This window comes from Pelobates fuscus, chromosome 4, assembly GCF_036172605.1.
Source record: "Pelobates fuscus isolate aPelFus1 chromosome 4, aPelFus1.pri, whole genome shotgun sequence".
Taxonomy (NCBI): domain Eukaryota; kingdom Metazoa; phylum Chordata; class Amphibia; order Anura; family Pelobatidae; genus Pelobates; species Pelobates fuscus.
This window is the reverse complement of record NC_086320.1, coordinates 195237126-195381304: the sequence shown is the minus strand read 5'-3', so window position 1 is coordinate 195381304 and position 144179 is coordinate 195237126.

The following is a 144179-nucleotide window of genomic DNA, read 5'->3' as shown; positions in this document are numbered from 1 at the left end:
CATACACCATTTGCAATACATTGGGTTGTCTTCTTTTGCAAATGGTATGCCATCATGGGGGTAATTCTCATTCCTCGGCTACCATACGCTCTCAAAGGCAACGTAACCAACCTGGCCATTTTCAATGTAAAAATATTTGACCCATATATTTGACCAAGTAACTTTCAAAACCGCTATAAAACCTGTACATGGGGGGTACTGTTATACTCAGGAGACTTTGCTGAACACAAATATTAGTGTTTCAAAACTGGAAAATGTATCACAACAATTATATCATCAGTAAAATCAGCTGTTTGTGTGTGAAAAATAAAAAAGTCATTTTCACTGACAATATCATTGCTGTGATATGATTTACTGTTTTGAATCACTAATATTTGTGTTCAGCGAAGTCTCCCGAGTAAAACAGTACCACCCATGTACAGGTTTTAGGGTGTCGTAGAACGTTACAGGGTAAAATACAGTGCTAACAAATTAAATTCTCTGGACTTTCGACCTGGGTTGGCAGGCAGGTCCCTTAAATTGCAATCAATAAAATTACTTAATTATGTAAAAATATTACATAAATACACACGTAGAATTTAAATATATATGCATATTTATATATTTGAAGTCTACGTGTATATTTATATAATTATTTATGTAATTTTGTATATGGACATATGTATATTTCGTATTCTTTTTATTTATCTATATATACATGGATATATATACAATTTCATTCTAAGTGTATTTTGATATAAATATATATTAATATCAAAATACAGTTAGAATAAAATTTCATATAGAAAAATATATATTTTTTAATTTTTATTATTATTTTTTACATTTTTTATTTAATTTAAATTACTTATTATTTGTATTTTATAATAATATATATATACACAATATATATATGGTTATTATATATATATTATATATATATATATATATATACGTGTGTAATTTAATTATAAGTGTATTTTTATATTAATATATGCACATATTAATATAAAAATACACTTAGTATGACATTATATATATGATATATAGACGTATATTATATATGTATAATATACGTCTATATATCATATATATATATACACATATATAATTATTATTTTTATTTATTAACGTTAACCTTTATTTTTTTTTAGGATTTTACACTAGCAGAGAGACTGCCTGTCAGCACAGACAGTCCCCCTGCAGGCAGACACATGGACACCTATTGTGACCATGTGGTCGCCCTGTTGAGCGATCACATGGCCACAAGGGTCCTAATCCGCCATGGGGAGACTGTCTGGGCTGCAGGCAGTCTCCCCACACCAGGACCAACGCTGATCTCCGCCGGGGGAACGACGGCGATCGGGTAAGTAACTAAGACCGTTAGGACGGTTCAGGTCCGTCAGCGGTCGGCAAGGGAAAAATGCCGATGACGGTCCTGAACCGTCCTCGGTCCTTAAGGGGTTAACCCCTTAAGGACTGAGCCAAACGTACACGTGAACAAAACAAAACGTAAACAAAACCTGGCATTTGCGCTATATGTCTGTCTAACCGTAATTCACCTCTTTCATATTAAATGCACCCACACTTATTATATATCATTTTATTCAGGGGAAACAGGGCTTTTATTTAATGTCAAATATTTTGCTATGAAACATAATTTAATATGAAAAAATTGGGAGATAATAACAAAGCTTGTTATTTTTTTAGCTCTACATGACATTCTGTCAATGTCATAATACTGTTTGCTTTTACTGCAAAAAAATATGAATATTTGTATTCAGCAAAGTCTCACGTGTAAAAAAGTACCCCCTGTGTACAGGTTTTATGGTGTTTTAGGAAGTTACAGGGTCAAATATAGCACGTTACATTTGAAATTGAAATTTGCCAGCTTGGTTACGTTGCCTTTGAGACTGTATAGTAGCCCAGGAATGAAATTTACACCCATAATGGCATACCATTTGCAATAGTAGACAACCCAAGGTATTGCAAATGGGGTATGTCCAGTCTTTTTTAGTAGCTATTTCGTCACAAACACTGGCCAAAGTTAGCATTAATATTTGTTTGTGTCAAAAAAACGCCAATTTTGCCCAGTGTTTGTGACTAAGTGGCTACTAAAAAAGACTGGACATACCCCATTTGCAATACCTTGGGTTGTCTCCTATTGCAAATGGTATGCCATCATAGGGGTAATTTGCATTGTTGGGCTACCATTGGGTCTCAAAGGCAACGTAACCAATCTGGCGAATTTTAATGTGAAAAAAAATGAAACAAGCCTTATATTTGACACTGTAACTTTAGAAAACACCATAAAACCTGTACATGAGGGGTACTGTTGTATTTGGGAGACTTCACTGAACACAAATATTTGTGTTTCAAAACAGTAAAAAGTATCACAGCAATAATATCGTCCGTGTCAGTGCTGTTTGTGTGTGAAAAATGCAGTAAACATCACTTTTACTGGCAATATCATCGTTGTAATAAATGTTACTGTTTTGAAACACTAATATTTGTGTTCAGCAAAGTCTCCCGAGTAAAACAGTACCCCCATGTACAGGTTTTATGGTGTCTTGGAAAGTTATAGGGTTAAATATAGTGCTAGCAAATTAATTTCCCTATGCTTTCGGCATGGGTTGTCAGGCAGGTCCCGCTAATTGTAATGAATTAAAATACCTAATTATGTAAAAATATTACATAAATATATATGTAGAATTAATATATGTATAACAGATCACAAAAGAAAGAATAAAAAAGATAAATGATGCAAAAAAAAATTCTTTCTTCGCCCATGACTAAATACAGACTGAGCTCTCATATCATAGAAAACCCTTATATAGGCTTCCCCACACTATCTCAGTAATTACATCATATGGGGAAAATTTCACATTATGTAATATCATTAGGAGTGCTCTTATTTTTGAGTAGTAAGCCAAACAATATGAATGCACTGACAGCCAAGGCTCGAGAGAAGTCTTTTTTGTGATTAGGCCATTTTTATTAATTTTTTTAAAGTGTTGCATCGTGATATTGATGAATTTCTATTTGAACTTTTTGGGACTGGAGATAAAAAGAACCAGTAGAAAGAAAACTACTGATATGTAAGTTCATTTTTTTTAATTTTGCAATTATTGTATTTATTAGCAACCCCTCACTTATTAATGTGGTATATAATGTGGTTTAATTTTAAGGGTTGGCTAGGGGATTAGAGATACCTAGCAACTTGTGCAGAGACATGGGGGCATGTCTTTTTTAAGCAGTGGTCAATAGGTCTATCCCCATTGTTTAATCAATTATAGTTCGACCTTCTGACCATGAGGGGAGGATTGGTGGGGAACACTAGGTCATCCACCTTTTAAAATACTATTAATATTACATCTACCACCAACTATGTCATCCCAGGGCCAGATTTCCCATTATTCAGAGTAGGCACCTGCCTACATATGCACCTGTTTTCAGCACTTATAACATGCCTTTTTGAGCTTAAGTACAATGGTGGGGAGGTAAGTACCATGAGCCTTGGTTAGTGTTCTCAATAGTCCAGTCAGTCTTAAAAACAGAGCTACAGGAACAATTTTAGAGGGTGTAAAACTCCTGCTGTTTCAGTTCCTCCAGTATCTGTGTGTGACAGGCCTACAGAAGACATTATTTTTCGCTCCATAAGACGCACTTTTTGTCCCCTCAAAAGTGAGGGGAAATGTCTGCGCGTCTTATGGAGCGAACATGAAGCTTTACTTACCTGTCTTGTAGCGTGGGCCGGCTTCACAGCGCGCACCGCGGTACAGGAACTTCAATTTCAGGTTACGGTTTCCGGCGGGACTGAAAGGAAGTGCGCACTCAGTGTGCACACTTCCTTTCAGTCCTGCCGGAAACCGGAACCTGAAATTGAAGTTCCAGTACCGCGGTGCGCACTGTGCTGCTGGCCCACGCTACAAGACAGGTAAGTATTTATGGGACAAGGGAAGGGGAGAGGGGGTGCACTATGGGACAAGGGGAGGGGAGAGGGGAACACTATGGGATGGGGGGGACACTATGGGAGGAGGGGAGGGGAACACTATAGGAGGAGGAGAGGGGAGAGGGGAACACTATGGGAGGAGGGGGGAGAACACTATGGGAGGAGGGGGGAGAACACTATGGGAGGAGGGGAGGGGGAGAACACTATGGGAGGAGGGAGAACACTATGGGAGGAGGGGAGGGGGAGAGCACTATAGGAGGAGGGGAGGGGGGGAGAACACTATGGGGGGGATAGGGGAGAATACTATGGGATTAGGGGGAGAACACTATGGGAGGAGGGGAGGGGAACACTATGGGAGGAGGGGAGGGGAACACTATGGGAGGGGGGAGGGGGAGAACACTATGGGACAAGGGGAGAGGGGAACACTATGGGAGGAGGGGGAGAACACTGTGGGAGGAGGGGAGGGGAACACTATGGGAGAAGGGGAGGGGGAGAACACTATGGGAGGAGGGGAGGGGGAAACACTATGGGATGAGAACACTATTGGACAAGGGGATGGGGGTTAAAGAATACTATGGGACAGGGGAGGAGGGGTTAAAAATCACTATGTGACAGGAGAGGGGAGTGGGGGGTAAGGAACACTATGGGAGGACAGGGGAGAAAAAAAATATTCTGAACAAACTTTCCAATAGTAAAAAAAACACTATGGGATAGTTTGTTCAAAATCTTTTTTTTTTTTTTTCTGGGTTTCCTCCTCTAAAAACTAGGTGCGTCTTATGGTGTGGTGCGTCTTATGGAGCGAAAAATACGGTATTTTGCAAATACCCTTCAAACTCCAGCACTAAAAGCTAAAACCTTAGACTAAACCCTTTACCTTAATCTTATGTTTGCTCCTCCTAAAAACTAAACATCCCAATTCTAAACTGAAACTAGCTGCCAGTGGGAAAATAGTAATAAAAATTATCTTTCACTTGCAAATGAATGATCCAGCTTTTCTGAACTGAATCTCTATCATGGTGACAAGACATGAAATAACATATTTTTGCTGAAGATATTAATCACACGATTACACCATTAACAGTTTGTGAACTCCAACATTGAACTTTTTTATTTTTAAAAAGTTTTTGATCTTAGGATACTTGTTATAGTCACTACAGAATCAGATGCAAACTTTTTTTTACCACTGTAACCATTTTTTAAAGTTTCTATCACACTTTTGCACAAAATATCAGTTTTTGTATTTCGATTTAATGTGAAGAAGATATCTCCAAAGGTTTAAAGAAACAAATAAAAAAAAAAACAAGAAGCAATAAATCCTATAAGGGGTAGTGTGAGCTCAATGGACTTGTTGCTTATTTAAATCCGTTCTTGCATCTTAAAATCTTATATTTGCTTTTTACTCCTTATTTCCAAGATTATATTTTTATGTTCTATGCTTATCTTAGCACAGAATTCATTTAATTTTCACATCATAAGTAAAAGTGTGGCTTTCAATAACATGTTCTGTCTTTTGGTTATTGTTCAACAGCTTTTAAAATATAATCTGTTTCAGAAAAAATGTCCGTACATGATAAAGAATAAATTGAAATAACTATGGATACTTACTGTTTCTTTGTGCTTCTCTGTTTGGAAGCACATTCTGTTTCAGCTGTTGAATCCTGATGATATAGGTTTCTGTAAATTTACATCACTGGGAGGTTATACTGACCATTCACACCTGGAAAGGTAACAGAGGATGTCATTGTAACAGCTGGTATCAGTAAACAATAAGCAAAAAATAAGCAGAGTTCTGGAAACACTCAGTTTTTAGAAATAGATTGGCCCAATATAAGCCATCAGGTTGTTTTGTGGCCTTTTATTTGTTTTGGACGCATTGATGGATTCTTAAAAATTTAAATATTCAATACTGATTAACAAAAATTAATGAGTTAAAGGAATCGATGGATGGATGGATGGAAGGAAGGAAGGAAGGAAGCAAGCCACTGAAAACCCCTAAAACATATTTGTCTCTGCAGTGAAACTAAAAAATAAATAAATAAGAGAATTTAAAGATAACAGACAGGAGGTGATCAGCACGTAAGATTGTATATACATACAATACAGATGATATTCTTAGTATTTGAATCTATAAGTACAAAGCAAGAAACAGATTATGGTGCAGTACAATAGATGCTTATGAAGGGAGTACAAATGGTCAAAAGTGCACACTCACACTTTTAGAGCTGTCTCAGCTCTATTATGAATGCGTAGATGGAATAATCTCCATTTATGGATCTTCGGAGCTTGTCTTAAGGATGGAGTAGGTATATGTGAAAGAAGACAAAATAGGAAATCCAATGGTATAGTATGTACAAACAATTGGTATTGATGGAGGAAAATATGCTACTTATGTCACCCAGAGCAATATCCTGCTATGGTATGAAGAACTTGACGTGAAACAATCCCCACCTAGGGATATATGCTGGAACCGGAAGATTGATGAGGGCTGTATGAAGGATGTATTCCACAGGTGATCATGTATAAAATAGTAGGTTTATTAAATAAAAAGCTGGAAACAGCTATATAAGTAAAACCAAATAAACAGGTTGTGGATCAAATAAGTCCTCACTTAACATGTTTTGCCAAAGGCTTTCAATGACAATGATTGCTACCATTGTGCAATCAATGGCATGTTATGGTATAAAATCATTAAAGCTGCACTGTCACTGTCTGGGGACTTTGCTGAATTCACAAAGTCCCCCGACAGTAACATCTCCACTGGGAGTCCGGTGGCTGAGGGGGGCATATACGGGTAAGATTTACTTATCTGAACCTGTCCTTTGCAGGCACAGCCATTTTGTTTGGTCTGCTCCAACATTACATATGCGAGAGTACAGCATTTAGACCATGTGATCTTCTATGGATACAGCAAATTCCCTGCAGGCGTCACTGGAAATGGCTGTCAGGATTGACAGTAAGACTCTACACTTAGTCTAAGAAAGTCAGGTGGAGGAGAAATACTCTAACTCTGTATATTTCTTGACTGGATTGGAATTTCAGTGAAATGCCAACATAATCAAAACAAGAATTTCATGAAGATTATATCTTTATGAAATACAGTTTTTTTCATGGAGGTTGACAGTGCCGCTCTGAGCATATATTAGGCATAGGTAAAATAGATATTTAGTAGAAGACATGGACATTTAGTAGATATTAAGAATATATTCTCATAATAGTACTATACAGTTGCAAGCAAAAGTATGTGAACCCTTTGGAATGATATGGATTTCTGCACAAATTGGTCATAAAATGTGATCTGATCATCATCTAAGTCACAACAATAGACAATCAAAGTCTGCTTAAACTAATAACACACAAAGAATGAAATGTTGCCATGTTTTTATTGAACACACCATGTAAACATTCACAGTGCAGGTGGAAAAAGTATGTGAACCCCTAAACTAATGACATCTCCAAGAGCTAATTGTTGTGAGATGTCAGCCAACTGGAGTCCAATCAATGAGATGAGATTGGAGGTGTTGGTTACAGCACACACCAGTTCCGGGTTTGCTTTTCACAAGAAGCATTGCCTGATGTGAATATATTAGATATCTTTGTTACTATTTGGTAGGAATGGATAGAGGAAAGAGTATGATATTAAACTGTCTATATTTGCATATTGCATTTGCTTTTTTCTGTTTTGCTTTGTATATGCTGTGTTTTCTATAATATATTATATACACACCTTTGCTTTTTCAGTATTATAGAAGTTAAGTTAAGACTGTGTATATTGACCCTAGAGTTTGCCTTTAAGGGTAATCCCCAAAGTAAGCATTTAAATAATGCAGATGTACATTTAAAGCCCAAAAAGCTTAAGACTAGCAGGCCAGTCCCTAAAAGTGTGCTCTTTAGGTGTTTGGTAGTCAAATGTGCAGGTCCAAAATATTATCAAACTACTAAGCAATTTGTAGAGGAATTAATAGGTGCTTACTATTGTGATAAAATATGGAATAATATGGCAAGATGGACATAAGAATTTGGAGCAATGATTAGTTCCCATTGGCCCAGGCAGGTTCTTTTAGTGAGTATCCTTTGTACCATATGTCGAAGGGTATGCCAATAACAATGGGGGCCTTGCAGTGATCCAGGTTGGAATAGGGACTATATGAATGAAGCAGTTAGTGGTTGGTTAAGATGCGCTCCGTTGTTGGATGCAGAGAGTCAGAATGCACAAGTCACTGAAACATTGGAGAGTGTGGTTTTGAGTAACAATAATGATACTGCCCCTCCTTCATATTTTATGCCTCTTACAGGACCAGTGGAAATCTATCCAGCTATAATATACAGTAGATATAAGTACTGATGATGACGATGACAAAAAGGTAGCAATTATAATATCAGAAAGGGTCCAATATGTTGTTGGAAGACCACTGGAAAGTGTTGTTGTGGTAAAAGGTGTTTAGCATAGTCTTGTTGTTAGTCCTGAGAAAAAAGATGTTGAACAGCAGGACTAAGTTGTTGATGATAGTCAAGAAGTATTTTAACCCCTTAAAACCGGAGGGCGTACTATTACGCCCTATCCTAAGCGGCTCTAAACGCCGCAGGCGTAATAGTACGCCCTCCGGTTTTTCTTACTTACCCGCTCACCGGCAACCCCACACCACCGATCGTGGTTGGGGAGACTCACCTGGTGGATCCTGCCTCCTCTTTCCCCCCCCCCCAGCCATGTGAGAGTGAGGTCCTTGTGAAGACCTCACAATCACATAGCCGGGTTAGCTTTATTCTATAAAGATGTTCAACTTCTCTTGTAGAAGAAGACTGGAAGTGAGAGACCCAGGTAGCTATCAAGCTATGCTACAACAATTTGAATATTTGCACTGGAATGTTGTCAGAACATTCATGGCACCATGACCACTATAGCAGGTGGTATTGGTTATTGTTCTAGCAGTGTTTCTTAAAATATCAAAGTTGGGGGCATAGCCGGTGCTCGAGTCTCATGGATGGATAGTGGCAGAGCTCCAAAGACAACATCTGAAAAAAGGCGGAAAATAAGCATACTAACAAAGACATTTCAACATGAAAAGGTTTAACAGAAACAGAAGGGAAAGACATTTTTCATTGCTAGATCATCCCCAGACAGGCCTGAGACATCACCTACCAAAGATGGTGCCAAGGATGAAGCTTTATTTGCCTGTAGAATCAGCCCTGTTTACTAAAGAAATGCTGCAGACTATGCTGGACAGTATGTCTGTGAAACTGCAAATAACAGTGCAGGCGGTGGTGACACAAAATCAAGAGAAAATACAACAATTGGGCGCACATACAGCTCACTGGAGATTAAAAAAGGAAGAGTTCACTGAGGCCTATAACAGTCTGGTGAATAAAGTGGTTCAATTGGAGGCCCGTCTGTAGCACCAGGACCTTAAACTGATGGTCATAAAAACCTGCATTTCAGGGGCATTCCAGAAGAGGTGCAGTTCACAAAACTGGCAACTTACCTGCTTGATCTATTTAAAGCATTAGCACCTGAAATACATACGGACATGTTTTTAATTGACAGAGTGCACAGAGTGAGAAAACCGAAACACCTACTACTTACAGCTACATGAGATGTGCAAGTGCAAGTACAAACATGTGACAAGTACAAAGATGTACAAATATTCATGGACTCATCCGCAGAACCTCTACGCAGAAGAAGCACATTCAGAGAAGTGACAGCAGACCTAAGGAAACATCAAATACCCTATCACAGGGGATTCCCAGCTAAGCTGCTTATATTGAAAGGAAAATGATTCTGGTGAACAACATAGCTAAAGGAATCCTTCTCCTGCAAAATTGGTAATGCCGATTGAATTCCTTTGCTGAACAAGTACTCTCAGACATTGCTGCTACATATAATCTTAGATATGCTTCTTATTTTAGTTAAAACCTATTTATGTTAACCTTTTACTCTAAATACAATAGCATTTTTATCCTTTTATTTTGAATACATTAGACTGCTCAGCTGTTACACCCAGCAATGCAAATATTAGCATTAGAGTTGTATGATGATAAAGTATTGTGGGCAGAAGAATTTGAGTGGTTGGCTCCTGGTGTGGAACACAGTGGTGGGGTTACTTAGGGGTTCCACGTGGGGTGCACTGGGAGCTCCAGGCCACGCGGTCTCCTCCCGGGCTTAGGTCCTCATGAGTATCCTCCCGACCTCTATGGGGATCCTCATGAGAAGCAAAAAAGAGTGTTCACTAATTAGTGCGAGTCCATCTTCTGATCACATAAGATAGGACAGTTAGCTATGTGAGCAAAGGCAAACTCTTAGCTGGGAACAAAAAATCGCCACTTTTGTCATATAAACCAATCAAATTGTCAATTTAGATTTGATTCCCATATTGAAGATGCTCATGGAATGTGGAGGGTGGGGATTGCAACATTTTATAATACATGGATATCAGTTTATGGTATCTCCCCAGCGTTCCAGATATTCCCCAGCGTTCCAGAAGCTTGGTTGCTTCATCTAAGTGTTGCTTCTAAGTGTGTGTGTGTGTGTGGTTGGAGATATTCTGGAGAGTTTTACAGAAGCTTCAACTGTCTAAGAGTTGTGCTAAGAGTTTTCTTTTTTACTGTTACAGGTAAGATTCATCTGTAGGAAAAGGTTACTGATTGGACAAGGTTTGATTTCCTGTTGGTAATTATAAGGCATTTGATTTGATTAGGTAGCTACTTGCTATTGATTGCTGTGTAAATTAGCTATTGTTTGCTAATAAGCAGAGGCCTGCCCAGGTGTTAAACATTCCTAGTGGGAGGTGATTTGAGGAGTATATAAGGGCTGTTGTCATTAGCTTGGCTAATAGAGCTTGGTTGCTTCATCTAAGTGTTGCTTCTAAGTGTGTGTGTGGTTGGAGATATTCTGGAGAGTGTTGCTTCTAAGTGTCTGTGGTTGGAGATATTCTGGAGAGTGTTGCTTCTAAGTGTCTGTGGTTGGAGATATTCTGGAGAGTGTTGCTTCTAAGTGTCTGTGGTTGGAGATATTCTGGAGATAAACTGGAGGTAATCTGAGGTATTCAGGAGGATAAATAAAAAAAAAGGTAAAATTTGTTTGATTTAAATTATTCGCCTCATTGGAATGGCAGACTTAGTTCAGTGTAATAGTTGCTTTGCATTTGTTTCGCGTTCCACTTTTTGGAGGTGTGGTTGTTGTCTAATCTGTAGACAGTTCTCTATCTTGCGGCAGGAGATTGTATTTTTGAAGTCTGAGATTTGTAAATTATCTGGTAAACAAATTCAGGCTGGAACTGCTGCAAAGCCATTGCCGCAGAGACATACTAGGAATGGCAGATGGATTACTGTAGGATCTGGTAGACTTGGAGTTGTGGATAAAAGGCATATTGCACAGTCTGTTGTTCTACATAATTCATTTTCTGCACTTTCAGAGTGTAGTGGTGTCCTGGAGATAGGCACTGAGGCTAGTGGTGTTGTGCAGAGAGGCACTGAGGCTAGTGGTGTTGTGCAGAGAGGCACTGAGGCTAGTGGTGTTGTGCAGAGAAGCACTGAGGCTAGTGGTGTTGTGCAGAGAGGCACTGAGGCTAGTGGTGTTGTGCAGAGAGGCACTGAGGCTAGTGGTGTTGTGCAGAGAGGCACTGAGGCTAGTGGTGTTGTGCAGAGAGGCTTGAAGACTATGGTGAGGCCTAATAGAAAGCAGTTGTTGTTGGGGGATTCCATCATAAGAGGTGTGGAGATGGACAATGGTGGTCTTGTGAGGTGTCTTCCCGGAGCTACTGCTCACAGAGACAGGAGACGTATCTGTAATATTGTTAAGCAAGCAAAGCAGGAAGGGGAATTGGATGTACTTGTCCATTTAGGGACAAATGACTTGGCTTGCAATGAGGTTTCAGAAGTTAAGGAAGTTTTTAGTGTTTTTGCCAATGATATACGGCAGGTTGCTTCCACACTGTCATTCTCTGAAGTTCTGCCTGTGCATAACACTCAGAACGACAGGCGCATGCGTATTAGGGACTTTAACTTGTGGCTTGGTGAATGGTGTCGGGAGCAAGGATTTGGCTTTATTGCTCATGGTAGCTCTGTTTGGAATGGAAATAAACTGTACAAAAAAGATGGTTTGCATCTTTCTCAAAAGGGAACAAATGTTCTCAGTGAGCAGTTCAGAGGTTTTGCTAGGATGTTTTTAAACTAGGAGGGGGGGGGGGGGCAAAAGGGTGATAAAACATCAATCCAATTGTCCCCCAAAACAAGGACAGAAGGTGCCTGTAGCAAGTGTGTTAAAAAATGATAAGCTTAGAGTCATGTCTACAAATGCTCGCAGTTTAGGAAATAAGATCCATGAACTTGTGGCAATAATGGCAACTGATAATGTAGATTTAGTCGCTGTTACTGAGACATGGTATAATGAGAAAAATGACTGGGACATAGCAATACCAGGGTACTCTTTATATAGAAAAGACAGGGAAGGCAAGAAAGGGGGAGGGGTGGCCCTGTATGTAAAGGATAGCATAAAATCTAGCCTAATAAAGGTTAGTGAGGCGAACATAGAGTCCGTTTGGGTTACGTTAGAATTTGGTAATCACACAGTAACTCGTGTAGGTGTGATTTATAGGCCCCCAGGACAAATTGAAGAGTTAGATAATCTACTAGTTGAAGAAATAGCTAAAATGACAATGAAGGGGGAAGTTATCATCATGGGTGACTTTAATCTTCCTGATGTGAATTGGAAAACAAAAATAGCTACTTGTGCCAGGAGCACACATATTCTAAACTCCCTACTGGGATTGTCTCTAAAACAAGTCGTTGAGGAGCCAACTCGTAAAGAGGCCATACTAGATTTAGTGTTAACAAATGGAGATTTGGTATCAGATATTACTGTAGGTGAAAGTTTAGGATCCAGTGATCATCAGTCAGTGTGGTTTAATATAAGAACAGTGACTGAGTCACACCACACAAAAACAAAAGTTTTAGACTTTAGAAAAACAGACTTTTCTAAAATTAGAATATGTGTAAAGGAGTCATTATCAGACTGGAGCAATTTATATGGAGACCAAAAGAAATGGGGTTATTTAAAAGTTGCACTACTGAAGGCAACAGAAAATTGCATTAGGCTTGTCAGTAAAAGCAAAAAATTCAAGAAACCACTGTGGTACTCCACAGATGTGGCCAAAATAGTTAAAAACAAAAGGTTAGCATTTAGTAATTATAAAAAAGCCAGAGTGAGGAAGACAGAATGACCTATAAGATTAGGCAGAAAGAGGCTAAGCAAGTTATAAGAGCTTCCAAATCCCACACAGAAGAGAAAATAGCACAGTCAGTAAAAAAGGGGGACAAAACTTTTTTTAGATACATAAATGAGAAAAGAAAAGTAAACAAGGATTAGTTAGATTAAAAACAAAAGAAGGAAGGTATGTAGATGAGGATAAAGGTCTAGCTGACTGCCTCAATGAATATTTTTGTTCGGTATTTACAGATGAAAATGAAGGAAAGGGACCTCAGTTAAGAAAAAGGATAAATGAGTCATTTATTACACGTGAGTTTACAGAGGAAGAGGTTCTATTTCAACTGTCAAAAGTAAAGACAAATAAGTCAATGGGACCTGATGGAATACACCCAAAGCTATTAAAAGAGCTTAGTGGTGTACTAGCAAAACCATTAACAGATTTATTTAACCAATCATTGATAACAGGAGTAGTCCCAGAAGATTGGAAGTTAGCGAATGTTGTGCCCATTCACAAGAAAGGTAATAGGGAGGAGTCGGGCAACTATAGGCCAGTAAGCCTTACTTCAGTAGTGGGGAAAGTGATGGAAACCATGTTAAAGGATAGGATTGTTGAACATCTAAAAACACATGGATTTCAAGACCAGAGACAACATGGGTTTACTTCAGGGAGATCATGCCAAACTAATCTTATTGATTTTTTTGATTGGGTAACTAAAATTATAGATCAGGGTGGTGCAGTAGACATTGCTTACCTAGATTTCAGTAAGGCTTTTGACACTGTTGCACATAGAAGGCTTATCAATAAACTACAATCTTTGAGTTTGGATTCCAATATTGTTGAATGGGTAAGGCAGTGGCTGAGTGACAGGCAACAGAGGGTTGTAGTCAATGGAGTATATTCGAAGCTTGGGCTTGTCACCAGTGGGGTACCTCAGGGATCTGTACTTGGACCCATTCTCTTTAATAATTTTTATTAGTGATATTGCAGAAGGTCTTGATGGTAAGGTGTGTCTTTTTGCAGATGATACTAAGATATGTAACAGGGTTGATGTTCCAGGAGGGATAAGCCAAATGGAAAATGATTTAGGTAAACTAGAAAAATGGTCAGAGTTGTGGCAACTGACATTTAATGTGGATAAGTGCAAGATAATGCATCTTGGATGTAAAAACCCAAGGGTAGAGTACAAAATATTTGCTAGAGTCCTAACCTCAACATCTGAGGAAAGGGATTTAGGGGTGATTATTTCTGATGACTTAAAGGTAGGCAGACAATGTAATAGAGCAGCAGGAAATTCTAGCAGAATGCTTGGTTGTATAGGGAGAGGTATTAGCAGTAGAAAGAGGGAAGTGCTCATGCCATTGTACAGAACACTGGTGAGACCTCACTTGGAGTACTGTACACAGTACTGGAGACCCTATCTTCAGAAGGATATTGATACCTTAGAGAGAGTTCAAAGAAGGGCTACTAAACTGGTTCATGGATTGCAGGATAAAACTTACCAGGAAAGGTTAAAGGATCTTAACATGTATAGCTTGGAGGAAAGACGAGACAGGGGGGATATGATAGAAACATTTAAATACATAAAGGGAATCAACACAGTAAAGGAGGAGACTATATTTAAAAGAAGAAAAACTACCACAACAAGAGGACATAGTCTTAAATTAGAGGGACAAAGGTTTAAAAATAATATCAGGAAGTATTACTTTACTGAGAGGGTAGTGGATGCATGGAATAGCCTTCCAGCTGAAGTGGTAGAGGTTAACACAGTAAAGGAGTTTAAGCATGCGTGGGATAGGCATAAGGCTATCCTAACTATAAGATAAGGCCAGGGACTAATGAAAGTATTTAGAAAACTGGGCAGACTAGATGGGCCGAATGGTTCTTATCTGCCGTCACATTCTATGATATTCTATGATACAAGTTTGTTCAAATTGCGTGTACCTTGATATAGACGGATGGAAGTTTTCTGATCATTTTAAAGTGTGAAACTAGGATAATATTTATAAATAGGAGTAGGGTGATTAATTAGGATGCTGGTAATTGCTCTGAAGAGTATGAAAATCTAATATCACATAGTAGTGGGATATCACATAGTACATGTGAGTTAGTGAGTATCCCAGGGTTTTGCATTAAACATGGTCAGACTCTAAGGAATGGCAGTGATTGGAGTTGTTAAATGCAGAGCTGCCACTGTGCAAAGCTGTTTTCTATGTCTACTGGATAAATAAATTAAAAAGATTGGCACTGTGGACTGCTGTTTTAAAGTATGTGTCACCAAGATACACGAAGTCAACTGGGTTTCTAGTGATCACTGGTACTAAATATTTAATGGAGTCTTTCCTCCATTCAAAAGGATATGTAAAATTAAGGGGAAAAAATAGTGCTGTATGTCTGTACAGAGGATACAGGTGAGTTAATAAGTTAAGTTCACCTTATGCAGAGCCCTGTCAATCCCTGGCACTGAGGTTGCAGGGTTTGGTGCAAAATTATGAGGTGGCACTTCCCAAACAGCAAACCTGGAAGCTGGATTCAAGTAGGTCTGCCAGAAGTGCAAGACAAATATTAATTGCTAAATCACATTAAAAAGTATAAAACCAATGAGAGATGTCAAAAGGCACAAAAATCCTGCCAAAACGTGTTTCATTGATTCAGCTTCCTCATTCAGCAATATGTATATCCAGGTAATCAGCGATGTTTTTAAAGCATAGCACCTAATTATTTGACACGATCACATGGCATAGGTTAGCCAATCCTCATATGTTAAGGCAAGTTACTCTTACAACGTTTATAGAAATGAAAAAGGGAACATATTATATTTTAAATCTGGCCAATGAAACCAGAGGGGAAGGGAAAAGGATGGGGGATGCAGATAACTGTGTGAAAATGCCAGTTTAATGAAACAAATATATTCTGTGTGTGTGCATATTCATATTCATATTATTATTGTATTTATATAGCGCCAACATATTCCGCAGCGCTTTACAATGGGTGGACTTATAAACATGTAATTGTAACCAGACAAATTTGATGCACAGAAACAGAGGGGTTGAAGGCCTTCCTCAATGAGCTTACATGTTAGAGGGAGTGGGTTAAAGTGACACAAAAGGTAAGGGAAGTATTAGGGAAGTAGATTGGTAGAATAGTATTTAATTATATACTGTGGGGTTTTGGAGCCATTAACAGTTTAATTAATATGCTTTTGTGAAAAAGTGAGTATTAAATGACTTTTTAAAGGAGTGGAGACTAGGTGAGCATATAACGGAAATGGGAAGGGAGTTCCAAAGGAACGGTGCAGCGCAAAGGGGGGAGGAATATAGAAAAAAATATATAAAAAAATGTCCCCCCTTTGTATATATGAATATGTACACACATATAATCTGTTTATTTTATTAAACTGCTATCCATTAAAAAACAGTGAAGTTCTGATGTGATACCATCAAGAACCACAATTATAGTTGTAGCTAGATTGGCCATTTCTATTGAATTAAGAAATGCATTCTAGATACATTGACCTGTATTATTGTGGTTTGTTTTTTTCTTTACATTGAGTGACCAAGGGGTTTTAAATGCAAGGAGCCTAGAGTGCACATCAAGATCCGTGTTTAATAATGTAAGTAATTATGTTACGCAGCTAAAACTCTTATTTATTGCATCATCAAAATAAAGGATCAAAGATTTTTTTTTAACATCTGTTGTTGCTCAATAGTGATGTGTGCAGCATTGATATATACTACATTTAATATGTTGTTCACTCTGTTTCTTTCCTTTTTAAGATAGGTTAAGTAGTGCAACGAGCTTGAGTAATTATGATTTCAGATGCATAATAGTTATAATTTGTTGTAATGGGGAGTAATAACAGCAGTGTTATTTTTGGCAGCAAATTTCAATTTAGTTTTAGTCATAGTCTTTTGACTAAAAAGCTAATTTAGTTTTATACATATTTCATCATCTGAAAATCATCTGAATTATTTTAGTTTTAGTCTAGTTTTAGTCGACTATATCTCAAAATTTTAGTTGACTAAAATCTGACTAAAATTGTTAGTTGACAAAATTAACACTGAATAACAGAAGCGTGTAATAGTTTTATAAAATTGCTTTATCTGTTGCAGTGTTTGTTTTTAATATGTTGTTCCCTGAATAAATGCTTACTTGGTTGTTTTTTATAAATTCTTTATTTTTGAAGCGCATTGTCAATTATATCGTAAGATTATGGCATTTCACTGGTTACATGAGTCGGCACAAAGACATAACGGTAAAGATGATTTGATGCGCTTTTTTTTTTTGATGCATGAGAAATAAACAGGCTTGTCAGATAAGTCAGCATGGTGTCTAACTATGAGTTATGCAAAACAAGGTAGCGTTGACATAGGTTAACAAAGTAAATTAGCATAATAGCTTTAACAGAAGATGCTTCTAGGTAGTTTGATGACCTGCATTTATTTAAGTAGGCATGCTGGTATTCATACAAGACTGACCTGCTAGGTTATACAGGGCCGACATAGGTAAGTATAGTTACACGTTTAACGTCTGTGCGCGTCAATATGCTGACGCGGGGTGGAGTAGGGAAGACGTTTTGTTACATAGCGTTCCATACATTATTGTCGTTTTCCACATACAACCGCTCAGGTAGTATTACACGTTTCATTTACTGAGCAAGGGTTAACTGAAAATAACAGGTCTAACGTACTTTCTACTAGCCATTACGTCCAGTGCAATAGGTCTAGTTGTAGTCTGTGTGTCTGCGTCACAGTGTGAGTTTTGTATAATGCTCGTAGTTCATGTGGTCCCCATATCAGTGGTGTATGTTCTTGTCGTGAGTGTCAAATTCTATTCTATTTTGTACAGCTTAGATGTAGTGTCGAGGGATTCCCAGGGGGTACCCGGGGGGGTCCCATGGGGAGTGTGAGGTGGATGTCTCACGTGATAGTGCCCTTTGTCTGCGTTATGCAAGATTGGTATTCTAGTTGTCTTGTGGTGTGTGTCGGTCTTCTGTAGTGTGTGGGGTGTGCGTGTCTGTTTGACCTTATGGTCTGTTTAGCAGCCTACTTGTGTGAATTTCCGCAGGTTGCTTTCGATAGTAATGTCGCCCTGGTTATGCTAGAGATGCGTTTGTGGTGTCAGTCGCGTCTTGGTCTGTTGGTTGTGGGGCGGATAGTGTATCCTCTGTCTTCTTGGTTTCTACTGGGTTTTCAGTGGGTATATTTTCCGAGTTTATTATGGGAGGTTTGTGTGCGGGGGTAGAGTGTCGCAAGGGCGAGGGGAGGGGGGGGTGGAGGGGAACCTTGAAGCGGCCGTGCGCCCCGACCCGGGTATTATATCCCTACTATGTGTCTCGTAATCCAGGGGTCCCAGATTTTGTGGAATTGTTTTGTTGTGTCGTGTAATATTGCCGAGAGTTTGTCCATTTCCACTCTTTCTTCGTTTTTTTGGACCATTTTTGTTAGTGTAGGCGTGTTTTGGTTCCCCCATTGCTCCGCTATAGTGCGTCTGGTGGCGACAGCTATTTTCGCCACTAGCTTATATTGTGCCCTCAGTAGTTGAGGTTGGGGTTTTGAGAGTAGCCATGTCCAGGGGTCCATGGGTACGGTCTCGTGCAGTATTCTAGAGGTGAGGTCGGCAACCGCCTTCCAGAGGTGGGAGCTGTGTGGGCATTGCCACCACATGTGGAAATACGTGCCTTGTTGGCCGCATTTTTTCCAACACGTGTCTGTTTGGGCTATTCCCATTTGTTTGAGTCTTAGTGGTGTCAGGTACCATCTGAGCATGGTTTTGTAAGCCTGTTCCTTATGATTTATGCATATGGTAAGTGAGGCGGTCGCTTCCCATATGCTTGTCCAGACTGATGGGTCATCCGGTGGGCCTATGTCTCTTTCCCAGGCCTTCGTGTAGGTGAGTGTGTCTGTTGGGGAATTGGCGTTTATTTGGGAGTATATCAAGGAAATTTGTCCTTTGTGTGTGGGGGCATGTAGGCAATTTGTCTCGAATCGTGTGAGTTTTGTGTTTGCTGTTTTTGTATTCTGGGGTTCCATCAGGAAGCTGCGTAGCTGTAGATATCGAAAGTGATCGAATGTGTTCAGTGGTGTGGTACACGGGAGTTCTGGGAATGGTATCAGCTGCTGGTTTCTGTAGAAGTCCCGTAGTCTGGTTAGTCCGTTGTCCTCATAATGTGCATAGTCTCGTGGAGTCATGCCTGGGGGGAAACGTTTGTTTCTGAGGATCGGGGTGAGTGGTGATGGGGAGTTTATGAGGGGGTGGCGCGTGTTGGTTCTGTCCCATACTTGTAGGGATGTGGTTAGAGCAGGTGTTGTCGGGGGGAGATCTGGTCTGTCATTTTTGGGGAGCCAAAAGAGGAGGGAGGGATGGTCTCTACCTAGAAGGTCGTGTTCCAGATCTACCCAGAGTTTTGTTCCCGGGGGGGAGTGGAGGTGTTGCACTTGGGCCAACTGGGCCGCTTGGTAGTATTGCATGAGGTTGGGGAGACCTAAGCCCCCGGTTTTCACTGTTTTGTACATTGTTATCCGTTTAATTAGTGGTCTTTTGTCCGCCCAGATGAATTTGTCTATTTTTGATTGGAGGGCTTTAAAGTCCAATCTAGAGATGGGGATGGGTAGGGTCTGGAACAAGTATAAGAATTTGGGTAGGAGATTCATTTTTATGGATGCGATTCTGCCCAGCCAGGATATGTGCATGGGTTGCCATCTTTGCAGGTCTGACATGGCTCGTTCGATCAGTGGGGTGTAGTTTAGTGAATATGTTTTGGATAGATCTGCTGGAATGTGTGTGCCTAAGTAGTGAATGCTTTGTTGGTTGTATCGGAATGGATGTGAGCGGATTATTTGGGTCAGGAGTGGTTGTGGTATGTTGAGGGGGAGGGCTTCTGTTTTATCCAGGTTCAGTTTATAACCTGAGAGGTGGGCGTACTCTCGAAGGAGCGTGAGGAGGGGGGGTAGGGAGTTGGTAGGGTCTGTGAGAGTCAGGAGGATATCATCTGCGTATGCTGCGATCTTATATTCATCTCGTCGAACCTTAAGGCCCTGGATTTCGGGGGTGGAGCGGATGAGTTGGAGTAGAGGTTCTAGGGAGAGGGCAAACAGGAGTGGGGAGAGTGGGCAGCCTTGTCTGGTCCCGTTTTTTATTGTGAACTCATGTGGGTTGGTGTTGGGGAGTAGGAGAGCCGCCGTGGGGTTGGAGTATAGGGTCGTGAGGGCTTTGATGAAAGTGTCAGGGAAGTGGAATTTTTGTAGAGTGCGGAATAGGAAGGGCCAGAGCAAGCGATCAAACGCTTTTTCAGTGTCCATTGAGAGTAGTAGGGTGGGGGTGTCCTTGTGTTGGGCTCTCCATATTAAGTCTATCGTGCGTCTGGTATTGTCGCAGGCTTGGCGGTTGGGGATAAATCCTACCTGGTCTGGGTGTATGAGTTTTGGGAGGAGTCGTTGAATCCTGTTGGCCAGTGTTTTTGTGAGGATTTTAATATCCGTGTTGAGGAGGGATATTGGGCGGTAGTGACCAGGGTCTAGGTGTGTTTTGTGTGGTTTGGGGATTAGGCAGATGTTGGCTTTGAGCATTTCCGGCGGTACCTGTTCGCCTTCCATTATTGAATTGCAGAGAGTGGTCAGATGGGGAATCAGTATGGTGCTGAATGTTTTGTAGTAGAGGCCTGTGAAGCCATCGGGACCTGGGCTTTTGTTGGGTTTTGTGTGTTTTATCGTGAGGGCTATTTCTTCTTCGGTGATTGGGGATGCGAGAGAGTCCCGTTCCTGGTTTGTGAGTGCTGGGAGGGGGATTTTTGAAAGGAAGTTATGTATTTCTTGTTCCGAAATTCTTGTCCAATTCTGGAGTAGGAGGAGTGTGGGTGTGAGAAGAAGGTAAAATCCGGGGTTGTGTGGTGTTGGAGCCTCCATATATCTTGTAATCCAGTTTGGGTGACGAACTCCATAAGGAGTGTGTCATTTTTCCTAGTAGGGGGTGCGTGAGTTTTATCTCTCCTTGTATTTTTCCTGTCTATGGAAGGGGCGAGGACTGCATTGAGGTCTTCACCTAGAATAGTGTGGTGGGAGGTGAACAGTTTTAATTGTGTGCGTAGCGCCGTCCAAAAAGCTGGGTCGGGTGTGTTCGGGGCATAGACTGTGGTTATAGCGTATTTGTGGTTGGCGAGGTGGCCTGTGACGGTCAGGTATCTCCCTTGGGGGTCTGGGAGGCTGTTTGAGATTGTGATTGGGCATTTTTTGTGGATCACTTGGTTGTTTTTTATTTTATTATATCTTCAATTTTCATTATGTGTTTTTTTAAGCTTGGAAAAAGTGGTGGATGCACACTATATTTGCTAGGAGAAAAATAAATAAAAGGTGTGCTTCTAGAGAATAAAGAATTCATAAAAAAAAACTGCATAACTAACTGTAACCTAAATTACATATTGTACCACACGAATGTGAGTACCTGGTTCACCAATTGTATTGTTTCTAAAAATCTCACTGTAATAGAGTTTAACAGTTTAATTTAAATGATCATATCTATATTTATTATTTTTATAATTTAAGAGGTGCAGGACAGATTCAGAGAGTCAAAGCTAAGAGCAGAGCTAAACTTTTTACATTTGAAGCCATACCACAAGTCATTGAATGGACATCATTTTCTATAGGTTTCTAGGGATAGATTATGGAGAGTCTTTCATGTAGTCTACTGGAAACAATTGTTCATCTCTGTTCAAGGTGGAATTGCAAACCTCTGGATAATGTTTCAATTAACTATACTTTTATCACAGTAGCTCATTTTAAAACTACCTCTTGATGTTTCCTCTGCGTTTTTGTTGCTAATCTTATAATGCACAACCTTCTTTCAAACCAAAAAAAGATTTGCTTGGCCTGTATGTTTTAATCAGTTGATTCATTGATAACAATTGATATATTTCAAAGCATTCCATCTGCCTTTAACTAGCATGCAATGCTTTTCTTTGTCACCATACATTATTAACTTCTATTGCTTCCACAGAATAGAACATGTCACAGTGATATAAAGTTGTTTTCTTCTCAAGCACCTCATAAATGAAATGTTGATGGATAGCAACAGGAGTAAAATAATTCTTCAAAATATATGGATAGGATTGGATGGGTAAGGAGCAAATACAAAATATAAAGGTTAATTTTTCAGAACATTGTATCAAGTTGCAAGGGAACAAAGCCAAACAAGAGCTGCAGACAAAAGGATATTGTACAAAGCTGCAGCCTCATTGAAAGTACTGTTCTTATGCCATATATTTTATATGGAGAATGACAGCATTGAAATTAATTTGACAGTATAGGTTACGTAGTTTGTTTGGTTCCAGGTTTATCATAGTCAAGCAACAATCTAGCACAGAAATATGTTGTATAAATCTTTAGATTGCAGAATACTCCTCTGATAACTTGACAAAGAAGGCGATAAAAAAAACAAAAAACATTGCCTTTGTATGTTATTTTTTACTGCATACATATTTTCTTTCAAAAACACAAAAATAAACATATATTTTTAAATTAAATCATTATTAGAAAAGTTGTGGTTTTTTATGTCAATAAGAAAATACAATTAAGTACATTCCATATGTAATGATGCTCAACAAGACTTAAACTGGACCTTTCATTTTTCTATTACAATGTGACAGTGCACATGTTCAGGTTTTAATCTTTGTTGGACCCTCCAGGGTTAGATAGAAATGACAACCATCTATATGCATGTGGTTTGCTTGAAATGATTTATAAACTGGGTAAACTACAAAAGACATGAAGGCATGTGTGGCTAATTAAAATAAAAAAAGGAATTGAGGTTGACATTAGTTACTGGTGGTGTTACCCATATTGTGGAAATTCAAAATTTCATTACAGATATTAGCACATTTTTAAAAAAGGATCTCATTTAATTATTTCATTTCAGTGCCTGCCTGTGTTTGCTTGTAATTAGCAGAGAAGGATTAAGACCCTGAAGAGCACCCAGCAGGCTACCAGTTTGCCAACCCCCCTGGGGCATCTGTCTAACCCCTGAAGCCTTGGTGGATGCATAGGGTCACCTTTTGGTTAATCCTATTCTGTTAATTGATGAGTGTCACTTAAAAAAAAAAAATATATCAGAAACAAAAATCAGGGTAGTAGAAATAGTAGAAACCCTAAAATATTCTTCAACCTCCAACAAATGTAACTCTTTGCAGAAGTGGTTGTTGCAATGTCATTATTAAAGATAATATTTTTCTTATTTTTATACAGCTAGTAAGTATATGATTTAAAAATGATGTCACATATGACTCTACATTTGTGATTTGATTACTTACTTAAAGGGACACTATAGTCACCTGAACAACTTTAGCTTAATGAAGCAGTTTTGGTGTATATAACATGCCCCTGCCGCCTCATTGCTCAATCCTCTGCCATTTAGGAGTTAAATCCCTTTGTTTATGAACCCTAGTCACACCTCCCTGCATGTGACTTGCACAGCCTTCCATAAACACTTCCTGTAAAGAGAGCCATATTTAGGCTTTCTTAATTGCAAGTTCTGTTTAATTAAGATTTTCTTATCCCCTGCTATGTTAATAGCTTGCTAGACCCTGCAAGAGCCTCCTGTATGTGATTAAAGTTCAATTTAGAGATTGATATACAATTATTTAAGGTAAATTACATCTGTTTGAAAGTGAAACCAGTTTTTTATTTCATGCAGGCTCTGTCAATCATAGCCGGGGAGGTGTGGCTAGGGCTGCATAAACAGAAACAAAGTGATTCAATTCCTAAATGACAGTGAATTGAGCAGTGAAATTGCAGGGGAATGATCTATACACTAAAACTGCTTTATTTAGCTAAAGTAATTTAGGGGACTATAGTGTTCCTTTAATTACTTTATCAATGGTACGGAATTGGCTGGGGCTATATAAATAATAATAATAATAATAACAGTAATAATAATAATGGTAAAGCATGTACCTATGCAAAAATACTTTTGATTTCATTTGATTTCCATTAAAAGTTTAGTTTTAGTTATAGGCAAAGGTTGGCCTTGCGTAATCAGGGCAGATTACATTTTTCCGTGGCATATATCTATGCCTACTATTAATATTTAAGCAGAAAATAACTTAATAAATATAATGGCAAATGTTGAACTGGTATATGTTATACTAAGATACCATACTTTATTTTTGTACATTAGTCCTTGTGCAGTTGTATTCCTAAACTGCACTGCTTCATAAACAAAAATGAAATAATAAAATACTTTTCAAGTAATATTTCTGTTATTCACAAATGGGCTTTAACACACTAGCAGATATTGTTTATGGCACTCTGTACGACTTCAGACTTTAGTTGCTTAAATTATTATTATTATTACAGAAAACACTATTAACCCTTGTGTTTCTCTTTATCATTATATTATTGTGGCAATGTAGATATGAATGCACCTCAAAATGTGACTTGTAAGGATTAATAACTTGCTTTGTCAGCATTGACTGAAATGGAGCACTCTTTACACATGTTGTGAACATATTGCTTGTCTAATTGGTTTGCTGTACCTGCTTCCGTGCTTGCCATTGACTATCATAGCAAAGAAACAAGTCCTGAGCTCAAACTCCCATTACTCCTGGGGGCAGCAATGACAATAGTACACATCAGCCCAAATACATATAGTAAAGACTAAAGGAAAAAAAGTCACCTGCGCTCTTTCCACATCCCTATGTATTTTTAAACAAATGGAGGTTTTTAGTTACCTCCAATGGCCATGAGAGGATATGCCCACCTGCCCCGTCAAGGCAGACCTCTTAGGTGGGTCCTAACTGTAACCATTCACCTTGCTTCCTTGAGCTTCTGGCAAAGGTACCTCTAATGAGAAAGGGGTATTTTTTATATACATCCCTACATGCTTATTAACCCTTAATAGGGAACACATGGGATGGGCAGCAGCATTGTAACCTAGCTGTGTGATACAAAAGTGAATACAAATACAAAGAAAAAAGTCCTGCGCTCAAACTCCCATTACTCCTGGGCGGCAGCAACGACCATAGTATGCATCAGCCCAAATACGTATAGTAAAGACCAAAGAAAAAAAGTCACCTTCGCTGACTTTTTTTCTTTGGTGACTTTTATTCTTTGGTCTTTATTATATTGACCATCATTGGTTGAAATGTTTCAGTGTCAGTCCACAGTGGTGGAATGAAATTCTCTTCCTTACCTTTAACTGGACTGTTCATTTCTCAATTCTTCATAAAGGAAGAATATCTGTGAAAAAAGGCATATATTTCATCTTGGCATTTCAGTGAAATGACCAAAAATGTGCTTGAGAGTGATGGCTAATGGGATATAGTAGAGACATACTAGATATCTCACTCACCAACTGAACCAGGTGCTCTGAAGCCCAAGCTGGCTAGGCAGAATAAATACCAGTTCAGGCACTCTGGGATAACAAAAAATAGCAGCTTTATTGGGGGGAGGGAAAGCAATATTTTGACCCTACCGGGTCTTTATAAAACTACCACATCAATGCAAAAATGACTTTTAAATACAGTGATCAATCACAGGAAAAATAATTAAATTAAGTGAAAAAACAGCAGTGAAATTACCAATAATTAAGAGTTTAACAAAAACATATATAACAGCCATTCATAGATCTCACATTAATTGGTACAGCTGAGTAAACATAGCTAAGCTCATCATTTGTCCTATTAAACAATAATTGTATTAGGGGGGTATAGAGTAAAGGACCAACCTGATAATACAACTTACAGCCAGATAAGAGACTGTGGTAAGAAAGTGCAATTTAGGTGATAGAGCACTTTCCATCAGTAGTTCAGCCACTTCTGATGATGTCATCAGGTCGATGCGATTATAATGACGTAACCTGAAACCCCTGCATCTTAGAGATGTGCATTTGGAAGCCTATATATAGAGGTTATGGTGCTGTACGTGTTGATTTAGGTTGAAGAAAGGCAAATGCTTATTTTAAAGTGTATTATGTAAATTATTACATTTTATTGCTAATATAACAATTTAGAATATACGAAGTGTATGCAGTAGTTAGAAGACCTGTGCACAATTCTCAGTTTTGTATCCTTCCACTAATTAGCCTTTCTAATTCAATTGTGTGTTTTGCAGGGTAAACTAAATACACTGACATGTGCCTTACTGAACATTATATGCTATAAAAATAATGCTCAGTTAGCATTATGTGGTAATTGTCAGAGATATTCTATAACCAAATGTAAGTTAATGGTAATTTAGTTACTGGTAACAGATGTAAATGTTCCCTTGGACTTCACTTACTGTATTACTACTCAAAAGTAAGAGGACACAAATTCCTGATGTAAAATTCAGCACTATGACTCTACATGCCACCGTAAGTAAATGACATTGCTAAATGCCAGAATGTTTGGAAACTAGACTCGTGGTGGACAAACATTTTTGGTTCTTCTTAGCACAATTTTCAGAACCATATTTGAGGTTCAGGGATGTGTTTGTTTGTTTGGTTCAGCATACATTTTTCAGAAAATCATCATAACCTGACCACTCCATCACATGAGGGTTAATCATGTGGCTGGCCAGTGCTTTCTAGCCAATTGCCACATTAAAAAATGAACACACTTGTTTTAAAAAAAAAAGTTTTAATATGACCCCTACGATAGTACAAAAAATTTAATTCTCACCAATGCCCCCTCTCACCATGCCAAGCAGTGGCTACTAACTGTAATATAAAACAAGAATTTGGCCAGCTCCTACTGCCCAGTCACCAGTAACATACAGGGAGTACCTGGCACAAATTATGGTTAACCTGCAAGTGCCACATCAATGGAATATACATGAAATTATAATGTGGCAGCATAATGCATGCCCCGTGTAACCGCCAGTACAAGCTCTATTTAAAAAAAAAAAAAAAACTGGGGGACCTATTGTCCCCAAAACCCAATGGTAGGTGAGGCTGTAATATTGATATTGGATAGGGGGCAAAGTCTGAAATAGACATGCATCCATCAAGTTCAGCCTTCCTCATATCTGTTTTTTTTTTTGCAGTTGATCGAAAAGAAGGTAAACAAACATAGTTTGAAGCACTTGCGATTTTCAACAAACTAGCATAAAAAATCTTTCTTGATCCCAGATTGGCAGTCAGATTTATCCTTGGATCAAGAAGCTGTTACCCTACAGTTTAAAAAAAAAATAAAAAAAAAATATCCTTGAATATTATGTTTTTGCAAGTATGCATCAAGTTGCTGTTTAAACGTCTGTACAGACTCTGATAAAATCACTTCTTCAGGCAGAGAATTGCACATCCTTATTGTTCTTACGGTAAAAAAAAAACATTTCCTTTGCCTTAGACTAAATCTTCTTTCTTCCAGTCTAAATGTATGACCTCTTATGTATAGTCCTGTCTGTGAATAGATTTCCACACAATGGTTTGTATTGGCCCCAGATATATTTGTGTAATGTTATCATATCCCCTCTGAGGGGGGCGTGGCTAACTGCCGAGCTTAATGGTCGCTTGAACCTGAGCTCTGGCTACCAAGGCCGACAATCTACAGGAATCCGGATCCTTAGGACCCAATAATCTCAACTAACCACCAAGCATTAAAGATGGCACAAACCAAAGCAAAGAAAAATGCTGCAAAAAATGAAAAAAATAACTTCTTTGGCACTAAACAGCATCTCGATGCCACGGAACAAATGAGGCCTACACAAAATGGCGACGACAGCCCGAGCCCTCGAGACTCACAGCCCGAGGTAGAATCATCTGACCACCTCACCAAAAACCACTTACAAATAGCACTGGATAATTTATCCCAAAAACTAATTATGTCGTGGCAGCATTCCATGGATTCATTAAGAAGGGATGTGCAAGAAATTACTAAGCGCACATCGCAGGTTGAAGCCAAAATGGACGACTTCACAGAAGCGCATAACGACCTAGCGAGCCATGTAGAACAGTTAGAACAAAAACTCACATCAACAGAAGCAAAATTGGCAGACCTCGAAGACCGATCCAGAAGGAATAACCTGCGGCTGCGGGGAATTCCTGAATCGGTTACACAGGAGGAACTACAGACGTATGTCAGAGGCCTCATCAAGGCCTATGCACCGGACATACCGGGAGAGATGCTACTCTTAGATCGGGTGCACAGAATCCCGAAACCAAGGTATTTACCAGATGATATACCAAGAGATGTACTCACGAGAATGCATTACTTTCACATTAAAGAGCTAATAATCCGCACGAGTAGAGCTAAGTCTATGCCACACGCAGATTACCCAACAGTGAAACTGTTTGATGATCTATCTAATACTACACTGAAGAAAAGGAAGGAATTCTCCCATATTGCAGATCGCTTGAGAACTAATGGCATTCGATTCCGCTAGGGATACCCTACAAAAATGCTCATATCTCGTGAGGGGAAGCTACATACCGTCAGCTCTCCAGAAGAAGGATTTAAATTACTTCAAACGTGGGGCATAGCTGGAAATGTGTCGGCGCAAATACCGACATCTTCCCGGCGCTTGCAAGTAGAATGGCATACCAGATCTACGAAATGAGATAAATCCGACCATTAGTGAATGGAATTGAAGACCCGGATGACAAACAGCAATACATCATATGGGCATACGATATGCCTTCCGCCTCCGGAGGGAGCCCTCCATACATCGACCTTCCTACACTTGAGCAGAATCCGGGATCGGAGACTACGACAGGCAGCACTGCTGACATGAATAATACAGAATCTATGGACTCTCAGCCGACTACAACTTTGCCGGAGACCTCCGAGAGACTGTACAGTAATCACATACTGAAGGCAGTACAGGACTGAGTAAATCAAGTTTGCCATAGAAAGGACAAAGAACAATGGGAAACCCAGATCCACGGACAATGTCTATTGAGAGGGGCAGGTACCGCACAAACACACACATAGACCTCAGTAGCCCATTTACTCACCCTTATAAGCAAGCGTTCAAATTTTTACATATCATACCCTCATATATGTGTCTCATAGGAGGACATATTGGGAGACAGTCCTAGAAACAATGTATGAGGCCTTCTATAAGCAGGGAAATATAGATCACTCTATAACAACTGATGAATGCCGATAAAATGTCCCACACAAGCAGATATGGGGTGGGCGTTTGACCAGGCAATTACAGCTAAGAGAGACACTATAACAAACATATAGCTTAAGTAATATACAAGAGTTGATAGGAAGACAATTATAAGTAACAAAAAAAAAAAAAAAATATACATATATCGATTGATGTAGAAACATATGGTAAAGTTGATTTACATAGCCACACATTGCATATAATATGTGAAATGAGGTAGAAACACTCACATGCCTCAATGTACAGGACTATGGAATCTCTGAGGTAGAGCTGAATAATGATGAATATGGTATTAGACCTATGTATAGTATTCATGTTGTCAATTCCTATGTATAGTATGTGATGCGGTTTCTCTTGTGCGGGTCTGGTTTGTGGATTATATTTTATATGAGGGTGGGGAGGCTCTCTCCTGGAGCAATCAATATTTCCTGCGACATACACGGGTCAATATCCATAATCACAAGTCCTAAGTTACCTAACTATACCATTAGGCCGTTAGCCACCCATATAGATATTTTGATATCTACCCCCATGGCACTATACACAGGCGCCATGACCCCACACGGGGTATTATGTACAGATCCAAGTTATACCCCCCCGGTCAACCATTACCTTCCTGTTCCCTCCATACTCCCGATGCATATTGTGAAGTACAAGCTGAAGTCCTTTATACCAACCCTTACAATAAACTAAGCCAGACATGCCTGCGAATTAATCGCTTACAACAAATAATGCTCATAGATAATATGGAATTATACTCGGGGCAGCATACGTTAGTCCCACAGCATTGCCATTTCAAATACAGATGAGTGTGAAAATACAATCTCATAACGTGAGGGGCCTTAACGCCCCGCACAAAAGAAGAGTGCTATTGGAGGCAGCGAAACGTGAACGTATTGATATTATGTGTATTCAAGAAACACACTTTAAACATAACCGGGTCCCAGAGTTTGGCATAAAAGACTTCCCCATTCAATATCATGCAACCCATTCCTCCAAATCTAGAGGAGTATCCTTTTTATTCCATAAATCACTCACATTTGAATTATTACAAATTAAAAGGGATACCCAAGGGCGTTATCTTATCATTTATTGCAACATAAACACAGTTCTATACACCCTGGTGGGGATTTATAGTCCGAACGAGAATCAAAGGAATTTTCTCCTTAAGGTTCTCAACAAAATCCCACTTCCGCAAAAAACATCGATGATACTATGTGGAGATGTAAATCATGTGTTGCACCCGATAGCAGACACCTCACTTGAGCAAAATACTCCCAGAACAAAATTACTTACCCGACAATGCAAAAATATAAATAAGGTGCTTCTAGAACATACTTTATATGATATTTGGAGAATACACCACCCGACTGAAAAGGGATATACGTTCTTCTCCCCAATCCACAAATCCTACTCTAGGATAGATATGATTCTAGTAACAGCCAACATGTTAAATAATATAGAACTTAGTGAAATTGGGGACATAGTGTGGTCCGACCACGCCCCAATATCCATATCCCTGCGGGCCAACTTTGACCATAGAGGGCGAACTCCATGGAAGTTAAATGATGTCCTACTGAATAATCCCGATTTTTGCACACAACTAAATCTTGACATTGACGAGTACTTTCACATTAATACACTACCAGAACTACAGCCCACAACTACGTGGCAAGCGCACAAAGCAGTAGTCAGAGGGATTGTTATTAGCAGGGCATCTTACCTGAAAAAAATTAGGGACCAGAAATACCTTGAAACGCTGAAAAAGCTCAGAGATCTACAACAGGCCCAATACTCACAGCCAAAGACGGAATTGACTAAAGAAATAAGTCAAATAACACAACAACTTAATGAACTCCTCTTAGATAAAACAGCACATATACTTAAAAACTTGAAAATACGTACTTATACACAAGGAAACAAGGCCGGTAAGGCTCTGGCATCGCTTTTACGTCAAAAGCAGGCCCAATCAAAAATTCCATACTTGCATGCCCGCACGGGGGGCAAAGTATATGATCCACGGGAAATCCTGACAGAAATGGCCAACTTTTATGATTCCCTATATAATATCAGACGAGATTCCCACACACATCAACCCTCCGCACAGGAAATCCAGGATTTCTTATCTACAATTTCTCTACCTGGCCTAACAAAAACCCAGAGTCGAGAACTGAGTGACCCAGTCACTCTGCCTGAGGTTCTGAAAGTAATACAATCATTACCCCAGGGCAAAGCGCCAGGTCCGGACAGTCTGACTAACACATATTATAAAAATTTTTGCCATATCTTAGGACCTCACTTAGTGCAAACGTTCAATCATATAACCTCTACTGGTACTATGCCCCCTGATATGCTGATGGCACATATAGTTACGTTGCCGAGGCCTGGAAAACCACCAAACAAACCCCAGAATTTACGACCCATATCTCTGTTAAATACAGATACCAAAATATTTGCCACAAGGCTCGCAAACATGATACCCACGATAATCCACCAAGATCAAGTGGGGTTTGTGAGGGGCAGACAAGGAGCTGAAGATACAAGAAAGTTGTACAATCTCCTATACACAAAACAGGGGCAGGGAGAACCCAGTGTATTTCTGTCGCTTGACGCTGAAAAAGCGTTCGACAGATTGCACTGGGGATTCTTAAAAGCAACACTACTGAAGTTTCAGTTTCCACAACAATTTCTACAACTAATAGGGGCGATATATTCTGCGCCCTCGGCTAAGGTAACAAATAGTGGCTTTGCATCTCTGCCATTTAATATTACCAACGGGACGAGGCAGGGATGCCCACTGTCCCCACTCCTTTATATTTTAGCCTTGGAGCCACTGCTGCAAACCATTAGGGACGAGCCATCAATCATGGGTATTAAAAAAGGGGGGAAAGAATATAAAGTAACAGCATTTGCTGATGATGTAATGTTATCAATAACCAATCCGCAACACTCCATCCCTACATTCACTAAGATACTGCAGTCATACAGCGCTTGTTCATACTACAAGTTAAATGTGACTAAAACACAAGCGATTACTCTAGGTACGACTCCGGACGTAACCAAAACACTACAACAATCCACTGCTTATGAGTGGAGACAGGACCACCTCACTTTTTTAGGTGTCAAATTTACAACCCATGCCCACAAACTATTTAAAACCAACCACATCACACTTCTTCAATCCATCAAAAATCAGCTCACCAGTTGGACAAACAAATATATCTCATGGACTGGCCGAATGGCTGCAGTAAAGATGATAATTTTGCCCAAATTGCAATATATATTTCGTACCTTACCCATATACATGCCTACATCGTATATTAAAGAAGTACAACGAACAATCAACTCCTTTGTATGGGCAAAAAAAAGGCCTAGAGTTGCTGCAAATATATTATACCTAACACAGGCTGAGGGTGGGATGGGACTCCCCAACATAGACAGATACTACAGGGCGGCGATTATAGGAGCGATAGCAGCAGCGTTCCAATCTCATATCAAACCCCCGACATGGGTACACTTAGAGGCTTCACACACAGAAGGATTTGACATCACAACAATAGCAGGCATACATAAACCCCATAGGAAGCATTTCCGTGACATTCTCCCCATGACGGCCTTTGCCTTGAAAGAATGGGATAAATACATAAAATTCCTTAACCTCCATGAGGAGATACTCCCAATAATGTTGGTAAGATCCTTCGAACTCCTGATACCGCAATTACATATAAGAACATGGGCTAACTTGGGCTTAACGCACATTCATCAACTTATGCATGACGGAGAATATCTGACATTTACCGCTTTAGAAAAAACGTATAACCTCCCGCCTACAGCGGAGTTTGCACACAGACAGATAATCTCATGGACACAGTAAACCATTACACAGGGCACACGGCAAAGACAACCGGGTAATATTGAGTCAACTGTGCACGGCAGCCAAACTTAAAAAGCTGGGCACGCTTTCTAAAATATATAGGAGTTATTCCCCCATCATAAAAGTTAGGGATATGACCTTTATAAAAAAATGGGAAAACGATATAGGACCACAGATACCAGAGGAAGCCTGGAAACGGAACTTTGTGGCCCACAAAAATCTAACGCTATGCACATCTCAGATGGAAATGTCACGGAAAATGCTCTATAGATGGCACATGGTACCCACGAGGTTGAAATATTTTGATCCGGCGCAGACAGGGGCTTGTTGGCGATGTGGACATGACAAGGGGAATGCCATGCATATTTGGTGGACATGTCCAGATATCGCTATGTTATGGAGAGAGGCTAACTCCCTCTTAAAAAAATTGTGGAATATAAATATACCGTTAAATCCTGAGATATTTCTTTTGCAACATTTCCCACAAGACCTCCTCAAATCTCATAAATATCTCCTCTTCCATATTTCTATAGCAGTAATCACGGGCATAGCTAAAGCTTGGTTAAAACAAAACCCTCCACAATTAGAGTCACTTATCTCCCAACTTGATACGATCAAGATCTATGAATGCACAACTAGAGCGCACAGAGCGCCACAAAAATTTTGGGTAGAGGCTTGGGTAATATGGGACGCATTTAGGCAACCTACGAAAAGAATCATATAGGTGGAGACAGCAAACATACATATATAACTGAGAGACACAAAGCAGGCATGATGGCCCGCAGGCAACTTCAGTCACAGCAGAGTCTATAGGCATCCCCCCTCCCATTCTCGTCCACCACCCAGTTATTTCTCTCCCCCCCCCCATGTTAATAGTTTCACAGTTAAAGGTCTTTACTTGGAACGCAAAATGGGTACAGACAGGAGAACTAATATAAGCAAGGTGATCAATACATTTCACTAGTGACCAGACATGACACACAAAGTAAGAAAAATGGGAAACAAGCCATTTTAAATCATAGGTGTACTGCAATAAGAATACCAAGGATGAGATGAGTGGACGCACAATCTAACTATGTTGACAGAGGTATAGATTAGAGTGAGAATTTAACTCAAGATGTGAATAATGATAGTCTATCAGCAAGTATAACCTGACAGGAATATGAACAGATGAGGATATAGTACAATCTTAAAGTCAGATGTGCAATGTGAACCTATATAATATTGTGCATATCGAGGTGTAAGCCATATCCACAAAGATAGAGATAGAGTAAAGATGTATGCTCAACACAGAGGACAATGGATTACATACAGATGATTGGTTTTGTTTTACTTTGTAAAGGATGTAATGAATTGATTGTATGTAACACCATTGTTTATCATTTGTCTGTACCTTATAAAATGCAAATAAAAAAAAAATCATATCCCCTCTGAGGTGATGTTTTTCTATACTAAAGAGGTTTAAATGTGTTAACCTTTCTTCATAGCTAAAATGTTCCGTTCCTCTTATTATTATTTTTTGCCTCTGTTCTCATTCCAGTGCCATAATATCCTTCTTTAGAACATGTGCCCCAAATCACACAGCATATTCAATATGTGGTCTTACCAGTAATTATAAAGAGTCAAAATTATATTCTCATCCCGAGAATAAATGCCCTTTCAAATGCCATACCTGCTTTAGCCACTGATAATTGACATTGAACATTGTTGCCTAGTTTGTTGTCTATAATAATTCTCAAATCATTCTCGTGTGTTGTGTCCCTAATTCACAACCATTTAGGGTATAAGTTGCTTGTGCATTCTTTCCCCGTAAGTGCATTACTTTGCATTTTTTTTATTTCATCTGCCATTTGAGTGCCCAGACCCCCAATCTATCTAAATAATTTTTTCAAGATCATTTATAAACATGTTAAATAGAAAGGGTTTAAGCACAGAACCCTGTACCATTAATTACATCTCTCTGCTCTCTATTTTTAAGCAAATGTTCTACCCAAGTACAAGAATTTTCATGTAGGCCACTTTCTTTGAGTTTGAACACTAATCTATTGTTTGGAACTGTATCAAACACCGTGGCAAAATCCAAATAGATCACATCCACTGCAACACCATGATCTATATTTCTCCTTACTTCTTCGTAGAATGCTATTAATTTAGTTTGACATGACATATGCTTTAGACATGTGCAATTCGTTTCGGTCCGAATATGTATTCGGACGAATTTCGGACAATTCAGACATTTGGGTACTTCCGAAGTTCTGAAGTGTCGAAGTTCTGAAGTGTCGAAGTTCTGAAGTTCCGAAGTGTCGAAGTTCCGAAGTGTCGAAGTTCCGAAGTGCCGAAGTTCCGAAGTGTCGAAGTTCCGAAGTGTCGAAGTTCCGAAGTGCTGAAGTTCCGAAGTGTCAAAGTGCCGAAGTGCCGAAGTTCCGAAGCACAGTATTGCCTAAGTACTAATAAACTTACCCAGTGAAAGAAGAAGAATGTTACATTGTAAATAATTGTAAATAAAAAGTATACAAACTTAGCCAGGATTCAGCTGTAAGCATTTGCAACACTTACAACAATCAAGTAACACACATTCATATAAAATGTAAGTTACTTGGCCAGTCAATGTAATGACAGGAATGAATAAGTAGATAACTCCCTAATTCCCATGGTATTAGGGAGCTATCTACTAAAAGGCTGAAAGACCTAAATTGGTCTTTCAGCCAAATTTTCTAATGCTAAGTAAAGATTACTTACTATTATTAAATTATGCCCCTACTCGCTATACCGCGAGTAGGGGCATGTCTATTAAAAAGTGAGCAGCCTGTGACTGCTCACTGTAAAAAAAATAAAAATAATAAGTTCCCCCCTCCCGAGCCCCTGGCCCCCACCCCTGAGCGGTGGGTGGGGGCCCTAATGTAAAATAATGGGGTGGACCTATTGTCCTCCCCCCGGGCCCCCACCCCTGAGCAGTGGGTGGGGGCCCTAAATCAGAATAAGGGGGGGACCTAATGTCCTCCCCCCGGCCCCCACCCCTGAGCGGTGGGTGGGGGCCCTAAATTATAAGAAGGGGGGGACCTAATGTCCTCCCCACTGGTCCCCACCCCTGAGCGGTGGGTGGGGGCCCTAAATTATAATAAGGGGGAACTAATGTCCTCCCCCCTGGCCCCCACCCCTGAGTGGTGGGTGGGGACCCTACAGTAACATAAGGGGGGGACCTAATGTCCTCCCCCCTGGGCCCACCCCTGAGGGGTGGTTGGGAGCCCTAAATACTAATAAGGGGGGGACCTAATGTCCTCCCCCCCGCCCCCACCCCTGAGCGGTGGGTGGGGGCCCTATAGTAAAATAAGGGAAGGAGACCTAAGGTCCTCCCCCCCTGGCCCCCACCCCTGAGCAGCGGGTGGGGGCCCTACATTTAAATAAGAGGGGGGATGGACCTAGTGTCCTCCCCCTGGCCCCCACCCCTGAGCGGCAGGTGGGGCCGTAAATTGAAATAAGAGGGGGGGACCTAGTGTCCTCCCCCTGGCCCCCACCCCTCAGCGGCGGGTGGGGGCCCTAAATACTAATAAGGGGGGGGACCTAAGGTCCTCCCCCATGGCCCCCACCCCTGAGCGGCGGGTGGGGGACCTAAAAAAAATCCCCCCCAGGTGACTAGGGGTCCCAAACCCCTAGTCACCCCCCCCAATAAAAAATATACCCCTACCTACCCCCCTCACCCTAAAAACTAATGAGGGGGGGCCTTTAACTAAGTACCTGTAAAAAAAAAAGGAAAAACTTACCATTCAAAGTTTTCTTTCTACTAAAATCTTCTTTTTTCAGCCCCAAAAAAGGCCAAATAAAAAACCATAATAACCGACGCAATTATAAAAAAAAAATAAAAAAAAAAATAAAAAATCCTTCTTCACCCGGCGAGGGCTCCGCGCAGACTGATCTCTGCAGGGCGGGGAAGGCTTATAAAGCCTTGCCCCGCCCTGCAATTAGGCTCAGAGCACTCTGATTGGTGGGTTTAAGCCATCCAATCAGAGTGCTCTGACAGGTAAATGAAGAGACTGACAGGTAAGTCTCTACATTTACCTGTCACAGCACTCTGATTGGTTGGTTTGAAATCCACCAATCAGAGTGCTCTGTGTCATTTTACGCAGCGTGGGAAAGTTCTTTGGAATTTTCCCACGCTGTGTAGTTTGACTCACAACTCTCTGATTGGTGGATTTCAAACCAAATAATCAGAGTGCTGTGACAGGTAAATGTAGAGACTTACCTGTCAGTCTCTTCATTTACCTGTCAGAGCACTCTGATTGGATGGCTTAAACCCACCAATCAGAGTGCTCTGAGCCTAATTGCAGGGCGGGGCAAGGCTATATAAGCCTTCCTCCGCCCTGCAGAGCTCAGTCTGTGCAGAGCCCTCCATGGGTGAAGATGGATTTTTTTTTTTTGCGCTCGTTTTTTTTTTTGTTTTTTTTTATAATTGCATCGGTTATTATGTTTTTTTATTTGGCCTTTTTGGGGGCTGAAAAAAGAAGATTTTAGAAGAAAGAAAACATCGAATGTTAAGTTTTTCTTTTTTTTTTTACAGGTACTTAGTTAAAGGCCCCCCCTCATTAGTTTTTATGGTGAGGGGGGTAGGTAGGAGATAATTTTTATTGGGGGGGAGGGGTGACTAGTGGTTTGGGGACCCCTAGTCACCTGGGGGGGCATTTATTTTAGGGCCCCCACCTGCGGCTCAAGGGTGGGGGCCACGGGGGTGGACACTAGGTCCCCCCCTTATTACAACATTAGGTCCCCCCCTTATTACAATTTATGGCCCTCCACCTGCCGCTCAGGGGTGGGGGCCAGGGGGGAGGACATTAGGTCCCCCTCCCTTATTACAATTTAGGGACCCCACCCGCCGCTCAGGGGTGGGGGCCAGGGGGAATCATCTGGAACAATATAGAATTTTTATTTTTTAAATATGTTTTTTTTAACCCCTTAACACCGCAGCCAAATGTACAAGTTGTGAACGAAACAAAACGTAAACAAAACCTGGCATTTGCGCTATATGTCTGTCCAACCGTAATTCACCTCTTTCATATTAAATGCACCCCCCCTTATTATATATCATTTTATTCAGGGGAAACAGGGCTTTCATTTAATATCAAATATTTAGCTATGAAACATAATTTAATATGAAAAAAATGGGAGAAAATAAGATTTTTTTTTATTTTTTTCGTTCTTCATGACATTTTAACTGTCAATGTCATAATACTGTTTGCTTTTACTGCAATAAAATACACATATTTGTATTCAGCAAAGTCTCACGTGTAAAACAGTACCCCCTATGTACAGGTTTTATAGTGTTTTGGGAAGTTACAGGGTCAAATATAGCGTGTTACATTTGAAATTGAAATTCGCCAGATTGGTTACGTTGCCTTTGAGACTGTATAGTAGCCCAGGAAATAAATTTACACCCATAATGGCATACCATTTGCAATAGTAGACGACCCAAGGTATTGCAAATAAGCGATGTCCAGTCTTTTTTAGTAGCCATTTGGTCACAAACACTGGCCAAAGTTAGCGTTTGTATTTGTTTGTGTGTGAAAAATGCAAAAAACGCCAATTTTGGCCAGTGTTTGTGACTAAGTGGCTACTAAAAAAGACTGGACATACCCCATTTGCAATACCTTTGGTTGTCTACTATTGCAAATGGTATGCCATCATAGGGGTAATTTTCATTCTTGGGCTACCATAGGGTCATAAAGGCAACGTAAGCAATCTGGCGAATTTTAATGTGAAAAAAATTAAACACAAGCCTTATATTTGACGCTGTAATTTTTGAAAACACCATAAAACCTGTACATGAGGGGTACTGTTGTACTCAGGAGACTTCGCTGAACACAAATATTTGTGTTTCAAAACAGTAAAAAGTATTGCAGCAATAATATCGTCCCTGTAAGTGCTGTTTGTGCTTGAAAAATGCAAAAAACGTCACTTTTACTGGCGATATCATGGTTGTAATACATTTTACTGTTTTGAAACACTAATATTTGTGTTCAGCGAAGTCTCCCGAGTAAAACAGTACCCCCCATGTACAGGTTTTATGGTGTCTTGGAAAGTTATAGGGTTAAATATAGTGCTAGCAAATTAAATTCCCTATACTTTCGGCATGGGTGGTCAGGCAGGTCCCGCTAATTGTAATTAATTAGGATACCTAATTATGTAAAATTATTACATAAATATATGTGTAGAATTAATATATGTATATATATACATATGTGTATATATACGTATATATATATATATATTTTTTTTTAATATTTTTATTTATATATAGGTATATATATAGTGATATATACGTATATATTTATGTATATAGATATATATATTATTTCGTTATAAGTGTATTTTGATATAAATATATATATATTAATATCAGAATACAGTTAGAACGAAATAAAACACATCTATATATTTTTTAATATTTTATTTTTAATTATTTTTTTATTTAATTTTTTTACGTATTTACATATTAATTTTTTTTATATTATTTATAAATATATATATAACAATAATTATATATATATTTAATCAGTATCAGTCTACGTGTAATTTGATATTAATATATATATAATTATATATATATTAATATTAAAATACACCTAGACGGTGTATGTGTATGTGTGTATATGTGTATATATATACTTAGATCATATATATATAATATATATATATGATCTAAGTATATAATTTATTTATTTTTACACTGTTTTAAAACATTTTTATTTGATTTTCAGCCAGCAGGGGGACCAACTGTCATTACAGTTGGTCCCCCTGCTGGCAATGCAGCAGGCAGCTATACCGGCCATGTGATTGTGAGGTCCTCGCAAGGACCTCACTCTCACATGGCCGGGAGGGCTCCTGGAGGGCGGACGTGCCGCGGGGGGCTCCCTGGGAGTCCCCCGAACCGCGATCGCCGGCGTGGGACCGCCAGCGACCGGGTAAGTTACTAAAAACCGGAGGGCGTACTATTACGTCCGGCGGCGTTTAGAGCCGCTTTTAAAAGGACGTAATAGTACGCCCTCCGGTCTTAAGGGGTTAAATTCATTTGTGTATATGATTTTTCCCCTTTTTTAACCAAATTTCCTTCGACTGGTTACTTTTATACATATATTATCTTATCTTTGGATTTCTATTATATACACCAGACTTGTTCCAGATGTCTATTAGTACTATTTAGAAGAGATCGCTGTGTAAATACATGTGATATACGGCGATCCCTATTCAGCATTTAGCACTTTTATAATCTCTATAACTATAAATGAAGAAAATATGAAAGATTACACCTTGATTTGTTTGTTTTAATTTACTTTTATATTAACCCCTCTTTTTCTTGGACTTTTGCCATTATCCAAAATGGCGTTACCATCACTTCCTGTATACACCATTATGGAGATATCCACCAAACCGGAAGTGATGTAACGAATGACCTGAAACCAGAAGTACAGACTTGGTTTACTGGACTTTTGCCCTTTTCCAAAATGGCAATACTATCCCTTAAAATAAACAGTAAAAGTAGTGAGAGCACCTCCAAAATACAATAAGTGTTATAGTTACCCCTATGTTCAGTTAAAATCCTGCAGAGATAAAATCAGGAAAAACAGACATAGGGTGATAACGTACAATTAATTTTAAAATATGCGAATAAATAGATAAACTCACATATTCCTGAGCCACTTCAATTAAAGCTGGCTCAGACTAAGAACGTAAAATAGATGGGTTGGAGATCGCTGGAAATAAACTTTGACTGCTCACTCGTCCTTTTTCTTTCGTAAAAAAACAGGATGCAAGGTCTTTGTAAAAGATTTATTCCATAGATATAGACAACAGCAGCAAAGATAAAATTTAAAATCAGCTTTTCTATTCTCCACACCCCACACTGACGCGTTTCAGCCGAAGCTTTTTTCAAAGTGTAACTCTATTTCTGTCCGTTCTCAGTTTAAATAGGCGCTTTTTCGCGCCGTTTTTTCATCCAATGATGGGCTCCTCCCCCCTTCCATTCTGATGTAGTGAAGATCAGGCATCCTAGCGTCCTTAGTAACCTTCGGTTTACTTCCGTGTTCGTCATAAATGACACAGGGAGGTTTCTTCATTTATCCGTCTCTCATAATAAGATAAAGGATTTCCTGCTGCCACATACTCAATGCATATTTATACAAATATATTTAAAACACAAGGAAATCATAAAACTTAAATACATAATCGAAACTCTCCTTTCCCTAAACAACTACTTTAAAAAATAAAAAGGGAAAGAGAAAAAAGTTAGTATTTTCCCATTTAAAGGTACAGATTACTACATATACAAAATACAAATATCTTAAAGTGCACATTGCTTTCAGTATTCTCATACTGAAAAATGTAGATTCTTGTATATACAAAAATGCAAATCATCCATTACTATCAAATTAAGTTAAACCCATGTTTAAAATATGCTAAAAGATTTAAAAAATGCATATATTCTAGACATGTGTCACTAAAACAGTTATATAGTATTTACTTCTAACAAGTTAAACTGACATCTTTTTGGTATAATAAATTAATGGGTTTAAAAGTTAGATATAAGTGTTTATTTCGAAATCTGCATTCAATCCTCTTGGTGCAAGCGTGTCTAAATTAAAAATCCATCACATCTCACTTTTACTTAAGAGGCTATCTTTGTCTCCACCTCTCCAATGGATTTTTATGCGGTCTATGGCGAAAAACTTTAAGCCATTCGGGTCTCCATTATGGTGGTCCATAAAATGCTTGAACACACAGTGGTTAGGGAATTTTCTTAGAATATTATATATGTGTTCCCTAATTCGTGTCTTTAATGGGCAAGATGTTTTCCCTATGTATTGTAGACCGCAAGGACACACTAGCATATATATTACATCTACAGTGTTACATGTAATAAAATATTTAATTTCATATTCTTTCTGGGTATTAAATGAAATAAATTTAAAAATCTTCCTATTCTTTTAAGTTCTTATTTTGCATCCTCTACAATTACCACAATAAAAAAATTCCTTTTTGTTCTTTTAAAAAATTGTTTGGACATTCTTTTTTCTCTTTCTCTTGGAAACTACTGGTTAAAATTTGTTTAAAATTCCTGGCTCCTCTAAAAACAAGTTTAGGTTTTTCTCCTATTAATGGACGTATCTCTTTGTCTAGATTTAAAACATGTAAATTTGTATTAATGATTTTACGTAGGTTTTGATTATTGGAGTTAAAATTAAAATTAGGGGGATAATCTCTTCTGTTTTTTTCTCACTTTTCTTATTCTTATATTTTAGTATTTCTAGCCTGTTTTCTTCTTTCACATGTTTAAATGCTTTCTCTAAAAGGCTTTTATCATATCCCTTCTCCAAAAATTGTTTCCCTAAAATCTTTGTTTGGTCATTAAAATCTCGTTCGTCCGTACAATTCCTCTTTAACCTTAAAAATTGTCCTTTTGGGATGTTTGAGAGCCAGGGTCTAAAATGACAACTAGTAAAATCGATAAAACTGTTGACATCAACAGATTTTAAAAAAGACTGACTTTTAATTAAACCGTTATCAATAAAAATTTCGAGATCCAAAAAATTAATACTAAAAGGACTAATATCATAGGTCAATTTAATATTCCATAAATCATTGTTAAGAGAATCAATAAAATCCAAAAGGGATTGGGAACTGCCTCTCCATATAATAAAAATGTCATCTATATAACGTCTGTAGAGGACCAGATTTGCCCCAATGTCCAACCTGGAAAAAACTTCTTTCTCCTCCTAGTAGGACATAAATAAATTTGCATAACTTGGGGCAAATCTGGTCCCCATGGTAGTTCCCTTGGTCTGTAAGTAAAAATCATCTTCAAACCAAAAAAAATTGTTATTTAGAATTATGTTAATCCCCTCAACAATAAAATCTACCTGTAGTTCTGTAAAATTCTCAAATTTAGTTAAAAAATGTCTAGTAGCCTCACAACCTTTCTTATGATCAATGTTGGTATAGAGGCTACTGACATCACAAGTGACCATTAAAAAAGAATCATCCCATTTGAATTCGTTTAAAATTTGTAAAAGACTAATGGTGTCTTTAAGGTATGCCGGGCACTGTGGAACTAAATTTTGTAAGAAATGGTCTATATATTGCGAGAGGGGAGATAGTAGGGACCCAATTCCAGACACAATAGGTCTCCCTGGTGGATTAATGGGATCCTTGTGTATCTTGGGTAAAACATAAATAACTGGGATTCTTGTGATGTCAGTAGCCTCTATACCAAAGAAGAAAGGACCACAGGCACTCCAAATTGAAACCGTATGCAGATTTATTAGGAAAAAATGCAACGCCAAGCAACGTTTTGACCAACAAAGGTCTTTTTCAAGCTTGAAAAAGACCTTTGTTGGTCGAAACGTTGCTTGGCGTTGCATTTTTTCCTAATAAATCTGCATACGGTTTCAATTTGGAGTGCCTGTGGTCCGTTCTTCTTTCGTGTATAATTCTGGGATTGCTGGTCCTGATCCGGAGCACCCTTGGCTGCTGGGATTGAGTGCGGTTCCCACCATCTACTTTGCGTAGTAGCCTCTATACCAACATTGATCATAAGAAAGGTTGTGAGGCTACTAGACATTTTTTAACTAAATTTGAGAATTTTACAGAACTACAGGTAGATTTTATTGTTGAGGGGATTATCATAATTCTAAATAACAATTTATTTTGGTTTGAAGATGATTTTTACTTACAGACCAAGGGAACTGCCATGGGGACCAGATTTGCCCCAAGTTATGCAAATTTATTTATGTCCTACTGGGAGGAGAAATAAGTTTTTTCCAGGTTGGACATTGGGGCAAATCTGGTCCTCTATAGACGTTATATAGATTACATTTTTATTATATGGAGAGGCAGTTCCCAATCCCTTTTGGATTTTATTGATTCTCTTAACAATGATTTATAGAATATTAAATTGACCTATGATATTAGTCCTTTTAGTATTAATTTTTTGGATCTCGAAATTTTTATCGATAACGGTTTAATTAAAAGTCAGACTTTTTTTAAATCTGTTGATGTCAACAGTTTTATCGATTTTACTAGTTGTCATTTTAGACCCTGGCTCTCAAACATCCCAAAAGGACAATTTTTAAGGTTAAAGAGGAATTGTACGGACGAACGAGATTTTAATGACCAAACAAAGATTTTAGGGAAACAATTTTTTGAGAAGGAATATGATAAAAGCCTTTTAGAGAAAGCATTTAAACATGTGAAAGAAGAAAACAGGCTAGAAATACTAAAATATAAGAATAAGAAAAGGGAGAAAAAAACAGAAGAGATTATCCTCCTAATTTTTAATTTTAACTCCAATAATCAAAACCTACGTAAAATCATTAATAAAAATTGGCATGTTTTAAATCTAGACAAAGAGATACGTCCATTAATAGGAGAAAAACCTAAACTTGTTTTTAGAGGAGCCAGGAATTTTAAACAAATTTTAACCAGTAGTTTCCAAGAGAAAGAGAAAAAAGAATGTCCAAACAATTTTTTAAAATAACAAAAAGGATTTTTTTTATTGTGGTAATTGTAGAGGATGCAAAATAAGAACTGAAAAGAATAGAAAGATTTTTAAATTTATTTCATTTAATACCCAGAAAGAATATGAAATTAAATATTTTATTACATGTAACACTGTTGTTAAAGTCGTGACTTAAATATGAATATTAATTAATATATAATAATTAAGCAACAAATAACAACTTTAATATTTTTTAGAGTTCGGTATTATGGTCGAATATATAATAGGAAATACACAAAACATTGTAGTATTAAATGTATATTTAATATAATTATAATAACAATTAAACAAATGCCAGCAGAATGTCAATTTACTACAATAATTACACAATACAAACTACAACATATTACTTACACGGCTCCAGCCTGTTTGGCTAGAGCTATACAGTCAGTTACATCTTCAATCAATGCAAGCAAAGGAAAAGCGAGAGAGTTCCTCCTACTATTTGGTTTTATCCAGTAAGTAGGCTGGCCTGTGATGTCACTTCCAGAAGCACATGAGTTAGCACACTGACCCCTAGTGGTGCCTCTAAAGCATTAAGCTCATTATGCTTTTTTATGACAAAAAGTCATTAATTAATAAATACCATTACAAACCACCCTTTGACTTATGTCATAAAACAAACATTATACTTGAATCTACCCTACTTTAACAGTACCTGCCCTACAACAAGACCCACCTTTTGAAGAATGATACCCATTTACCCGTAAAGTTATGACACTTTATTGCTTATTCAAATTTATTTATTTTTTTAAAATAAGCACATACGCACCCTTATAATAATAGACAACTCAAACCATGTTTTATTAGATTAACCAATGATATTGTGTTCATGTGAGGATGTGTTTTGGAGCTTAATATAGTATTAGACACCACAAACTCATAACACCTATGAATCATGGCACAGACCGACTCGATTTCTGTAGCCTCTGGCTGGTCTGTGTGCCTGGAATTTTCACAAACATTAGTCCTGGAAACTGGATACTCTATTCTTCGACAGTCTCATAGAACATACGCATGGAGACAGGGATGAATGAAATAATTTGAGCAAACAAGGACGTAGGATTTTTGTATTTATAGTTCATGTGTGCAGGGACTTTTGTGTGTTTGTGGTCAATTGTCACAGTATCCTGCTCTGGCTGTATTATTTTACCTACTCCCATCACTCGCAGCTTCAGTATTTCTTCTCATAACAGTTCATGTGATCAAGGACTTTTGTGTGTTTGTGGTCACATTGTTTTGTTTTTTCTTTCTTTATACCATTAACCACCTTGACGTAACAGTTTCCTGCTCCTGATGCATTTTTTTCCGACTCTCTTCACTCTTAGCTGCAATATTTTTTCTCCTTACAGCAACAGTTGAGCATAGTGTCCAGTGCTTCTTCTTAAAATATCCTTGCTTGAAAGTTCTTGAATGAAAACACAGGCAATGACGAACACAAACATAAATGGCAAATAACTGTGCCAATCATCACAAGTACCATTTGATTGTGGTGTCTTAACCATATTTTTCCCTATGGCGTTTGGATAAATACCTACACACCTCTCTTCACATCCAGCACACTCCTGATTCAGAGATAAACACAATATCACTGCTGTATCTACCAATTTAACCCAAACACTCGTTATTACTGCTGCATTTACCAATTTAATCTAAACACTCGTTATTTACTGCTGTATTTAACCAATTTAATCTAAACATTAACCAAAACAATTACATTCCTATTTACCACCCTTCTATTTAAACATGTATAGATAACCCAAAATGCCTACTTTCTCTTATCACTCTTCCGTTTTTTGTTAACTGCAACCACTCATGCACTTTAAACAGACACAAATCAAGCACCTACTGGACAATGGGGTTAGAGACCTCCCACGCCAGTTCAGTTTACACAAATACCCCCTGGTCCCTATGGGTCAATACCCCCTTTCCCAGGCAAACATACATACATACATACAACAATCAATATATGTATTTCCTAGTCACTAAAAGTCCAATACTCAGTACCCCCTAGCCTAAATTCCCCACCCGCTACTGTAACTAAGTTTACAGCCCACGTTATGGCAGTTCACCCGCTAGGCAGATATGCTCAGTACCCCCTAAATTAAGTTCCCCACCCGCTACTGTAACTAAGATTACAGCCCACGAATGGCAGTTCACCCGCTAGGCAGATATGCTCAGTACCCCCTAGCAAAAGTTCCCCACCCGCTACTGTAACTAAGATTACAGCCCACGTTATGGCAGTTCACCCGCTAGGCAGATATGCTCAGTACCCCCTAGCCTAAATTCCCCACCCGCTACTGTAACTAAGTTTACAGCCCACGTTATAACAGTTCACCCGCTAGGCAGATATGCTCAGTACCCCCTAGCCTAAGTTCCCCACCCGCTACTGTAACTAAGTTTACAGCCCACGTTATGGCAGTTCACCCGCTAGGCAGATATGCTCAGTACCCCCTAGTTTAAGTTCCCCACCCGCTACTGTAACTAAGTTTACAGCCCACGTTATGGCAGTTCACCCGCTAGGCAGATATGCTCAGTACCCCCTAGCCTAAGTTCCCCACCCGCTACTGTAACTAAGTTTACAGCCCACGTTATGGCAGTTCACCCGCTAGGCAGATACACAATAAACCCACGTATTACTTATTTTATATTTCCTGGTCTCTCAGGGATATACAATAGCTAATCCCCTTCCCAGGGTAATATAAAACTGACGCAAAATGCTACTTTTAAGCAATACAGAATTTCAAATGGACTTATGAGTAATACATAAAGTTTTCAAGTGCAATACAATCACTAGAAATAAGAGAATAGTATGCACAAAAGCATAGCATAGACATGTTAAATAGACAATAAAATAAAACATTCAATAGCTCATCAAAGGTCAAAATTTAAACACTGGTCTCCATCTGATATTCTATCTGTGTTCCAATGTCCACCTCTGGTTTCTGCTACATCTGAAAAGGTTAGAAAACAGATCAGGATTACTTTCCTAGTCACTTATAGCGTATACTGCAAATATTTTACTTAGAATATATATATATATATATATATATATACACACACACAGACATGTAAACACATTCCTTCAGCTTTTCATTTTATGAACAATTTTTTCAACAAGATTACTTTCTTAATTTTTTTTACAAGGCTCTTAAAAAACAATAAGCTAATAGCTGCTTTCTGCATCTTCTCTGCAATTCAGGAAACACATTTCTAGCCTACCTAAACATGTTTAATAACTCTCCACCCTTTGGTTAAATTATAGAGGAGTGAACCACAACACCTCTTCCGCCTCTGAAAGGATATAGGTCAATATGTCTCAAAGTTCAACAATTCTGACAGCTATGAGTGACTCCCTATTAATTTCTAGCCTTTCCATGGACATGCTTGCACCTCGCGGCTAAGGGCCTGCACAACTAACCATCCTGTGATGGCAGTGGCTTTCCGCATGGGGGTGACCGCCCCGCAAAATTATAGAGGAGCAAACATACAGCAGCCTCTTTTCCGGCTCGATTAAAGGTTCTGGGCCAATATGTCTGCAATTTAACCAGTACACTCACGTATCACTTATTGTATATTTCCTGGTCTCTCAGGAATTTCTATTAAATAGCGTATCCCCTTCCCAGGGCAATATACAACAAAAACTAGTCACCAAGGGTCTCTATGGTCATGATAGGCCGCCCTACCACTAGTGTAATACGCCCTTTTTAAAATATATTTCCTGGTCTCTCGGAGATTTAGCCTATCTCTTTCCCAGAGCAATATATATAAACAATTACAAATAAGTTACAAAACGCTACTTATAAGTAATACAGGGTTTCAAAATATAATAATACAGGATAGAACTGCACAACAACTATTGGGTATGCTCCCCCTTATCCGGACACGTTTAAATACCCCCTAGCTCAGGTTCCCCACCCGCTACTGTAACTAAAATCACAGCCCACGTTATGGAGGTTCACCCACTAGGCAGATACACCCTAATTCAAAGCATGGAAATATTAAAATCAGTTATAGATGGCTTCTAAAATAATATAAATCTTAATCTGAGCCCATACACTTACTTTGTTAAAAATGCTAACTTGTTAAAATATTCAGACTAAATAGGACAAAGGAATTATTTTACCATTTTTTCAGTTCATTTGTTACCAGTTCCTGAAATTCCATCATGTGTCCAGTAATTCCATAGTCCTGGATAATAAAGCTGAAAAACACTCCACAAAGGCAATTGCATTTACAAAACAATGCAGTTTATTTTTTCTCATACAGGCAAGACTACCCACCCCCAACAAGGACATTCTCCCCCAGCTGTAGCTGTTAAAAAGGTGGTCTCTCCTTCATGAGTCAAAATCATATATATATTTATACTAATATTCTGTGTATACGCACACATAAATCTATTATTCACTGAATCTGCTTTACTAAACGTATCTTTTTCTTAACTACTACATTTAATAAATTTTGTCCAAATCTCTTTTCAACTAGACAAATCCATGAATGCCAAACAAATGTAAATTAGTACACAAACATGGTCAAATTTAGCAATAAAACCTGGTGAACTAGTTTAGTGAAAAGTCTTTTCCTATGCAAATGGTAGCAAACAATGAAACTAGGTCTCAACTCATTCACACCATGTGGTCAATGGTGGATTAAAATCCACATGGTCAGACAAAAAGTAAAGTATATTTTTTCAATATAAAAATGACCAAAGATTGGTAACAAGCAACACAATAATTCATCACTATGTTCTACAGCAAGAGATACATTAAAAACAAATATCTAATCCCTATTTGCTATCTGTATTCATTCCATTAAAACCAGATCATCAATTTATTCACTTCTATACAGACAGACAATTGACTATATTTATTAAACAAAATGCATAACTTTTGTATTTTCCCTAATATTCCAGCATAATCCCATCTTCGTCGCCAAGTGTTAAAGTCGTGACTTAAATATGAATATTAATTAATATATAATAATTAAGCAACAAATAACAACTTTAATATTTTTTAGAGTTCGGTATTATGGTCGAATATATAATAGGAAATACACAAAACATTGTAGTATTAAATGTATATTTAATATAATTATAATAACAATTAAACAAATGCCAGCAGAATGTCAATTTACTACAATAATTACACAATACAAACTACAACATATTACTTACACGGCTCCAGCCTGTTTGGCTGGAGCTATACAGTCAGTTACATCTTCAATCAATGCAAGCAAAGGAAAAGCGAGAGAGTTCCTCCTACTATTTGGTTTTATCCAGTAAGTAGGCTGGCCTGTGATGTCACTTCCAGAAGCACATGAGTTAGCACACTGACCCCTAGTGGTGCCTCTAAAGCATTAAGCTCATTATGCTTTTTTATGACAAAAAGTCATTAATTAATAAATACCATTACAACTGTAGATGTAATATATATGCTAGTGTGTCCTTGCGGTCTACAATACATAGGGAAAACATCTCGCCCATTAAAGACACGAATTAGGGAACACATATATAATATTCTAAGAAAATTCCCTAACCACTGTGTGTCCAAGCATTTTATGGACCACCATAATGGAGACCCGAATGGCTTGAAGTTTTTCGCCATAGACCGCATAAAAATCCATTGGAGAGGTGGAGACAAAGATAGCCTCTTAAGTAAAAGTGAGATGTGATGGATTTTTAATTTAGACACGCTTGCACCAAGAGGATTGAATGCAGATTTCGAAATAAACACTTATATCTAACTTTTAAACCCATTAATGTATTATACCAAAAAGATGTCAGTTTAACTTGTTAGAAGTAAATACTATATAACTGTTTTAGTGACACATGTCTAGAATATATGCATTTTTTAAATCTTTTAGCATATTTTAAACATGGGTTTAACTTAATTTGATAGTAATGGATGATTTGCATTTTTGTATATACAAGAATCTACATTTTTCAGTATGAGAATACTGAAAGCAATGTGCACTTTAAGATATTTGTATTTTGTATATGTAGTAATCTGTACCTTTAAATGGGAAAATACTAACTTTTTTCTCTTTCCCTTTTTATTTTTGAAAGTAGTTGTTTAGGGAAAGGAGAGTTTCGATTATGTATTTAAGTTTTATGATTTGCTTGTGTTTTAAATATATTTGTATAAATATGCATTGAGTATGTGGCAGCAGGAAATCCTTTATCTTATTATGAGAGACTTATAAATGAAGAAACGTCCCTGTCATTTATGACGAACACGGAAGTAAACCGAAGGTTACTAAGGACGCTAGGATGCCTGATCTTCACTACGTCAGAACGGAAGGGGGGAGGAGCCCATCATTGGATGAAAAAACGGCGTGAAAAAGCGCCTATTTAAACTGAGAACGGACAGAAATAGAGTTACACTTTGAAAAAAGCTTCGGCTGAAACGCGTCAGTGTGGGGTGTGGAGAATAGAAAAGCTGATTTTAAATTTTATATTTGCTGCTGTTGTCTATATCTATGGAATAAATCTTTTACAAAGACCTTGCATCCTGTTTTTTTACGAAAGAAAAAGGACGAGTGAGCAGTCAAAGTTTATTTCCAGCGATCTCCAACCCATCTATTTTACGTTCTTAGTCTGAGCCAGCTTTAATTGAAGTGGCTCAGGAATATGTGAGTTTATCTATTTATTCGCATATTTTAAAATTAATTGTACATTATCACCCTATGTCTGTTTTTTCCTGATTTTATCTCTGCAGGATTTTAACTGAACATAGGGGTAACTATAACACTTATTGTATTTTGGAGGTGCTCTCACTACTTTTACTGTTTATTTTACTTATGTATGTAAGGTGAGTGACCCACATTGGTGATTGTAGCACTCCATTTTATATTGTTTTTAACCAGTATATTTATTCATTTACAATACTATCACTTAGTTTACTGGACTTTTGCCCTTATCCAAAATGGCGCTACTTTCACTTAGTTTACTGGACTTTTGCCCTTATACAAAATGGCGCTACTATCACTTCCTGGACATATCATCATGGAGATATCCACCAAACCGGAAGTGATGTAACAAATGACCTGGAATTAGAATTACAGACTATACACACCAGAACTGAATAGAGAAATTAAGAGACTATTTAAACATCAACTGACCTGAACAGCAGACATTCACTTTTGAGAAAGCTGTAAGCGAAACATGTCAAGTGGAGATTAAGGATTGCCTACAAGGACTGGTTTTATTTATAGTTCTTTTTACTATATAGTTAACTTTTAAATAGTTTTATTTATTTTGTTTATTAATAAAGGTTCTGTTTTAATACCCAGTCACTCTTGAGCTCCTCACTCTCACCATCACTCTGCTGCTCTGGATCTACATATATCCCTAGGTGGGCATTGTTCTACCTAAAGCGCCATACACTAGAGTAGGTCATTGCTCTAGCAAATGTAAGTACGTCAAATATTATTTACTTTTACATACGTACTGTACCATTGGTACACATCCTTATTTTTTTCATATGATGAATCGCACTACCTTGGGAATCTGATACCAGCAAAAAGAAATCCTTAGACGGGGATTGTTCCGTTCAGGCTCCTAAAATAGAGCTTTTTAAGCTCTGGAAAACAGTAAGACACATAATTGCGAAATCTGCTGCTACCTGTGTATGTATGATTTTATTATAATAATTCTTAGCGCTGTCCACCTAATTTACTTGCTTATATAATAAATTAAGCTCTTTATAACATGCAGGTATTTCACAGCATATATCATTATTACGTTTTTAAGAATATTGTTTTTGCTTTAATAGTACTTCATTTAAATCCACCTCTACTATGTACTGCACTTTATAGCTAATAGCATCTAGCACAGCAATATTTGCTAAAATGCACTGTCTGCACCTTAATTACTGGACAGCCGTATCTAGCTTGTGACCTAGTTTAATATATAATTCCTATGTCTCTATCTCTACATTCCTGATATTTCGGCACTCACTAACGTTGTCTTTTTATAAATTTACACCATCATTCATAGATTTACAATAACTAGCGTTACCCACGATCCTCCATACACGAAGGATGTTTACATAAGTTTCCATGGTTATGAATAGCGCTCCCTGCTGCTACGGCAACGGATGGAACATCATTACGTCACGAAGTGGCGGGTCTATAGTCGCGTATGCGCACTTGCCACCGGGAAACGCCAGTAACAACACTCACATCACCTGGGGTAAGTAATTTTCTTTAATTCTTCCTCTTATATAAGTGTATCCACTGTGTGTAATTTTTATTCCTGATCCAGATGAAAGTCCCTGATTGGGACTGAAATGTTGATCATAATTTTAATAGATTTACAATAAAGATTGAAGATTTTGAAACTATTTAAAGACCGTGAGTGCTGATCTCAACCCTACATGAATATACTTATTCCCTGGATTGCAAGCACCCGGCAACCACTATTTATTTAAAGCGTGAGTGCAAGGACCTTTCGTTTTTTATATCTATATATATATATATATATATATATATATATATATATAAAAATAAAGATAATTCAGACACTCACCCTTAAGAGATTCGCAGTTATCTTGCCTTAGGTGCTACCAGCGTCTGAGATATATAGTCAAAGATGAAGTAGGAGCACTCAGAAGGACTTTTTTCGGTGATTTTAATGTAGTGAAAAAAAGTTTACAACAAAGTGTAACGCATCTATTCAATCGACGTTTCGACCCCTAAGGGATCTTGAAAAAGACCCTTAGGGGTCGAAACGTCGATTGAATAGATGCGTTACACTTTGTTGTAAACTTTTTTTCACTACATTAAAATCACCGAAAAAAGTCCTTCTGAGTGCTCCTACTTCATCTTTGACTATATATATATATATATATATATATATATATATATATATATATATATATATATATATATATATATATATATATATATATATATATATATATATATATGTGTTTTCTTCCTGGAGCGTGCCCTGCGAAGAGTGCTGGATCAGGCTGTAGATGAGCGTGAAGAGGAAGAGTTGTGGTCACCATCACAACCAGAAACAGCATCGCTTGCTGGACTTGCGGCAACGCTGGAAGAGAAGTCAGAGGAGGAATGTGGCTTGGAGGAGGAGGAGGAGGAAGACCAACCACAACAGGCATCCAAGGGTGCTCGATGTCACCTATCTGGTACCCGTGGTGTTGTTCGTGGCTGGGGGGAAGAACATACCTTCAGAGAGATCACTGAGGACGAGGAACAGGACATGAGTAGCTCGGCATCCAACCTTGTGCAAATGGGGTTTTTCATGCTGTCCTGCCTGTTGAGGGACCCTCGTATAAAAAGGCTGAAGGAGAACGACCTGTACTGGGTGTCCACGCTGCTAGTTACCCGGTATAAGCAGAAAGTGCCTGAAATGTTACCGAATTACGGCAAGTCGGAAAGGATGCAGCAGTTCCAAAATCAATTAAAAAGTATGCTTTACACAGCGTATAAGGGTGATGTCACAGCACAACGGGAATCTAACAGGGGAAGAGGTGAAAGTAATCGTCCTCCTCCCACGCCGGCAAGGACAGGATGCTTTAAAGACGTGCTGTTGATGGAGGACATGCGGAGCTTTTTAAGTCCTACGCATCGCCATAGCCCTTCGGGGTCCACCCTCAGAGAACGACTCGACCGACAGGTAGCAGACTACCTCGCCTTAACTACAGGTATCGACACTCTGAGGAGCGATGAACCCCTTGACTACTGGGTGTGCAGGCTTGACCTGTGGCCTGAGCTATCCCAATTTGCGATAGAACTTCTGGCCTGCCCGCTTCAAGTGTCCTGTCAGAAAGGACCTTCAGTGCAGCAGGAGGTATTGTCACTGAGAAGAGAAGTCGCCTAGGTCAAAAAAGTCTAGATTACCTCAACTTTATTAAGATGAATGTGGGATGGATCCCAAAGGGACTGACAGTGGGCGATACATTTGATTAAAAAAGGCCTGATGAGGGGGACTACTTAACACTCCACTCCTATCTGGTGGCACATTCGATTGCATGCGCAGTGCCCCAAATTTGAAGTAGGAGGACCGACCAAGCATCTTTTTCCATCTCCCGCTTGCTGGTGGAGGAAGAGAGACCTTCAATGACATCAGTGAGGACAAGGAACGGAACATGGCTAGCTTGGTATCCAACCTTGTGCAAATGGGGAGTTTGCGGTTGTGCAAATGGACTGTTTGCGTTTGTTTGCGGTGCGTTAAACGGGGAGTTTGGTCTGTCACTGTGAAGCGGGCGTAACCCTTACACTACCTGATCGATACAACATCATACCTGATGTTTTAAAGCACGTTATTCCAAACAATTTAGGAATGTTAGGTGATTTATGCCCTTTATGGATTAAAACCAGACTCTGCATCAACTGTGTAATTTTCCATGGGAGTTTTGCCATGGATCCCCCTCCGGCATGCCACAGTCCAGGTGTTAGTCCCCTTGGAACAACTTTTCCATCACTATTGTGGCCAGAAAGAGTCCCTGTGGGTTTTAAAATTTGCCTGCCCATTGAAGTCTATGGCGGTTCGCCCGTTCGTGAACATTTGCAGAAGTTCGCGTTCGCCATTCACAAACCGAAAATTTTAAGTTCGTGACATCACTAATTGTAGCACAAATTGGCAGAACGAGTTATACAATGTGAGTTTATTAATGTGGGATTGCGATGCACTGCCCCAATTAATTGAGCAGCAACACAAAACGGGGAAAAAAAACAGAACACAAAAAACACCTACTTAACAGAGTGTTTTAGTATATATTTTGTGAGGTGGCAGTAGGCAATGGCATATCTATCCCCCCCCCTGGATATTTAAATATAGATTCCACCCACAGGTAGAGTCTGGGGGGGGGGGACAAAATTCCCCCTGTTATTTATATTAGAGTCCCCATCCACTGTCCATGGGTGGAGGCCAAGGAAAACACTAAGTCTTCCCCATTCATTTAAAAGTTAGCCCTGCACACTGTCTATCAGTGGGGGCAATATCCCCCACCCATTGATATTAATATAGAGAACCGCAGAGGGGAGCATGGGAAGGAAACTCCCCCACAATTGTTCACATGATAGCACCACTGTTGCGGAAACAAGGGGTGGACAGTAATCTGTCCAGCTACTCGTTGTTTAAATTGAAGTTCTAACTTGATGCCCACTGGCAACTCGGCAGCAATAACTGCCCATTAGCTTTATTACAATGATCAACCCCCGCCTGCTTGCTGTATTGCAGATATATCCCCACTCATAGCATGTCAAGTAGGGGTAAAAAAACATTTTTTTTTACCAATGTGGAGGTCATAGTGAACCTCACAGGCATGTTTTCATAATTTGCCTGCTGACTGCTAGATGTGTCAGCAGCAAATATTTAACCCCTAATCCATAAGCAACTTGCCATTGGGTATTTCAATTGTTCATATTTCTGCACGACATTCATATATTTTGTCAGAATCGCTGATTGGTACAAACTCATTTCTTCAGATACCAATTCTTCAAATCTATTGACAATCTTTAATAAGGAAAAGAAAATCTAGGAGACTGGGAACAGTTTGCTTTGCATTTGATTCAGATTGAAGCACTCACCAGGATACTTATTTAACTGCCTATTTTGATAATTAATATAATTATATAGTTGATGAGGCCTAAGAAGCACTCAAGTTCATCAACAGTAACCTTTCCTGTTTCCCTTTTTAGCTGAAGCACAAATGTTGAGCAAAATGCTAACAATTATAGGTTTTCTAAACATTTCCTCAAAGATGGAAACAAGAGGAAATTCATTTTTTTTCAGTGCAAAAATGTCAGACACGCTAAATAAATCTAAAAAAATAATATTACTTGAAGCCCTCTTTTTGGTGGTTCAGAGTGAACTTTCATTATCTTACCTAAAATGATATACATGTTTATGAACTGTATTCTTAACTAGTTATATTTTTATTACTTATTCCTCTAGATTGTAAATTAATTTGGGAGCAGGGCACTCTTCATTTCTCTTAGGTTTAACCTGTTTATTGTTTTAACTGTAAAGCACTGCAGAATTAGTTGGAGTATAAAATGTAGTAATAATAGTAACAAACCAAAATTAGTAGTCCTAGTACAACAATTAAATTAGTTATTGATTTATGTAAGGTCTATCCTCTAAAACCTGAGTTAATCTGGCTGTAAAAATGACTTACACAATTCCAGTTGATATAGTCATAATAAAGTACAATTTGGCTATTTCAGGTCTGTTACACAATCACCACTTTCATCTGATTCGTGCTGTGTAGTTTATTATAGTTACTGAAAAATATTAAATGTGAAATTGCAAGTTACATATTCACTAAGCTCAGAAGTATAACATAGAGCCAGAAAACTTAAAAAATAAATAAAAATAATTTAATACATTTTTAAAAGAGTAAAAAAACACTGTAGTCACGAGAACAACTACAGCATAATGTAGTGCTTCTAGTGTCTATAGCCTGTCCCTTCAGGCTTTTTAATGTAAACACTGACTTTTCAGTAGTCTTTATGAGAAGATAATTGTTGCAGTGTGGTGTTTTGCTTTGAATGCACTATAGCCCCCCAATGCTTTTCTAGAAAAAGCATTGCATTGGCTGATGGAGTTAAATTTGTATTCTGCTTAAAGTAGAGTGGGGCGGGGCCAGCTGTGAGACCGGCACAATGTTGGAAAAAGGTGAGCAATAACACCTTTTTAAAGTAAAGAGAGGCGGCATCTAAACAGTTATTGTACCACTGTACTGTCAGGAATACATGTTTGTGTGCCTGACACTATAGTGTTCCTTTAACAATCATAATATGTTTTTTAAAACATCTCTAATACATATTTTAAGCCTGCAAACTTTTTTAGTACAGTTTGGATGTTCCTTCCTGGCTGATTTTGAAAAGTCCTCTTCACCTCTGATTACACAACCCCTCCTACATTATCCCCATCTCACTCTTATCCCTATTACCAACAGCTGGAAACCTTGGATCATCTTTGATTCATGATGAGTCTTTGAAAAATATACAGGCACTGTCACATCTATCTGTTGTTTTCACCTTTTAATATTCTGAAACTTTGCCTGCGACATACCTTTTCGTCTGTAATTCTCCTTATTCCCTTTTTTATATTTACCTAGTCTAAAGACTAACTCTTTTCTACTTGGCCTTCCACAACACTCCATAATTCAGCTTCACAAATCTAAAATACTGCTGCAGATATACTCCTCAATATGTCCCATTCTGCTAATGCTCAACCCCTTCTTTAAATGCTCAACTGGCTTCTGATAGCCTAACAGTCTCTCTTTAAATGTCTTACTCTCATCTGCAAATCTCTCCTTAACGTTGTTTCCTCCTACCTCTCCTCACCTATCTCCCACAACACTACAAACAAAACTCTGTGCTCTCCTACTCTCTTGCCCAACCCTAAAACCCATGTGCTCACTCACTATTTTGTTCATTTTCCCTCTTAGCCCCCTACCACTGGAACAAGCTCCATCCTCACATCTAATCTGCCACCTAGCAATCATCTTTCCACACATGTCTAGAGGCACACCTCTTTAGTGAAGCTATCCACATCACTTCCTAATGTAATCGATCACTTTCACAGCTCACCATATCTGACCATATCCCCCTCCCATTATTCTCAATCCACAGTAGTGTGGCCACAAGCCAGACTTCTTCCTGTCTTCTATCCAAATTCAAATTGATTCTGGGATTATGAACCATGTAGGTCAGTTCTCTTCTGAAATAAACACACTTCCTTTCAACATCACTTTCCCTTCTCTACAGGTCCACCTGGCCAATGACTCTTCTTGCTTCTTATTACCCTCTTCTGTCTTCCACACAAGCATTTCTTCTAGAGTCAATCTTCATTTATTGGGTACGATATACTAATTGTCATTACATAAGAACTGTTAAAAATGGTAAATAGTTAACATACTTAGAATCAAGATATCAGAATAAGCTCCAAACTATGCATATGACCTTAGATTCATACATGTTTCTTCAGAGAATAATGAATAGTTTCAGTATGGACAAGTTGAAAGCAACCAACTTGATCTTAATTTTCCTTAATTTTTAAAAGTAATCCTAATGTAGAGAAACAATTCATTTTTCATTATTTTTCTAACACAGATAGGAAATATTTATTAAAACATTTATATTTTTTTCTGTAAAAGAAAAAAGTGTAAACTGTATTTTTTGTGCAATGATCTATATATATTTTTTTTAATAAATATTTTTGTGGTGAGTTGATTGTAAAACACATCGTACAAAATACAATAACTTTGCTGGAAAAAAAACAAATCAAAACCAATTTGAACTTTTTTACTTCTCTGTTTTGGTCTAATTTCTGAAAGATATTAATTGATTCAAATGAAGCATCAACATTACTAACATAACTTGTAAATGGCCATGAGTAAAAACAAAACTAAATAAATAGAATATAACTATAACAATAGAGTCAATTAAGACACTCAAACAGCAATAGCAATGACTGCAAAATACGGCACAAAGAGCAAATGGACCTCATATATTACTTGTCCTACATTGTTTTCCGATATTTCAAATAAATTGCTAAATACAGATGCAAACACAAAGATAAAGCACAGCGCTTACAGCAGCAGTAGCTTATATCCAACAGCTCAAAACACATAGTAAAAAAAAAAAGAGAACGTTGCCTGCACTCTGGCCTAAATCCCTATGAACATTTAAACAAAATGGAGGCTCTTAAGTTTTATTTCAATGGCCATTTGAATATAAGCTCACCTGCCCTGTCACGGCAAGCCCCAAAAGGTGAGTCCTACTCTAGCCATTAGATATGCTTGCCTCTTTGTTTTTACTAAATACACATGCAAGCCTATCATATTTAATAATGTGTACTATTTCAGGTTTGTGTTGGTATTTAAATAGTTGAAATAATCAGTATTATACTGCTTTTTGAAACTACAGGTAAACAAATAATTTTCAATTTGTAAAGTCTTGCTCATATTTTTTAACAGATCTACACCATCTTTATTTTTTTTATTTGTTGTGGTTTGTCGGATTATCTGAGCGATGAATTCATTTTCTCTATTGTTGTAATAAGGAAAATGTTAGAATGCTCATTACTTGCCTACAAAAAGCTTCTGGAAGAAGTCAATTTGGGCTTTTGAACTCTGTGAATTCCCCTCCTATCACAGATGAGCTATATCTTTCATTATGGTATGATCTTTGCAACCTAAGGCAAGTACTGATATATAAACGTATAATGTACATAAATAACTCTGGCATCTTCTTGGGGCCATGCAATTAAGTAATACAAATGCTTTCAGACCTCTATTCCTAGATTAGTACAGTATACATAAAGGAAATAAAGAAAACAATTTACAGTAATTATAAATGCTACTTCTTACATGTATCTACCCAAAATGTAGGAGTTGTTAACACGTATTTTTTTACACAAATATATTTGTACCATAGTGAGTCTGAACCTTATGTCTAAAGAAAAAATAGAATTTCAAATATTTTAATTTATTGTTAGATATCACCGGGTCTTATTGCAGAAAATGAATCACTCAATTTTGTGACACTGATTCTGATAGCTAGGCTGATAGAGGGAAAAAAAAGATGCAAATATCTCGAGACAGAAACCTCAATCATACAAGTAAAGGAGTTATTGAAGATATTGAATCAAAGTTACCACATTCTGTTGTGAAAGATGGCATGTGGTCACAACCAGAAGTGATAAAGATTCATTAGAGTCAACATTGTGAGAAAAAAAGTGACCAATCTCAAGAAACGTGTTCCATTAGCAAATAGATAAAAGGAGGACAATTTCAATAAAGGAGTAAAAAATGTGTTTCATAAAAGACATAATGGAAGAAGGAGATGCATTGATGTAAGGCTATAGACATCTATAGTCAGATTATTGAGTTCTACCTCATAAACATGGGCATTCACAACTAATGCTGACTGTTGTAGAAAAATACAGACAGACACTATAATTCTATCCACAGGAAAGATCATTCAATTATAGTCCAATAGGTCTGTAATTAAAATGATCAGCCATCTTCACAATCAGTATCAAGTTAGGGGTTGATGTAACAACAACAATGAACTGCTTTAAATGAACATTCCAAGTTCCATATTTGCACTGTAGTGATTGCTGTGTCCCAGTCCAAATGTGGCCTGGGGCCTTACCTTACCTTCCCCAGTAGTAAAAGTTGGATTGCTCTGTAGAGCAAAATACAACCATGCAAAACTGCACTAGTTCATTGAAATCCACTGAGTCTTACAGTCAAGAAGTGGTTCTGCATTAGCTGTGCTTTACTTTACAGAGACACTGAGCTTCTACTTCTGAAGAGGAATGTTCAGTGTGGGTGCCTGGCAGGATCTAGGTATGCTCTCAAAGTGTGCTAAAAAGGTTTAACATCTTACTGTGGGATGATACCAGGGTAATTCTGACACTATTTTCTAAAGCAAGCTTTAAAGGCATTTGTATTTATATTTAATGTAAGTTATTTTGAACAGTTGATCATGACAGTAAAGATTACAAAAGTGTCTCTGAGTCTCAAGTTTACAAAGAATCCCTATAAGCAAAGAAGGTGGCCATCCAAATCATAGTGCAGTTTTTAGTGATAGACATGTGCAGAGCAAAAAAAAAATGTTTTTTTCTGGGAAAAATAGGATCTACAAGGAGTTTTTCAAGTTGATGTTCAGCTCGGCCACATTTCGGTTTGGACACATATATATGTGAAAGTCATTCTGGTAGCCAGAACAGGAAGACAAATGGGGACTATGACATTGCAAAAAAGGGTACAATATTGCCTGGCCTAATAGCTACTCAATATCAGCAATTTTTTTGCAATGACAATTTTGAGTTGACAAAATTATATGATTATGTAGATGTTTTAAACTAAATTAAGAAGTGAAAGAACTTTTATATTTTTACTCTTATTTTAATATTATTAATGTATTCTTGATTTTTCTTCAGGTCACATATGAAGCAATACAAATCACTCGTTATTATATGTAGATACAATGAGTAAAGGTGTAAAACAATAGGTGCAGAATTGCTGGTATATATAGAAAAACACAATAGCTGAATTGTATTTTGTATATATAATGGAGCATGTGACATAGAAGTCCACAATGGGGGTGTGGCCAACTACCGAGCTGAGTGGCTACGTGCTGAAACAGATCTGGGCACAACAGGCACAAAATCGATTATTTGGGAGGATATAAGCAGATATGGGGAACCCCAAGATATCCAAAAGCTCCCCTGCAGGCCCGGGGAAGACACCGGCTAGAAAAACGGGTTCGCTATCTAAATTGTTTAAACAATATGCAGACCTCGTGTCAGATCCTGGTGATTCCAATATGGTGCCGACGGCCCTCCACTCCGACTCTAACCCGCCTAACCCAGTAGCATCGGAGGTCTCTGTGGGCTCCACAGACCTCGATATTAAAAAGATACTCTGGAACTTACCTTCCAAAACTGATTTCACTATGATGCTGAGGAAACTGGAGACTTCCTTTCAGCATAAACTGAATAGTAGGTAGGCCTTCATGTCCAAGACCGAGCCCAAATACAGACACTGTCCTCCAAAGTGGAGTCCCACGACAGACATATGTCCCTGCTTCAAAGATCACTTGATGAAATAGATAATAGGGGACGGAGGAACAATCTCAGAATAAGGGGATTATCGGAGGATGCAAATGAGGTCCTACCGTGACTGAATTGTTCAACCTGATACCCCGACCGAGTACCTCTATCACTCGATGCTCCAAGTGCTCACTGAGGATTCCAAGCACTTCACCAGACACCATAAGCACCATAGACCCCACAAACCACCGCAGCTTGGTTGGGGTATTGCAGTCCTCCACCCACCCTGGACCCAAGCCAAGGATCCACCTTCCAGTGGGAGAACCTCTCCTACTCCAGAGAGTGTAGCAGGAACAGCTCTTATAAGAGCTATTGATTAGAACCCAGGGGAGTATGAGTATAGCAATCCCCAGAGTGAATATAGCTGTCCCCTCCACACATGAGACGAGGCTCTATGTTGATGGTGAAGAGGAACTACTTTTAATGGTGCAACACTTGGCCTTATATGAAAATCTCCATGCAAGTGGTACGCCCACATGAACATTGTGGGCAACTGAGTGACAATATTCATAGACCAATAAGCACAGTATTCCAATGCACGACAATCCCACACATAGCATACAATCCCTCCCCTCTGCCTTGGAGATAATTGAGTCGGATACTGTATTAACCCAATTATCTCCAGGCAGAAACAAACACATATTTCTACAAAGTTCCAAAAGTACCTCAAAAACACATAAAATCCCCACAAATGTTATATCCTCTGGTAGCCCTGATCTGGGTGACCAACAAAAATCACCCAGAACAGTTGAAGGGTTACAGAATTTCCTGGAAGTCACATTTTGACCAACCGCACGCATGGTCCCATGCCCTAAACAGTTCCAGAGAATCAGGCTGTGTGGCCGGTCTACTTCGGGTATTCAAAGTAACATCCAAAATACCGAACGCAGAGAGTTTGTATGGCACTTAGTCTATGTCTCTGGTTCGAGAGCTTATTCCCACCGACATATCAAGACATATCGCATGATACACACCCCACACCCTAGCAGACTCTAAGCAGTGTCACCAATATTTTCTTAAGCCCTCTGTAGTCTCAGGAATATCTCAGGGGCTGACATCAGCTTGTATTGTTAACCTTGTATTATTAACTCCGGTTACCCCATCAATCAACTCGATAGTCAAACTACAGAACTGAAACATTGTATATATTCACATTACTGTTGATAAGTAATTGCACTGTTTTATTTTATTCTTTTGTTTCCAATTGCTATTGCATTATAAGACTCTCAACGTTGCTTTCTGTGTATAGAGCAACATTGGTGTAACCTGAACAGTGTGAAACTACGACATATTCCCCATCCCTCCCTCTCTCAAGGTACATACAATGGCATCTTTATCCCTCATCTCTCACAACGCAAGGGGATTGAATAACCCTGAAAAGCGACATATTGCCGATTATCACAAGCACAGGGCAGAGGTGGTATTTATACAGGAAACACATTTCCGCAAAGACTCTGCACCTCCACTCAGAAGAAAATACTATATAAAAGGATACTTCAGCAATTATTCTGGGTCAAAATCCAGGGGAGTAGCAATCCTACTTAATTCACACCTTCCCTTTCTGTACAAGAAACACAGCGTGGACGACAGTGGCAGATTCCTCTTCTTAAAGGGACATGTAGGGCACACTATGACCACATTCGCCAACATATACTTACATAATAGAAAACAGTTCACCGCACTCTGTAAGATCCTCAAAAAACTAGAAACCTTTGAGGAGGACCTCCTGATTTTGGGAGGTGACTTTAATATATCCACAGACGGGGCAATGGATACAAACTCTCAGGCACACTCGTATCAATCCTCAGTAATGATCCACATCAGTAATGATCCACTCCAAAAACTCTTAGACTCCCACCAGCTCTATGACTGCTGGCGAACCCGCCGCACTCATCAGGCTCCTACTTGAGAATACATGTGTTCTTTCTCCCCTATAGATTACTCAATCTCATATCATCATGCGCATACGAGTCAATAACCTGGTCGGACCAAGCACCATTATCCATGACCATAACAATTCCATCCCTACACCTGATCAAGGCCCAATATAAACTTAATTACACACTTCTAAACCACACTGAGATACAGGCTCAAATTGCTGTGGACCTTGACCAATAGTTCTCCCTAATTGTGTACCCAGACTCAACCCATCCGATCATATGGGAAGCCCATAAGAGCGCAATTAGAGGCACAATCATAAAAAAAGCATCCACATATAAGAAAATTATAGCAAAATACTATAAACTGTTTGCAATGCAACTTTCACAGCATTTACTAAATTCCTTTAACTCACTTCACCCCCTCCCTCCACAAGCCCTGAATGCCAAAATTAACCTCCTGCCTTAGCCGGGGAAATATTTGACTCAATGTGGTAGATATAGGCCAATCTCTCATAAATATTTACCTCCAAATTATTCACCAAAATATTAGCGAACCGCTTACATCCACTTTTCCGTGATCTGGTACATACTGACCAATCTGGCTTTATTCCAGGCAGAGAAGCTAAACACAACACAACCAAACTACTGAACCTCATCCACTGCTCCACACGCTCAGGGGGCTCCAGTCTGCTCTTGACAATAGATGCAGAAAAAGTGTTTGATAGGGTGAACTGGACCCTGATGATACACACACTACAACACATGGGTTTTGGGCCAAACTGGCTATGATGGCCCATGTACTCCATCCTCACAGCAAGGTTATGCATCAATAGCCAACTCTCAGGCCCAATGTCGATTTCAAATGACATGAGGCAGGGTTGCCCCCTCTCACCCCTCCTATTTGTATTAACTCTGGAGCCATTTCTGCAGGGGATTAGGGACAATCCCCAAATTCTGGGTATCCAAGATCGCCACATTCACAGATAATATGCTATTCACACTCACCACGCTGCCTCATCTCAGAAATGTCTCTCTATAGTAAAATCTCAAACTTTCAGGTGAATCTTGGTAAATGCGAAATCCTACCGATAAAAACATCCCCTGATACCAAGGAAATACTCCAAAATACTCACTTGTTCACATGGAGATTGGAAGATGTTGACAATCGCGGGCGGCGAAACAATCTACGGGTGAGAGGAGTTCTGGAGGGACCAGACGGCTCCACAGAAAACCCCATACAGGTTTTGACTACTCTTTTTAATCTCATCCTCGCCAGACCCAGAGACACTGCCATCCAATTTGACAGAGCGGATAGGGTGGCAAGGCCAAGAAATTTACCACCAGACAAACCCTGCTACCTTATATGCCGCGTACATAATTTTCCTCTGAAAGAGGAAATATTCCATAAAGCACGTCAAAACAGAGAACTGAAATCTGAGGATCACCCGGTGCCGTTTAGGTAACCTTACTGGCTAGATGTGCACTAAGGCACCAAGACAAGACAACCAAGCCCCTACTGGAGAGGCATATTAAATTTAGATTCATGGTGACACACCAAGACAAGACACACATCATTACTACACCGGCGGAAGTACTGGATTTCCAACAGGCTTTGAGCCTACCTCCCACTGAAGTGGAAGACTGGACTGGTCTATCGAGCTCTCCACCCAAACAGATGCCGCAAAGGTCCAGATGGCATAGAACGCCACGGAAGCACAGAAGGCAGATCCAGCCGGGAACCAAAACCCCCACCACAACCAGAGATAAAGCGGCCTGAGGACTATTACTGATGCCTGCTCATATTCTTTGCGCTAAATCACTCCACATATAGATGTTCAGATATTTTTTTATTATGTTGCCATTGTCACACATAATGATTGTATATATGCACTAGTCAGGCTCTTATAGCCCTACAATATAGAGATACGAATGTATATTTTGGATTAAAGGGAACCACAGGAGCCTGAGCCCCGAGTACATATTGGGAGCATGTGATCCACCCCTGAGCAGGATGACAATTTTACCACTCATTTTAACTAATCCCGATGATGCTCTCACATAATCCCTGTTGCAATATATTGGTCACCACCCCCAGAGAAGTACCCCAAAACTATTTGTGGCCACTGCCAAAATGAAATTTTCGTATCATATTTACGTACACAGTTTCTGTTTTCCATGAGTTTTCCCTTCCTCATTTGGTCCCATTCCCACCATCCTGCACCGCATTATGCTTTATGGAGACTTCCTAGGCACTCCTATCTTGACTCAAGGTAGACCATACTGTTTATATAGCACAGATTAAATTAATATCCCTGAATGTAAGGGGGCTTAATTCCCTGGAAAAATGCACAGGAAATAGACAGACAGGGAGCCAACATAATATTAGTAAAGGAAACCCATTACATGGGAGATTTACAACCAAGGCTTAGATCTAAATGAATACAACAGACCTACTATAGCAATTATGGGAGGGGGATATCTAGGGGTGTAGCGATACTAATAGCATCACATGCAGTCTTCACAGAGACAAGCACCAAAACAGACCCAGGGGAGAGGTTTGTGTTCATCAAGGAGAATTACAATGGCATGCTAATAATGCTGGCGAATATATATGCCCCAAACTCTGATCAGGTGTCTTTTATACATTCCTGCCTGAACAAGCTGGAGGGATTTGCTGAGGGGGTAATGGTCATGAGGAGGACTGGAACATGGTCTTGGACTACTCGATGGATAGTTCCTATAAAACCACAGACAACAGATGCCACCAGCGGACACTGTTTTCAAATATGCTACATGCTCCTCAACTGATGGACTGCTGGTGTTTGATCCACCCACAAGATGCTATACATACTATTCCACTGTAGCGAAGAGTTACTCCAGAATAGACATGTTCCACCTCAGCCATAGACACCTCCCCATGCTCGGTGAAGCGACCATTGGCAACATCACATAGTTGGACCATGCTCCAATATTCTTGACTCTAGCACTCCAGGGAGACCCCAAACACAACACACACTAGCAACTAAACAATACCCTCCTAGATGACCCTAGGGTGCTAGAGGACTAACGCACGACCCTACAAAACTATTTCACAAACGGTCATCAGAGGTCTCAGGCTCCTGGATCTAGGAAGCCTACAAAGGTGTTATTAGGGGTACCCTGATCAAATGGGACTCTAGAATTAAGAAAGAACGCACACATAAACAGAACACTCTCTCAGCAGCCATACATGAGATGGAGACCCTACATAAGCAGGACCCCACATGAGAAACCTTCCAAGAGCTCACAGCCCTCAGGATAGAACTCCGATCCCTGTTAGCTCTAAAAGCACATAGATCTGTCCAACTGACGAGGAGCTCATTCTATGCCCATGGCAACAAGAGCGGGAAACTATTGGCCCGGGCCTTTAAGACAAAACTCCAGAGATCTTTTATTGCCAAAATATTAGATGGGAAGTGGAAGCAATGCAACACTAAAGATTACATAGCCGCGGTGTTCTGCGACTTTTATAGTAACCTCTACAATCTAACCAACAAGAACATCCCCTAACATGTGGGAATATATCACCTCGAATCTCCCACTCACTGTACCCAATGAAGCGGGAAACACACTGGAAGAGCCATTCTCCCCAGCGGAACTATACCGAGCTATTAAGACCATGCCGATAAGCAAAAACCCAGGCCCGGACGGACTGACAGCACGATACTACCAAACATTATCTACAGAGTTAGGACCACACTTTCTTAAAACAATTAACTGCTCCCCACTCCCACCCCTGATGCTTCGAGCATCAATTACTATTATCCCTAAACCTGGAAAAGACCCCAAGGCATGTGGTAGTTACAGGCCTATTTCCCTTATAAATCCAGACTTAAAATTGATGGACAAATGCATCGCCAATCGGCTCAAACCCCTTCTACTTGGACTGATCCACCCTGACCAGGCTTCCTTTCTACCTGGACAAGAAGCCAGGGACAACACCACAAAAATTCTCAACATAATACATGGAGTGACCTCAACTAACACCCCAACGCTGCTTTTAGCAATTGACGCCGAGAAAGCCTTTGACGGGTGGGTTGGTCCTATCTCTTTACAGTCCTGGAGATGCTGGGGTTTGGCCTTAGACTGAGAAACTGGATACAGGCACTCTACAGGGGACCATCGGCTAGTGTTGGGGTCAATGGACAACTGTCCACCCCTTTTCAGATAAGCAACGGCACTCGCCAGGGATGCCCCCTGTCAAATTAAGGATCATTCTTATGCTGTATCACAAGGACTTTGTGCGGTAGTGTATATATTGTTTATTACACACTGCTTTTTACTTATGTCCTGATTTTATATTCTTCAATAAATAGTTTTTGGATACCACGCTTCACCTGCCTGCCTTACCTGTGGACATCTACCATAGCCAGTACTGGCACCTTGAGGCTATTAACATAGAGCCTGGCACAGCTCCATATTTGTGAGTATAACCATACATTTACTCACTTTACATTGTATTGTAATAGGTTAAACTATGTATTTTTTATTAATTTATCATTTTTATAACCCATATTCCCATACTATTGAACATTGTCCAATACTGTTCCTTTCCTTCAATTCTAACACAGGGTGTTGTGCATAAAATAGTGGTTTTACTTCTATTTGTTTTTGCTTATTTATGTCTTAAAATGGAAGAGATACACTGGTCAGCACTGGGGAGGAGAGCCAGATATGTAAAAATATTGGGACACCCCCTAGTAAAACCTCCGCTCCGTGAAGAATCTCCCAGAACTGTCCCTGTGCAAAGTATAGTATCAATTGAGGACGCACAGTGATCCCACTAGAGATATTTCAGAAGCCTGAGAACCTCCAACTTAAAAGTGTGCCACTTCACCCCCTCACACTGGTCCCATCCCCCCTGAATCAATCTATCATAGGGCACAAACACCACGATAGCCAATAGAATGGACAGACCTGCGATTGCCCAAACCTACCGTGATACCAAATGAGCGCAACACTACACATACATTCACGGAAAGTCATAGATACAGGAAGCAATAAATATTGAAGTAACATGCGTGCAACCTAGAATGCAGTTCTCCACTGGTACCAAACACCTTAAAACTGTAAAGCGATGCTACTGTGGAATGTGCACTGTACACTGGAACTATGTCCTATGTACTATGTCCCCTTTTGATTACCCTTTTTTCTTTCTGTACCCCAATTACCTTTTTTCTCCCTGAAAACAATAAAAAAAAGTTAATGAAAAAAGCAACAATACATATCTAGTGGACATGCCCAGAGATACAACGGTACTGGAAACACATCCCTGAAATGGTCCAAACCATCTTAAAGGAAACCATCCCTCTCACACCCGACACCTTCATATTCTTCATAACCCCACACAATATGCCCAAAGTTAAGGTGTCTCTTTTACTACATTTCATTACAGCTGCAAATCAGCTCATCACAGTGTTCTGGAAATGACCCAACCTACCCCCCTCATGCCCCGTCCATACAACACTGGATAGAGGAGGTTGAAACTATCAGGGGTCTAGAGGAATCCTGCTACATTTTATCCAATGGTTACCACCTCTACACTTCCACATGGAAGCCCTGGTGTAAATACCTTCAAAACCACTCAATATGAGCCCTACACATACTTTCCTCTTCATCAACCAAGCCTCATTGACTTGTGAAACCACACTGTTTTGAATAAGATCACTAATACCACTATACTTAGAACCAGTATATATTTTCCAATTATTTGATACTTTATCCTCATTCTGATGTTTGTAATGCTTTTATTACACAATAAAAATGCTTTTAAACCAAAAAACACATAATAGTGGGAGATTGCCATGTGGAAAAATGCTTCTAATGTTTTTAAAAAATACATATTTAGTACTTAAACTTGGCCAGAAATTGTGGAAAGTACCAGTGCCTAATATGCTCAAAAGTTAAATAAATAATGTAACTATTGCAGAAAAAATTCAATTTCTTTTTTTTTTTTTAAATGGAAGTACTCAATCAAATAGCATTAATTATGAATAAACAAAGAATTAATTATCCATGCTGTGGATCTTCTGTCCTCAACAGAGATGTTTGTCAAACCCAGTTTAAAAAAGTGCACCTTGTTGAGAGAATCACTGACCCCTGCCACCCCATCTCTAATATGTGTGGGTTTTGGGGAAAACACCATGGGAGTAGAATTTGAGGAAATAACACTTGGATAATGCGGTAGGATTGGGCTGTAAACTGTGGAGATATGGCTTGTTGACAGATGATACATATCTTGATTTGTTCCATATGCCTATGGAGCAATCAATATTCATATTAATTAGTCATGAAATAAGCAAACATGGCAAATTGAATGGGATATATAGAACATAGTTCCACTACTTTACTGGAACTGTTCTCCAAATTCCGCAATGTTATTTGTGGCTTCTACTCTTAATTCAGCCCCTCTCCCTATGGTCAAAACATTTAATTGGTGTACAAAACTGTGATACACTCACAAATACAGATATTTGTGATAAATAAATGCAGATAAATACAAATAGTTTAAATGGAGTTCATTCTTTAACATATTCCATAATATATATATTACATAATAAAAAGAGAGGAGATGAAGGTATGGTGCCATCTCAACGACCTCCTAACTCAGTGGTAGGCAATATATGGAACTTCAGATGCTTAGGACTACAGCTCCCATGATGTCAGTATTAAGGATGCAATAACATTAAGGGAGATGTAGTCCACCACATGTGGAGTGCTAAAGATTGCCTAGCCCTGTCCTAACCCAATCCCTCACTTGTCTCTTGTAGCTCAACATATCTGACTGTATTCTCTTCCAATTATTACTGGACCTTTCTCAGTGTGGTGAACAATTAGACTTCTTCCTATCCCCCAAATGCAACTCTTAAATATAAATTCATATTGACTATGAGCATATGACCCAATTAGCTGTGCATATACCTGGTAACTTCACTTCAATGCCAACTCCCATCTTTTATAGGTGCGCTTGAAAAAGAACTCTTAAATAAATACATAACAATTCAGATTCTTCATATCAATCTGAAGAAGATGGTTCATGCAACACCATTTTTAACGTTTTGGCTAAGTATGATATTATTTCCCCTTTGTCAGAGTCCTCTGTGTGTATATGCTGGTAATCAGAAAGATATCCACCTACATGTAACTCTGAGACTATATTGTAAACAGAAGGGAGTGGATCCGGTTGATTTTAGCTTCAATTAAAGCATTTAAAGTGTTTTTTTAAAATAAATGCAATACTTTTAGTTGAACCTTATCCAACTTTCTCAATCTATAGTATATGCTTCTTTATATGAATAAGGTGTAATGTGACAAAGTAGAAACTAATATAAAACCCTTAAAGTGTGAATTTAAAATGAATTCAAAGTGAATTTCATATTTAAGGCCAAAGTAATTGAAAGCATAGCTGATGTAGAGAATGTTTCCAGTTCTGATCTTTTAACTTTAAATTTGAAATTCCTTTGAATTCACTTTGAATTCTTATGTATTGCCATCCTTGGATATGTTCTGGGATATTGTTAAATGTATATAGAGCACCATAAAGGTATTTCCCTCCCTTTTTTTATTTTTATTTACTGAATATATTGGAGAAAGAAAACTATATTTGAAATATATGTATTTCTACACTTGTGGGTATATCAATAGGTCGACCTGAAGGTCTCCTAAATATGTTAGTGTCCTCTGTATTTATTACACGGATACCACTTATATTCAGTCTGCGCTATGTCCCTTTTTTAATTTTATTAATAGGTTTTATCCTGCATACCTCAGCCAGTGTGAAATACACTTACCAATTGTGCGCTATCACCTTATTGTTTTCAAGATTTTATGTATGTATGAGTGTTTCTTTGGCATAGCACTTGGGTGAATTTGAGCTGCACTGGTTTTGGGTGTTACTGTGGCGCCATTTTATCTTTGAATTTCTTGAAATATTGTAATATATATATTTTTATGTTTCTTGTATAAAATAAACTGTACAAACTAAATTCCATGTTATAACACTTCAAATTGTAGAAACGACCAAGGTGTAAAACATTATAGTAATGTCAGGGTACCTGAGGTCTCTACCTTTGAGAAGGGTAGAGACTTAGTTGTTTATCCGTCTAGACAGGCCATTTCCCCCGTTCCTCGCGGTCCATCCAGTCATTCTAACGCTGGCCGCAAGGGATCCGCTTCCTTTTCTAACATGACGCTCGATACGTGACGTCTTGACGCTATCCCGAGCGACCTGTCACTCTATTGGCTTTATCTAATCAGCACCCATCGGAGGCGTGTCCACTCTCCGGACTCAGGGTATTTAAGCTTGCTTCTCTCGTCAGCTCATTGCCCTGTCGTGGTTCTAGCTTGTCTAGTCACTCAGTGCTCTTGTTTTCTAGTATTCTCTTTGGTTCTGACCCGGCTTGTTGTACTATTCTGCTTATCTCTGTAATCCCTCTGACCCGGCTTGTCTCTCGCTTACCTGTCTTCTCGTTCCCTCGACCTCGGCTTGTCTCTGACCATTCTCTGTTATTCTCTGTACGTTAGTCCGGCCATTCTAAGGCCCGGTATACGTACCTTTCTACTGTTTGTACTCTGCGTGTTGGATCCCTGTCCCGATCCTGACAAGTAAACACTGTAGATTATTATTAATTATAGGTAATACAGTTCCAGCAAATGGATGTAGCATTATATAAAATAGGGAGTTTGAAAGCAATATTTTGTTTCACAGATATAGTATAACTATCATAGTGATATGTTAAAAGAAGTAAATTGACTAATGCTGTTATGCAAATGTACCCCTTACCTGCCAAGGCTTGGATAACTATGCTCTTCCTGGCTCTATAGTACCTATTGATTTTATGCTTTAAGGCCTGTCCTAACTTATTTTCTATTCTTACTATGGTATATATTGACCTTATTCCCTTGGTTGTCTAAAATTCTGAAATATATATATGTAATACTGATATGTTTGGTTTGTTAATATAGTTCACTTGTCAGAACTGACCTTACAGTTTTGTTTGCAGTATGACTGAGTCTCATTTGTCTCGTGGTCTGATTAAATGTCAGTTCTCTTTTTTGTTGTTTACCCAGTATAGGTTGTTTGCGTATCACTGGCAAAATACAAGCTGGTGTTATTTTATGCTAAATAATATATTGCCATTTTAGGATAGAATTAATGATAAATTTCGATGAAGAACATCCTTTTTCACTTGCCTTGGAAATGGCATATTGTATTGTAAAGTTTCTTAACGCAATATTCTGATGTTTATTCATGTATTTCATTTTCAAAAATGTTTTGTGGAGGTTTCAAATTGACAATTTGAATATGAGTAATTTATTAAACACATTTCAAATTGATGAAAGTGCCCTATGAAATCAAACCTGGATAAACTGTTCTTAAGAGATTTAAAGAATGTGGGATAATGACAACATTTAAATGTTACCTTGTTGTATAGGAGAATGAATGGCAGTTGTGCTGCATGGCTCCAGATCAAACATAAGCAGGAATCTTGTGTAAAAGTAAGTACTTGAGCAAGGGAACATGACTCTCGCCAAATTAGGAAAGTCCCTGTTTGCAAAATATAGGAGAAGGTCCTCTGAAGGAGCAGATTCTCTGGTGAGCAGACAATATGGTAGATCAGTCCTGTCACATAACAGTGAGTGCACATAGATTAGGGGAAAATCTGCTAAATGTAAATACAATAAAGAAACATAGCGTTTAACTGTGTGGGGACTGGCACTGATTTATAGTTACAATTGGTCACTCAAAGATTTGCAGAATTAAAAAAGCCTTGAGTGGTATCTTTCAGTGTCCAATATGTTGTCCCTCCTCACATGTTCCTCTCAGAGCAGAATGTATGTATCTCAAAAGAAAAAGATATATATACGAATGTAGTACACTTCCAGAGTTGAATAAAAAAGTATTTAATGACTTACATATAGGTAAAAAACAAACGGCTTGTCACCATGCACGTCCTACGTGTTTCGTCCTGGATATGGACTTCCTCAGGGACTTGGTGCAGTAAAGTGCGATGCTGCTATTACGTTTTTGCACTTTACTGCACCAAGTCCCTGAGGAAGTCCATATCCAGGACGAAACGCGTAGGACGTGCATGGTGACAAGCCGTTTGTTTTTTACCTATATGTAAGTCATTAAATACTTTTTTATTCAACTCTGGAAGTGTACTACATTCGTATATATATCTTTTTCTTTTGAGATACATACATTCTGCTCTGAGAGGAACATGTGAGGAGGGACAACATATTGGACACTGAAAGATACCACTCAAGGCTTTTTTAATTCTGCAAATCTGTGAGTGACCAATTGTAACTATAAATCAGTGCCAGTCCCCACACAGTTAAACGCTATGTTTCTTTATTGTATTTACATTTAGCAGATTTTCCCCTAATCTATGTGCATATATCTATTGAAGACAAGAGGAAGTCTTCGGGGAGTTATCGGGATACTTCACCTGAAACATTAAGGGAAGTCCTGGTTTGCTTTGAATCACATATATATAATTTTTTTCACTGGGTTGTGTTCACATATATTGTTGTTTCTGTTTACATAACAGTGAGTAACTTAAATCTAAAACATTCACTATCAAAATAAAATCTTTACTGCAAGAGCTTTGATCTGACACCAAAGGTGACAATGAGTTAACTAAATCACCTACCAATTTACGAAAAAGAACAGAGAAAAGGAGCCCAAGCTGGATGACGTTATTGACTCCCATAATTCCTTAGCAGACCAGCACCTCAACACAATGACGTTAGTAAAGCAGCTCTTGGGGGAAACTGCTGAGATAGAGGATTACTCTAGAAGCAACTTTAAGCCTTTTTAGAAGAATTGGACATTACTCTTTTTTATGATTTAAAAGAAGGACTTTGTGATAGATATAACTCACCATTTACCTAAAGAAAAAGTGTGAAAAAGTTCCATTTATTAATTATCATTATCTCAGGACAATATCCAGGAGCCATCACAAATGGTACAAGGCAGCAGTGCCTTTTCTTCCCACTCGGTTATTTCTTAGTGTTGGAACCCTTAGCTCTTTAGGGGAATTAGTTTGCCCTAAACTGGCTAACATAAAATGGGATTATTCACTAATGATATTATATTGTGTATTATGGAACCACACACTTGCTGGCCTAGTTTACATAAATCTTTGTTTTGGGGCTAATAAGAAAGGGAGGTATTGGATGAGGGAGAGCAGTAATGGAGGGGTGTGGTAATATAATGGTGTGGTCATGGAGGCGCTGTCTAAAGGTGCAACGTTGGCCCCGACTGTGCGCACTTTACGCTGTTTGCTTATAAACATGTTCTTACCTGTACTCCACTCATGCTCATTATAGTACTATATTAATCACTATCAAAAATGTGCTACCCTATAAAACCTGATTGCTCTATTATGTCCTTAGGTGTAAAATACAATCATTCTGTCCTGATGCCAGTTGTGGTAGTTTCTATCAATACATGAGTCACAGTATCCAAAAAAAAAAAAAAAAACTACCCTAAAAAGATATAGGTTTAATAAATGATAACATGGACTTTACAAGAAGCTTAGAAGTCACTTTGTACAAACTGTCAGTGACTCATTGTTTTATAAGTGCTACTTTGTTGTACCCAAAGGCAGCTTGCATTAGAATGAGGTAGGGATTTGTCAGCACACAATATATACTAAATTATGTAACCTCTCCTGGATCGTTAAGATAACAATCACAACGTAATTTCCAATGATTTCTTGTTACTGCACTAATGAGATACTGTCGTTACCCTACTACTTATAAATAATGAGATGACAAGAGAACCAAATTGAAATACACAATATGAAGAATAATATTTTGTGTTCCTTCAGATGCTTTGAAATAAGGTTTTCATGAGCAAACTAAATAAACTGTCAAATGCTACTAAATCTGAATATTATGTGGTTCGAGATGACAGACCAAAGATACCTTAGCTCTTTTGTCTATCACTTATGCTACCGGGCTAGCTGTTCATGACTTTATTCAGCATAGAAGTTGTGTTGTGGCCTCTGTTAGCTTGGAATTGTATGTATTTAATTACTAGCACAAAGTATTGTCTGATAAATTCAGTAATAGCCCATTCAAAGACTTTAGATGTATAGCAAAAAGGGAAGTTTACAACTGAATATACTTTCTTCTCTCGTATTTTTTTTTATGTGTCATCTATAACACATCACACGTCAGCTGCAGGGTTATTATTATTTTATTATTTATATAGCGCCATCAGATTCCGTAGCACTGTACAATGGGTGGACTAACAGGCATGTAATTGAAACCAGACAACTGGACGTACAGGAACAGAGAGGTGGAGGGCCCTGCTCAATAAGCTTACATTCTTTACATATTATTCTTATTTAATTAAATATAATACTAACTGACTTGGCCAATATATTGAAACTCGCAACAGAAATAATATAAAATCTCATCACTGCTCTGAGCTTCAATTAATATGTTACACTTACACTAAACTATTCTGCAGTCAAGATACAGAGGATCCTGCAGATGTAACTGCATCTGGAGGTAATTAGTCAATTAGTATAACTACAGAGAACCTGCAGAGATGCAATCCTAACTCATTTTATAAACCTCACTCAGTGCTGGAAATGTTAAAAATGACCAAATGCCTGCTTATTTTTAAACCTGACAAATTCATAATTCATTAGCCACAGGACCATGACATATACATCACGTTTAATATGTAAACCTATATTGAAAATAAATGAATACTGAGAACTGAATTCAAAATCACCCATTTCCTATGCGGATTAAAAATAAAAACATGACCTTGTGTGAAAAAAATAAATAAAATAAAATAAAAAAAAATGAACTACTATTATCACTTAGAAAAAAAGAAAGTAGAAGCACATGCAAACTCAGATAATATACAGATGTTATGTTATTAAAATTGAACATGTATGCTGACTAAACAGTGAATTGATAACGAAATTGCTAAATTTGTGCTAAAACAATCAAGCTGTGTCTATAAATAAGTCTAGTTGCCAGTTTTGCTATTTTGGCTTTAATTTAGCAATTTTGTTTTCAGTTTACAATTAACTATGTCATGAATAAACCTCAGTTAACTTGTATAATACCCTTTTCAGATATATAACATATTACAACTAAACAAAGGTGCGCTATAATATTAAAATGATATGTTTTTGGAGCGTTTCTACACAGAGCTAGCCCTTAGTAAGCTAGCATAAGAGCTGAATAGAGAGAGGCTGCTGTTTGGGGACTCCAGTTTATTGGTTCTTATCTTTTATTGTGGTAATAAAGATTTGGGAAGATCAATATTCTCTGGCTGTGCACATATTTTACAAGATTGGCCCACCCCACAGGAGGAAGTTGCATGCTGTATGGTGGTGGAGAGAAGCCTTGACAGCTTGAGCAGACTTACCTGCTCCTCGTTTGTGATTGCATATAGTATCACTTATATATATTATACTATCTATAACAGTATCACACTATATGTTGTTTCTATGTTTTCTCTTTATGTACATATCAGTCTAAAGTAGTATGTCAGTGAGATAGGTTTGTATATTAAGATTGCTCAAGGTTGAAATTTTTTTATCACACAAATTTACTGGTTTTGCACTTTATTTTGCAATTGCACTTTGGTCATAATTGTGCACTTTAATACAACATGTACTTTTAATTGTGCACTTTACGATATTGTGTTTTTTCTTTCACTATTGGTTTATGTTAATGAATTTTGGATATACATATCATTTTTAATATTATAGCGCACCTTTGTTTGGTTGCATAATAATATATAATATATGAAGAAAGAATCCAGATTATAATATACAATAAGGTTGGATTATATGTGAATGATTTGGAAGAATTGTGTTTCATATTCCTGTCTTAAATAACATTGATAGCACGTAAAAGTGCTGAAGTGCAATGCATCATGTTGTACTTGGCACTTTAATGCTCATATTGTATCAATTATGACAATGTATTTCCCAATTAACTTACAAGTGGGAGGGTATATAACCCATCACCATTGTCAGCTCCACCAGACTTTGAGAAAGCTCTGATGCAAAACACGTAAGTCACATGGTGTGTTCGGTGTACTGAGAACAAGACCGCACAAATAGAGTTACCGGGGATGGAAATCTCAGCTGTACTACCTACCTACATGTAAAACTGCTGTATATACTGATCGTTTGTTTTCATAAATGAATACAGAAGTTGGCATCGCCTATTTGTTATCTGTGTAATACTGACTGTGGGACCAGTGGAAGTACCTAAGCCAGGTGAGAGTTCACACACAGAGTTGGGGCTCCAGATTCACTTATCTGGTAATCCTGCAAAATTGAATATTTTATTTGTATGTGTTTGTCATTTGATCCCTGATCCCTCAGGATATCTAATACAAGATTAACTCCTTAAGGATGGAGGCAATTATTCTGATCAAAACCAAAACAAAATGTGGAATTTGACTATATGTCTGTTCAACTATAATTTACTTCTTTCATATTAAGTGCACGATCACTTATTATATAATTTTGTTCAGGAGACATAGGGATTTCATTTCATACAAAGTCAATGTACCCCATTTTTGGCAGGTCCTACTCAAACATCCTAATGCCTGCTCTTGATGAGATTAATCCACTTACTTGGGAAATGCTTCATCCTGGGACTTTCTCCAGTCCAAGAAAGTGGATTATTCACATAAGGCCAACTCCCCAATTTTGGGCCCTGTCACAGGTTTCAGAGCCTTATTTATCCTTGCCCTGCAGAGAGTCTTAGGAGGAAGCATTTCCTAATAAAACTATTACATTCTGTGAGCCTTTAAATTGTTGTTTAGTGAATGAGTGACTGCTGGATCTTGTATGTTTTATATATATATCACTCAGGAGTCATTTTGATATAAATCTAACTTGCTTTATTTAACAAATACAGTGATACGGGAAAAAGTCAACGTTTCCATCTATTCAGACTTTTATCAAGACAATTTACATAGTGAATCAGAAACCGTTAAATATGTAATTGTGAAGTTCCAATTGGAGGGTGAATATGAAAACAAGATTTGTGATATCAGAAGTGACATTTGATATCACAAATGGAATGTCAAATATTCGTCATGGGATTTACTTAACCCTATAGGAGAAAAGTGCAAGTACAAGGTGAGTTAAAAAAGGAAAGCAAAACTATTTACAAAAAGCTCTACACCCGATATCCAAGAAAAGGAGACAAAAAGACGGTAGGAGCAGGTCAGCAGAAAATAGAAACTATGCTGCTATATATTTGTTACTTTGTATTACCAACGCATATCCTGTATCTCATAATATAAATATAAAATTTAAAAATTTAAAATTAAGCAAAAATAAATAATTCTGCTGACTCCCACTCCCTTCATACGTGAATTATATATATATATATATAATTGTGTACACTCACTATCAACCATATGTGATAGTGTAAAATAATAATTTTATGAAATGTTAGCATCAATTTTCAGCTTTTTTATGTAGGTTGTGTATGTGTTCCTCCTCCCCTGCACCTCTTCCAATATCTTCTTCCTCACCCCTGGCCATCTTTTCCCTTTGTTAATTTTATTTTCCTTCATTTTCTTTTCCTTTACCCCCGCCAACAATCACACGTTGCCCAAATGCTCTTAATTTCTATCATTCAACTATAGAAAAACAACCTTACATACTTTCAATCAAAAGTTACATACTTATTCAAATGTGTGCTTATAAAATATTGTGATGCAAATCTGAATGTATGGGTGCAGTATTTGAAAATGTAAATGATGTGCTATTAATGACATTCTCTCCAACCATTATTGTAAATGTCTATTTGCTCTTGCTTGAAGAAACACAACATAAAAACATGTTATGGGATCACAGTTAATGTTTGAATAACACTTTGGGACTTAACTTGCAATATGAAGTGTACTTAAGTTTTGACTTGCATTTCCAGCTGAAAATCTGTGCTCATTGTATGTGATGAGACAATTTGTATATGGTGAAGAAATGTACTATGTGTTCTCTGTGCCCCTGTTAATGCATTTGCACTAGCTTATTTGATCTCAATGGAATTAATGAGGAGATCATATTTACTATCAACATACACAGCCCCGGTTTCATTTTCAAATGTGTATGTAAGTAAGTACTGAGTAAGTTATTTTTATTTTTTAATATTTTTAGTCTTGAAGTCACTTAGATAAAGCAAAAAATATATATATATCAAAAAGGGGGGATATATAAGTGGATTTCTCCTACTTGGGGGTTAACCCCTAGTGAAATAAATTCACCAAAAATACAAAATAATAGAAAGAACGTAGAGAGAAAGGACAGGAAAAATAGGTAGAAATAATACTGATAGAGTGGGTTTCCCTCAATCTGGAGGGAAACTGAAGTGGGAAAAAGTAGGTAGTTAATTCCCAACAATAAAACTTAGCTTTTAATTATAACTAAAAATAAAAGTAGCGGTTGGTATAGTGACCCACCAAAACACAAATATAAATATATATATAAAAAATGTGGCAACACCAGGAGACAGTGGAACAAAACAGTGAGCCACTGTGACTTACAAAGTCGAAAGGGTTATACTGTTAATGATACAAAGCCACCACAGTGTATACAGCGGTGTAAGCTGCTAACTAAATACCTGCTACTGAGTGTATATAGCAGAGCTTGCCATTTTCAAAACACTATTTAGAGACATTATAGCGGTAAAGTAGCTGTGCAAGCGGTCTGTAATGAAATAAGCTTGCCGTTTATAATGCACATATATACAGACATTTAGGTAGTAAGTAGCCGAGTCGGTATATTAGCCAAATTGACCAAACAACTTTTGGCAGATTCTCAGACTGCTAAACCAAGGTTCTGGGAGAGACCGGTAAATTTGCAGTATTTAAATCGCTAATACTGGTAAAGCGTGAAAGGATGACTGAGCTCCTGAAAAGCTCAAATACAAAACTGATAATCAAAAGGGGAGGGGGGGAGAGAAAACTGCAGATAATATGGTGTATAGTAAAGGAGACTATCTGCCTGTCACTAGTGACCCTAGCAACTCGTGCCTTCGAGGGCACCCCTTAGCAAAAAGCCTGATTTCTCCTGATCGCTAGTGCAGTGATATAAAGTCCCAACCTCCCAGCAGAAAGCCAAAACAGGCTAGAGAAAAATTTAGCTGAACTTGCTTCTAGATAGAGCAGATGAGTCAGTGTTGCCGTGTGTCTAACCCTGTTAGAAAATCTTGACAGGGATAGAATGTGACACTGATGATGCAGTGTGCTGGATAACGCCAGGTGAGAGCCTGACGTACGTTTCGCCACTCTGGCTCTTCAGAGGGGGGCCTCTATATAAAAAAATATATATTTTGATAACCGCTTCAGCTAGTAAACTGTAAATACCATAATCCAATGATCAGCACTTGTAGCAGTTTTGTTAATGGTAAGATATCTCCAGGATTATTCTTTAAAAATTTCAAAATAACGATACAATATAAACTCGTTGCTGCAGCTACACATCGATGGGGTTTCAGGCAAGGACAAAATTAGGTGAGTAATTGGTTTTAGTATTTTTTCTGTATGTGTTTTTTGTAGTTTTATTTATGCATTATTTATATAATAGGGCTAACTAGCAGACATTTATTTTATGTTGCAATGAGAATAGAATTGGCACTTTAAATTGTGATGCATGTAAATAATATTACTGTAGATTTTGTAATAGATACTTGACAGAAGAATATGTATTGGCACTGGTTAACATCATTGGACTAATATATGTGTAAAATCATTGTGTTAAGGAAAGACACCACCCATTGTGAACAAATAATTAGATGCAGGGGCAGACTGACAGGTCGGGCAGATCGGTCATGGACCGAGGGCCCGAGGCAGTCAGGGGCCCGGCAGCACAGACATGCTCTGGCTGAGGAGATCAACGATCTCCTCAGCCAGAACAACATAATTTCTCTGCTATTCCAGTGATATGCTGCAGGGCCCCTGCAGCATATCATTTTGTAGTTAACCCCCTTCCTCCCTCACCCGTTTCCCCTCTCTCAGGGAGACCTGGCAGTGAGTATTCACTTCTTGCTGCCAGGTCTCCAGCCGCGGTGCTGTGTGAGGAGGAAGAGGCGGGGCTAGGAAGTGACATCACTTCCTGCCCTGCCTGAAGAGCACCAGACGATATGGAGCTGCAGCAGCCTGGCATACAGCTCAGGTAAGCTTCTTATAATTTTAATTCAGCTCAGCCCCCCCTGTCTCCCAGTACCCACATCAGCCCCCCCCCCAGTACCCACATCAGCCCCCCCCAGTACCCACATCAGCCCCACCCCCCAGTACCCACATCAGCCCCACACCCCCAGTACCCACATCAGCCCCACCCCCCAGTACCCACCTCAGCCCCCCCAGTACACACCTCAGCCCCCCCCAGTACCCACCTCAGCCCCCCCCAGTACCCACCTCAGCCCCCCCCAGTACCCCCCTGCACCCACCTCAGCCCCCCTGCACCCACCTCAGCCCCCCTGCACCCACCTCAGCCCCCCGATACCCACCTCAGCCCCCCAGTACCCACCTCAGCCCCCAGTACCCACATCAACCCCCCCAGTACCCACATCAGCACCCCTCTACCCACCTCAACCCCCCATTATCCACATCAGCACCCCTTTACCCACCTCAGCACCCCAGTACCCACCTTAGCCCCCAGTACCCACCTCTGCTCCCACCTCAGCCCCCCGTACCCACTTCAGCCCCCCCGTACCCACTTCAGCCCCCCCGTACCCACTTCAGCCCCCCTGTACCCACGTCAGCCCCCCTGTACCCACGTCAGCCCCCCTGTACCCACCTCTGCACCCAGTACCCACCTCTGCACCCAGTACCCACCTCTGCACCCAGTACCCACCTCTGCACCCACCTCAGCCCCCCTGTACCCACCTCAGCCCCCACCTCAGCCCCCCTGTACCCACCTCAGCCCCCCAGTACCCACCTCAGCCTCCCAGTACCCACCTCTGCTTCCACCTTAGCCCCCAATATTCACCTCTGCTCCCACCTCAGCCCCCAATACCCACCTAAGCTCCTCCTCCACACACCACATCTCCCCTTGCACCCACCTCAGCCCCCTTTCTCCCTGTACCCACCTCAGCCCCCTGTACTAACCACAGCTCCACCTGCACCCACCTCAGCCCCCCTGTACTAACCACAGCTCCCCCTGCACCTGCCTCAGTTCCCCTGCACCTGCCTCAGCCACCATTCCTTTTTACACTTACCCCAGGATCTACCTATCCCTGTACCCACCTAATCCCCTATGCACCAACCACAGCCCCTATGCCACCTCCACCTACCATAGCTCCTATGCCTTCCAGTACCCACCACAGCCACTATGTCCCTCCCTGTGCCCACTACAGCCTCTATGTCCCATCCTGTGCCCACAACAGCCCCTTGTCTATCCGCACCCACCACAGCTCCTTCTGCACACACCACATCTCCCCCTGCACCCACCTCAGCTCTCCCTTTACCCACCTTAGCCTCCTGTCTCCCTGGACCAAGCACAGCTTCCCGTGCACCCACCTCAGCCCCGTCTGCATCCACCACAGCTGCTCCTGCACCCACCTCAGCCCCCCTGCACTCACCTCAGCCACCATTCTTCCCAACACTCACCCCAGGATCTACCTATCCATGTTTCCACCCAAGCCCCTATGCTCCCACCACATCCCTTATGCCACCTCCAACTACCATAGCTCCTATCCCTTTCAGTACCCACCACAGCCCCTATGTCCCTTCCTGAGCTCACCACAACATCTATGTCCCACCTCATACTCTGTCCAGCCCAACCCCCACTTCAGTCCCCGTGCCTCCCTGCGCCCACCTCAGTCCCCGCGCCTCACAGTGCCCACCACAGCCCCTGTGCCTCCCTGCACCTATTTCAGCATTTATCCCCCTACACACACACACACACACACACACACTACAGCCACTATCCAACTTCTACACAGTAGAGCCTCTATTATCCAAACACGCACACACTACAGCCCCAGTAACAACCAGATGCCTACTACAGATTCTATCCCACACACACTGCAACACAGCCAGCCCTCTCTACTCACATAATGCACTGCAAATAGCCCCATTCACACACGCAAAAACCCACAAGGAGCCTCACTGTATAGACACACCACAAGCAGCATCCCCACACATACAAAATTACATGCAGCCTCCCTTCACATACATATCACAAACAGCATACCCACCATTGCAATACTGCACACAGCCTTCACACACACAACTTTTACAATCTCTTATAAAGCGCCAACATATTCTGCAGGGCTGTACAATAGGTAAAACAAGAGAAAGGATTAATCTAACACAACACTTTGACATACAGGAACACATCACTAACCACATCCCCACACACGCAACCCCACAAGTAGACTCCAAACACATGTGGCTAGTTGTAAGGTTGTACATGTGGGGGATGCGGCTTGTAGTGTCCTAAGCAAAATTAGTGGAAGTGTGTAATTACATTTGCTTTATTTTAATTGCTGGGGAGGCACGCCAACAAGGGTTACTCCATCTAAAAACAGTGTTTATTAAAACACTGGTTTTGGTTGGATTAACCCCTTAAAAGTAAATCTGGCCATTTTGGGGGGCACTCAGCAATGTGGGAGTCAAGGATGTGTGGCTCTCGCACATCCCTTCTGTGTGCTGGGCAGCCTACACATAATATATGTGTAAAAGCACCAGAAAGAAGGGGGAGAAGAATAGCAGGGAACCAGAAAACCTTGTACCAGGACCAGGAGGGCGGGCCCTTGATCACCCACTGCCCGAGGGCCCTGTGAGGTGTCAGTCCGCCCCTGATTAGATGTATAAGGGAAAGTGGCAGGAATTTATGAGAATATATGCCAATGAGATTTGAGCATCTCCTAGCACTTGATTTTGGCACTATAGGCACTTATGTAAAAAAATAGGAATCATACTGTCAGAATAGCTAAAATGATTATGCACTATAATTGCCAGAGGTATTTGGCAATCTGCTTAGTAGGGGTTGTCATACATAACCCTTTGGTCTGTTCTTCTCTAAAATGAATGATTTTGAACACAGCATTAGAATTTCATTGAATTTCCAACAAAACCAGAAGATATTATAAGACAAAGTAAGCACACATCTTGTCATAGAATGCACAATGGAAGTCTTCTGCATTTCTCTGCCTATGCATGAGAGATCTATTGTTGGTCATATAGTGTTGCCAGAGTTCCAAAGATCATTATTTAGTACTTTGTAAAAAGTGGCATTAAGTATTTGGTCCCTGACAATCCGATTTTTTTTAATTATAATTTTGTTTGTGAAAATTGGTCTTTATTGTTCTTTATCTGATAAGTTGTCTAAATAGCACAATGGGACACATAGGTCCTTTACTTTTCTTAAATTTTTGTTATATTTTTTGTAGGACCTAATTCCTGAACTTGTATTAAAACAATGCGGGATACACAGGTCCCCATATTGGAACAATTACATAACAATAATGCCAGACTAGACTGGCCCCTCGGTAGGAGAAAGAAGGAAGAAAAAACTGATGTGTACCCACCCCCTCTAGGGTTTATTATAGGTTTGTTCAGGTTAGGAAGCAAATAGTACAGGACACAACTTAAGAGTATTGATTGAATAGCCAAATTTCCATTAATCTATGGCAAATCTGTTATTTAAATAAGCTGTGCCTGAATTGAAGCAACTCAGGCAGTATGAAATGGTTGTTATAGATGACTTGCTGAGACAGATATTTTTTTCAAAGCAGCTATTTTACTTTAGATCCCCTGGCTGAATATGCTAAGATAAACCACAGGCACTAAGAACAATGATAAAGCAGTCCATATAAAAGCAATGCATTCGCTGAATCAAATCATATGTGAATATAGAATGCACAGGCTAAAAAAATGTAAACAAAATTAAGAGAATACAAAAAAGATCAATGCTAAAGCTGTATACAAAAAACAGGTCAGCTATGGTATGCTAAGAAAGAAAGAAAATTAAAGGGGACTTTTATACATTATAGAAATAATATAACATTGTTCAGTTTACCTTGCCTGCAAATTGCTGGGACATTTAAAATAAATCATAAAGGGTAAAACAGTTTTGTAAATCGGGCACAGCCATATTTGTAAAGAATCTCACTCACATTTATCTAAGCTAAACTCTGATCCCAAAAAATAGGAGTGGAACATATGTTTATTATTCTATATTGTTCATGTATTTCTGCCTGGCAACATTTTTTCCCAGATACTGGAAGTTTATATTTTTAATTTAAAACCAAAATTGCTATTATTTATTCTGTATGCACAAGGTATATCAACAGACTTTAAAGCTAAATTAAAGAAAACATGGATGTTTTACGGATGTTTTTGTTAAATGTACACTATCTGAAATAGGAGGGAAAGTTCATGAGTTGGGTGCTAAGGATAAAATTATGTTTTTGAGGTTGTTACCTTGGCAATGCTCGTTCCAATATCATTAAGGGGATAACCTAAATGCCTGTAATTTGGTAAGCAGCAAAAACATACCATAAACAACATCACAGAGAGCTGGTAAATACAATAAAAAGTAGATATGTTGTAAAATAATAGATAATATGGATAACAGATGTGGCTTTATTAGGACATCCAATATTGAAAATATTGTTTTTACTGATGATATAGAATGTAATAAAAAGACCAGAAACACTGTATAATATTATATTCATGTCTATTTATCCAAAAAAATGTTAAGCAACGTTGTGACACTTTCATGTCTTTGTCAAGCCTGGATATAATGTGCACAGTGCATGTGTAAATCACAAATGTAAAGTAGCAAGGGAATCACAGTTGCAAATCATAAGACATCCATTGATCAAAGCAAGGTGACAACGTTATAACTTGTTATGGCATTAAACTGCTTGTAGTAAACACAATATAATTACTTGGAAGTGTATTCATTATAGTGAGAAATCTAGATGAATTCAAATTGAATTTCAAATTTAAGGTGAAAATAGCTGAAATGGAAAATATATCGGCTAGTCCGACCTTAAATTAGAAATTACTTTGAATTCTTACTTTGTTAAATAAACCTGTTATGTTTATGACCAGGGGCGGACTGACCGGTCGGGGACTTCGGACATGGTCCGAGGGCCCGGCCGGGAGGGGGGCCCGCCATCAGGGGGCCCGCCCGCCCCTTTAAATGCTGCAGCCGCCTGAGCGCTCTCTTAAGAGCGCTCAGGCGGCTGCAGCTTCTCACCTCCCCTCCTCTGTAGCGCTCGCCGGTCCGCGGTGCCCGGCCGGAGTGATAGGAAGATGCACACTGAGTGTGCACCTTCCTGTCAGTCCGGCCGGGTACAGGAAACAGAAACTCCTGTTCCGCGCGGAACAGGAGTTTCTGTTTCCTGTACCCGGCCGGACTGACAGGAAGGTGCACACTCAGTGTGCACCTTCCTATCACTCCGGCCGAGCACCGGACCGGACAGCAGCTCGGCCACGCTACAGAGGAGGGGGTGGGTAAGAACAGAGCGGGAGGGGGTGTGGGGGGAAATGAACAGAGAGGGAGGGGGGGGAATGAAAAGAGAGGGAGGGGGGGGAATGAAAAGAGAGGGAGGGGGGGAATGAAAAGAGAGGGAGGGGGGGGAATGAAAAGAGAGGGAGGGGGGGGAATGAAAAGAGAGGGAGGGGGGGGAATGAAAAGAGAGGGTGGGGGGAATGAAAAGAGAGGGTGGGGGGCATGAACAGAGAGGGAGGGGGTGGGGGGCATGAACAGAGAGGGAGGGGGTGGGGGGCATGAACAGAGAGGGAGGGGAATGAACAGAGAGGGGGGGTGGGGGGGAATGAACAGAGAGGGGGGTGGGGGGGAATGAACAGAGAGGGGGGGTGGGGGGGAATGAACAGAGAGGGTGGGGGTGGGGGGGCATGAACAGAGAGGGAGGGGAATGAACAGAGAGGGGGGGTGGGGGGGATGAACAGAGAGGGGGGGTGGGGGCGAATTAACAGAGAGGGGGGAATGAACAGAGAGGGGGGAATGAACAGAGAGGGGGGAATGAACAGAGAGGGGGGATGAGCGGGAAGGGGTGGGGGGGAAATGAACGGAGGAGGTGGGGGGGGAATTAACGGAGGGGGTGGGGGGGAAATGAACAGAGAGGGAGGGGGTGGGGGGCATGAACAGAGAGGGAGTGGAATGAACAGAGAGGGGGGTGAACAGAGAGGGGTGGGTGGGGGGGATGAACAGAGAGGGGGTGGGGGGAAATGAACAGAGAGGGTGGGGGTGGGGGGGCATGAACAGAGAGGGAGGGGAATGAACAGAGAGGGGGGGTGGGGGCGAATTAACAGAGAGGGGGGAATGAACAGAGAGGGGGGGAATGAACAGAGAGGGGGGATGAGCGGGAGGGGGTGGGGGGGGAAATGAACGGAGGGGGTGGGGGGGAAATTAATGGAGGGGGTGGGGGGGGGAAATGAACAGAGAGGGAGGGGTGGGGGGGCATGAACAGAGAGGGAGGGGAATGAACAGAGGGGGGGTGAACAGAGAGGGGGTGGGGGGGATGAACAGAGAGGGGGGTGGGGGGGAATGAACAGAGAGGGGGGAATGAACAGAGAGGGGGGGATGAACAGGGGGGGAATGCACAGGGGGGGATGAACAGGGAGGGGGATGAATAAACAGGGAGGGGGGATGAACAGGGGGGGATAACAGGGAGGGGGGGATGAACAGAGAGGGAGGGGGGGTGAAAAGAGAGGGAGGGGGGGATGAACAGAGAGGGGGGAAATGAACAGAGAGGGAGGGGAGGGGGGTAAGAAGAAAGAGGGAGGGGGGTGGGTAAGAAGAAAGAGGGAGGGGGGTAAGAAGAAAGAGGGGGGTAAGAAGAGAGAGGGAGGGGGGTAAGAAGAGAGAGGGGGGTAAGAAGAGGGAGGGAGGTAAGAAGAGAGAGGGAGGGGGGTAAGAAGAGGGAGGGGGTAAGAAGAGAGAGGGAGGGGAGTAAGAAGAGAGGGGGGTAGGAAGAGAGAGGGAGGGGGGTAAGAAGAGAGAGGGAGGGGGTAAGAAGAGAGAGGGAGGGGGGTAAGAAGAGAAAGGGAGGGGGGTGGGTAAGAAGAAAGAGGGAGGGGGTAAGAAGAAAGAGGGGGGTAAGAAGAGAGAGGGAGGGGGGTAAGAAGAGAGAGGGAGGGGGGTAAGAAGAGGGAGGGGGTAAGAAGAGAGAGGGAGGGGGGTAAGAAGAGGGAGGGGGTAAGAAGAGAGAGGGAGGGGGGTAAGAAGAGAGAGAGGGGGGTAAGAAGAGAGAGAGGGGGGTAGGAAGAGAGAGGGAGGGGGGTAAGAAGAGAGAGGGAGGGGGGTAAGAAGAGAGGGAGGGGGTAAGAAGAGAGGGGGGTAAGAAGAGAGAGGGGGGGTTAGGAGAAGAGAGGGAGGGGGTAAGAAGAGAGAGAAGGGGGGTAAGAAGAGAGGGAGGGGGTAAGAAGAGGGGGGAGGGGAGTAAGAAGAGGCAGGAGTAAGAAGAGGTGGGAGTAAGAAGAGGGGGAGGGGGGAGTAAGAAGGGGGGTAAGAAGAGAGTGAGGGGGGAGTAAGAAGAGGGGGAGGGGGGGAGTAAGAGGAGGGCAATTGCCCCCTCCCCTGTCCGCAGGCACCGTGCGGGCAGCCGGCAGGGGAGGGAGGAAGAGAGGACCCGGGAGCTCAGCCTGCAGCTCCTCTGGGTCCTTCTTGCACGAGCACAGATCGTTGCCGCGGTTACCACGGCAACGTTACGGCTCTTGCGAGAGTAAACTCTAGCCCTGGAGCTACGGGCTAGAGTTCACTCTCAACACTGTGACCACCAGGGATTCCTGGTGGTCGCAGTGGTGAGAGTGAACTCTAGCCCCATAAACACACTGCCCCCACACACCATACACATTCACACACTGCCCACCATACACCCACACACACCATACACATTTACACACATTGCCACACACACACATACACTGCCCACCCATACACACACAGCCCCCCATACTAACATTGCCACACACATACACAGCCCCCTCATACACACATTGCCCCACACACCCTACACATTCACACACTACACCCCCTCACACACACTGAACCTTTCACACACACTGCACCCTTTACACATTGCACCACTGCTCCTATACCCTACTACAGCCTCATATCCCAGCAGACCCCAGGTAAGTTGTCAAACTGTTCTTAAACGGTTTGACTACTTACTCTGAAAGGGGGGTCCGGCCCTCCTGGCACCATAACGACTACACAGAGCAGTAGTGGTTATTGTGCATGGATTATTTCTACAAGTGCCCCAGTAGCCAGCAAGCCAGCCAGCCCACAGGCCGGCCAGCCAGCCAGCCAGCCCACAGGCCACCAGTTAGGCTTACAGCCAGCAAGCCCGCAGCCTGCCAACCGCAGCCAGAAAGCCACAGCCAGCAAGCCAACAGCCTGCCAGCCGCAGCCAGCAAGCCCACAGCCTGCCGGCAGTAGCAAGCAAGCCCACAGCCTGCCGGCAGTAGCCAGCAAGCCCACAGCCTGCCGGCAGTAGCCAGCAAGCCCACAGCCTGCCAGCAAGCCCACAGCCTGCCAGCAAGCCCACAGCCTGCCAGCAAGCCCACAGCCTGCCAGCCGCAGCCAGTAAGCCCACAGCCTTCCAGCAAGCCCACAGCCTGCCAGCCAGCAACAGTAATTAAGGTAAGAGGAGCTAACTTGGCCTAGGTATCAGCAAGCTATGTTGTGTTGCTATATTGTGAATAGGAACCAGAGTGTTGGAGAGACCCCCCTCCAGGCCCCATTAGACTCCATTGTAGTCTCTAATGGGACCTGGAGGAAATTCTTTCTAACACACTCTCTAAAGGACACTGAGATAGCCTCTGCTAGAAAGACCCCCCTCCATGGCCCATTAGCCCTCAATTGTAGTCTCTACTGGGGCCTCGAAGGTATTATTGCACTTTTGTTCCTTGTGTCTAAAGATTGTGTAGGGTGTGGCTGGAGGCGGTGCATGGAGGCGGGACATGGGTGGCGCTTGCTGCGGAGTATGGGTGGGGCCTGTAAGGGGGCCCTTGATTTATTTTGCCCGGGGCCCTGAGGGTTCTCAGTCCGCCCCTGTTTATGACCACACTACACAAATTAACCACAAATATATATACATACTATTTATCCAGTTGTTAGGTAATATACATTATTAAATAGATTGAAATATTTTTTTTATTTAAAATGCGTGAATTTTTGCTTACATAAAGATGCACAACTTGGTACACAACAATGAGATTATATATAAAACAAATAAAAGTAATATTTTACTAATTTGGGAAAAGTCCTGGGAGTGCTCTCTGTGGACTGTGTGTGTGTGTATATATATATGACCTGTTTTTTGGATACTGCTTTGGCATTGATCTTTTTTGTCATTATCTTCTTTTTTTTTTTAGCCTGTGCATTCTATATTCACATATATGGTTTGATTCAGTGAATGCATTGTTTTTTTTATGGACTACTTTATTGAATATTTGTGGGCGAGTAAGTGTTGATCATGATATTTACTAAATTCGGTTGTGGTGTGCCAAAACCGATGTACGGGCAGGCCTGTAAATAAAGAGGGCTCCCCAAGGTAGAATTTGTGAACATGTGAATATCGACGTCGGCCCGGTATGGAGGTAAGTTTATGTTTATATAGGCCGGATCAACCCCTCCCACAACTCCATGCTCCGCCTTCCCATTTGTGGTCCGGGAAATTGGCAGAGTAAGTGTTGATTATGCTATCTACTAAATTCAGTTGTGGTGTGCCGAAACCGATGTACGGACAGGTCTGTAAATAAAGAGGGCAAAAAGGTATAAGCAAAACAGCTTTAATATGTATTTAATTGTTTACAAGGCCCGTGTCGACATGTGGCTTCTTATTTGGCTAAGTCTTTGAATGCTTGTCTATGTTCTTTTTCAGGTTGGGGTATATACCGGTTGTATGCGGATCACTTCCATGGTCCTAGTCTTTTGATGATGTATACTGGAATATTCTGACCAGATGCGGCTGTTGCTGTGCCTATGCAGAATGAATGACCAGTGAAGGCTGATGGGTCGCACCCTATTTTTGTATGTATACCGTGAATTTGGATGTTGTTAGAGGGTTACCGTGTAGGCTTAGTAGGGGGACATTTTTGTCTTAACCTCTTATGTATGGATAAAGCTGGTCAAATATTTGTACTGGGCACCACTTGTTGCCTGTGGGGTATATGGGTATGTCGACAGGCGGCCCTGTTTGATTCATTTTGGATTGCCGAAGTGTCAGGACATAGTGGTCCCCTATTTTGTTCAGGTCTGCTATTTTTAGAATTTTGTTGATATAATTGGTCTTATCTACGGTGAATTTGTTTGGTCACAGTGTCTGGTGTTTGCTGAGAGTGCTGATTGTGCCAGCATTCTCCCATGTGCCATGAGTATGGTTAGTCCAGGATGAGTTCCAGGACTAGCGGTGGTCTGTATGGGTTTTTCTTGGCTGTGGGATGTACTTGATGGAATACATGTAAGTTAGAATGAGAGAGGGCATCAGCTGCTGTGTTGTGGTGGCCAGTATATGTTCGCACATGAAGTGGAAGGGTTGTGTGGCTGCCAACCACACAAGTCTTCTGATTAACCTCATGATGGTTAGGGTTGAGGACCTGCACTTGTTGATTATGTTGCTGCATTATCTGTGTAGCACTTTACTGCTTGTCCCTTCCAAAGGTGTCCCCATACTTGGGCGTCTGTCACTATTGGGTAAACCTCAAAAAGGGCAGAGGTGGTGTTCCCCAGTAATATGGACAGATGCAGCAGCCCACACAGGTTATGCAGCAATTTTCGGGAACAAATGGTTCAGAGATGCATGGTCAAGTGATGGTAAAGTTGCTGTCTCTATTGATCATGCGTCTCTGAATCATTTGTTCCCGAAAATTGCTGCATAACCTGTGTGGGCTGCTGCATCTGTCCATATTACTGGGGACTTCTCTTTCAAAGGTGGTATGAACATGTTAATGCCATTCTATTGAGTCAAAAATTTACTCCACATGGACAAATCTGCCCTAGCTTGTATGTCCAGTGTGACTACGCTTTGGTTGCTTGGTAGTTTGGGTAAGAGACTGAGTAGTCTGGATATAAATGCTCGTCCTTGAGGGAATATTCTCATGGCAAAGTTCAGGGAACCAAGGAGGGATTGTAGGTCTTTCCGATTCATAGTACCTCTTCTGAGGAACAACTCTACCTCTGTCCTGATACTTTGTCTGCGGGAAGACTTGCCTGCATGGTGATTAGGCATATGACAATCTATTGATGGTTCCTACCGTTTTGTGCATGGCTACTGGTACTCCTAATGTTGAAAAGAGTGCTACTGTTTAGTGTTGGGGATTAACACAGCTATATACGAAACTCTCTGAGATGGATATTTTGCTGGAGCCGCACCCTCTTTGGATAGACAGACAGGATCCCGGGAATCAGCCAAGAAGACAAGAGATGTGTTCTATAACCAATTCAAAGTTTATTTAAACGTTAGTAAGATATATACCCCATTTCCATGTTGGTGGGGGTCATGAGCGTTTATTACATAATACGTTGGTCACAAGTTATAAACAGCTGTTTCTAATTATAATCTTTCGCAATATAACGCAATACATATTTGATTAAAACCAGATATTTACAAAATACCGATATCTTGGACAATTAACAAGAACATTTCGAAATCAGTATTTTTCCAGCAAAAAAGGATTTTATACAAATCCTTTTTCCGAGAAATAAAGATGAAATGCCAAATTCATTCTTTGTTCAAATTAACTCTTATATGGACAGCTAGGATAGATATCGAAATGGATATTTGCATCTACATTTAGTGGTGTGGATTCTGGGTTTTCTATGGTCAGAAAGTCGTCTAGGTAGTGAATTACGACTGGACAGCCACATACATTCAACAATAGCCAGCAGAGCGTTTCCGTGAATAAGTCAAATCACTTTGGGCTACTCTTTGCCCCAAAAGTTAGTTGGTTTTCAAAATAGTACAGGCCTTTCCATTTTATTCCGTGCAGATGCCACAGTGACAGGTGTATTGGCAGCAGTCTGAAGGCATTGTAAATGTCTGTTTTCCCCAACCAAGCTGCTTCCCCAGCCTCCAAAATTGCCTATTGTCTACTGTGCCTCTGCCTTAGCTGAAAATGACTTGTGATAGTTATAAAATGTGGTGCCACCATACTTGTTACCCAGGTCTACCAATTTGTGCATGTATAGGTCTAGTTCCTCCCTGCGCTGAGGGAAGTTGAAGTAAATTATGTCTCTGTACAATCCGAACGCTAATACAAATGACAATTTTTTATTTAGTCTAGGGTCTTTGGCTTTAAGCACGACTAACAGATCACCGTAATTTTATGTCTTATTCTCGACTAAAAGCAAATATATACAAATTGTTGTGTAGGCGCTTCAAATATTTAGTGCGTGGGTGTGAAAAAGGTGTAATCCCTTAGCACTTTAAAACCAAATAATCAATAAAATAAAAATTGATTCACACAAAACAGGTGTAGTATACCAATATACCATCTATTACAGGTATATATAATGTAGTTCCATCTGAAAAACAAATGTGTGTATCTGTAGATGCTGCAGCATCCGTCCAGATGATGGGAGAGTGTATAGACAGCTGTGGGAGAAATATGCTCCTCCCATTCCATTGTAACAGGAATTTGCGCAACATGAGTAAGTCAGCCGTAGCCTGGGAATAAAGGGAAATATGACTAAAATAGCTGGACAATTTGGGGAGTAGGCAAAAGCGTCTTGAAATAAAGGCTCTACCTTTCAGGATAATCCATATGGCAAAATTTAGAGAACCCGACAGAGATTGCAAGAATTTGTTGATAGCCTGCAGGGAAGCTAAAGGGAAGCTGGCTTCCATGGCCACGTAATCGAGTAGGATACCCAAAAAATTAACTAAAGTGTCTGGGCTTTCTGCTTTCCGGTACCCCCAAGGTACCGCTCAGGGGTGGGGGCCAGGGGGAGGACATTAGGTCCCCCCCTTATTAGTATTTAGGGCCCCCACCCATCGCTCAGGGGTGGGGGCCAGGGGGGAGGACATTAGGTCCCCCCCTTATTAGTATTTAGTGCCCCCACCCACCGCTCAGGGGTGGGGGCCAGGGGGGAGGACCTTAGGTTCCCCCCCTTTTTAGTATTTAGGGCCCCCACCCGCTGCTCAGGGGTGGGGGCCAGGGGGAGGACATTAGGTCCCCCCTTATTAGTATTTAGGGCCCCCACCCGCTGCTCAGGGGTGGGGGCCAGGGGGAGGACATTAGGTCCCCCCTTTTTAGTATTTAGGGCCCCCACCCGCCGCTCAGGGGTGGGGGCCAGGGGGAGGACATTAGGTCCCCCCTTATTAGTATATAGGGCCCCCACCCACCGCTCAGGGGTGGGGGCCGGGGGGGGGACCTTAGGTTCCCCCCACTTTTAGTATTTAGGGCCCTCACCCGCCGCTCAGGGGTGGGGGCCGGTGGGAGGACATTAGGTCCCCCCTTATTAGTATTTAGGGCCCCCACCCACCGCTCAGGGGTGGGGGCCAGGGGGAGGACATAGTGTAATACAGGGATACTGTGTGTAATATAGAGATACTGAGTGTAATACAGGGATACAGTGTGTAATACAGGGATACAGTGTGTAATACAGGGATACAGTGTGTACTACAGGGATACTGTGTGTAATATAGAGATACTGTGTGTAATACAGAGATACATGCCACAGTCCAGGTGTAAGTCCCCTTGAAACAACTTTTCCATCACTATTGTGGCCAGAAAGTTTGCCTGCCTGTTGAAGTCTATGGTGGTTTGCCGGGTTCGCCCATTCACAAACATTTGCGGAAATTCGCGTTCGCCGTTCGCGAACCTAAAATTTTATGTTCGCAACATCCCTAATCCTGATAGAATACCTGCAAGAAACAAGTTGATCCATTTTACAAGGAAATCCTTGATTCAGTATCATATGTCTGCAAATCTAGTGTGTGGAGGAAACATTGCCAGGGGATTGTGAAGTAATTTTACTGCTTTCCTTTTGTTTTGTTTTTTTTGTTTATTTTCTCCTTATTCATCTTTTATTATGTGTATGTAAGTGTGTTTAACATGATCCTTTAAGTGGATAATTCCATGGCTTGTAACTACTGTAACTGAATATTTATGAAATTGTGTACTTTTGTACCTTATTATTCACTAAATCCAAAACTGTGTCTAATTTTCAAAATGACCAACTATTCACATTCAAGGTGAGCACCAAGGAAATCATTTTTCATTTTTGTGTTATGATTACCAGAGAAATTTATGCTTTTCTACAATGGTCTGAAATTGAACAAGTCAGATTTGTACGAGATATACTGGTTTTATCAAATAATCGCATAACAAGATAATTTTGTTATGATTATTCAAATGTATAAACATTCTTTGTTATACTGAAAGTCATCTAACATGCACAACGCTTGCACAAATCCTTCTGCAAAGAAATGTCATTTTCCTGAGTTACAGTTTACTGTTTATATGCACCAAATAAAAAGTGTGATAGCTTGTTCCACTCCCTTGTCAAAGTTATTTATTTGCAGTACAGTACAAACCCGTACAGTACTCAGTATATATATATAAAAAAAAAATATTTCTGGAAAATGTTTCAAGGATTTTTATCTTTATTATTGAAGGGCACGTTCTATCTCCTAATTATTCATCACTTTATACTAAAGTGAGCTTTAAAAATATATTGATTAAAACAGCTTTAATTGTCTATGCTGTTCTTGAATAAAACAAGGTAATAAGTTTGACAATTTTGCAATATGTTAATACTTTCAGAATATTAGGACATTCCACGCTGTCTTAAAAATAGTGAGCTTTAATTCTTTTAGGAAAGCATGGAATGTTCCTTAAATTTGTTATGAGCAGCATTCAATTCTTGCATTAAATCTCTGCTTACACCAAGGAGACTTGGGTACCAATTTATAGCTGGTGCTCCTGGTGTCACCTGTGGCCATATTTAGTGATCCCATACTGACAGATGAGCTGTAAATCACCACAGCTGGGCAATTATGCTTAACCGCGATGGTTCTGCCCTCAGTCTGAAGGAGACCCTCATGGTCTAGAAACAACATCTTTGTCTGCCCCTCTGCCAACGGTGATCAGCGTTGGGTTTTGCCACCAAATGAAGAGCAAATTAATCAAAGTTAGTTCAGACAAACTAATTTTCTTCCATGTCACTAAATAAAGTAAGAATTATAGTAATAATAGTTGTCCTATTATTGGCCTATCATCATACCTACAATGGTATGGGCATTGACTCCAACCTCTCCTTCACACCTCATGTCCAATCAATTGCCAAATCCTGTCACTTCCATCTCAAAAACATAGCGCGCCTCCACCCCTATTTAACCACGGATGAGGCTAAGGTGCTGGGACATGCTCTTGTTCTCTCTCGCCTGGACTACTGCAATACTCTTCTCAGTGGTTTTGCGTGTTCCCAGATGCACCGTTGCAATCTATAATGAATGCAGCAGCGAGGCTCATTTTCTTGTCCGCTCACACCTCCCACGCCTCCCCGCTCTGTCAGTCCCTGCATTGGCTTCCAGTTAGATATATGACTCAATTTAAAATTCTGGTGCTTGCTTACAAGCAGGGCCGCCACCAGAAATTTTGGGGCCCCTAACTCAGCTCAGGGTCTGGGCCCCCTGGGGCCTCCAAATACCGCCCACTGGGTCCACACACAGACACAAACGAACACACTGATACAAAAGGACACAGATACATACTAACAGACACACATACTGAAACAGACATACACGCATACAGGCATACATACTGACACACACATACTGAGACATACACACAGGTATACAAAGTGACAGACAAACACATACTAACATACATACAGACACACATGCAAGAGGACATAAAGACACATACATACATACATACATACATACATACACACACACACATTCATACAGACACTGACATCCATACACACATACATTCATAATGGCATACAGACATACACAGACATACATTCATAATGGCATACAGACATACATACACACATACTGACATACATGCATATATACAGACATACTGACAGACATACATGCATACAGACATCCATACACACATACACACAGACCTACGTTCATAATGATATGCAGACATACATTCATACTGACATACAGACATACATATATAATGACATACAGACATACATATATACATACATAGACAGACATACATACAGACAGACATACATGTATGCATACAGACATACACAAACATACATAGACAGACAGACATACATACGTAGACATACATGCATGCAGTCAGACAGACATAGACATACACACATACATACATACAGACATACACACAGACATGCATCCAGACATACATACATAGACATACATGCATAGAGACATACATGCATGCAGACATATATACATACATACATATACATACAGACAGACATACATACATAGACATACACACAGACATACATACAGACATACACACAGACATGCATGCATACAGACATACATACATAGACATACATGCATACAGACATACATACACAGACAGACATACATACACATGCATGCATCCAGACACACAGACATACACGCATACAGACAGACAGACATAGACATACAGACATACATACATAGACATGCATGCATACAGACATACACATACAGACAGACAGACATACATGCATACAGACAGACAGACATACACATACATGCATTCAGACACACAGACATACAGACAGACAGACATAGACATACACACAGACATACAGACAGACATAATAAAAACAATAAAAAAGGCTGCGCACACGAAATAAAGTCCAATTAAAAGTAAAGAAAGTCCAACAGTTTTTTCTTACAAGTGTCCTTTGATAGATGAGGTCTTCTACTATTGTAGTGGTTCCACTTATTATGAAAGATAAAAAGAGAAAGAGAGACGGGCAATGGTGTAGTATGTAAAATTCAAATATAGACGTAAAAAATAATAGTATAAAACTCACATTTACCAGAGCTAATGTCCAGCTCTGGAATGAAGCGCGTACAGCGGTTTAATCCCCGCTTATGGGATATAAAGCAGGTTCCTCTCCGTGAATGGTGTCCAATTCTCGGGATAAAAGAAAACAGCCAATAGTGCTCACTGTATGGCAAGACAGACATGACATGCATGCATCCAGACAGACATACATACATAGACATACATGCATACAGATATACACAGACAGACAGACATACGTACACAAACAGACATACATACACAGACAGACATACATACACAGACAGACATACACATACACACATACAGACAGACATTAAAGCATACAGACAGACAGACATAGACATACAGACAGCCATGCATGCATGCATCCAGACAGACATACATACATACATAGACATACATGCATACATACAGAGATACATACATAGACATACATGCATACAGACAGACAGACATACATGCATACAGACACACACATACACATCTCATTTTCCAGCCACCCTCCTGTCTCTTACCTTTTCTTTGCAGGAGGGTGGCTGGGGATGATAGGAGTCGGCGCTGCTCCCTCTTCACTGCCTGGCTCTCCATCTTCATGGCAGGGCAGGCGCGCGCGCTCCTCCCGCGCGGAGTGAGCTGGGAGGAAGTGACCACTTCCTCCCAGCAGCACTTGCGGCTGCTTTTTTTTTTTTTTTTTTTTTAAAGGGGCCCGGTCACGCTATAAAACGGCCACAGCGCTGACCGGGCCCCTGAAGGAGGGGGCTCATCGGGTGGTCCTAAGTGTTATGGTTGTCACCCCCTGATGGCGGCCCTGTTTACAAGTGCCTACATAATGCTGCTCCAACCTACCTATCCTCTCTGAAACACAAGTATGTCCCGTCAAGGCCCCTACGCTCTGCCAAAGAACTACGTATATCCTCTGTCCGTACTCCCACCTCTAACGCTCGCCTCCAAGACTTTTCCAGGGATGCACCTCTTCTGTGGAACTCCCTTCCCTTCTCTGTAAGCATTTCACCCAGTCTCTACTCAAAAAATCATTGATTAATTAAATTGTTAGCAGGTTTTTATCCCCCACCAAAATGACCTATTAAGCCCTCAGTGAACACTTTTCTAACAACCTACTTCGTAACCCTACTTTTACCCTTTGTGTCACTCTACCCCACTCCCTCTAGAATGTAAGCTCATTGAGCAGGGCCCTCCACATCTCTGTTCCTGTATGTCCAGTTGTCAGGTTACAATTACATGTATGTTAGTCCACCCATTGTACAGTGCTACGGAATCTGATGGAGCTATATAAATAATAATAAAATAATAATAATAACAATATATAGGAAATTATTGTGTTAGCCTGCTGTTTTGACATGTCCCTGTCATGAAATCCATTAAAATGTTAAATAGTGGGCTTGGGGACACATCCCTCCTTGGGAACACATCAATGCCTGCTGTTTTGACATGTCCCTGTCATGAAATCCATTAAAATGTTAAAGAGTGGGCTTGGGGACACATCCCTAGTGGCACAAACCTTAACATCTCTGACTAAGGGTTGGGAATATTGCAATATGTAAATATGGTGGTAGTTGGATATGTAAAATCAGATATAGCACTAGTGGTCTTGCTGCCTGTACCTTCCCTCAGTAATCCATTTTTGTGGTGTCATGCATACATTGGTTCAAACCAAGACTAGTGAGATGACCATTCAATTCCCCTATAAAGTCCTTGCTGCACAATTTACACTTTGCAGTTTACTCTTCTGGAAGGCAGTCAACATAATTCCAAACTTTGCTCTGGCATGATTTTTTAGTACCAACCTTTGGTCTTTTGGCTGATGGAGATGTGGTTGTATTTGCATCTTTTAAAGCTGTCACAACACTGACTTCTACACTAGCACTTGGTTGACTAATGCTAATTGGAATGTGATGTGGTGGAGACATTAATCTCCAATACTCCTGGTTCTGGCAGATGTTGGTCCAACTATTTCCTTTATTGAAACAATTCTACTGCAGATAGAAATGGACTTAGATTAAGTGGCTAGTGTGCAGTAGGTGCAGAAAATAGTGGAATGCTGCATCTGCTTTTCATACTCTCCTCTTGAAATTCCACTGTATCATGGTTGACTAGACAGTGGGGATGCTATCTGAGTACTCTGATTTACCGCTTCAGAAAAGAGTGGCACTGATGGCACAGAAAATGTCTCCGATTAGCTCTCATTTGCTTTGTGGCAGGGTCCATATAAATGGGACTTTACATAGGCAATGGCAACAAGTCCACAAGTTTCAATGACCCTTTGCTCCGAGCCCTATAAAACACAGCACCTGTAACTCTTTTACAAGTAGCTGCAGCAGAAGTGAAAGCAGCAGCAGAAGTTATTGCAGTATACAAAGATTAAAAAACTGTCACGTTCACATAGAGTTTGATGGAGCTCAACTGCAGATTTCTGATTAATTAGATGTGAATGTGAGAAGTTGAGGAAATAAAGAGATGACAGTTCACCAGGGAGTTAACTGATACTGTGTCTTTAATATATTTGATTGAAGAAACATAGGTACTGTATCTTTAAATGATTCAGGATTGTTGAGTGGATTCTTAGATTAACTTATACAATTGAATTGCAGCAATAAAATGAAGGAAGGCAATGCAGATTAACTTGCAGAGATTTGATTTAGCTTAATTGATAGAAAACATCTCATATGGAGGTAGAAAGGTTAATGAATAGGAATTACTCCTATAACGATAGGAGAATGTGTGAGCAGACTGAAGCTTGAGAGCTCAGTAGTCAGGGGAAAGTTCGTATAATACAGTGAGTTAACTTAGCTTCCAGAGGATTTGAAGTTGGTCCCAGAGTGCCCTCCGGGGAGGTTCCGTGGAGAGAGGTCGAGAGGAGTCAAGTGCTAGCCGTGGTCGAGGAAGGAGAAGGAGGTTAGTCGATTACGAGTCCGGTTCGGTACACAGGTAAGTTTGTAGAGAAGAGTTGCAGCCGGTTTAATTCCGCGGTACGCTGTTCATTAATCCAGCGTCTGTTGCCTGTCGCGGTCGCATTATGTAGCGTAATGAGACCGCGTCAGAGAGGGGGTGTGGCTACAGTCCGTCAACCCGGAAGAGACAGGAATTACAGGTAACGGCCATGACAGTATCCCCCCTGTAACGAGCACCCACCGGGTGCTATCCACGTGGTTTGGATGGATAACGTTTGTGGAATGCTGTACGCAGTCTATCAGCATGAATCACAGTGGAATCCTCCCATGAATCTTCATCAACTCCATAACCCTTCCATCTAATGAGGTACTGTAGAGAGCCACGATGGATCCTTGAATCAAGAATTTTTTGGACCTCGTATTCCTCAGTACCATGTACCAAGATAGGATCAGGAGAAGTGATTACATTTCTTTGAAAAGGATCAGGATGATAGGGCTTGAGCAAGGACACATGAAAGACGGGGTGAAGCTTAAAAGTAGGTGGAAGCTTCAATTTCACAACATTAGAGTTTATGATAGACAATATCTGAAAAGGACCAAGGAACAGGGAACTCAACTTCTTCGAGGGACGGTTGGTGGAGATGTTTTTTGAGGAGAGCCAGACAAAATCGCCAACTTTATAAGTAGGGGAAGGTTGTCTCTTAGCATCAAAAAACTTCTTCTGGTTAGAAGATGCCACTTCAAGATTTTCATGTAACTGTCGAAATAAGGAGGACATATGAGAGATTTGATCCGAGACAGTGGGGTTAGATGAAGGAATAATTTGAGAAGGAAATGAGGAGGGATGAAATCCATAATTGGAGAAGAAGGGAGTCATTTTGCTACTTGTATGAACTGAGTTGTTATAAGCAAATTCGGCCATAGGTAACCACGTCATCCAATCATCCTGTAGGTGGGAACAATAGCAACGTAAATATTGTTCCAGGCATTGGTTAACTCTTTCAGTTTGCCCGTTGGTTTGAGAATGATAAGCGGAAGATAGTTTACGTTGGATACGAAGAGAAGTACATAATGCATTCCAGAATTTGGAGGTAAACTGGGTTCCGCGGTCCGATATGATTTCATCTGGGAGTCCATGAAGTTTTACAATGTTATCGAGAAATGTTTTTGAAAGCTCTGATGATGAAGGTAATTTCTTCAAAGGAATGAAATGGGACATCTTTGTGAATCGGTCTACTACTACTAAAATGGTAGAATGGTGTTGAGAAGGGGGAAGTTCCACCAGGAAGTCCATAGAGATGGATTGCCAAGGTCTCTCTGGAACTGGTATGTTCATCAACTGACCAAAGGGTTGATGATGGTCAGATTTGGATCTTTGACAGGTTGAACAGTTTTTCACGTAGGATTCGATGGTGCTGTCCTGACGCGGCCACCAATAATATCTTTTGGATAATTTGAGGGTATTTTTTATACCTGGATGACCTGCCAGAGGAGAGTCATGAATGAATTCAAGTATTTTATTCCTAAATGGGGGAGGAATGTAAATTCTATCATGAAAATAATAGAGACCGTCCTTCAGTGATAATTTAGTCCGATGACTGTATGGGGGTTTTCTACTTCAGGTTCTTGATGAATTCTGGAGAGGGCATCCGCCTTTTTGTTCCTTGCCCCAGGTCTAAAAACGATTTGAAAATTAAACCGGGAGAAGAAGAGGTTCCATCTTACTTGTCTCGCAGATAGAGTTTTGTTGGAGTGAAGATATTCAAGGTTTTTATGGTCAGTATAAACTATTATAGGAGTTTGTGTTCCTTCTAGAAGATGTCGCCAGTTTTCTAAAGCTGATTTTATGCTTAATAATTCTTTTTCTCCTATAGGGTAATTCTTTTCAGCCGGAGACATGGAACGGGAAAAAAAGGCAACAGGATGAAGAGGATCTTGAGGAGTTTGTGTTGGGAGAGGACAGCTCCGAGAGCAGTTTCTGAAGCATCTGTTTCAAGGACATATAGACATGTGGGATCAGGGAGTTGAAGGATAGGAGCAGTTGTAAACCTTCTTTTTAATTCATCGAAAGCCTTTTGGGCCTTTTCATTCCAATTGAAAGCATGTTTTTTGCTGTTAAGTGAATGAAGTGAATGAGTTACATCAGAGTAATTTTTAATGAATTTCCTGTAGAAGTTAGCAAAGCCCAAGAACCGTTGTAATTCTTTTACGTTAGAAGGAATGGGCCAGTTGAGGATACAACTGATTTTTGAGCTATCCATTCCAATTGAATGAGGAGTGATAACGTAACCTAAGAAGGTTATTTCGTTGACGTTAAAGAGACATTTTTCTGGTTTAGCGTATAATTTATGAGTTCTAAGTCTGGATAACACCCATCTCACGTGTTTTTTGTGTTCCTCAGGTGTATTAGAATATATAAGAATGTCATCTAAGTAAATGATAACACAGACGTCCAGAAGATCCCTGAAGATGTCATTTATGAAATGTTGAAAGGTGGTAGGGGCATTGCAGAGGCCAAAAGGCATCACAAGATACTCGTAGAGACCATATCTAGTTCTGAAGGCAGTTTTCCATTCATCGTTAGCTTTGATTCTAACGAGATTGTATGCCCCACGGAGGTCAAGCTTGGTATAGATAGTGGCTGTTTTTAACCTTTCAATCAGCTCGTTTATCAGGGGAAGAGGATAGCGATTTTTGACTGTTATCTTATTTAAAGCTCTGTAATCTATGATGGGACGGATGGTCTGGTCCTTATTCCTCACAAAAAACATACTGGAGGCAGCAGGTGAGCTGGAAGGTCTAATGAACCCCTTACGGAGGTTTTCCTCCAAGTATTCCTTGAGGATTTTTAATTCAGATTCAGAGAGAGGGTATATGTGCCTAAAAGGTATGGGGGCACCAGGTATGAGGTCAATAGGGCAGTCGTAGGGACGATGAGGTGGAAGTGTCTCAGCTTCCTTTTTACTGAATACATCAGAGAACTCTGAATAGCAAGAAGGTATCGATGGTTCTTCGATAGTTTGGAGGAGTGGAATATGTTGTTAGCATGTTTCCTTACAGTACATGGAGTTAAAAGCGAGAGAAAAGGGAGACCAGGTAATTTGAGGGTTGTGGTCCCTTAGCCAATTGATTCCTAGGATGACCGGATAAAGGGGAGAAGAGATAACATCGAAAATGAGGTATTCGATATGAGTGTTAAGTGAAGTTGTTCGTACAGGAATAGTTTATTTTGTGATAGGACCCGATGCTATGAGGGAGCCATCAATTACTCTGACAGAGACAGAAGTGCTTTTACGGACACAAGGAATTTTATTTTTGATTACAAAGGATGAATCGATGAACACTCCGTTAGCCCCAGAGTCAATGATGGCTTCAGTCGTTATTCTTTCTTTGTCCCACTGTAATATGAGAGAAATGGAGAAAAATTGAGTGGTTGATTTAGGAGGGAGTGCACTCAGTATAGAAGTGGTATGAGCATGCTTACCACTCCGTGGTCTTTTCAATAGAGGGCAGTCCGGGATTAAGTGGTCTTGTGAGGCACAGTACATGCAAAGGTTAAGTAGTCGTCTTCTAGTTTTTTCTTCTAGTGTGAGAGGACTTCTTATAGTGCCAATTTCCATAGGTTCGTTAGGCGATGAAGGTTTTTCAGCTGGTTTTGGAGGAGCAGCTGGTTTCCTAATTGATGAACCTGAGAGAGCTCTTTCGGCCTTTCTTTCCCTAAGCCGTCTGTCAATACTGATAGATAGTTGAATAAGAGCGTTTAATGTAGCAGGGAGTTCAGTTCGAGAAAGTTCATCTTTTACTCCTTCGGATAACCCAATTCGAAATTGGTTGCGCAGGGTTATATCGTTCCATTGAGTTTCTATTGCCCATCTCTTGAACTCAGCTATGTAATCCTCGACAGGTCTATGTTTTTGCTGGAGGGTTCGGATGGTTAGATCAGCTGTAGACTGTTTATTAGGATCTTCGTAAAGGAGAGACATAGCTTCAAAGAACTCGTCCAATGAGTCTAAGATGGGATCATCATTTTCCAAGAAGGAGTGGGCCCAGGCCATAGGTTCACCTCTTAGAAAGGAGATAACTGAACAAACCTTAGATCTTTCAGTGGGATAAGATCGAGGTTTTAGAGCAATCAATAGTTTGCAGGAATTTAGGAACTCCCTGTATTTTGATCTATCTCCAGAAAACTTCTCCGGATTACAGACAGCAGGGTCACTGGCTGAGTGCATAACGGTATGAGGAGTGTGGGTTTGTAAGTCTCTGACATAAGTAAGAATCCGTTCATTTGTAACCTGGAGATCTTGCATGCCTTGAGCAAGTGTATCGACTCTTTGATTCAGCATCGTCAATTTTGAATCGAAATCTGCTGGATCCATTACAAAGGCTGGATTAATCTGTCACGTTCACATAGAGTTTGATGGAGCTCAACTGCAGATTTCTGATTAATTAGATGTGAATGTGAGAAGTTGAGGAAATAAAGAGATGACAGTTCACCAGGGAGTTAACTGATACTGTGTCTTTAATATATTTGATTGAAGAAACATAGGTACTGTATCTTTAAATGGTTCAGGATTGTTGAGTGGATTCTTAGATTAACTTATACAATTGAATTGCAGCAATAAAATGAAGGAAGGCAATGCAGATTAACTTGCAGAGATTTGATTTAGCTTAATTGATAGAAAACATCTCATATGGAGGTAGAAAGGTTAATGAATAGGAATTACTCCTATAACGATAGGAGAATGTGTGAGCAGACTGAAGCTTGAGAGCTCAGTAGTCAGGGGAAAGTTCGTATAATACAGTGAGTTAACTTAGCTTCCAGAGGATTTGAAGTTGGTCCCAGAGTGCCCTCCGGGGAGGTTCCGTGGAGAGAGGTCGAGAGGAGTCAAGTGCTAGCCGTGGTCGAGGAAGGAGAAGGAGGTTAGTCGATTACGAGTCCGGTTCGGTACACAGGTAAGTTTGGAGACATGGAACGGGAAAAAAAGGCAACAGGATGAAGAGGATCTTGAGGAGTTTGTGTTGGGAGAGGACAGCTCCGAGAGCAGTTTCTGAAGCATCTGTTTCAAGGACATATAGACATGTGGGATCAGGGAGTTGAAGGATAGGAGCAGTTGTAAACCTTCTTTTTAATTCATCGAAAGCCTTTTGGGCCTTTTCATTCCAATTGAAAGCATGTTTTTTGCTGTTAAGTGAATGAAGTGAATGAGTTACATCAGAGTAATTTTTAATGAATTTCCTGTAGAAGTTAGCAAAGCCCAAGAACCGTTGTAATTCTTTTACGTTAGAAGGAATGGGCCAGTTGAGGATACAACTGATTTTTGAGCTATCCATTCCAATTGAATGAGGAGTGATAACGTAACCTAAGAAGGTTATTTCGTTGACGTTAAAGAGACATTTTTCTGGTTTAGCGTATAATTTATGAGTTCTAAGTCTGGATAACACCCATCTCACGTGTTTTTTGTGTTCCTCAGGTGTATTAGAATATATAAGAATGTCATCTAAGTAAATGATAACACAGACGTCCAGAAGATCCCTGAAGATGTCATTTATGAAATGTTGAAAGGTGGCAGGGGCATTGCAGAGGCCAAAAGGCATCACAAGATACTCGTAGAGACCATATCTAGTTCTGAAGGCAGTTTTCCATTCATCGTTAGCTTTGATTCTAACGAGATTGTATGCCCCACGGAGGTCAAGCTTGGTATAGATAGTGGCTGTTTTTAACCTTTCAATCAGCTCGTTTATCAGGGGAAGAGGATAGCGATTTTTGACTGTTATCTTATTTAAAGCTCTGTAATCTATGATGGGACGGATGGTCTGGTCCTTATTCCTCACAAAAAACATACTGGAGGCAGCAGGTGAGCTGGAAGGTCTAATGAACCCCTTACGGAGGTTTTCCTCCAAGTATTCCTTGAGGATTTTTAATTCAGATTCAGAGAGAGGGTATATGTGCCTAAAAGGTATGGGGGCACCAGGTATGAGGTCAATAGGGCAGTCGTAGGGACGATGAGGTGGAAGTGTCTCAGCTTCCTTTTTACTGAATACATCAGAGAACTCTGAATAGCAAGAAGGTATCGATGGTTCTTCGATAGTTTGGAGGAGTGGAATATGTTGTAAGCATGTTTCCTTACAGTACATGGAGTTAAAAGCGAGAGAAAAGGGAGACCAGGTAATTTGAGGGTTGTGGTCCCTTAGCCAATTGATTCCTAGGATGACCGGATAAAGGAGAGAAGAGATAACATCGAAAATGAGGTATTCGATATGAGTGTTAAGTGAAGTTGTTCGTACAGGAATAGTTTATTTTGTGATAGGACCCGATGCTATGAGGGAGCCATCAATTACTCTGACAGAGACAGAAGTGCTTTTACGGACACAAGGAATTTTATTTTTGATTACAAAGGATGAATCGATGAACACTCCGTTAGCCCCAGAGTCAATGATGGCTTCAGTCGTTATTCTTTCTTTGTCCCACTGTAATATGAGAGAAATGGAGAAAAATTGAGTGGTTGATTTAGGAGGGAGTGCACTCAGTATAGAAGTGGTATGAGCATGCTTACCACTCCGTGGTCTTTTCAATAGAGGGCAGTCCGGGATTAAGTGGTCTTGTGAGGCACAGTACATGCAAAGGTTAAGTAGTCGTCTTCTAGTTTTTTCTTCTAGTGTGAGAGGACTTCTTATAGTGCCAATTTCCATAGGTTCGTTAGGCGATGAAGGTTTTTCAGCTGGTTTTGGAGGAGCAGCTGGTTTCCTAATTGATGAACCTGAGAGAGCTCTTTCGGCCTTTCTTTCCCTAAGCCGTCTGTCAATACTGATAGATAGTTGAATAAGAGCGTTTAATGTAGCAGGGAGTTCAGTTCGAGAAAGTTCATCTTTTACTCCTTCGGATAACCCAATTCGAAATTGGTTGCGCAGGGTTATATCGTTCCATTGAGTTTCTATTGCCCATCTCTTGAACTCAGCTATGTAATCCTCGACAGGTCTATGTTTTTGCTGGAGGGTTCGGATGGTTAGATCAGCTGTAGACTGTTTATTAGGATCTTCGTAAAGGAGAGACATAGCTTCAAAGAACTCGTCCAATGAGTCTAAGATGGGATCATCATTTTCCAAGAAGGAGTGGGTCCAGGCCATAGGTTCACCTCTTAGAAAGGAGATAACTGAACAAACCTTAGATCTTTCAGTGGGATAAGATCGAGGTTTTAGAGCAATCAATAGTTTGCAGGAATTTAGGAACTCCCTGTATTTTGATCTATCTGCAGAAAACTTCTCCGGATTACAGACAGCAGGGTCACTGGCTGAGTGCATAACGGTATGAGGAGTGTGGGTTTGTAAGTCTCTGACATAAGTAAGAATCCGTTCATTTGTAACCTGGAGATCTTGCATGCCTTGAGCAAGTGTATCGACTCTTTGATTCAGCATCGTCAATTTTGAATCGAAATCTGCTGGATCCATTACAAAGGCTGGATTAATCTGTCACGTTCACATAGAGTTTGATGGAGCTCAACTGCAGATTTCTGATTAATTAGATGTGAATGTGAGAAGTTGAGGAAATAAAGAGATGACAGTTCACCAGGGAGTTAACTGATACTGTGTCTTTAATATATTTGATTGAAGAAACATAGGTACTGTATCTTTAAATGGTTCAGGATTGCTGAGTGGATTCTTAGATTAACTTATACAATTGAATTGCAGCAATAAAATGAAGGAAGGCAATGCAGATTAACTTGCAGAGATTTGATTTAGCTTAATTGATAGAAAACATCTCATATGGAGGTAGAAAGGTTAATGAATAGGAATTACTCCTATAACGATGTACTCCCAAATATCAGCGGCTATGTACTCCCAAATATCAGGCGGCACAAATACTCCAGTATGGTCTCTATAATCATACAAACACAAGGATCAGTACGACATCAATAAATTAATTATCTAGGCTAAACTCAAATTAGAGACTAATGTTAAATCCTTAACTTGTGTAACATGTACTTCTCTCAGTGTTGCTTATATTTCATTGCATTGTCCTTTATACAATTGTAATACATAATTTCCCTTTAGAGATGAGAGAAGCACTCATTCTATATAAATGCTTGTTGAGTACTAAAACACTAACATATACATATTGGATTCCTAATAATTCCTAATAAAATACTGTTCTTAAACTTAAACCTTAATTTGATAATCCCAATTAATTACTTTAATAGAATTGGAATGCTGAATTCTGTCAAAAATGTTGTGGACCCAGGTAACATTTTTTTTAAACCGAAACCTTTTATAGATCCCGATGTCCAAAAAGCCACCAGTTCTGTATGTGTGTGATCATGTTTAATACATGGTGGAACCTCCATACAGTTATCCCACTTAAACAATATTTTTTTTTCAGAACAACTAGGAATGAAATAGGAGAAACAAAATGAATTACTGTTGTTGCGAAGTGCTTTGTTTAAGACAGAGTTGTCTTGCTTTGCTAAAATTGCAAGTGGTCTCTGATAAGGAAGGGGCAGCAAACTGTAGACATATGTTATATTAAGTTGCCCTCACTTGTCAGGTCTTGTAAACTCACTTATTTTATTGCAGATGCCTCTATGATACCACGTTACAAATTGACTAAGCATACTTATTATTATCTTATTTTATTTTAGTTATTTCACATTGCGCAGCCTATGCAAACAATGTCTACATCTCAACTTCAGCTTGTACTTTCCCTAAGAGCCAGCATTAATACTGTTTTATCTATATATAAAACATTAAGAACATGAACCATCTGTGTATTAGGCTGAGGTTGTAGAGTGTGGGTATAGGTTGGAAGCTGTGGTTGGTATTGAGAAACCTGCCAGGGTGGGTCCAGGAGCACCACAGGCACCAGGGAAGCCAGAGGCACCAGGGAAGCCAGGGGCACCAGCAATACCAGGAGTACCAGTGGGGCCAGCTTGATCGGGTTCACCACGAGTACCTTGGGGTGAACCCCTGCTCTCCACAATTAAAACAATTAAAACAGTGCTGAAGTTGCCACCTCTACAAAAGTTAGACCCTTTGATAAAATTCTCTACCTCTGCCTCCAAAACTTGTCTGATTCAATCTCCTATCACCTCCCAAATGTCCTTGTCTCGTCTGCTTAAGATCACAATCCTTTGTGACCGATACAACATACTTTTCCCTCTTTCTTTATATCAAAAAAACCTGCTGTATCTTTCTCATGAAGCATATTCCATTTGCAGGTCGAGATTACCTAACTCACACCCCCTCTTTGTGTACACTTCTTAGTGTACCACACAGATATAATATTAATAAGCTTTTGAAGAATTAGTACATAAACAGTGAAAGCAGAGTCTTCCTACAGGGTTTGCAATACTGACAGTCTGGGTCATAGGTGTAATGCAGTTAGTTACTTTTCTATTGTTAGAATACATTGAAAACATATATTGCAAATATTAAAATCATATTGCAGCTATTTTCCTACACCTATAAAATATGGTTGTAATACTTCAATTGAGTTCAAATTGAGTATCAAAAGTCTAACCACAAAAACTAAACGTTATGTGCTTATCAAAAATGAGTTTAACCCCTTAGAGAGTTAATAGGGTGACCTCTTCCCATAGTATGGTTCCTTTTAAAATTATTATATTATTTATTCTCTTCTAGGTCTGCAAAATGCTTTCAATATACCAATACAAATATAATACAGTAGTTTAGAATTGCCTCAAAATAAATTGTCTGATCTCTATTAAAAATACCATTTCATCATTTTGCTATAATCAATGAGGCACATAAGATTAATCTTAATCTGGGAAAAAACTTATCCTATATATCCATTATTTTTCTTTTCTTGTTAAATACCCATATAACATAACAATTGTTTATGTTAAAGATAACGCTAAATACTCCCCTAATAATATGAAGAATGAGAGATCCACGATTTTGAGAAGCAGATTTTTTTCCAGGGGCCCCTTTTTCGTGAGCTGATCAGCATTTAATCTGTTGTAAAAAGACACTAAAAGCTTGCGTTAATGACATGCAAATATTCTTTAAATAGTCTTCATACTCATTGTAATATCACACATGTCCTCTTATAACACAGAACACAACGAATGTAGCAGATATCCAGCAGACATCCCAACACAAAAACCCATTAATGGACAGGCAATTAACTCAATCCAAAATAAATTATTAAATGTCACACCCAAAAGAAACACAGACATAATGTAGGTTTCCCTTGTTTGTGCATTCTGCAACCATGCAAGCAGTACTGCTTTAAGATCAGAAAACCTGGCAGCTGGACTAGAAAGTCGAATTTTGGCAAGAAGTCCATTATTACAACAGAATTTTGGAAAACAGCTAAAACTTATCGTGTTTTTTTTTTTTTTTTCTTTTGCTTTAAGGATTACAACTCATATTGCTCTTGGACTAGTATTCAATAATAAATCAGTTATTTAATAGATTATTACGCTGCCACTTCCAGCTTATTCAATACTGAGACAAACATAGTTTAAATATAATTTAATATAGCACAGCAAATTACCCATTAACATACATGACAATCAAACTCTATACTTTAAAATGAGTAACCAAAACACATTTATCACAATCACCATTTACACAGAATACACTTTTAACAGTTAGTATCAATTTTATTTAAGAGTTCTGGTACCAAAGGTTTTCTTATTAAAGAAGGGATCCCGTATGGCCATATAACGCGTTTAACTTAAACATTTGTATAACACTTGCATTAACCAGTTACAACAAATGTACCTTATCAATAGAATTTCTCTCCTATACGCTTATAGAGCATTTGGACCAGATTACACAGACATGGTATCACCTGCATTTGTCAGAACTCTCAAATACTCAAAATATTTATACTACTCCATGTTAAAGGCATGGCAAAATTTTGACCGGTCAATTTGAGTTCCCAAAAGTCATTAAAAACACAGGTAAAAACCTTTGTCCATGGTTTCTGATCCTACATTCCATGACCAAAATTTTAAACCCACTTCTGCACAGGGGGTCCACCATTTGGGTCACAATCAATAAAATCTCTGCATCCCCAGACAACAATTTACAGATTTGCACAATGCTACAGAATACATACAATTTAAAGCATTTACAACATGTCAGGTACCTGTAGCAAGCAAGTTAGTTTACAGCACGAAATGAAGCATGTGCTGAAAATATAAATTTCATATTAATTTATAATCACCTACATTTACAACATAAATTTGTAGACCCCCTTTAATTAACCTCTATTTTTTCTTTTATTTATCATCACCTTTACATGTACCTTTGACATTCCCTCAATTATTTTATTCCCTTAATTCTTATACCTGGTTTGGACACCCTCAGGGCTTTAGAAGAGCTGCCCAATCCTTTCTTCCTGGGGAGGGGGTAAAAGGGAACTCTATGGAGCAGTGGGTACTAACTACCACAGCAAGGATAGCACCCAATCATCATTATCTTTAGGTAATCAGGAGGGGGCAGTGATTTGCAGGTATCAACAACAGTCTCTCCTCTTGGGAAACAGGGTATCAGTGAGGTGCAATCTTAAGCCAATTCTCACCCCCCTGTATCATGTATTCCTTATCCCATCCTGGATCTCCCTCATATCAAGGAAAATATTTATTATCTCCCAAACATAATCCCTTAACCATACTCAGAAAATCATCATTAGCCCCGTCTTTAGGGAAGGGAGTTTCACTACCCTGTCATGGTGTCCACCCTGACATATTATCCACCCAAGGGTCCTCTAAATAATCCCCCAGCTCACCAACTCTAGCAACATACTGTTTGCAAGTCTCCCCTGGATTAGGGCGAGGGTATTTTTTAGACTGGGAAGTACCCATTTCAAACTCAATGAGAATTGGATTTGGAATAGCTGATTATTCAGTGGTTAAAGAACAGCTGTACGGAATCAAATGTTCCAACAAAACTGCTACTTCTCCACGAGCTGTATCGCTTAAAATCAGAAATTCCAATCCCTTGCAAAAAGCACAAAAGCCAACAGATATATCGCAAGCAAGCAAAACAGAGGTTGCAGCCAAAATAACCATCAACAGAGTACGGAGTTTAAAACAATTCCCTTTTTAATTTTGTTTTATTTTTTTTCTTTCTTTGCTAAAACATTACAGTTTGCAAAAGTTTTACCTGTACATAACTTTACCGCAGTCTGCTAAGAGACTGAATTATACACCGCAGTCTGTCTAACAGACTGAATTATACCGCAGTCTGTCTAACAGACTGAATTATACCGCAGTCTGCCAATACCTGTCAGACTGAATACCTTTTTTTACAACCTTAACAAAGGCAACCTCTTTTCTTTCAAAGAAAGAGGGGTCCTGGGACGTCTCCCACAGTTATGTACAACCTCATCTCCTTCCCAAGGAGTGAAAAAAAATCTCAACAGTGAAATTCCCCTTTAAATAAAATCATAATCTAATGTGCAATGTGTAAAGGTTGGGAAAAGACAGGTAAAAGAATAAAGGTCAAAAAAGACACCGAATCCTCCTACCTGATTTCCTCCTTTAATTGACCCCACTTCTGGTACCAAGTTGTTGGGGTTAATTCAGCTATACACGAAACTCTCTTAGTTAGATGGATATTTTGCTAGAGCCACACCCTCTGTGATAGACAGGATCCCGGGAATCAGTCAAGAAGACAAGAGATGTGTTCTATAACCAATTCAAAGTTTATTATACAGTCATATGCATTTATACCCCATTTTCATGTCGGTGGGGGCCTTGAGCATTAGTGACATAATTTGTTTTTCACAAGTTATAAACAGCTGTTTCTAGTTATAATCTTTCGCAATATAACGCAATACATATTTGATTAAAACCAGATATTTACAAAATACCGATATCTTGGACAATTAACAAGAACATTTCGAAATCAGTATTTTTCCAGCAAAAAGGATTTTATACAAATCCTTGTTCCGAGAAATAAAGATGAAATGCCAAATTCATTCTTTGTTCAAATTAACTCTTATATGGACAGCTAGGATAGATATCAAAATGGATATTTGCATCTACAAGGAGAATGTGTGAGCAGACTGAAGCTTGAGAGCTCAGTAGTCAGGGGAAAGTTCGTATAATACAGTGAGTTAACTTAGCTTCCAGAGGATTTGAAGTTGGTCCCAGAGTGCCCTCCGGGGAGGTTCCGTGGAGAGAGGTCGAGAGGAGTCAAGTGCTAGCCGTGGTCGAGGAAGGAGAAGGAGGTTAGTCGATTACGAGTCCGGTTCGGTACACAGGTAAGTTTGTAGAGAAGAGTTGCAGCCGGTTTAATTCTGCGATACGCTGCTCATTAATCCAGCGTCTGTTGCCTGGCGCGGTCGCATTATGTAGCGTAATGAGACCGCGTCAGAGAGGGGGTGTGGCTACAGTCCGTCAACCCGGAAGAGACAGGAATTACAGGTAACGGCCATGACAAAAACATCCAACTGCCTCCTGAATTGTGAATCAGACTTAACAACTATTCTAATAATCCCACTTTTCTGAGGCTATTAATTGCTAATAGTGGTGATGGCAGTGGAGGGAGCATTGACAGTCATCATGGATGAGGAAGAGGTGTTCAGAATCTCAAAGGCTATGCCATTACTGCTGATGGTTAAGTTAGGGATCTATTTTCTTGAGTGTTTAATAGGCTTATAGATTTAGACCATTTCTCTTCTCTCATTTTATGGAATGGGTTACTACTATACATTAAAAACTGTGCCACAGGGGCGTGTCTTGGAGCCGAGGTGGACGGACGCATGGAGTGAGAGCTCCAGGTCCGAAATGGCCTAAAAGCAGCAAAATCCTTGGAAAAAGGAGAAATACTCACCTGGCACTCTACACTGCCTATGATGGCTCCGGCAAAACAAACCAAACTAACAGACCTGATCCGCAACGCAAAAAAAAATAAACCGCGGCAGGCGATGGGTTGGACAGCTCACAGGCCTCCATTTCACAGCAAGACCACAAGCCTGAATGATACACGGATGCCCCGGTAACGGAAAAAAGCTATATGCAATGCTACAAGAATTCAGAATAACCCGGACTTAAAAAGAGCAACAAATGATATAAAAAAAGAGTGCTGAACTCGGAGAAAGAACAAATAACTGAGACATATGTTCGGCACATGTTCGGCACACGATACTCTAGCGTACAATGTCCAATCCTTAGCAGAAGAACACCAGTTTGTGAAGAGGAAGCCAGCAGACATGGAAGACCGCTCGAGGTGGAACAATGTCCGCTTCTGCGGAGTCCCGGAGATTGTGCCTAGAGACCAGCTCTCCGGCTACCTGACATCACTCTGTAAATCCTTGGTACCCGACATAAATGAACCAGAATGGCTTATGGATAGAGCACACCGCTTACCAAGGCCGCAAAGCCTCAGCCCGGAGACACCACGCAATGTAGTAGCAAGCTTCCACTATTATAAGTCGAAGGAAAATGCCCAAACTACCTGATCCCTACTCTGGAATCCAGCTATATGTGGACTTATCGGCGCTCACGATGAGCAGTAGAAGGGACTTTAAAGCCATCACAAAAACCCTCAGAAACAGTGACATACAATACCGTTGTGGCTACCCGACTAAATAGCTCATCTGGAGAGGCGGGAAAACCCATGTTGCAAATGAACTGGAGGTGGGAATGAGACTGATGAAAGAATGGGGCCTATTCCCGCTGAGGACATCGAATGAACAAACAACTGCGTCCCCGAAACGCATACAAGGAGGGTGGCAGATGGCGGGCTCTCCTAACAGAGACTAATGGGTCAAATTACCGTTAAAAGACTTATAAGGTATTAAGCATGACACCCTGAGAACACTCAAAATGTTGTTGCGATGTGGCACCTATATCTGCTTGCACCACAAAGTTGTGAGTATGACGGGAACCAAACTATGTTTTGCATACAACTGTATACTGTCATTGCACACAAATGCATAAGGTGTTTCTACCACATACTACCATACAACTACCAAGTGGGATGCAGGGAAGTCTCAACCTGACCAAGACGGCGAGCTGCAGAGTCACTGTCACGGGACAGAAAATAAGTGGCCAGCTCCTTTGGTACCCGAAAGGGCAAAACAGAACTGCAGGATGCATTATACAATGCAACATGGGTTTACACGGGTGCACGCAGCGCCAGCAATAGCACAAATTAAAAGTTACACTGGGTGTCAGACAATGCGCTATTACATGGTACCAGGTTTCTTTTTCTTCTTTTTTTACTAGTTCTTGCTGGTTTGTCTAGTCCCTACTAGTTAATAAACGCAAAGGTACAAGGGTGGGACAGTATATGCATGTTGAAAAGGCTGTATACACCTTGCTTATTTCCACCAGGCACGGCCCCAGGATGAGAGGTGGGCTAAGAATATTATGTCCGACCACAGCTCATCCGGGTAGAGCGCTAAATGTTGTTATGGCGCTTTGTACATACTTTCGTTTTTTCCCCTCAAAACCTCTTTTTCAGTCCCTAGTTCGTTTCCCCTCTTATCCTACCTCTGGACCTGACATCACTCAAAGCACCAACGTCACGTTCCCAAGCCCTGGCTGCTATGTATCGTTCCTATATATTGGGACAATGGATGAATACCTCACCATACTTACACTTAACGTCAAGGGCCTAAATAGTCCCCATAAAAGGAGAATGACGGCACAAGAAATAATACAATCCAAAGCAGCAGTAGTGTGCCTACAGGACACTCATTTATGTGCTAGGAATCCACCTAAATTAAATATAAAACACTACTCACAATGCTTCCATGCCATGTCCAAAACCAAAGCCAAAGGGGTATCTATCTTCTTCCACAGTGACTGGGTATTCACCCCATCCAAACAATATGCTAGGAAAGACGGACGACTGCTAATATTAGTGGGCCCGCTTAATGGGTTATCAGTAACAATAGCTTCTTTGTACGCTCCTAACGATGCACAAAAATCTTTCCTCACCATAGCTTTTCAAAAAATTGATGAATACAAGTCAGGACACACATTCACATGCGGAGATTTTAACTGTGTACCAGACCCCCCCGTGGACATAAAAAGAGAACAAGACAAACCACGAAAACCAATTTCACTCTCCCTAGGGTTACATCTCAGGAACCTAATGCATGAACACGATTCCTATGACACATGGCGTAGCCTATACCCCACAGGGAAAGATTTCACTTACTACTCGGCAGCACACATGACTTTCACTAGAATTGACCTATGCCTACTAGATACCAAAACATTACCATTCGCATCTGAGGCACACATAGGACCAATAACGTGGTCCGACCGTGTGCAACTAACCGTGGCTATACGAATACCATACACAGCCAGGGGACGGGGCACTTGGCGTCTTAACAACAGCCTGTTAGATGAACCACAAAATCTCCAAGGGCTACAGAAAAAAAGCAGAGGAATACTTTATAAACCATGCCAAATGCCTAACATCCATCATCACTCAATGGCTGACCCATAAAGTTGTCATGAGAGGCGTACTAATCCAAACAGGAGCTAGGGCAAAGAGATCGCATCAATCAGAATTGAGTAGACTAGAACAAGAACTGACAATGGTAGAAACCAAACACAAGACGGCCCCCACGACAAAAACACATAAATAATTAATGTGGATCCGAAAGGCTCTCCACAATGTGCAACTAAATATAACAGAAAGACATTAGAGATTTTTAAAACAGTCATGTTATACTATGAGCAATAAGGCGGGCAAACTCTTACAAATAAAACTACAATCTAAAATCCCCTATATAACTTCTAAGATATAGTTAAAGATATAGATAAAGAAAAATAATCGGTAGGTCCAGAGTATTCAAAATGCTAAAAATAGCTATTTATTCAAAGGTATTTTAAAATAAACAATAAAAAGATATATTGTATACAGCAATAAACACTTAGAGTGTTTATTGCTGTATACAATATATCTTTTTATTGTTTATTTTAAAATACCTTTGAATAAATAGCTATTTTTAGCATTTTGAATACTCTGGACCTACCGATTATTTTTCTTTGCTGACTCCTGGGATCAGTCGAGTTCTGGGCATTGAGAGCGGAGGTGTATTTCCTGAGATAACAGAGCATGCGATTATAGTCAGAGCCTACTATACGTGGCTCTGCAGATTGTGAGTTGGCAATTGATACACTGTTTTAATCAGTTTTCCACCATACAGTATTATGCTATGTGCTATTATCTTTGATATTTAGGTGGTGTACATATGAACTGAAGAACCAGTCTGTATAAGTATTCTTTGCCTTGACTTACTATTTGGAGCGCCCCCTATCTGTTTTTGTTTTATATTCTAACCCCTCACTAGTATTCAACCACATAAAAACCTCTGGAACCATGCCCAAAGAAATGCTGGAAGCGCACATTGTGACGCTACCAAAACCCAACAAATCCCCAACTCAATGTGCAAACCTACGCCCAATTTCCCTATTAAACGCAGACACCAAACTCTATGCTAAACTCATAGCCTCCCGGCTCAAAAAATCATTCCATACCTTGTATCGGAGGAGCAAGCAGGATTTGTACAAGGTAGACAGGTGGGAGACAACACCAGACATTTTATTAATTTAGTGGAATGGGCCAACAAGTCACGCCAAGCGGGTATAGTACTAGCCCTTTATGCCGAAAAGGCTTTTGATCGGTTGAATTGGAGATACATGTCACTTACACTCATGAAGATGGGGTTCCCACCCGCTTTCAGAACAAGCATATTAGCACTGTACCACTGCCCACCTGCTAACGTTTTTAGCACTGGATTCATATCCAACCGATTCAATATAAGAATTGGTACCGGCAGGGATGCCCTCTCTCTCCCTTAATCTTAATATTGTGCCTAGAGCCCTTAGTAAGAATAATAAAACAAGATATGACCATACAGGGTCTAAGCACACCAAGGGGCACAAAAAAAACTTGCCCTCTTTGCAGACAACATTTTGTTTTTTATCACCAATCCGGGGTCCTCCTTGTTATCGCTTCTGAACTTACTGACGGGGTATGGGATGATCTCATACTATAAAAACAATATAGCTAAAACTCAGACATTGCCTATCAACTTATCACGCACCACGCTGGATGAATTAAAATCACTCCATGCATTTGACTGGCGTACCTCCTCTCTACAATACTTATGAGTAAAACTCGCCAAAACAACACAGAACATCACCAAAGAGAATCATTACCCGACACTCAAAAAAATCAAAGATACACTAGAGAAGTGGGAGAGTCTGGAAGTGTCATGGTTGGGTCGTATCAACCTGATCAAAATGATGACACTTCCACACGTACTGTACCTCTTTAGAACCCTGCCCATCGCTCTTCCGAACTCACTGCTTAAACAATATCAAAGCACCATAAATGCTCACATTTGAAAAAGGAAACCTCCCAGAGTAGCTAAGGGATGCCTGGGGCTCCCCTATATAAAAGGGGGATTGGGGTTGCCAGACATAAAAGCTTACTACAGGGCAACCTTCCTAGCACAAGGGGTAAGACTACTGTGCCTCTCCATGGCCACCCATAATCCACTCTGGCTACCACTCAAAAATGCTTGTCTAGATACACAAAACTTCGCTCACCGTCTATGGACACGCTCAGTCCCCCAAACCTTTATGAAAACTATGTTGCATTATTCTAAGACTTTAATACATGCCTGGAAAGACTGGAGTCCACTGTTGATAGACCCGACACAACTGATTAAAACAGCACCAATAGCAACACTTGAAGCATACTCTCCAGGACTGCAGATGGGGAGGTGGCAGGTGAGGGGAGCGAGACAGATCCGCGACTTACTGAATGGGGATCAGATAAAACCTATCCCTGACCTTCAGAAAGAGCTGGACTTGGTGCCCAGAGACATTTATCTTTATCTAAGGGTCAAAAATATCATACGAACCTGCATGAAAGATATTCCAATGAACACTAACAATGACACTGCAGCCCTCACACCCAACCACTTTATACTCAGCAAATTTGCCGAACCCCTCTCCCTGTGCTATAATGCGATAATAACAAACTTAGCCACAGGTAAACTGAAATACATGACACAATGGGAGGAAGAAATGAAATGTCAGTTCCCTCTCATGGAGTGGCAGACGGCGATGACAAGCACAAAACAGGCCTTGAGCAGTCTCTCGCTGTGGGAGGCATATTGCAAAATTATAATGAGATGGTACCTGGTACCACACAAACTGGAGCGCATGTACAAAGGCCCAACAAAGTTATACTGGAGATGCGAAAAAGAAACTGGAACCATGTTACCCATGTTCTGGAGTTGTCCAAGCTTGGGGGTCAGGTCCTGTCCATGATTTCTCACAAGACGCAGCTTTTTATCCTCCTCCATGCAGGAAAATACCTCCTTCACATCATCCCTGATCTATACTTACACCCTCACAGAAAGGTGATCCTAAACATCCTCACAGCAGCCAAAACAGCCCTGGCTGGCAACTGGAAAAGCAAACACATCCCCCCGCTAGACAGTATATGCTCCACAATGTATAATATGAGTGTGTATGAAAGAATGGCAATCACAATAAATGGCTGTGTAGAGAAATATGAGATAGAATGGGACAGCTGGGTAACACACCCAAGGGTACAGCAGAGTAACCCACACCCAGTCCACTGAGACCATACACATGGGGCTTGTCACCAGGTAACTTAGTAACTGAATGATGGCCTGTGCAATCAGTTTAAGGGCGCACAGCCCAAAGGGCGATATTGAACGGAGCTAGTGGAGTTGGTCCAGGATTTCACCCTCTCCCCCATCCCTCCTTTTGTTTTATGTACCCTTCCCCATTTACCCAGTTAAATAAAAACCAGAACGAATGTGATACAATAAAGATACCACATATGCCAGTCGATATGCTAATATATGTTGAAAACATTGCAAATTGATTGTTAAACAACTAGGCCTAAAGATAAGATCATTCTGTTATACATGTTTGTAAACTGTGTGGTACTGTTTTCCTTTCACTGAATGCATCAATAAAGACTATAAATGAGAAAAAAAACAAAAATAATGTTCAACAGCATTGCTCGAGCCAAATGCAGGGCATTGGCAGCCATATAAATTAAATATGAACCTTGTGATTGCTGTCATGGCCAAGCTAAGGAAAATAAGCTCATAGACAAGTGGATAAATACAACAGTCCATGAATCTATCTCTTTAATTCACATAGGAGTGTGTAACGGAGCTTCCTGTACCCCGGTTGGGTACCTCCGCCGAAGGATGCTCCTAGTGCTTACTGAGGGCTCCAAGCACGTCTCCAGACACCATAAGTACTGCAGACCCCACAAACCACCACAGCTTGGTTAGGGTCTTGCCATCTCCTACCCACCCTGGACCTAAGACCATTTTCCAGTGGGTGAACCTCTCTTCCTTCAGAGATCGTAGCAGGAACAGCTCTTACAAGAGCTAGTGATTATCCAAGGGAGTATGATGATCATAGCAATCCCTTGTAGTGATATAGCAATTCCTCCCAATAGAGACAAGACTCTAGATTGAGGGTGAAGTAGAACTGAAAGTTTAAAGTTTTATACAAGTTTCCTAACAAGGTTGACGCCAGGTGGACCTTGTTGGGCGCAGGACACAAAACATACCAGCCAATAAAAACAGTGTAACAATGAGCGACACTCCCATATACATTACACAATCCCTCCCCTCTGCCTGTGATACAATTAAGGTAGATAATACAATAACTTAATTATCGCCAGACAGAAAAAACACCCATTGATACAAAGTCTAGAAAACACCCCAAAACACAACATATCCCCACAAATGTCCTCACATCCCCTGATAGCCCTGATCTGGGTTAACAACATATCCAAAAATCACCCAGATTAGAGCAGGGGTTCAGGAAATTCCTGGAAGTCTCTTTTTGACCAACCGCACGCATGGTTTCATGCCCAAAACAGTTGCAGAGAATCAGGGCTTGCAGACAGTCTAGTTCGGTAGTTTGCAAATGAACAAACTACTAAATGAAGTCAATAGTCTTACCCTGGAGCTTGTTCCCTTCATCTAGACCATAAGTCGTGAACCTGGTCCCTACCGCCCACTAGTGGGTGTTTCAGGATTCCAGGTAGGCGGTAAGGATTTCGGCAGCTAAATCCTCTTTTTGAGAGGATTTCTCCTTTTTAGAGTGGGCAGGCGGGCGCGAGCGGCTTGGGGGCGCAAGATTTCAGTGACCGGCAGGAGGGAAGCGCTCCCTCCTGCCAGGCCCCCTTCTGGCCCCCCCGGCATGGCAGAGTTCTAATCTGAGGTGGTGAGGGAGACCTAACCTCTCTGCTCTGCTCCCTCGCGCGATGTTAGCTGATGCCGTGGGAGCCGGAATATGACGTCATATTTCGGCTCCTGACATCAGTAGACAGCCCGCAAGGGAGCAGAGCAGGGGTGGTTAGAGCTCCTTCGCCGCCTCGGATTAGAACTCTGCCGCCCGCCGAAGTGAAGCCCCACTGGACCTCAGGGACAGATCGACACCAGCTCTCTAGGTAGGGAGACTGGGTGGACATTTAATATTAATAATTTGTGTCTGTAAGTGTATGTGTGAGTGTGTATGTGTGTGTGTCTGTGTGTATGTTTTTGTCTGTGAGTGTGTGTGTCTGTAAGTGTATGTGTGAGTGTGTATGTGTGTGTCTGTAAGTAAATGTGTGTGTGTGTGTGTGTGTCTGTCTGTCTGTAAGAATATGTGTGTGTATGTTTGTCTGTGTGTATGCATTTCTCTGTGAGTGTGTGTGTGTGTTTGTCTGTGAGTGTGTGTGTCTGTAAGTGTATGTGTGTGTGTTTGTCTGTGAGTGTGTGTGTCTGTAAGTGTATGTGTGAGTATGTGTATGTGTTTTTCTGTGAGCAGAGTAGAATAGAAGAAAAAAGGAGCAGAGTATTTGTAGAATAGGAGAAATAAAGAGCAGAGTACTTGTAAAAAGGAGAAAGAAGGAGCAGAGTACTTGTAGAATAGGAGAAAGAAGGAGTAGAGTACTTGTAAAAAAGGAGAAAGAAGGAAAAGGAGAGAATTGTTGTTGGCTAATAATAGTAAGTGGGCTACCTAGCTCAGCCTTCCTACTGGGCATTGCTATAACGAAGGTTAAAAAATAGAAAAAAGGGGAAAAAAAAGGTGGGGAGGGGAATTGAGGAGGGAGAGGAGGGGAGATGATTCACAGATGAGAAATCATATTATGAGCAAACAGAGAAATCGTTTGAATATCACCGAAAGAGGAGACCTTCGTTTGTTCCTTACGAAAATTGAAACAGATATCAAATATTTAGTCTTGCAGCATTAACCTCAAGGATCTCATTAATCACTAGTAAGGGTAATTTCAATTTACTTTGTTTTCTCATTAAACTTCATAAAGTTAAAAACATTATAAACATGCATAAAGTAGAAATAAAAAGATAAATGTACTTACATTTATTTTTTTTAAAACACCCTCCTTTCTAAAAAATATTCTGCACTTGCGCGAAAACTGGTGGGCGGTAAGGACATTTTTCCATCAAGAAAGATGCATTAGTGGGCGGTAAGTAGAAAAAGGTTGACTACCACTGATCAAGATGAATGATCTCACCGAACAGTGCTCTTCTAAGCTGAATAGAAACAAACGCAGGCGATGATGGAAATTCAGCGGTGTTCGGGAGTTTCTGTATCCGATTTCAGTTCCATGAGATTCATGCCCAAACACCGCTGCCTGCATTCATGCAAACAAGATGGCCTTGTGGTTGTTCATAGGAATTGTGGCCACCCAGACGAGCAATTAAAACACTGCGGTGAGAAATGTTCCAATTTGTTAATAGGTGTTAACAAGCTCCCGGGTGGTCTCTGTTTGTGCGGTTGTTCGGTAAACAAACCATATAGTCCCAATTGCACGAACAGAGCCTGTTTGATGTATATTAACCAGTTCTGTTGCAGGGGCCATAGTCACAGGATAAAAGACTGGCAAGCATGCCCCTCCAAAAAACAGTGGCGAGGTCACTTTCGCCACAGAGAGGATGCCTGGTCAAAATGTATTGGGAATTAAAATGTGCACACAAAACTGATTGCCCTGTAGAGACCTCATTTTCTGTTAACCCTTTTCAATTTTTTGTTATTCTTGTTTTCTTATTTTATTAGGTTTGAAACCCCGTTACTTCTCTGAAAACCTAAAAATACCTGTTTGTTTATGTGCCCACAAAGCTTTTTCTCTCTTATACACTCAATATACATAATTTATAATTTTATATGTACAGACAGAACTGAAAAAAAATAATCTACTAAACAATAATAATTATAATGGCAACATCAAAATGTTTTCCCATTACAGATATATTGAGATTTTTTGCTGGATTTTAAGTATTGCCTTTCTCAACACGCTGAATAGGTGAGATGACCATGGCAAGAATAGAGTTTGCTATCTTTTAGGTTTTCAAAGCTACAATGAAACGTATTCAATAAATAATGATTTGCAGTAGAAGGAAAAAAAAAATTACCCACATACTAAAATGTGATTTAAAAACTGGCCACTTTGGAAAAATTTTAATTTGAAGATTTCGTTTTTTAGTAAAAGTTTTGAAGATTATATGTACCCGTAATTGCAAAACAACACATGAAAATGTGCAGCACAACAAAATAGAATGACAATAACTTTATTCTTTACTATACATTCAAATATATTTCAAAACAATATAATTTTAAGAATAACATGATGAGCTTATTAGCAACGTCCAACACCATTTTTTTAAATTAGGATTATATCAAGTTGCATGATAATTATGCCATAAACTGACACTAATACATGTAAACCACTTGCCTCTTTTGATATGCACATGATCTTGGAATGTTATGAGCATAAAGCACAGTAAATTGCCCCTCATGTGAAAGATAGCTTAAAGTTGTAAAACTTCCACCAAAATGGTCATCATATTTGAAAAAAGAAAATCATAAAAGCTACAAAAATGTAACTAGTGTGTTTGGACAATATCCGAAGCAAATATATGATTATAAATGAGCAATACATGTAATTTGTTTAAATTTGATAATTATAATTTCTGAACATGTATATTAGCATTATATTCATAAAGTAAAAAAAAATCTTAAAGCTCTACAATGGTGGGAGCTCATTTTGTGCAAGATTCTACAAGATCTATTACTAGCATGCATGATATTTATTATTTTCTTTACTAATATGTCAGAAAGAAAGTTGAAAATGTAGTTGTAGGTAGGTTGAATGTCACTCATTTAAGCAGAAACTTTGAATATCGACAGATTATTGTGAAAGCAGAATATTGAATAGAACAAGAAGTCACATTCATTTTTATAAGCAATCTGAAGACCTAATTCTATGCATAGGAACACACACACACATATATATATATACAGTTAGGTCTGAAAATATTTGGACACTGACACAATTTTTTAAAATGTCGCTTCTGTACGCCCCCTCTATGGATTTGAAATAATAAGTTGCAATTGAAGTGCAGACTTTGAGCTTTAATTCAAGGGGTTGAACAAAATTATTGTATGAAACATTTAGGAATTGCAACCATTTTCATACACAGTACCTTTATTTCAGGGGCTCAAATGTATTTGGACAAATTAACAAAGAATCCTTTGCAGACAATTACTGCTTATTTAGAATATTTCGAAAATTGAGCAGATTAGATGGGCCAAATGGCTCTTATCTGCCATCACATTCTATGTCTCTATGTTTCTATTCTATTGGCATTTAATCCGGTCATTTTAAGGTCCGGTTATGTGCTTTCTGTTCTTTTAGTATTTGCTGTCCTTGTCTTTGCTTGTTGGATCCTATCTGTCCATGACAACTTGTTATTGCACTATAAATAGACTATTTTTCTAGATATGTACAGCTGATACTGATTAATGTGAATCAGTTGTAACAAATAACGGTTCATCTGATGTGCCTTTAGTTACCAGCTGGATTTAAGACATTGAGACAGATTTATTAAACTGTCGCCGATTATTTCTCACCAAATATTTGACTAATTATTTGACTAATCAGGCACAATTTATTGCATCAGTCCATTTATTTATTGGCTGCTTCTTCAGGACACTTGAAGAAAAAAACAACTTTAGTGTATAGATCCCATTTCTGCAGTCTCACTTCTCAATTTTTAAGTCCAAGTCAATATTTGCTCTGTATCACTAAACAGTTCCTGAAAAAGAGTCTACATTTTTCAGTTTCACTTACTGCACAGTGTGTTTAATTTAGAATGTCTTATGTCGTGCTGGTCAATAGCCTGCAAGAGCATGTAACAGTCTTCTGTGTGTGATTACATTTAAATTAACCGAGCAAGTAATAAAAATGTCTAAAGTACACACACTGTGTTGTAATTTCTACTTAAATAATACACATTTATTTTAGTAGAGGCTGTGATTGATTTCATTCCTAAATGGCAGATCATTGAGCAGTGAGACTGCAAGGGTATAATTTACACACCAAAACTGCTTTGTTAAACTAAAACATTTGGTGCTCAGAGTGTCCCTTTAACAAAGAAGTAGCAGCATATATTGAAATATTTGAAATTTAAAATAGAAGAATGTTTATGTGTAAAAACTAGATTCTGTGTTAAAAAAAAATAAAAAAACAATATACCATAATTATGAATGTTGTTTGATTCTGAATGTAATACAGTGCCATGCAATCTCTTTTCTGGTGTCTTGCCAGATGGTGATTGTACAACAATTTATTGCAACACTGGGCTGCATGAAATGTTAAATGTTATTCCTAAGTCAAATAAATTCTATGTTGGATAAGTGAAATATTGAATACAAATTAAAAATAAATCATGGAACGAAAACAAATTATCTCATAACTGTTATTGATGATAATATTTGTTTGCAATCCCCTTTTTCATTTCCTTTTGCCCCAGCACTGACCTTCGACTATGTGAAGAGGAAATAAAATACCCCACAGGTCTCAGTTATATTGCCCTGCATTCCTCATTTTTTTAATGTTCATAGTTTTATTTTTAGCAAGTGATACAGTCTGTTTCTATCTGTTTCTATAGTAGTGTGCCATTTATGCATGTTATGTTTCAAATGAAATTTAGACTATATTCTCTGAACCAGAGCTTACTTTCTCTAGGTATATTATTACACAAAAGGCATGTATAACTTTTCGTATATCATAAATAAGAAGATAAAATGTCAGGGATATAGATAAAGAGACAGGTAGGTAGCGCATGGGACTGATATGAGATACTACAAGTATTATACTGAAGTTCAAAGGCAGGGTTCTCTATTCCTAATATATCAATATGTCTAATCTACATGTTTCTGTTTATAAATCATATGTGTTTGTTCAAGTTCTAAATCTCTCTGTATAAGAGGACTTTATAAAAAAAAAATTTAAATAAATAAATTTATACATTTATTCTCATTTTGTGTCACTAACCCATTAATCAACAATGGTAAAACAAACCGTATTCAAACACAATGGGATTAGGTCAGTCTTAAATTGTGTTTATGACTGTTGCAACCATCATTGAATTCAAATGTAAATAATTAAGACCTATAAATGTCAGGCACCAAAAAAGCATTAACATTTAATACAGACATTATCTTATTACCTTTATCATTCGCTGACATCATACATTAATCAATCTAAATGGAAAATTGTGCATACTTAAGGTTAAATATACATACAATACAAGCAAAGTCATATTTAATAAGAGCTTTTCAAACAGAAGATAATACAGATAGTTGAAACGGCAAGTAAACTAACATCCTCTGCATGAAAAGCATTCAAAAACTGAAAGTGAATCAAAATAATTGGCTTAAAATAGCTTGATATTTCAAAACAGTTATGGTTCATTTCACAAAAGACTGAGAAAATAGTCTTACTTTTCCAAAAAAAAATGAAATATTGTTGTTATTACTGTTATTATAATAATAATTATCATTAACTCTATCCTTTCTCTCTCTCTGTACAAATAGCTTAGCACTCACTTCTCACTATTTATTTCCAAGAATGCTCTGGTGCAAACCCACATTGAAAAAATATATAAAAAAGCGAGGGGTGCGTTCTAAGGTCTTTTCAAAATATAATGGTGCTTATTTAAAGAAATTACATTCTATGTGCTTGATCGATGTTTGAGCCCTTCAGGTTTTCCACAAGATCCAATTACTTTATTATCATTTTGAAAAGACCTAAGAGCACACTCCTTCTTTAACATATACATAACAGGAAGTGTCTAGGAAGGCTATGCACGTTGCTTGCATAGAGGTGTGACCAGGGATGTTTAAACAAAGTGATTTAACTCCTAAATTGTAGAAATGTGAGCAAGGAGATTGCAGGGGCATGATCTATATACCAAAACTGCTTCATTAAGCTAAAGTTGTTTTGATGACTATAATGTCTCTTTAATGTGGTAAATTCCAGAAACTAACTAATACTTTAAAAATGAAGGCATTTAGACGTATGTTAAACACAACATACACATATTTTTTGTTTTACTATGTAAGATTTTTTTTTTTTTTTAAATAAACTGGTTATTCATATTAACAAGTTCAGTAAATTCTCTTATATTTTGTTTGTTGAACTTCTTCCAGATTTCATTTTCCTTTAGCTTTTATTCTCATTTGTACCTAGTAACATAAATGATCTGTGTGAATGCTTGGATACCCATTCTAGCAGATCTTGCAGTAGCCAAAAATAAGCCTTTAAATAACTTCACGAAGCAGACATAGCTGTCTGTGAATCTCCTCTTTCTTGCTCACACATCTCGCCTCTCAAATTTGGCTTAAATACCATGTACATTTTAATGGTTCTTTAGGTAATATAAAAATTCCTAATAATGAGATGAATGCCTTTGTCTGTCCATACTATACATACCATTAAAAGCAAACCTGTTAGCTTGTATTCACCTTGTAACATAAGCTGCATGTTAAAAACACATGTGCAAGAGTATCTATAATATGTAACCCATGTGCACACAAACGTAGACACATTTGTCTAAGTGTTGAAAGTAAATATGCCCCTCTCGTTATTTTCTGCATCTATGTACAAGAAATATGGGTCTAAACTTATTAGCAAATATTTACACAGATAAATAAGTGGGAAATACATATCATCTAATTCTAAAGGAAAGGATTGGCTTAAGTGGCTTTATTTTTTTTCATATGTTTAATTTTTTTGATTGGAGCTACATTTTTGTCAGTGTTTTACATTCACAAACTTTATGGGTGTTACTGTCCCATCCAGTATTAACTTGTACGGAATCCTTTGTGGATTTGGTTGGTCAGAAAAACAGGACCTATTCTATATTCTTCTCTACAAGAAGCCCACTGACTTGAAAACATCACATCCCTTGAATTTTGCAGTAAGTGTTATCAATATATAATTTGATAAAATACAATGTGCTCTTAGTTTTTTTTAATGAATAGCTTATTACAGAATCATGATCAGGTCTTTGTGCTAATTTATTCATAGGTACATATTATAACTAAATTGCCCTTAAAAGATTATAATGTCAAAGTGCTAAATGAAATAACATGAATTATGAAGTGGCTGAGAGCTGAGAATACTCATTACCAAATATAATTAAGTAATACGTACGGTACATGTCAATTATGCGCAAAAGAGATATAATATATTTAGAATTTTCTGTCTTTAATATCCTTTAGTACAGTTTTCATAGAAAAACAAACTTACTGTCAACATGCATGGGCAACAAACTTAAAGTAAATTCAGCCAATTTCTTCTGTATTGCTTGCCACTTAAATCAAATTAATTATTATAAAGTTATAAGGCATATATTTACTCTCAGTCAGGTTACAGAATGCATTACCAGTGTTTGCATTACAATATTTAAAAACATGTAAATCTAAATTAAGTTGCTATGGTGCCAGGAGTTTCCCAGGCAAACTCTTACCTCAAATGGTTTTTGAACAGTTTAACACCTAAGTTGCTTCCATTGGTGAAATCCATTCCTTCACCAACTGCATCTGGCTTCTGAATTTTCAGATTCAGGAAGCGCAAAGTGCCATTGGTCAGGAGCACCACTGATCATCTCCCGGCCTTACAGTGACTCCCCATTCACTAAAATGGCTTGGAAAGAAACATACCTTTTCCAAGCCAGTTTAGTGAATGGGGTGTCACTGATTGGCGGAAAGTTTCAGCTGACTACTCTCAGTCAATTAGCGGTGCCCCTCTTTCACTCCACACTACCCAAATTTGAAAATTTGGAAGTTGTGTATAGCCTGGAGAGGCATGTACATCACCGCTGGAGGCAACTTTGGGGTTAAACCATTTGAGAACAGTTTAACCCCTTGAGGTAAGAATGCCCTGATTTCCTGAATAAATTAAAATTAGGAATTCAAAGTAAAATCAAAGTGATTTCCAAATGTAAGTCCAAAATAGGCAAACTGAAAAAAATCTCCAAGTCAACTACACATCGGTTTGCATTTTTGGGCTTTAAATTTGAAATTCACTTTGAAATTACATTGAATTCTTGACAATTCTCACTTTAACAAAAAACCCTGTTAGAGCATCATATAGGCAGAACAGAGTAAAATACTGAACATGTTTAACACTATATAAGTGCTTTCTAAACAGTTCAGACTTACTATGTGCAATGGTGCATCAGAGTATTCCCCATAAACTCTCACAATTAGCAAAGTACCCAAAAATTTGGTTAATTATCATGCACACTCAAAAAAATAAAATAGAAAAGAAGAGCATATCAGTAATCTCAAATCCACACAAGTAGAGAACTGCACACTCACACTCACACACAGGAATCCAGACAAGGGGGACTGTTCCCCACTAGAACTTACCATTCCTAGATTCAACCCATAACAATCAGACACCTCTTCCTACAGGGTGGCTTAGAACTAGCCATGACTCATCATAAATGCATGCCTCAGTCTGCTAGTGGGACTTGCAGCAAAGATATTACATTCAAATTTAGGATCTGGGGGATTTGTTATTTTTTTGTTGTTATTGCTTTATTTCTGATGCAGCAAGCATAGGAGAAAAGTTGATTTTGTTATCACACTGGTGAAGTTGCAAACATATAATAAGCCATCTGCATATTCTTCTCTGTTGTTCTTCTCTGTTGGCCAACATTACATTCAATGCAGTTGATTTAGAGACATGGATGATGAGTGAGTGAACCCAGTAATTCAGGCTGATAAAAAAATAGCTATAAAAAAAATCAGTGCTGTGTTTTACATATATTTTCATCCCAAAAGAAATTAACAAAACCATGTATAATTACACAATTTAGGGGGGTATTACTAAAAACTATTAACACCTAGCAAAAAAAAATGCAAATGAACAAAATGTTTGTCAGTGCTACAATTTTAATTAAAATAATTCAAACCCCATTGAAAATTAGGTTTGTTATCAAAATTGAGACTTTCAACTGTCTGCAATTAACAAATCAAACTAAACCAATTGAAATAACTCAACACAATGAATACCTCAAGTGGCTTCCCCAAATTCAAAAGAAAAGGCAACGTATAATGACTTATATTAAATTTAGTCAACCTCTTCATGGCAAACATATTTAGTACTTATTAGAGCACCCTTTTACTGTTATAACCTGCTGCATATGAGATGAATTGCCAGACACCATACTCTGGTAGTCTTCCTGAGGAATCTTAGCTCATTGCTCATCAACAATGGCATCCAGTTCAGTAATAGTCTTGGGTTTGCATGATGGTGGAATTTGAGATGTGCTTGAGATCATTGTCTTGTTGGAAGGTCCAATGATGCCAAAACTTCAACTTTCTCACAGTTAGCATTATTTTTTTCACTTAGGATTTCATTAACCCGTTAAGACCGGAGGGCCCTCCGTTTTTTTTTTACTTACCCGGTCGCCGGCGATCCCACGCCGGCGATCGCGGTTGGGGGGACTCCCAGGGAGCCCCCAGCGGCATGTCTGCCCTCCAGGAGCCCTCCCGGCCATGTGAGAGTGAGGTCCTTGCGAGGACCTCACAATCACATGGCCGGGATAGCTGGCTGCTGCATTGCCAGCAGGGGGACTAACTGTAATGACAGTTAGTCTCCCTGCTGGCTGAAATCAAATAAAAAAAAAAGTTAAATCAGTGTAAAAAAAAATAATTATATACTTAGATCATATATATTACATATATATGATCTAAGTATATATATATACACAAATACATACACACACATACACTGTCTAGGTGTATTTTACTATTACAAAATATATAAATATATATATTTATATCAAAATACACGTAGAATGAAATTATATATATATATATATCTATATACATAAATATATACGTATATATCACTATATATATACCTATATATCAATAAAAATGTAAAAAAAAGATTATATATATATACAGGGAGTGCAGAATTATTAGGCAAGTTGTATTTTTGAGGATTAATTTTATTATTGAACAACAACCATGTTCTCAATGAACCCAAAAAACTCATTAATATCAAAGCTGAATATTTTTGGAAGTAGTTTTTAGTTTGTTTTTAGTTATAGCTATTTTAGGGGGATATCTGTGTGTGCAGGTGACTATTACTGTGCATAATTATTAGGCAACTTAACAAAAAACTAATATATACCCATTTCAATTATTTATTTTTACCAGTGAAACCAATATAACATCTCAACATTCACAAATATACATTTCTGACATTCAAAAACATAACAAAAACAAATCAGTGACCAATATAGCCACCTTTCTTTGCAAGGACACTCAAAAGCCTGCCATCCATGGATTCTGTCAGTGTTTTGATCTGTTCACCATCAACATTGCGTGCAGCAGCAACCACAGCCTCCCAGACACTGTTCAGAGAGGTGTACTGTTTTCCCTCCTTGTAAATCTCACATTTGATGATGGACCACATGTTCTCAATGGGGTTCAGATCAGGTGAACAAGGAGGCCATGTCATTAGATTTTCTTCTTTTATACCCTTTCTTGCCAGCCACGCTGTGGAGTACTTGGACGCGTGTGATGGAGCATTGTCCTGCATGAAAATCATGTTTTTCTTGAAGGATGCAGACTTCTTCCTGTACCACTGCTTGAAGAAGGTGTCTTCCAGAAACTGGCAGTAGGACTGGGAGTTGAGCTTGACTCCATCCTCAACCCGAAAAGGCCCCACAAGCTCATCTTTGATGATACCAGCCCAAACCAGTACTCCACCTCCACCTTGCTGGCGTCTGAGTCGGACTGGAGCTCTCTGCCCTTTACCAATCCAGCCACGGGCCCATCCATTTGGCCCATCAAGACTCACTCTCATTTCATCAGTCCATAAAACCTTAGAAAAATCAGTCTTGAGATATTTCTTGGCCCAGTCTTGACGTTTCAGCTTGTGTGTCTTGTTCAGAGGTGGTCGTCTTTCAGCCTTTCTTACCTTGGCCATGTCTCTGAGTATTGCACAACTTGTGCTTTTGGGCACTCCAGTGATGTTGCAGCTCTGAAATATGGCCAAACTGGTGGCAAGTGGCATCTTGGCAGCTGCACGCTTGACTTTTCTCAGTTCATGGGCAGTTATTTTGCGCCTTGGTTTCTCCACACGCTTCTTGCGACCCTGTTAACTATTTTGAATGAAACGCTTGATTGTTCGATGATCACGCTTCAGAAGCTTTGCAATTTTAAGAGTACTGCATCCCTCTGCAAGATATCTCACTATTTTTTACTTTTCTGAGCCTGTCAAGTCCTTCTTTTGACCCATTTTGCCAAAGGAAAGGAAGTTGCCTAATAATTATGCACACCTGATATAGGGTGTTGATGTCATTAGACCACACCCCTTCTCATTACAGAGATGCACATCACCTAATATGCTTAATTGGTAGTAGGCTTTCGAGCCTATACAGCTTGGAGTAAGACAACATGCATAAAGAGGATGATGTGGTCAAAATACTCATTTGCCTAATAATTCTGCACTCCCTGTATACATATATATAAACATATGTATATATATATATATACATATATTAATTCTACACATATATTTATGTAATATTTTTACATAATTAGGTATCCTAATTAATTACAATTAGCGGGACCTGCCTGACAAATCATGCCGAAAGTATAGGGAATTTAATTTAAATAACTGTTTTGAAACCCAAATATTTGTGTTCAGCGAAGTCTCCCGAGTACAACAGTACCCCTCATGTACAGGTTTTATGGTGTTTTAAAAAGTTACAGCGGCAAATATAAGGCTTGTGTTTAATTTTTTTAACATTAAAATTCGCCAGATTGCTTACGTTGCCTTTGTGACCCTATGGTAGCCCAAGAATGAAAATTACCCCTATGATGGCATACCATTTGCAATAGTAGACAACCCAAGGTATTGCAAATGGGGTATGTCCAGTCTTTTTTAGTAGCCAGTTAGTCGCAAACACTGGCCAAAATTTTTGCATTTTTCACACACAAACAAATACTAATGCTAAGTTTGGCCAGTGTTTGTGACCAAATGGCTACTAAAAAAGACTGGGCATACCCCATTTGCAATACCTTGGGTTGTCTACTATTGCAAATGGTATGCCATTATGGGGGTACATTTAATTCCTGGGCTACTATACAGTCTCAAAGGCAACGTAACCAATCTGGCGAATTTCAATTTCAAATGTAACGTGCTATATTTGACCCTGTAACTTCCCAAAACACCATAAATCCTGTACATAGGGGGTACTGTTTTACATGTGAGCCTTTGCTGAATACAAATATGTGTATTTTATTGCAGTAAAAGCAAACGGTATTATGACATTGACAGTTAAAATATCATGCAGAACTAAAAAAATAACAAAATTTCTTATTTTCTCCCATTTTTTCATATTAAATTATGTTTCGTAGCTAAATATGTGATATTAAATGAAAGCCCTGTTTCGCCTGAATAAAATGATATATAATAAGGGGGGTGCATTTAATATGAAAGAGGTGAATTATGGTTGGACAGACATATAGCGCAAATGCCAGGTTTTGTTTTGATCACAACTTGTACATTTGGCTTCGGTCTTAAGGGGTTAATGAGTCACAGGGCCAATTTTGCCTTTAATGAGTACTTTGGAAAGCACACTGCAACTTCTTAATGAAGTGCAGGAGTCAATCATACAATCATAATCTAACAGGGATACTCATACATTTTTGCTATAATGAGTAATTACTGTTTCTTTGAGTATGGTAAATTCCACAGTTTCAACATGTTTCATTCTAAAGCTATTTTAATTTACCAAAGTGACCTATAATATCTTTTTAATGTTTTATAGAGTCACCATGAGCTAGACTCTTGAAATGAGCATTTTTTTTTATATAACTAGAGGGCACAGGAAATCCTGGGAGTCAGAGTTTATCATTTTATTCCTTTTTTGAAAAATGAGCCAAGCATTAGTCTGACTGCATCAAGTTTCCTTAAAAGAAAGCAATATTTCTACAAAGCAAAAGTAAACTTAAGAAATGCATTAAAAACAAATAAGAGAACCCACAGAGGAAAACTTCATATATTATCACAAACTTTGAACAGAGTCAGTATATTAATATAAATTCTTCACATTTAAGCACATTATAAGTCGAACTTCAAGTTTAAGAATTTAGACAATGTAACATCATCAATATTAAAATCTGAAAATTAAACAGAATACTCATACTCTATGATTTGTAAATTTGTCTGTCAACTAATGAAAAAAAAATTATATTATTAAAATAAAATATGAAGCAATAGAAATAAGTTATTAAAACATTTTATACAGTTATGCATTACACACATTCAGATCTCCTTTGTGTAATTTCAGGTCCTCATTTCTACATTCAGATATTAGATATTAATCTCAATCAAATGTTACTCAAAACACATTGTGAACCATTCAATCCCCTACCCAATATGTCATCTTATGTATCTTTTTTTTTAATTATTCTTTCCTCCCCCCACCATTACAAACCTTCTGTAAGAAGTGAAGCCAATGAAATATTATTCAAAATATCAAACAGGGATTAACAGGTTGATCTCCAAATGCTGTTGTCATGCAGTTATGTCAGAAAATATTTGGACACTGACACCAGTGGTTTTTTTTTTTAATTTGGGCTGTTTGTAACAACAGAAAAAAAGTACCTGGAAACCAGGGAGCTCATACCACTATGCTGTGTAGTTCAGATTAATTTGAAGGTCAAATGAAAACAAAAAACTAAAAATGGAGTAAAGAAAAAAGTCCCCACTTACCCCTTTAGGAATGCAAAGAAAAAAACAAAAAAATAATGCCAAAAAAAGCAAGCACTCCGAATTCAAAATGAAAGGTTTATTCCACAAGGTACATAACCAAACAGGGGAACACAAAAGCCAAACAAAAAAAAGAAAATCTTCCTTACATGTTTTGGACCACCTGGTCCTTAGACATATGTCCTTCGACATAGGATTAGACTTTGCCAAAAAAAAAAATCTTAAAATGGCCCAGTTCTGGAACAGCATTCTTTGGACAGATGAAACTAATATCAACCTGTACCAGAATGATGGGAAGAAAAAAGTATGGTGAAGGCTTAACGCAGTTCATGATCGTAGCATACCACAACATCAGTAAAACATGGTGGAGGCAGTGGCACTGGGTCACTAGTGTTTATTGATTATGTGACAGAAGACAGAAGTAGCTGGATGAAATCTGAAGTGTATAAAGATGTATTGTTTGCTCAGATTTAACCAAATTCAGTGAAGTTGATTGGACGGCGCTTTAATTTACAAATGGAAAATGACCTAAAACATAACTCAACCCAGGAATTTTTAAGCCAAAGAAGTGTAATATTCTTCAATGGCCAAGTAACATGATATAAAGCTGATTGAGCATGGCAAGGACCTCAATAATTCTTTGTTATGGGAATTTTAAGGGAATAACCTTAAGTATAAATTTGTTTTAATATTGCACGATTGCCCTAACTAAAGATAAAGAAAGATATAAAACTTAACGTTAAATAAATAATTATCTTTGAAAACTATTTGTGATTTAGTACCAAAGCATTACCATAAAAAAGAACTGTTCCCCCTGAAGAGCTTGCCTGGTGAAACACTCTTCTTGGCTCAGCTCAGACTTCGGGACTCTGATCAAAGAGATCAAGTAAGCAAAATATTTCCTGTAATTTCCTGAGCGGTGGGTGGAGGCCTTAAATACCAATATGGGGGGGTTGACCTATTGTCCTCCCTATGGCCTACACCCATGATCGGCGGGTGGGGACCCTAAATTAGAATAGGGTGGGGACCTATTATCCTCTCCCCTGGCCCCCACCCTTGAGTGGCGGGTGGGCGCCCTAAATACCAATAATGGGGGGACCTATTGTCCTCACCCCTGGCCCCCACCCCTGAGTGGCGGGTGGGGGCCCTAAATACCAATAAGGGGGGACCTATTGTCAGAATTTGTCAGAATTTACTAATACTAATACTATAATATTATAATATAAAAGTAATTTTTACTTGGTATTAGTAAATTTGGCTGAAAGACCAAATTAGGTCTTTCAGCCTTTTGGTAATTAGCTCCCTAATACCGTGGGAATTAGGGAGTTATCTACTTATTCATTCCCATCCATTGACTGGCTAAGTAATTTACATTTTATATGAACGTGTTACTTGATTGTTGTAAGTGTTGCAAATGATTACAGCTGAATCCTGGCTATGTGTGTATACATTTTATTTAAACTGGAATACAGTGTAACATTATTCATTCTTAAGCCCACCAGCCTTAAGTCATCTTTCATTTCAACTATAAGGATTTTCCTCGGTCTCATGTAAAATTTTAGCAGATATTTTAGTCAATTTTAAATTGTGATATATAATTTTCCATTAAATTTTGTAACTGATTTATAGAACATAGAGTTATATAAATTTGAAGCAATCTGTCCTTTATGCAACCACAGTACTTCTAAATAAAGATATTGAAACTAATCATGTATTCTGGAATAGAATTACACTTAAACTGGGTATGTTAGTACTTCGGCAATTCTGTGTTACGGCTATTCAGCAAATCCGAAATTCGGCACTTTGGCTATTCGGACATTCAGCGCTTCGGGACTTTGGCAGTTCGGTTCAGGTTCGGCACTTTGGCAATTCAGCTATTTGGACATTTGGAAGTATGCGAAAGTCCGAATTGCCTGAAATTTGTACAAATTGACATTCGGAACTAAACGAATTGCACATGTCTAATGAAATGTTATGCACTTAGGGGTAAAGAATGCCCAAGCAACTTACACCCTAAATGGTAGTAAATTAGGGAGAACAATACACAAATGATTTGGTATAGGCAACAATCTATACAACAACATGCAATGTCAATCAGCAGTGGCTAGAGCCAGTCAGGTATTGTCATGTATAAAAAAGGGGCATCGATTCTCGTAATAAAAATCTAATTTTGCCTTTTTATACATCACTGGTAAAAAAATATATATTTAATATGCTGTACAATTTTGGGCACTTGTCATAAAAAAGGATATTATAGCACTTGAAAAAAAATGCAGAGGCTGGCTACAATATTTAAAAAAAAACCTGAATGGAATAGTTAAGTTATGAAGAAAGATTAATAAAGTTAAATCTGTTTAATTTAGAAAAGCAGCACCTCAGAGGGGTTACACAACAATATTCAAAGCAAATTCAAACCGTTGTCTGGAAATCTATTCACAAACAGGACTATACATAGGACACAAGGTCATACTGGAACAAATGAGATTTAGTCTAAGGCAAAGGAAAGGATTTTTTTTTTTTTTTTTTTTTTAAGAAACAATAAGGATGTGGAATAATCTGCCTGAAGAGGTAGTTTTATCAGATGTTTAGACAGTATCTGTACAGATGTTTAAACAGTAACTAAATTCATACTTGCAACAACATAATATTCAGGAATAATTTTTAAATTGTGGGGTAACAGCTTCTTGATCTGAGTGAAAAATCTGACTGCCAAAATTAAAGAATTCTTTTTTAAAAATATATATATGCCAGCCTTAAGGGCCAAGATCCCTACTTGATGAAGAGGTCCTTAAGTCATTTTTCATTTGAACTATAAGGATTTTCCTCTGTCTCATGTAAAATGTTATCAGATATTTTAGTAAATTGTAAATCGTGATATATAATTTTCCATTAAATTTTCTAACTGATTTATAGAACATAGCGTTATGTAAATTTGAAGCAATCTGTCTTTTATGCAACCACGGTACTTCTAAATAAAGATATTGAAGCTAATCATGTATTCTGGAATAGAATTACACTTATACAAACTGTAAGTTTGCAATACTCTATAATATGGCTTACCCATCTGTTTCTTACCATTTATTTGGTATAGTACAAGAAAATGCAGAATAATGATTGCTTGTTTTTTCCAATCTAATGATCCCTAATTGTATGTAGATTTTACAACAAGCCACTTGGGCTTTATTTAATTCATTTTACTTAAATGTAGATAACTGCTTTATATTGTTATTATGTGTTAGATTATCATATTTTATATAAGAAATAGATAGATAGATAGATAGATAGATAGATAGATAGATAGATAGATAGATTGATAGATGTTCTATATCTATATACCATCTAGCATATTAATATATCTATGTATCTACTGTATGAAAACCCTTGGTAAATACTCTCATGGATGTCAAATGATTTCAAATATAGGTTTATAAAAAAATATATATATTTTTTAAATATATGTGTAGCACAATTATTGACACCTTTTTAATTAAAAAATTGTGCTACCTCCCTATGGCAAGATAAGAGCTCTGAGTCTTCTCCTATAATGCTTGATGAGGTTGGAAAATATTTGACAGGGAATCTGAGACCATTTTTCCATACAGAATATCTGCAGATCCTTCAAATTGTGAGGTCAAGACTTGTGGGCTCTATTCTCAGTTCACCACACTGGTTTTCAATGGGGTCTAAATCATGGGATTGAGATTGGAATAGCCATAAGAGGACCTTTATTTTGTAGCAATTCAACCATTTTGTATCATTCTGATGTATGTTTTGGATCATTGTCTTGCTAGAAGATTTAACCATGGCCCATTTTATGCTTTCTGGCAAAGGTAGTCAGGTGTTCATTTACTATCCTTTTTATATGATCCCATGTATCCTAACAAATTGCCCAAGTCATCTGTCAGAAAAAAGTCACAAAACATTAAAGAGCCATTACCATACTTAACTGTGGACATGAGGTACTTTTCCATATGACTACCTCTCTGTGTGTACTAATTCCACCTCTAATGTTTAGTTCCAAAAAGCTCTATTTAAGTTTATTGTATTTAAAGTTTTATTTAAGTTTATTTTTGGATGAGAGTGGAGGCTTTTTTTTTTAAAAAAAACCCTTCCAAATAACCTGTGGTGATGTAGGTGACGTTGGATTGTAGTTTTGGAGATTTTTTGACACCAAGACACAACAAACATCTGCAATTCTCAAGCAGTGTTCCTTGGAGATTTTTTTGGCCACTTGAACAATGCTCTTCACAGTGCATTCAGACAATATAAACATACATCCTCTTCCAGGTTGGTTCATAATATTTACATTTGACTGGCCCGTCTTTATTATTACCCTGTTAGTAGAAATTGGTGTTTCAATGTTTTTGCTATTTTCTTATAGCCACTTCCTATATCGTGAAGCTCTGCAACATTTTTCCGCACATCACAGCTATATTCCTTGCTCTTACCCATTGTGATGACTGACAAGGGGATTTGCTCTATGTTTTACCTTATATTTACACTACTGTGAAAAAGGAAGTCATGGCTGAACAATATCATGTTCCTAGTCAGAAATGCAGAATTAAGTTTGATGCATGTCTGTGCTCATTTGCAAAATTAACATAATTTCTCAAATGCTGTGTCTAAGTCATACTGTTGTGTTATGCTGATTATGCACAACAAACATTTTTTACATATATGTTTAGAAATGTATATTTATTAAACAAACACACACACTTTTTTATTTTATTAATTTGAATGTATTTTACACAATGTTATATCGGGCAGATTATGTTCTCAATCGCGACAGTACGCAATGGATGGTATTATTTATCCATTATATACTAAGTATTTTGTATGGATTTTGATCCAATAAACACTAATTGGACATAACATAATATACAGTAATTTAAATTAAGCCCTCCCTCTCCCAGTAATTATATTGCTAGAAAGTAGTTGGAGAGACAGAAACCACATGATTCGGTCTCACAATCTCCTTTGCCCATATATTAAGTGTTGATTGAGGGAATTCATTTATGGTGGTAGTTTTACATAGCAGTTACCACCTTGGAACTTAATTCTCACTACCCTAACCATGTCTCTTGACTTTACCCTAGCCCTAACACCAACATATATGTAATAAGAAAGCTACATAATGCTGGATCGTGTAAGGTAAAATAATGCATGTTTAGTGTCTTGGCTTTTTCTCCAGAACCCCTACATGGCATTTTTTGTATCATAAAGAGTTCACTGTCATGTACCCTTTATACCAATACCTATTTCTTTGTCAACAGATAGATTTATGCATACATAAAGTTTCAGGCTCTGCTATCCCCAATGACAATTAGGAAGTATTGTCAATGTGAACTTGAGGTGGTCTGATCACCAGTCAATAACGATACAAATACACTAGCCAAAGTTTATCTGCATGTGTAGCTTCCCAACTACAAATGATGCAACATCATTCAACAGATGCAATTCAGGGATAAGGTGCATGTCACTGCCATGGCTTTGCGTTTTTTTTTTTGTTTTTGGGAATGATACCACTTCAGTGTGACGCACGATTATTTTCTGTACGGTTAAGATGTTTATGTCAATAAATAGGTAACAATCTCAACAGTAAAAAACAGAGCATAATGATTATTGCAATTGTTGGTATTTTGTTGGTCACAAGAACACATTGTATCTGTCTCAGAAAGTGTATTAATAAGCAATTGTGCTGCTTTGTAAATGTATACACCACTTTTATCATACTAATCAAAATACTATCATACAGCAGTTAACCCTTAGAGAGTGAAACACAAAAGAGTTATAATGTTGATGAGGCGAGTTTAAAAGATCAACCAAGGAGCTCTCATGTATTTGTGAGATGTAGCACTTGCCCTTCATCTAGTCCTTTAACACAGTAGGATCATCCTAGCATAATGTCATACCTTGTGTGTACCTATGCTGCTGAATTGTGCAATAGGAACATAGCCAAACAAAGGACCAGTATGATACCAGAATGATAAAAATTGTGATAAAAGGACAACCCACATTTTTTTCCAAGATACCTTGGGTGATATATACTGGTAAATATAACATTGGATTGTTTTATTTTTTTTAGTTACTGATAGTATTGACCTATATTTGTTATTGTATTCAAGTAAAGGTCACTGTCCAACCTAAATTTAATGCAAGGAAAACACAAACATAAGCGATTGTCAGAAGCGCTTCACAATATAGTATATAACTTATAATTTGCTCTTAAGCTAATAAATGTAAGATTGCTTGTTGTTTATTTTTAAAATAGCTGCACTGCAAAAAGTAAGACAAAATACATTTTTGCTTCTCTTTAGGTTATGTTCGATTAAAAATTTGCCTGGATTAAAACTGAGCACAGATGTTCTTTTTCCACAGCACCATTCTTTCATCTGTAATGCTTTTCATCATTTTTTTAATTTTAGAAATACTGTGAAAATCCAATAAATGTAGCTACGTCTTTTAAACGTGATTGTCTCATTCAGGGGTTCTTAATCAATATTCACACTTTTATTTTCCTCTAAGAAATAGTCTTTCATAGCAGCACAGACAGTTGATTTGATTCTGATTACAAATATACTACTATAATATTTCTTAACGTGCTACTGATATCACAATGAAGAATTTATTACCAATGAAATTGCTGGGTTGTGTTTTATTGTATTTACTGATTTTGATCCCATAGACAGTTCTATCCCTGATTTTCTGTTGGTTTCATGATAAGAGATGGAGAGCATTAAATGTGCAACCAGTCGCATAATTCTCTACTAGGTTTCGGGTAATGTAAAGACAAACACTATTCTGCATAGTCTTATAATTATGTTTTGTTTCTTCTAATCCATTTTTTGTGTGGAATGCACACATTTAGTTACCTTTTTGGATGCCTCATCTTGCTGTGTCTTTGCAACTATTAAAGTATTCTGGATCAGTTTTAGCATCAGATGAGATCAAGAAGTGAGTATTTTTCAGAACTGTTTATTTATTTGATTCATCCAGAGAAAAAGTTGGAACATTTCTTCTGATTAACTTGTTATTTAATTATTGTGTCCATCCATTTATA